This window comes from Pieris rapae, chromosome 19, assembly GCF_905147795.1.
Source record: "Pieris rapae chromosome 19, ilPieRapa1.1, whole genome shotgun sequence".
Taxonomy (NCBI): Eukaryota; Metazoa; Arthropoda; class Insecta; order Lepidoptera; family Pieridae; genus Pieris; species Pieris rapae.
The window spans coordinates 3,698,028-3,842,206 of NC_059527.1; the positions used below are offsets into that span (position 1 = coordinate 3,698,028).

The 144,179-nt window shown below is 31.5% G+C and overlaps 12 protein-coding genes and 1 long non-coding RNA gene across 18 annotated transcripts; 8 read left to right on the forward strand and 5 right to left on the reverse strand.

The window, feature by feature from the left end:
• The first annotated feature begins 23,545 nt into the window (after positions 1-23,545).
• Positions 23,546-32,759, forward strand: LOC110998890 (DNA helicase MCM9). Its single transcript, XM_022267695.2, has 12 exons — positions 23,546-23,827; positions 23,914-24,185; positions 24,555-24,784; positions 25,095-25,201; positions 25,950-26,169; positions 26,957-27,107; positions 27,960-28,069; positions 29,086-29,232; positions 29,670-29,794; positions 30,312-30,435; positions 30,509-30,654; positions 31,637-32,759. The coding sequence occupies exons 1-12, from the start codon at positions 23,733-23,735 to the stop codon at positions 32,649-32,651; spliced, it is 2,742 nt and encodes a 913-aa protein (XP_022123387.2). The 5' UTR covers positions 23,546-23,732; the 3' UTR covers positions 32,652-32,759.
• LOC110998891 (mitochondrial transcription rescue factor 1) lies at positions 32,670-33,930 on the reverse strand. Of its 2 annotated transcripts, none has more exons than XM_022267698.2 (4): positions 33,642-33,930; positions 33,326-33,462; positions 33,134-33,206; positions 32,670-32,950 (listed from the first exon to the last, which is right to left on the reverse strand). In XM_022267698.2, exons 1-4 carry the CDS (start codon positions 33,819-33,821, stop codon positions 32,744-32,746), a joined length of 597 nt encoding a protein of 198 aa, XP_022123390.2. In that variant the 5' UTR covers positions 33,822-33,930; the 3' UTR covers positions 32,670-32,743. The 2 variants fall into 2 exon arrangements, with proteins under 2 accessions (XP_022123390.2, XP_022123389.2); XM_022267697.2 differs by having other exon boundaries at positions 33,326-33,465; positions 33,642-33,927.
• Positions 33,931-39,510: 5,580 nt separating this feature from the next.
• LOC110998885 (pre-mRNA-splicing factor 18) lies at positions 39,511-43,125 on the forward strand. The gene is made up of 7 exons (XM_022267690.2): positions 39,511-39,697; positions 39,767-39,890; positions 40,090-40,262; positions 40,893-40,973; positions 41,291-41,425; positions 41,909-42,121; positions 42,872-43,125. The coding sequence occupies exons 1-7, from the start codon at positions 39,635-39,637 to the stop codon at positions 43,109-43,111; spliced, it is 1,029 nt and encodes a 342-aa protein (XP_022123382.1). The 5' UTR covers positions 39,511-39,634; the 3' UTR covers positions 43,112-43,125.
• Positions 43,126-43,808: 683 nt separating this feature from the next.
• LOC110998886 (chymotrypsin-2) lies at positions 43,809-46,909 on the forward strand. Its single transcript, XM_022267691.2, has 5 exons — positions 43,809-43,922; positions 43,986-44,133; positions 44,735-44,978; positions 45,618-45,767; positions 46,575-46,909. The coding sequence occupies exons 1-5, from the start codon at positions 43,877-43,879 to the stop codon at positions 46,737-46,739; spliced, it is 753 nt and encodes a 250-aa protein (XP_022123383.2). The 5' UTR covers positions 43,809-43,876; the 3' UTR covers positions 46,740-46,909.
• Positions 46,910-46,919: 10 nt separating this feature from the next.
• LOC110998892 (DNA mismatch repair protein Mlh3) lies at positions 46,920-54,372 on the reverse strand. Its single transcript, XM_022267699.2, has 13 exons — positions 54,289-54,372; positions 53,712-54,059; positions 52,162-52,575; positions 51,763-52,090; positions 50,823-51,548; positions 49,763-50,719; positions 49,605-49,684; positions 49,370-49,537; positions 49,155-49,296; positions 48,414-48,607; positions 48,160-48,279; positions 47,872-48,033; positions 46,920-47,075 (listed from the first exon to the last, which is right to left on the reverse strand). Exons 1-13 carry the CDS (start codon positions 54,370-54,372, stop codon positions 47,019-47,021), a joined length of 3,780 nt encoding a protein of 1,259 aa, XP_022123391.2. The 3' UTR covers positions 46,920-47,018.
• Positions 54,373-55,317: 945 nt separating this feature from the next.
• On the forward strand, positions 55,318-72,162 carry LOC110998893 (glutathione S-transferase 1). 4 transcript variants are annotated; one of them, XM_022267701.2, is made up of 7 exons: positions 66,277-66,479; positions 67,024-67,084; positions 68,161-68,341; positions 69,117-69,175; positions 69,334-69,475; positions 70,154-70,318; positions 71,986-72,162. In XM_022267701.2, exons 2-7 carry the CDS (start codon positions 67,038-67,040, stop codon positions 72,124-72,126), a joined length of 735 nt encoding a protein of 244 aa, XP_022123393.2. In that variant the 5' UTR covers positions 66,277-66,479; positions 67,024-67,037; the 3' UTR covers positions 72,127-72,162. The 4 variants fall into 4 exon arrangements, with proteins under 4 accessions (XP_022123392.2, XP_022123393.2, XP_022123394.2 ...); XM_022267702.2 differs by having other exon boundaries at positions 66,277-66,375; XM_022267700.2 differs by lacking the exons at positions 66,277-66,479; positions 67,024-67,084 and adding an exon at positions 55,318-55,435.
• On the forward strand, positions 56,285-58,596 carry LOC110998896. Its single transcript, XM_022267706.2, has 5 exons — positions 56,285-56,421; positions 56,930-57,178; positions 57,604-57,704; positions 57,827-57,920; positions 58,318-58,596. Exons 2-5 carry the CDS (start codon positions 56,930-56,932, stop codon positions 58,594-58,596), a joined length of 723 nt encoding a protein of 240 aa, XP_022123398.2. The 5' UTR covers positions 56,285-56,421.
• Positions 59,358-64,500, forward strand: LOC110998895. Its single transcript, XM_022267705.2, has 3 exons — positions 59,358-59,451; positions 60,030-60,149; positions 63,272-64,500. The coding sequence occupies exons 1-3, from the start codon at positions 59,377-59,379 to the stop codon at positions 63,512-63,514; spliced, it is 438 nt and encodes a 145-aa protein (XP_022123397.2). The 5' UTR covers positions 59,358-59,376; the 3' UTR covers positions 63,515-64,500.
• Positions 72,163-72,515: 353 nt separating the features above from the next.
• LOC110998898 (angiotensin-converting enzyme) lies at positions 72,516-86,535 on the forward strand. Its single transcript, XM_022267709.2, has 11 exons — positions 72,516-72,798; positions 73,134-73,556; positions 74,029-74,190; positions 74,630-74,732; positions 75,378-75,713; positions 76,045-76,282; positions 76,959-77,092; positions 79,915-80,134; positions 82,045-82,143; positions 83,554-83,676; positions 85,664-86,535. Exons 2-11 carry the CDS (start codon positions 73,137-73,139, stop codon positions 86,034-86,036), a joined length of 2,208 nt encoding a protein of 735 aa, XP_022123401.2. The 5' UTR covers positions 72,516-72,798; positions 73,134-73,136; the 3' UTR covers positions 86,037-86,535.
• Positions 86,536-86,922: 387 nt separating this feature from the next.
• Positions 86,923-103,117, forward strand: LOC110998897 (solute carrier family 46 member 3). Its single transcript, XM_022267707.2, has 8 exons — positions 86,923-87,122; positions 94,288-95,167; positions 97,052-97,211; positions 100,075-100,176; positions 100,612-100,749; positions 100,880-100,963; positions 101,173-101,329; positions 101,575-103,117. Exons 2-8 carry the CDS (start codon positions 94,301-94,303, stop codon positions 101,792-101,794), a joined length of 1,728 nt encoding a protein of 575 aa, XP_022123399.2. The 5' UTR covers positions 86,923-87,122; positions 94,288-94,300; the 3' UTR covers positions 101,795-103,117.
• A 1,655-nt stretch (positions 103,118-104,772) lies between these two features.
• On the reverse strand, positions 104,773-107,471 carry LOC110998887. Its single transcript, XM_022267692.2, has 5 exons — positions 107,149-107,471; positions 106,706-106,972; positions 106,301-106,512; positions 105,684-105,833; positions 104,773-105,451 (listed from the first exon to the last, which is right to left on the reverse strand). The coding sequence occupies exons 1-5, from the start codon at positions 107,156-107,158 to the stop codon at positions 105,365-105,367; spliced, it is 726 nt and encodes a 241-aa protein (XP_022123384.1). The 5' UTR covers positions 107,159-107,471; the 3' UTR covers positions 104,773-105,364.
• A 1,371-nt stretch (positions 107,472-108,842) lies between these two features.
• Positions 108,843-117,102, reverse strand: LOC110998888. 2 transcript variants are annotated; one of them, XM_022267693.2, is made up of 5 exons: positions 116,124-117,102; positions 115,780-115,896; positions 115,495-115,569; positions 114,883-115,033; positions 108,843-109,168 (listed from the first exon to the last, which is right to left on the reverse strand). In XM_022267693.2, exons 1-5 carry the CDS (start codon positions 116,850-116,852, stop codon positions 108,999-109,001), a joined length of 1,242 nt encoding a protein of 413 aa, XP_022123385.2. In that variant the 5' UTR covers positions 116,853-117,102; the 3' UTR covers positions 108,843-108,998. The 2 variants fall into 2 exon arrangements, with proteins under 2 accessions (XP_022123385.2, XP_045488390.1); XM_045632434.1 differs by lacking the exon at positions 116,124-117,102 and having other exon boundaries at positions 115,780-116,050.
• A 2,123-nt stretch (positions 117,103-119,225) lies between these two features.
• Positions 119,226-123,393, reverse strand: LOC110998889. The gene is made up of 3 exons (XR_002600374.2): positions 123,234-123,393; positions 120,224-120,345; positions 119,226-119,425 (listed from the first exon to the last, which is right to left on the reverse strand). It is a non-coding gene; the product is annotated as an uncharacterized LOC110998889 (long non-coding RNA).
• Between the last annotated feature and the right edge of the window lie 20,786 nt (positions 123,394-144,179).

The window sequence follows — 144,179 nt, forward strand, 5'->3', positions numbered from 1 at the left end:
GACAGATATAGACTGAGTAAATCAATTTTGTGTAATATACCACAAATTCATACATTTTTTTAAATAACAATAACCTTCCGGCGTTCACATTCACCAATAGATCAAACGGTCTATAAAATGTATATTCAGTTGTAAGTAAAGATTTGTGTAAGCGTTCGGCCCCAGAATTTGTCCTTTATAAGTATCGCAATACAGCGACTAAATGATTCAAGCATTAAAGGAACACTGCAGGGACCAAACTTTTCATATTTATTTTAATTTTATATTCGTACATTTTAATTATTATTATTACTATGTATATTCAAATATTGGCATTACTTATTATATGAGTAAATAAATGATATGATAAAAAACCGTGTTACTAATAACAAGATGCAAGCAATAAGTACAAACGCAATTACTCGCAATTGTTTCAAAAAGTCAGCTGTAAAATATAGGCACATACTGATTATTTACATATTTCTTAGATCTTTTTCAGAACTTAAACCAATTACGCAGCACACAAGGGAAGTTCTAAATACATTTTTTTCTGTTTTTGAAACATGTTTTAATTGTGCTCTGGTGTTTTTCGTTGTCTCGTTATTTTATTCGATAAATGATGTCTCAAACAAAAGGATTTTTCCATTCGAACAAGCAGTTCCTGAGATAAGCCCACATGTTGTTATACAATTAACAATTTTTCAATTAAAAAACAAGTGTATATTTATTTAAATTATAATTCATACCGAAATTAAATCGGCGTACAGTTTAATCCAATAAAACTTATTAAGTTGCTCACAATCTTAAATAAGACCGCGAAAATCGCCAAAGTTGCCATGTCATGTAATTTCCTGTTTTAACTTAAAAAAACCTAAAATGCGGTGAGGCTCTTGTAAAAGTTTAAATTGCTCGCTTCTTTTTCACTATCTCCCCACTGCACTCACTTTTTCCTATTTAAACTTTCCCGTTCTATTTACGAAGTCACTACGGAAATGGAAGTACATATTTCCGATGGTTTCTTCATAAAGATTCTATTATTAGTTATTAATAAAGAATAGTATCTATTAGTAAAAATTACCCATTGAACATAGAAATAATTGCATTCGAAATTACAAATTAAAAATTACAAAACAATGTTTTTACTTTTTAGCTTCCATTTGGGTATTTACATTACATTAAATTTTTGGCTTAGGACAACTCCAACCTATGCCAAACTATAGACTATAGCTAATTTATTTGTTTTTATAGACAACACCCACAAACATATTACTTAACTGTTCTTTTATTTTCTATATAAAATATTACTTAAATAAAGTTTATTTTAACATATTATCAAAATTATTTGATCTAAAAATATCCGTTATTCTCACACGATATTCAATACAAAATATTTCCAAATCCGAATACCCTTGCTAGGAATAATAGTGCTATTAAAGAGGACGATTAAGGAGTTTTGCAATTATAATAGTCAGTTCTGAATGTGAAAGTAGGACTACATCGGCATTAGCATACTACCGCATTGAAAACAAAGACATCGATACAAATAGATGAAAATCGTGACTTATAAATTCTACGGCTATTAGCATTTCGTTTTAACACCAAATATCGAATGCGTTCAGGTTTCTATACTTTAACCATTTCTTAGTGGTGGCTGGATAAATTTAGGTACTATATACAAATATGTTTAAATTCTTATAGTCTTAAACTGTGTCTATATCTTTTAGTCCTAAACTGTGTTCGGAATGGACGATCGATGATGGACGGGATGGAATCTATACGGAGTAAAACCGTTCACGAGATGATATCTTCATAACGGCTGCTGGATGCAGTTTATATGCCTACCCTTGGAGGAATATGCACCTGCGAAAAGATTATTCCAAATTCGAAATTAAAAAAATCTCAGATTTATATATTACTATTTGAACGTCTACGTATAACGTATTTTAACAAATATTTCTTCCAAATAATGAGAGATTAGATAATTTAAAATACAGATAAAAATAAAGTGTAATTTATTTTGCTTTTTAAAATAATAATAGAATTAACATTTTTATTTATATATCTAAGGACATTCACATAAATCGCGTAGTGAATATGACCTGTCCCTTATTATTTCCAAACGTATAAAGTAAGCCATCATATAAATTGTCTACGTCACTAAAATACTTTTCAGACATTCTAAATGACGTATAATATTGAGCATTGTTATTATACGTATTTTATAATTAATTTCTTCTAGAAAATCCTTTGCTATTTTAGCAGTGAAATGTTTCCTTAAAAATCCAGTCTCCAATAGAATTAGGAATCACAATTGGATTATGCTAATGAAATGACTGGCTTTAGTGGAATCTCCCCGTTCATTGGATGGTACTCAAGCTAAACGTTCATGGATCGAACACGTTATTGCACCGACTGCATTTCAGATCCTTAATCCCTGGGTTTCTACGTCTTGATTTTGAGAATTTATTATTATTATTTTCTTTTTAATAGAACAGGGGGCAAACGGGCAGGAGGCTCACCTGATGTTAAGTGATACCGCCGCCTATGGCCTACGCCCTACACGCTCAATGCCAGAGGGCTCGCGAGTGCGTTGCCGGCCTTTTAAGAATTTATATTACTAATGGCAGAATGAATTTTAATTTTTAAAATTTAAATAAATGACTATCGTTAAAGGTATGACTTTATTTTTATTCATTGCCTACAAAACGAAAATAAAATTGTTTGCTATTTACTATTTAGTTTAGTGGTTAAAATGGCTCGCAGCTGAACCTTGGTTTCTATTCAACACAGTAACATATTTATTTTATTTTATTTTTACATGTAGGTACAAAAACAGAAAACAGACATACAGTTATTACACACTAAACAACATTTGAAAATCTGATATCCAATTATATCTGTACACAGGGGTTTTCACCAAATATCAACCAAACAACATACACATATTAAACTGAATGACAAAAAAAAATATGCATAGTAACATAACCTGAAATGCAGGATTTTTATATATAAAGCGTTATACAGCTTAAAATGTGCGAAAGAGCACCAATTAGTGGTTTATTTTCAAAATAAATTACGCCAGGGTTGAAGGTTCAAAAATAAATTGAAAATTCTCTCGTATTTTAACAGCCCCTGCGATGCGTGGCTTTGAACAAACTTAAACAATGGCTTGGATTTTCCCGAACTTTAACCCCGACCTGTTTTCAACGTACTTGGAATTTAATTACATGAGTACCTAGGAATACATGACTTAATTAAATGTATAAAATATGTGTTATACACCGTGTGTTGTGGTGTTAAGACTTCTAAAACATATAGCATAATAGTACGCAGATTTATATATTATTGTTTCAACGACTATTTTACCTCAACCCATTACAATTCACACATAGTAGATAAGATAAATTTACATATAAACATTATTTTCCTGTGTGATTTATCGTACCTAATTAAATTCCTGCAGACCTGCGAGTTTTGGAATTACAAATCTTTTAGTTTTCAAATAAGGAATAAAATGATCCTAGTAAAAATTAATTGTTTTAGTTACATTTAAATTTAAAAGGTATAAAAGAAAAGATTTTATCTCTTGGATATTTTTCTTAGATCAGGGGTCATTTGGACCGTGCCTTAGGTTAAATCTATACTAATATTATTATATATATTGTTTGTTTGTCTGGTTGAACGCGCTCATTTCGGGACTTAATTACGAGGAGGAGTAGAGTGCAGTTGGCGTTTAAATAAAGAATAACTAGTATAAAAAAAATAAAAAATAAAATATTAAACATAAACAGAAGCAAGCCCTGAAAATCCTATCGTAATTGATGGAAATATAAGCATTTATTTGTAAGAGTGAAAATTGTCGAATATATAACTTTTATTACACTTTACAAATAATAAAACACAACAATGTGAAACAATACCCTCTGGGCTTTAGACTCGCAATTTTTAGCATATACCTATACCTAGATAAGATCCCATGGTTGTCATGGTAACACCCTACCAAATTAACAACGAGTACTTTTTGGAAATCCTCAAGTTAAATTTTACTGTTAAGTCTAATAACACATTTTTGAATGCAATAAATCTAAAAAACATGGGTATTGTTCACGTTTACAATTGATTATTATAACTTATATTATTTTGTTTGTTTACATGTTCACAACTAACGAATTAATAACACAGCATAGACATAACATGTATTACTTACGAAACCACACAGTAAATAATAATACAAAATAATAAATAAGAATGAAAAATATTATTATTTCTTTTGTGTGTGTATTGCGTGTGTGTTGTGGTTGTAACTGGCCATGGCTCATCATTGTGCTGATGAGCAGACTGTTTCACAGAGTGTCATTCTGGCAGACACTACAACAGCAACTGTAAGTGATATAAACGCATAAAAAGAGTATTTATCATTATAACTAATGTTACTTATATACATGATATGAATTTATTATAGCTGGTAATGTTGTGTATTATCAATGGATATCTAATGATCTTAATAGAACCTTTTCCTTTTCTTTGTTTAATGTATATTATCATTTTAAATATGGATTTTAATAGAGTATCCACTTTTCAATATAACTTTTTTAGTATTACAATCACACTTTGTAAATCGTTTCTATCACTTGAATAAAATAAAAAATAAAATAAATATTGTTATTTCAGGAGGTATACGGTTACCTCTAACGACAGACAGAGGTCGGAAGCCACGGTAATTGCTCGTTAAACCACATGGACCATAGAGGTAAGTTCGGGACACATTTACCAAGGTTTATGTTCAGTTTAAATTCACTAGATCCTAGTAAAGTAGTGTGTTTTACAAGTAAATACAAGTTTGTCAGTATAAAATAAATAAAAAATGAATCAATAGCGCTACAACCTTTTTAGGTTTGGGCCTCAGATTTCTATATATGTCATTTAATAGGCAAGTAGGTGATTTTCCTGACGCAAGCCGTCGACTTTTTTGGGCTAAGTTGGTTGGTTTTTGTTCCCTCACGATGTTTTCCTACATCGTTCGAGCGAATGTTAAATGCGCACATGCAAACGTCCATCGGTGCACAGCCGGCGATCGAAACGACGACCTCAGGGATGAGGTTCGCACACTGTAACCACTACGCCAACACTGCTCAGTTTGTTAGTAAAGACTATATTAATTCATATGGAATGTGGATCGATACAGTTAGATACAGGTGATTGCAATAATAAATTTACTTCTATGTAATTATTATAGATCTAGCTGTGACACACAGCTTCGTCCGCGTGGATATCGTATTGTAAAAGTTTCTTGCGACACCTTCACCAATAATTTTAGTCAATTTCACTTGTTTTTTTTTTATTTTTTTTTATATATTTATTTTTATTATAATATGTCGGCGTAGTACAAAAAATCTCAACAATACTATATGCTTTTTTAAAGCGATTTCGTTACAAAGCGATACAATTTCGCTTGGACCCTTAAATTCCTAAAAAGCTTTTACAAAGGGTACTCCAATTACTGTTAAAGGTAAGGAATATCTTTTATATAAATCGCTTTCAGCAATCCCACTAAAACAAAACAACATCGAACGTATGAAATATATTCGATTTAATCCTTTACAATAATAAAAGTGAAATGTGTAGGTAAATGGTTAGAATATACGAAACCCCTGTCACCTGCTTAGAAAATTGTCTAATAAACGGTTAAATAATTCTACTATATTATGTTTAGGCAAAGCGTTTTGGTTTCCTCTAATATTTATTACTCATAGCATTCTATTTTTTTTTCAAAAATTCTTTATTCAATGTTCAACAACAATTAAAAGTGCTACATGTCCATTGTCCAGTGTACATTATGTCCTGGAATGTAACAAACTTATAACTAAACACGTTTTTTTTAAAGCCGTATTTCTCTTTTTGCTCTTATATAATATAGCATTCTATTAAATACGTACATTATGTAGTTCTAATCTGTATGCTTAACCTATATCTTATCAACAGTTTTATAGTAAAACTAAACAGCGTACACAGGTAAGTCTAAATAAAATGTATCGATCATGTCAATAAATATAAATCACAAAGCAGACATCATAAATGCATACGGACTAGCCGATCGACATGACAGCGGGGGTGAACGCCTCGTTAAACATCACCAATCGACGCACTAGATTGCTGTCAATGTCACTATTATACCTATTTTGAATTTCGAATGCAATATTTAATAGCACAGACAAGATTTCTACTGCATAGAGTATTTAAATCACCCAATTTTAGATCGTAAATTGAAAGTTTATTAGACCCTACAAAATAAATTAAAATATATGTGCCATGCCATATTTAGAATTCACAAATAACCTTCAGGTATGTAATAGTGTATTTAGACAAAATAAATAAATTTAGCCAGTTGTTCTCCGTCACTTTTATCTCTATTTTAAATTTCTATGTAGCAATAAATAAGTATAGTATAGTAGTGAAAAAATATATACATATCCATAATTGTAGATATTAATGACAGCAAATTATTATTATCAAAATGCATACGTCACCCATTCAAATATTCGCTGAAGAATTTGCGATTTCTAACTTGAACTCTTAAATGCTTACCACTGACCTTTCACTTAGAATGCAAATACGAAGAACAGTATTATATAAACTTCAAACAAATACGCAATTTATTGAACACCGTTAAACACCACTCTACAACAATTTGAATGAAAAGCGTTGAGAAACTTTAGTATGTATGAGAACCACCACAGACTAAAGAAGCAGTTACCTTATCTTAAATACATTATGCTATAGGTAAATGCATTTTATCATAATATAAGAAAATCATTAAAACAGTATTGAATGCGCTAACACGTAAATTTAAATATTTTGCTATTTTTGTATTTAGATAACATTTATATTACTTATATAAATAGTGCACTACTAGCGCATCAGACAGATGAACACAAAAGCTAAAAAATCATCTCATTGTAAATGTAACCCAATCTCGAATCCACTCGATCAAAAAAAAATGCATCAAAATCGCACAGATTTAGATATATAAAGATTATATTGTCAAACAAGTAATAATTGTAACTTTAAAGCATTAATAAATTAATGAGTTAGCTGTGTTGTATGGCTATAACCGTGCCTCAATAATATCGTGCTCTGTAAAGAGTGTCGAGACTGGAGAGCTCTTCGCACAACAGCTGTTTCTCAAATCCAGCTGCCTCACGTCACAGATTTGTAAGAACACGATCATTGTGCAAACAAAATGTCCCTGTTTAGCCGATCCGAATATTATTGTTTACAAAACTTGTATAAATATTTCGGTTTTCAATTTGTTTATTTATCCGTTAAGGATCGTAAATGTTTTCGAAACCGCACGATGAATTGTTTTATTAGGTTTGATTTTTGTGTACAGCCTTTGTTAGTATATATGCAGTTGAAAGATATATTTTTATAGTATAGGAGGCAAACGATACCCCCAAAAAAGACAGACATCGCAGCCCATGGACACACATTTTAGTGGGTGCTTTGCTGGCCTGAGGGAGGATTATGCTATTTTTTTAAACAGTTGAAGGTCGTATCTTACAGAGAGGAGCCCTACCGGAAGTCGATTCCATGGTTCGCCATTTCGCAGAAGTGATCATTGCTTTTGTTTTTCCAATAACATAGATTTTAAACTGTCAAAAAATTCATATAAAAAGCGCTATCAAATACATAATTGCTTGATAAGAATTGTTTTATTTATTTATTTAAGAGAGTTGTAGAGTCAGGGTAAGATTCAGAAAATGTCAAGGAATGAATTATTACTTTGATCAGCTAAATCGTATTTTGGAGGAAAAGTCAGTGAGTGCCTAGACTAGTCTCTGCTTCTAAGCCAAACAGGCTGTCTCTTAGCATAAGTCTCACTTAGTGCTAAGTCTCGACCCTCAGTCTTATTTTTATGACGTGGAATAAGTGATACCATGATGATCTTATATTCAAAATAAACGTATTTCATTTCATTATTGTTATTTAAATGTCTTCTATACAAACACCTATTAACTATAATATACTTCCATCTGATTTATCGTGACTTGTGTAACTTTAAATTATTTGTTGTATTTATTTTAATAATGCTAATTTTATTTATTTTATATTGGTTTTGTAATTGTATAAGTCTGTTATTATCTTTTAATTTAACAATGCGCTTCATGCACTAATTTATTTCCTTACAAGGGTTGCCTGGATTAGATCACTTCTACATGAATTCATGTTAATTAATAAAGTATATTTAAACAATACATTCAGTTATCACACTTTTGCTTGTCAAATGGTTTGAAACAACAAGAAACTCCAACGCAACTAAAACTAAAATCATGCTCAAGCAAGTTGAGCAAATGGCACGGTAATCACGTAAACGAAACGTCTAATGTGAACCATTCAACAACGAAAACAACGCCACATTAAGAATGAATAATAAATTATCGAATAGGTCTTTTAATGTTACTGTCAACAGTTACTGACAGTAACAACATCTGCAGGTTGATTGTACAGTGGATTGAAGACGTTAATACTGTGTTTATTAGTTTAGACTTTAGTATAAGTCACTATGATTCTTTCACTAATACTGATTATGATTAAAATCGTAATCTGATCTGTATGGTTAAGGTAACTAAAAACATCGCCTATTAGGATCTACACTAAATATACACAAATTATTTTTCCTTTAATTTTTAAAAATTAGTAAGAAGGCCAAACAAAACAAATATTAATTATAATTTTCAATTTAAGGAATTTTTACGATTGCATTGCGAATTTTTTTTATGGAATATCTAAAAATTATAGAGCTCTAGAGACTTATTGAAACTGAATCAATCGTCGTTGTGTACATTCATTGTTTTACGTGCAAATAGATAGATAGATCTGAAGTTAAGCCGGCGAATTAGACGGATTCTGATGAATGTTGGGTTTACGCATACGCCCTACAATAATGAACCAAAGTCCCTACCAACTGTATTTTCGTTAATCCATATATAAATCAATACATCTGAAAACACGCAAAAAATCTTCAAAATTTACGATCATCTTGAACAAGTTAATTCTCTGCAGGGTTCTAAATATAGCATTCTCTGAATGCACGCACGTAAACGCGTCAATGAATTACATGGGATTAGCTGAAAGTTATAACATCGTTCTGCGGTAGGTCGGACAAATCGAAACGTCCCGTGAACCGCTAATCCGAAACATATGCGACAAAAAACGAGGGTCAACTTCGAGAACGTTCTATAAAAAGAGAAGATCAACACGGATTGACAATGACATGAATTTCTCTGTGGCTTATTTATGTCTACAAGCATTTCCTTTTAGTGACAAAACAAGGATCTCTTAGATAAGTGTTATACGTCAGGATGAAGCAGTACATTATGGTAATAAGCTTGAAGCGGAAGATTGGATAGCTAAGACAGGACAAGCAGAATTAGAATGTTCTGTCTCATTTGCAGGAAACATTTTCATTTGTGATATATCTGAAACTTTAAATATTTTATCATTATCTTTAATTATACCCATAAATATAACATAAATGAAAGATGACAGAGCGATCTACTGACATCCAGTATCTGATATTTTTTTACTGTTTTGTCGGAAAGCCAACCTTTTCTGTTTTAAAAGATTTTTTTATGATATCTGTATCACAGCTAAAAACTTATTACAAAGACGGAAGGGGTAAACTACGTATTTTATTTACGTTGCTAAGTTTATATCTACGCGTTCCTAAGTAGATAGTAACATCCTGATACTTAGGTACGGAATACCTACTCAAATATACACAATTCATACAAATGTGGCTATGACAGTTACTTACCACATTACGTTCACTTATTCCCTGTGGCCTATGCTTAGTTCCGGTACTCTACCATTTTGTTTGGCCCCTCGGTTACCGTGTGGTGTATTATTAGCGAAAACTAAGGGACTCATTTAATGGACTCTAGAAAACTACAAAATGAGGGGAGCATATTAGATTTCTTATCGGAACAAAAAGGAACGCACGTTCGTAATTAGGGTACAAAGTTTTTAAAGAAACTAAATGCTTAGGGCGAATCAAGGTTGGGGGACGTCCACGGTTAAGATTTAAATAAAAAAAATATTATTATTTAATGGCACTACAATCTTTAATAAGCCTAGAATATTTCTGTATGAATCTGCATATTTTTTTCGTAATAGTAGCCATTAGGTAGTAAAAGAAACTTCTCTGCCTGACCCTAGTAGATTTATGGAAGTAAAATATGCCAGGGATGTATATTTTCATTTAGCGAATATCTGGGTACTTAAAATAAAGTTATTTCGCGCATTCGGCGTTTGGACTAACTTTATAGATTTTTTTAAATAATTTATGTTTTTTGGAGTTTATTGGAGTTTACTCCTTAAGAATCGATTTTCATATATAAGGCGCCCGGTATGAGAAAAATATGACAGGTAAAATCTACTGATGAATGACCTCGTTACTTTTTTGGTGCGTTGGTACTTTCTAATTTGGTTGGATTATTTTAAAAAATAAATGATAATTGTCAGATAATAATAATTACATAATTTATCAACATTCCTAATGAAATATTTGTGCACATCTGAAATTGACTATTGTGAAAGTTTAATGTAAAATATTTCGCCGATTAGTTATATATAAGTAAAAGTATAATATTTTCATGAATTTGTTAATTTACCCTTTCATATGGTATTAATCTTATTTTCAGTTGGATAAACTCTTTTTGCGTATGTTTAGACAATCGTACTTAAGGAGTAAACTCCAGTCGTGCGTCGGAGCTGACACACACAATTTTTTAATCTATGTATTTCACCTAATTTTGTATGGCAATGATATATAGAAGTAACATACATGTAATGTACCCAATATCGTATGAAGAGCCAACAAATGTTTTTAATGCAAAAGTATGAAAAATAAAATTTTAAAAATACTTCGACTTGTGTTTCTTTCATTTATTCTTAACGAAGCAATGTTTAATTGTGTTTATTTAATTATGTTGTCAATTTTACTAACTATGCGGGTCGTAACTATTAACATCTCGCTCGTATATAGACATAATCGCCTGCATAATATAATGGTAATTAACTAATATAGATGCACATTGCACACATCCTAATAACCATGACACTAATCATTACAACAGGATTAGAATTTAATATGCTTAAATTAATTTATCACTAGTTCGATATCTAGATTATTCTGGAATAGGGTTTTAAATCTAATAATCGTAAACTGCGTTAAAGATTCGAATACGCATGTCAATAAACTTAATTGTCAAATATCAAACATGGCATAGATACTAAATTTGGTAAATTTGGCAGGTTAAAGAATAGTATTTAAGTCTGCAAATTTTCAGGTATTATCGATTTTTTATGAAAATAAACGTGATTTACTGCTACAGTACTTTATAATATCATAACGTATAGCTAATGCATAAAACTAGTGATAGTTGCGGTACCTAAACATGAATATAGTAACCCAACCCAAAAAAAGAACATACATTCCATCTGATTGATTACCTTCTGAATATATAATTCTTATCATTTCAACATTGGTAAGTAAAAAAAAGGATTTTTTCTATATATAGCAATACATCTTATCATTTCAACATTGGTAAGTAAAAAAAGTATTTTTTCTATATATCGCAATACTTTGATAATAGTTTGCCATTACATTGAAGATTTTTACAATATCATTATCTCATTCACTATGTATTCATAGAAGTTCTTTGTACGTGCATAATTCTCAATGTTAATAAAAAACGACCCTTTGTTGTAGATTTTATAACACAAAATAAAATATATCATTCGATGGAATCAAGTTACCTATTATAATCTGCAATTTATCTTCTAATAAAGGTGCAACCGTCCCTAAGGTATAAATTATACAGTGATACACATCTCAGCCCCCGGGGCCCGCAGATTAGCCCCTAGAGACAACTAAATGTGACAAAATAAATGATGGAATTTCCGAAGAATTGAATGCTAACAATAATCGCCATAACATTGGGGTAATTTAGAATGTTTCAAATTTAATAGAAATGGAACGGTTTACGATAATTCAACATGATATGGGGGCTATTTCATATTCTTGGAACGTTGCTACATTTTGTCTAGGGTACAGTTTGCGTATTTTTTGTAGAGACTACCCAAAATAAAAACTTCTACCTTTACCACGAATTGAATCCTTATTGTTTGTAAGTTACGGAAGCTATATATTCTGCCTTCGTCACAACATAAACACGATTTTAATCTTGGAATTAGCTTAAAATTACCTTACTAACGATATTTTACCATCTTAACAAGCCGAAAGTGAATTCGGTTTGTGTCGGAATGTTTAATATTTATTCGAAGTGACTTCCCTAAACATATAATAGTGTAGCGTACCGTTTTTTATATTGTGTTTACAAAGGTTTCAGAACCAAGACTGCGCGAAATATGGCTCCTATTTGTAAAATCATTTTTGATACACGGAAATAATACTAACCGTTTAGGCGTGACTGAATCTTACTTATTAACCATCAGCTCATCCGCCTACAGAAGCGTTAATAACAACGATACATGCATTTTTTATCGCTCTATATAAAACGCTCTCGTAAGTAACAAGCAATCATTTATGTTAAGAGTCATTGTATACGACGGGCCTATATAACGATTAATAAACCAGCGATAAACTATTTATCTGTATGGCCCATAAACATGTGCCCAGTCTCGTTTAGATTCCTCGGCGTTTTAATCTTTTCTTTAGTTGGTTTTATCATTTTAACACGGGTCTATTTCAAACACATACCTTTTTGGCAAATGCCCTCTCAAATCCCGCCATTCCTCTCTGCCATGTACCTTTCTTTAGAAAAGTAAATAACTACTGTCGAAGTTACAGTCGTTATAACATCTATATATAAGAAAATATATATAGATGTAATAACGATAAAGATACCCCCCTCCCACTTATAATGGTAACGTTACACATGAATATAGGTTTTATTACTCTAATCTTGGCCGCACTATGGTAGGTATATGGTGGTAAGTTTATTTGGTTAACCTTGTTTCATTTTTACGTTAAAATAGCTAATAAATCTTTGGCATAAACTTGATGAACGACCTTATGTCTGTCAAATACATCGGAAGATAAATACAAAAATAATGTTCCCCAGTAAATAATCACTCCCGAGTTAAGAAGATGTCCTTAGTAAGTATATGGCCCATAAGTCTTGCAGTAAACCGCCTACAACATCACATTCATGTCCCGACCTCCGCTCTTTCAGCTTTATTGCAACATGAATGAACCATCCAAATACTTCCTTTGTTAACCTTAAGTATTATACTTATTACTTTTGTTAACATGTAAATAAGTAACAACTTGTAAGAATATAAAATACAATAATAAACATACTTATTTTAGTAGTAAAAGGCTTTTTAATTTATTTTACTATCTATAATATGTGTATATCCGTAGCCTAGTATCCACAACACAAACTTCACAAGCTTAGCATGGGACTAGGTCAATTGGTATGAATTTTCCAATCATATTATTATTATTATTAAAACACGAAACAAAATACAGAAATCAGAGGCCCAAACTAAAAGGGATTTAGCGCCACTTGCTTTTTCAATTAGATTTGGCGTTGTTAAAATTTTTAAGTAGTTAGTAGTAAGTAGAGAGAACTAAAGATTTTGAAATCATTTAAAATATTAATATAGTAACTAGCAACGTATACAAATGTATGACTCCACATACCCTTAATTACTTAAATGAAGTTTTGTCAATGTTTTAACAGGACAAGCATTTAGTTTTTAAATATTTTAATCCTACTTATCTTTACGTTAATTTTAATTACGATTGCACAACACTTAAATGTTACAACCATTATATCTGTCGAAATCCATTTACTTTCTGATTTCGTAATTACCTCAATGAAAAGCGATATTTAAGCTTATTTCCGAGATTAAAATGCTAAGTGGTAGGTAAAAGCCGTCTGCAATGCAGTTACGCCGTCCTTCTGGCTGCCCTCCAGATTCCAGATTGTATAGAAAATTATACAAGCATCCTATGAAAGTCGGAATCGAGTGGTTGCATTAAAAATACGTTACATTTGTATCCATAACGCGAAACGTCTGGACTCTTAAATCCTTTACGCTGTGTAGATTTCAAGTTGCTCTTTTAAATTTGGAATTTTATTTCAAGATTTTTTTGTCTATGCATCTGTTTAAGATTAAAACATAGCGAATACAGTCAGTCAACAGTCATATTGTGTAGAGCGATATCGTGTGCTTTCTGGCTTAGTAATCAAATCAAATGAAAAATATCTTTATATTTTTATTTATAAGTTTTTTATAAATAAAAATATAAAGTTATACTTTATATAACTTATGAACTTCAAGAAAAGCAAATTAAATTAATTGTAAATTTACATTTACAACTAGTTCGCAAGTCAAGGGCGTAGAGCGGGTAAGAAGAACTGGCAAGAAACTTTCCGCCACTCTTTTCAATCGCCAAGTTTTTAAGGCAACTTTTGAACTGGAGCAAATCAATTCCAAGGATTAGGATCATTTAAATATTCGTCACATTTATAAAAGGCTTTATTATTTATATTTGTTTGCAGAAAGCATGGAAACTTTTCCATGGACTGCGCTGTTTTCTTGATACCTACTAAATAAACCTCTTTTGCCATTGGACAATTTTTTTTTTATGCGATACGTATAAGTCTACTTGCGTGAGGCTAGTGTTTATAATAGCAAGTATAATACTAATTATCATAAACACTTATGTGATATAATAGCAAATAATTATAAGTTATAATAATCTATTTTAAACTTACCTTGCGTACATGAACAAAGTGTCAAAACATTACGTTAGCTATTCACAAGTATTGTAGAAAATTGAGTCAACATAATATCACTTGTTACCCACAATTTTCGTATCGACAAGATTATTATTTTTGTCTCTATTTTATGAACTTTTTTATAAAAATATTACTTACACGAAGGAATTTTACCAATGTACCAAATCCTTATAATAATATATAATAGTTTTTGAGATAACCTAAGAACGATAGAGGTCTTGGCAGAAGTATACTTCCTATTCAAAATCATTTATACAAAACACGCAATGAAATTATGGTGAAAAGACACGAACCCACTTTTTAATTAATTTAAATTGTCTTGCTGTAAATTAGTTATTTTGTCCAACTATTTAGAATGTCAGCACGTCATACCTAATTGATAACGGAGTGGCAGCGCGCCAAATGCGAGAGACACAAAATCAATAATCCAATGATGGATGGTGCAGAATTTTAATTAAGCTCACATCACCCTGTTAGCCGACAAAATGAGCTTATAATGGCGAACATTGAATACGTTGGATGTTATCAACGTAAACGAGCCTTCGCACGTCATGAATGCACTCTCTATATAATACCGTACTGCCTTATCATTAGTATAATTGAAATATGTAAAAGGTTCGCCGCGTATACAAACACGGCTTACATATAGGGAAGCATTAGAAGAAAACTTTATTACACTTATTACACATAATACTAGCTAAAGAGACTTCTCTCTGTTATGACATGCTAAATATCAAGCACACGGAAAGACGAAAAGAAGTTAGAGAGATAATAAATGTAAGACTGAGCTAAAGATAATCAGTGGATTGCAGGAGCCCTACATTGGCATTCATAAGACTTGGTGCAACTAGCCGGTGGCAGATGGACCCTGCAATCCCAAGCAAGGGATCTTTGTAAGGGGTTAGAGGGGTTTTCATGGGGTTCGAAAAACTAGACTTAGAATTTTGTATCATAATTATTTAAAAGTAGCATTTTTAGAAAGAAAGCCGTTCCGGCAGCGAGTCTCTTCCATTTGACATACCTATTATACTTTAAATAATAAATCCAACATAATTTAACAACAGTTGCACAATTACAGTTTAGTATATTCATATATTACTTTAATCTTCGTCAATACTGTAAAGATTAGGAAAATAAAATACATTTTACATTATAATAGCACGTTGGTTAAGTCGATACAGTTTTGAAGCCATAATTATTAAATTTTAATTCGTTCCAAGAATATAAAGCTGCAAATGGCAAATATGCATTTAAGTCCGAAAATTAAAGCTCCATGATGATGTCTGTACTCAGAATATTTTAAAAGCCCCGGCTTAAACGACTTTAACAGCATTCGCAAATCGTCAAGTGCACTTGATTGCATTTGATAAAGTGGTCACAAGTAGGTTTATTCGATTTTTAAAAATCCGGATGTGAAAAAAATTACCAGATGTAAATTTGAAGTAATGTGTGAGCGATAACGCAGGGTGCGACGAATTGGTTTGGCACCCCAAGATCGACCCCTGCCGAGAGAATGAATAACCATGAAATTACTCATAAAACTTACATTAGTGAGAGTTTATAAAGCTATAGTCCATGTGGTCCACTCGTAAACCCACAGTCTATAAAAAATCGGTCAAGATAGAATCGAGATAATGTGTGAAGATCCCGATAGATAGCTTTTTATTGTTATGTAAAAAACTTGGAATAGATCGAATATAGGCTATTAATCGCATTCTTGAGACAGACGTAACAATATATTATTTCTTAAACAGGTAGTTTTATGATTTCACACAATTTGCGTTTTTAGAATAGGTATATGTCTTGACTTAGCCAGTATTTTCGTATTTTTATATTAATCATGTGTAATGGGGTAGACATATTAGTTCATATGTTTGACTGATAACTTCTTTTTAATGATCTATGTGGTGTGAAATAGGCTAAACTCGTGGTTTAGTCAAGCAGTCAATAAACTGGCCCTTTAAGGAACCAGGGATATTTTACTTTATTTCGTGCGGAACCCAAATATATCCATCTTCGTCTCGGGCAATAAACTAAAATTCTAAATTGGGATAATTAATGGGTGTTTCTTTATTGTCATTAAGTTTATACAAACATCATCACTGCACTACGACATGTCTGATTGGTGGATTCTGGATGCTGACACTGATACATTCGTCTTGAACTCTGTTGACCTTTGGCTGCAGGCAATTTAAACCAAATAACATATATACGCCTGAAAAGTTTGTTTGGCGCCAATATAAGAGATATTATTGAAACTGATTGGAATTTGTAATTTTTTACTAAGATAGCTGTCACGCTAGTATTATTAACAATGTTTTTTATATATCAAACATAAAATTTAGTTTTAATTATGTATTGGAATGTTATTGTAATAGATTATATGTTTATAAATTATACGTATTTTAAGTAATTTGTAAGATACCTTCACGCAAGTGAAATAACATTGTTTTATAAAATTTAAATCGTTACTAAATTTTATCGTTATTAAATTTCATGCATGACTATATCTATTGACCAGATACCTTTAGCTCCTGAATCCAAAACCGCGCGAAACAGTATTGCTTTTTTGGCACAGAATAACGCAAACATTGAATGATTTGAAAAGCAATTGTACGCAGAAACGTGCCCATGCCTCATACAAAATGGAATAAAGATTTCTTAAACGCCAAATAAATACTTTGAAGTGACTTATTTCACCATGATGACTACCTCATATTACATAATAGGATGCCATAAACGTAATTGGACAGCCATTTTTCAAGACCTGCCTTCCTGTCATCCGTTTTCCACTCCAATGGCTTTACAAAGAGGCTGGCCACCATGACAAGATGAGGTGTCAACGTATGACAAACGATATGCCATCCCGAGCGGCAAATAAGAAATATAATTTCCTCTTAGCTTATAGACGCTGCCGGCTATTTGTGATATTCGAAGGTTTTTTTTGTAAAACGGTTGTATATAATCAAAAAATATTTAAATGTTAATACAACTAGCTGACATACATTATAAGTTTTTTATAAATAAAAATATAAAGTTATACTTTATATAACTTATGAACTTCAAGAAAAGCAAATTAAATTAATTGTAAATTTACATTTACAACTAGTTCGCAAGTCAAGGGCGTAGAGCGGGTAAGAAGAACTGGCAAGAAACTTTCCGCCACTCTTTTCAATCGCCAAGTTTTTAAGGCAACTTTTGAACTGGAGCAAATCAATTCCAAGGATTAGGATCATTTAAATATTCGTCACATTTATAAAAGGCTTTATTATTTATATTTGTTTGCAGAAAGCATGGAAACTTTTCCATGGACTGCGCTGTTTTCTTGATACCTACTAAATAAACCTCTTTTGCCATTGGACAATTTTTTTTTTATGCGATACGTATAAGTCTACTTGCGTGAGGCTAGTGTTTATAATAGCAAGTATAATACTAATTATCATAAACACTTATGTGATATAATAGCAAATAATTATAAGTTATAATAATCTATTTTAAACTTACCTTGCGTACATGAACAAAGTGTCAAAACATTACGTTAGCTATTCACAAGTATTGTAGAAAATTGAGTCAACATAATATCACTTGTTACCCACAATTTTCGTATCGACAAGATTATTATTTTTGTCTCTATTTTATGAACTTTTTTATAAAAATATTACTTACACGAAGGAATTTTACCAATGTACCAAATCCTTATAATAATATATAATAGTTTTTGAGATAACCTAAGAACGATAGAGGTCTTGGCAGAAGTATACTTCCTATTCAAAATCATTTATACAAAACACGCAATGAAATTATGGTGAAAAGACACGAACCCACTTTTTAATTAATTTAAATTGTCTTGCTGTAAATTAGTTATTTTGTCCAACTATTTAGAATGTCAGCACGTCATACCTAATTGATAACGGAGTGGCAGCGCGCCAAATGCGAGAGACACAAAATCAATAATCCAATGATGGATGGTGCAGAATTTTAATTAAGCTCACATCACCCTGTTAGCCGACAAAATGAGCTTATAATGGCGAACATTGAATACGTTGGATGTTATCAACGTAAACGAGCCTTCGCACGTCATGAATGCACTCTCTATATAATACCGTACTGCCTTATCATTAGTATAATTGAAATATGTAAAAGGTTCGCCGCGTATACAAACACGGCTTACATATAGGGAAGCATTAGAAGAAAACTTTATTACACTTATTACACATAATACTAGCTAAAGAGACTTCTCTCTGTTATGACATGCTAAATATCAAGCACACGGAAAGACGAAAAGAAGTTAGAGAGATAATAAATGTAAGACTGAGCTAAAGATAATCAGTGGATTGCAGGAGCCCTACATTGGCATTCATAAGACTTGGTGCAACTAGCCGGTGGCAGATGGACCCTGCAATCCCAAGCAAGGGATCTTTGTAAGGGGTTAGAGGGGTTTTCATGGGGTTCGAAAAACTAGACTTAGAATTTTGTATCATAATTATTTAAAAGTAGCATTTTTAGAAAGAAAGCCGTTCCGGCAGCGAGTCTCTTCCATTTGACATACCTATTATACTTTAAATAATAAATCCAACATAATTTAACAACAGTTGCACAATTACAGTTTAGTATATTCATATATTACTTTAATCTTCGTCAATACTGTAAAGATTAGGAAAATAAAATACATTTTACATTATAATAGCACGTTGGTTAAGTCGATACAGTTTTGAAGCCATAATTATTAAATTTTAATTCGTTCCAAGAATATAAAGCTGCAAATGGCAAATATGCATTTAAGTCCGAAAATTAAAGCTCCATGATGATGTCTGTACTCAGAATATTTTAAAAGCCCCGGCTTAAACGACTTTAACAGCATTCGCAAATCGTCAAGTGCACTTGATTGCATTTGATAAAGTGGTCACAAGTAGGTTTATTCGATTTTTAAAAATCCGGATGTGAAAAAAATTACCAGATGTAAATTTGAAGTAATGTGTGAGCGATAACGCAGGGTGCGACGAATTGGTTTGGCACCCCAAGATCGACCCCTGCCGAGAGAATGAATAACCATGAAATTACTCATAAAACTTACATTAGTGAGAGTTTATAAAGCTATAGTCCATGTGGTCCACTCGTAAACCCACAGTCTATAAAAAATCGGTCAAGATAGAATCGAGATAATGTGTGAAGATCCCGATAGATAGCTTTTTATTGTTATGTAAAAAACTTGGAATAGATCGAATATAGGCTATTAATCGCATTCTTGAGACAGACGTAACAATATATTATTTCTTAAACAGGTAGTTTTATGATTTCACACAATTTGCGTTTTTAGAATAGGTATATGTCTTGACTTAGCCAGTATTTTCGTATTTTTATATTAATCATGTGTAATGGGGTAGACATATTAGTTCATATGTTTGACTGATAACTTCTTTTTAATGATCTATGTGGTGTGAAATAGGCTAAACTCGTGGTTTAGTCAAGCAGTCAATAAACTGGCCCTTTAAGGAACCAGGGATATTTTACTTTATTTCGTGCGGAACCCAAATATATCCATCTTCGTCTCGGGCAATAAACTAAAATTCTAAATTGGGATAATTAATGGGTGTTTCTTTATTGTCATTAAGTTTATACAAACATCATCACTGCACTACGACATGTCTGATTGGTGGATTCTGGATGCTGACACTGATACATTCGTCTTGAACTCTGTTGACCTTTGGCTGCAGGCAATTTAAACCAAATAACATATATACGCCTGAAAAGTTTGTTTGGCGCCAATATAAGAGATATTATTGAAACTGATTGGAATTTGTAATTTTTTACTAAGATAGCTGTCACGCTAGTATTATTAACAATGTTTTTTATATATCAAACATAAAATTTAGTTTTAATTATGTATTGGAATGTTATTGTAATAGATTATATGTTTATAAATTATACGTATTTTAAGTAATTTGTAAGATACCTTCACGCAAGTGAAATAACATTGTTTTATAAAATTTAAATCGTTACTAAATTTTATCGTTATTAAATTTCATGCATGACTATATCTATTGACCAGATACCTTTAGCTCCTGAATCCAAAACCGCGCGAAACAGTATTGCTTTTTTGGCACAGAATAACGCAAACATTGAATGATTTGAAAAGCAATTGTACGCAGAAACGTGCCCATGCCTCATACAAAATGGAATAAAGATTTCTTAAACGCCAAATAAATACTTTGAAGTGACTTATTTCACCATGATGACTACCTCATATTACATAATAGGATGCCATAAACGTAATTGGACAGCCATTTTTCAAGACCTGCCTTCCTGTCATCCGTTTTCCACTCCAATGGCTTTACAAAGAGGCTGGCCACCATGACAAGATGAGGTGTCAACGTATGACAAACGATATGCCATCCCGAGCGGCAAATAAGAAATATAATTTCCTCTTAGCTTATAGACGCTGCCGGCTATTTGTGATATTCGAAGGTTTTTTTTGTAAAACGGTTGTATATAATCAAAAAATATTTAAATGTTAATACAACTAGCTGACATACATAAAACTTTCTCTGTTTTTAAACTAAAATTTTAATGCTATAATATTTACAATGCTTGTCAACAAAATATACTAAATGCGTTTGATTCAATATGATTGTACAATCGTTGCTTTGGATTATGTAATATTATTTACCGATTTGTTTTTAAATTTTTACATTCCTATTTTAAAGTATTACTACAATATGAAATGTTTTCTCTTGATTTCGGTGTCAAGAACGTTGAAAAACCAATGTTTAATAAATTCAATAATTAATTAATTCAATGCTTAATAATAAACTTTCTGTTCAAGACAAATCATAAGCTTGTTTACATTATACCAACATTATAACACGGAAATTGTTACAATGATGTATTCATAGTTTCCGCTGTCGATGAGTATAAACCATAAACTATGGTCCAAACACAACGAAGCACAATAGACAATCAATTTAATAGAGTTATTAATAGGTGAGAAGAATAAATAAGAGATAATAGAGACAGGTCACGCAATAAAAAATGTGGTTAAGAGTGAACGGGTATGAAGAATTCGAAATAATAATGATGATCCAGCGGACATATCCTTATATTAATATCCATTGATTAATTGAACTTAGGTATAATTGCTATAGGACACATAATTAAAAGATATTAATATCAATGGACTTAAGTTCTACAATATTCTCTCACAGAAAACACTTTTTAAGTTTATTTTTTACGTCTTTTTTTATAATAGTACATTAACATACAGTAGTGCAATGTTTTATTAAATTCCGTGTTGATTCATTTGAAGTCACAACACATCTAGTTTATGTTGTTTAAACACTTAAACCAGTAGTTGTTAATATCTCTTTGTTATTTGATTAAAACGACACTTGTGACGCCTTCCACCCACAGCCATCAAACGCGAGACGAAGCCATAAAGTGTGTCAAATTAAAAACCCTTTGAACTTGCCGTCAACATATTCGTGTATGAAAATAAAAAGACTGTTTTGAATTCGAGACATGTGTCCACATGGCACTAAAGCATACCGAATGTAATGCGACAATAAAATAATTTTAATTTTTGATGAGTATCATATACAGATTGATGTGCACTTATGTATTAGTATGTAGTACGTTCCTGTTAAAAAATAAAGTCTAAATTTATTTGACTTCGATTTTAAAAAAACATGCATAATTAATTTAAACGCCTACAAAAATAATTTGATTGTCACACACCAATTAATCTTGTAATGTTTCGCGATATTTTTAAATCGGTTAAAAATAATAAAACTAAATATAGATTTTAATTCTAATCCAGAACAAAGATGGTAAAAGAATAGCCGGTGTTGTAAGAGGAAACACGCTCTGCTTAATGTTTTTAAAGATAACAATAAAATTTTACTTATGTATTTTTTATATTATGATAAATTTGTTAGGTACTTGGGGTTGGATCTTATATTCAATACCTTGAATTTGATTATACTGAGTATGTAGGAGTCTTGGGGGACCTTGATTCGAAAACCTCTGTGAGATTTGGAGTAATTTATGCTGCTTGAGTTGTAATTTAAGCTAATTAATTTTTTTTTTTCGATGTTTTGTGCAATATTAGAAATTTGTAAACAATCCGCCAGAACAGTGTGTTAGTGTTACAGTGCAGATTATTCGTTAAAAAGCCGTTACTTTTTACATTTCTGTTGTTTTCTCGTCAATGTGCGTGCTTTTATTTGTTTTTTTTAAACTTGGTGAATTTTGCTTGGTAAACGACCGGCTTATGTGGATGACTTTGAGGACGATGGGCCCAGTTAATGTTAGGTATTATATGTATGTTTTGGTTTATTTTTATTTTTCTACTGTTATAACTGTTTCTAGTACTTGAAATTGGTTGGGGGTGATAAGTATACCCTCCCCTGACCTCAAAATCGAGGTATTGAATTGTAAACCTTAACCGGGCTTTATCCATATACTGACATCTATACTTTTTTCCAAAACTAACGAAAACGTTTCTTAATTGAAATTGTTGAAATAGTGATAGAAATTAATGCATAATGATTCGCAGGATGGTGTACCGCCACCTAGATTTTCGTTGAAAAGTTATTGTAATGGAAAGTCTCTATAAATCTTTTTACAAACATAGAAGCGACTAGGTGGCTCAATTCTCAATAATTACTACAGTCAAGTGTCAACAATCATGTGTCAACTGGCAACTGCCAACTACTAAAATAGTTATCGCCTACCGGTTATATTTAAATAGTAAATTTAATTTAAAAATATATAAAACAGTTATTCTTTACAAATTAAATTAATTATCAAAAGTGGAATGAAGCAGAAACCTTGATTATTTGTTTTGATTTAAATATCAATTTCTTCGCCCTAAAAGGTGTCTAAATCTAATGCCATAAAAATTGTTTCTGACATCTAAATATGATTTTAGAATATCTAAAAACGACTCATATTAATGATTGTGTTGATATTTTATCAAAAGAAGACGAACTTGCTTACTACAGCATTAAAGTAGAGTAAGTTATCTTTGGTAATTTTGGAGATCACTGTACCGAGTCGTTTTTGTTTCGATAATAATAAAAAAATTGTGCTTTCTTTTCAGTTTCATAAAACTCTTTGAATCCTATCCTGATGTTGGTGATAAAGTATTGTGTAATCCTGTGGAGTCTTTACCTGCCTGTAATAGAGATGTTATTCTAGCGCAGAGGCATATCTTGGATATGCCAGAATATAAAGTTTTGGTCAACAAGCTTGACCATTGTTGCCTAAAGAAGAATGTTCACGCAAGATTCTTTGGATTGCCAGTATGTCCAGAATTGCATAGAACAGTATTTCCTAAGAATGTTGATTTGGGATGTTTTTTGAAAGTAAATGGTATGTAACAACATGTGTTTAAAGCATCTGCTCTGAATTCTAAAGTTTGTGATTAGTTACATTTTACCTTTTGCTATATAAACATTAAGAGTACAGTATTATGGCACACCAATTGTCTTTACTAACTTATTACCCAAACTCTTCAACATTTCAGAATATGCATGAACATGTTAATATTAGTGTTGATTGATTTTATTCATTCAATTGTGATTTCATTATAGCTATTTATATATATTTGTTAAGAGTTCTATGGAATATATTTGAAAACTTATTAAAAAAACTATTGCTGAATGAATACTAAAGGTGGTTGTAGCTTATATTGATTGAATGTACATATTCTATGTTACATTTACTTTGTTAATTTTACAGGAACAGTTGTAAGGGTAACTCAAGCAAAGATGTTGGAATATCAGAGAAAGTATGTTTGTGTTAAATGTAAATATGAAAATATACTTGAGGCTGACTTTGAAAACAGATATATATTAAAAGCACCAACAAAGTGTGGCAATACAGAAACTAGGTGTAAATGTTCCACATTCACACAGGTTAATTTAGTTTCTAGGGAATATTGTAAAGATTATCAAGAAATTAAAATACAGGTAAAATACAACATGTTGGTTGATAGATTTTAAAGTATAAATCATCTGTCTCTTTCATTGCAGAGTAAACACAACTTAAAAAGTGCTATGGCTGATTTAGTTTTTTGAATGAAAGGTTCTTATGGCCTGTATATCATTAGAAGAATTTATTATAATTATAAGAGAAGTAAATAGAGGTTTTATCTATTAAACATTTTTTGAAAAAGTTCAGTAAAGTAAAAGATTTTCAGTTCATTAAATTTAACATCCACATAACCAGACCCCATCATCTATAACTTTTGTAGATCATAACAGATTATTAATATTACAGGAACAAGTAAATAAACTAAATATTGGCACAATTCCTGGTTCCATGTGGGTGGTGCTTGAAGATGATTTAGTTGATTGTTGTAAACCAGGTGATGATGTTATTATATGGTAAGAGATAAAAATATTTGCACATATGTTCACCAGCCTCCACTGTAAGATGTCTTACACTTAATTATAATATTAGTTAATTTAATTAAGAGTCTCCACATGCAGTTTGAATAAAAATTTATAAAGTTTAAAATACAAATTATATTAAATACTTGTGTGTGTCACAACACACTACCCGAAATGAAATAGTATAATAAAAAACAACTAAATTTCTAAAAATCATTAAAAATAAAGTTTTTATACCTGCCCAGCAATCACATTCCAAGTTGGATAAAAAATACATTTATCTTGCTTTTTTCGGGTATTATTTTTAGATTTTTACATATGTGTTGCCGCGACATTATAAACGAAATGGAAACATATACCTTACCTTTTTTATATTTTTTGACTAAATACTACACAAAAATGAGCCGCATTGGAACACACAACACACATAATCCCTATGTAATACGGAAAGCTTGTATATTAACGCGCGAACACCGTTACCAATTTTGGGGATTAATCGCATTTACTTTCACCCGCAAGACATGAGTGGAACCGGATGGAGAAGGCCTATGTCCAATGATGAACGAACCAAAACCTAACAAGCAAATGATTATTCCTAAATGTTAAAGTGAATTTTTTTTCTCAATTCAAAATCAATGAAACTTATCTATTATACTTAAGTTTTGGAAATAAAAGCTATTAATATTACTTTCTCCCCAACATAGGGTATTAATATATTTTAGCATTACTTTTATTATTCCAGCGGTATAGTTCGCCGCAGATGGCGTCCCTCTTCACAGACAAAGCGATCTGAGGTCGAACTAGTGTTACAGGCGAATTACATTGACGTCATTAACGCTCTTCGCTCGGAAGTGATAGCTTCAGCACCTGATGTGAAGGACTGCTTTGACGAGTTTTGGTCTAAGTATGAGAAGTGCCCGTTGAAAGGACGAGATCGGATACTTGAATCTGTTTGTCCTCAGGTAAATTAGTTGTCTTCTTTATAAGCGATAAGGCATTCAACTTTACGATTTATAAATGTTTGTTGTGTACAAAAAAATAATAAGGAAACATAAATTTAAGATAAATTAGTGAATTGACTTTGGGGTTTATTTTTTCAATCATTTTATTACCAATTTTATACATATAAGTGACCGTTTCAGTATTAAGTAAGCACTTGTATGATTATATCTTTGATTTTCTTGTTTAGTGAGTACGTCAACAGTATTTATTTACTTTTTTACACATATTACCTACACATTGTTTAAGCTTGAAAACGAACGCATGCATTTTAGAGGTTTCCTACAAAAATTTACTTAAAAAATCATTTATTCATGTAGGTAACTTAAGCTACATTTATGAACGTCAAAAAAATGAAATATTAACATTAAATGTTTCTAATTTTACATTTACTGCCAGTACTCAAATCAAAGCTGTAAAGGAACGGAAGAGAAGAAGAGCTGGCAATAAACTCTTGCCTTTGTATATTTCTTCTTGCCTCTTTATATAATCAGAATAGATGTGAGTGCGGCCACACGATGCGGTAGAGGTGCGGCGCCGAAGCGGTCCGCAACGTCATTCGACATACAAATTACTATACCATGTCACATGGTATCCTATACCTCGAAATAATTACTAATTAAAATATACATAAAACATACATAAAGCAATGCTGCTTGACAATCAAAAAAAAAAAAACATTACTTACTACATTACATACTACTAAATAAAATATACATAAAACATTTATTAATAAATATCGTTTTAAAGGTGTATGGACTGCATCTGGTTAAATTGGCAGTGTTGCTAACAGTGATTACTGGTTCGAATCACGCCATTGATCATGAAAAGAAAAATGTAGACGAAAATCACACAACACGCGTGAGAGGACAATGTCATTTACTACTTGTTGGCGATCCAGGTATATATTTTATTTTGTGTGTGTTACAAATTTTGTGACGCAAAATTAACAGAATGAAGTTAGTGACGCACGTTGGCACGCACGCCGCCTCTGTTCACTGTGTATTTATATTTATAATATTTATCCACTTGCTTTGAGTTTCTACATTTAAAACACGTGTTTTCATTGTACAAGTACGAATTTTATATGTGCGTCTGAATTATAATCAGATGTGATTTAAATTGTATATTTAAATCAAATATTTGTGAAAAACTGCTCATCAACCTTCCTAAGTGCATCAATACAATTGAGTTAACTATCTGTATGTATTATTTAGTAATATAAATGACAAAATTATTATTTAATATAATTCATACTAAATACACACACCCTTTTTTATGTATGTACGACAAGGCCTGCCCAACCTTATCCGCGTTGTCTAATCTATAGAATTAACTTCTTTTTCGATCAAATTCAAAATTCAAAATTTATTTATTCATGTAGGTAACAATGTACACTTATGAACGTCAAAAAAAGAGATATTAAATGAATTTAATTTTACATTTACTGCCAGTTCTCAAATCAAGGGCGTAGAACGGAAGAGAAGAACTGGCAATAAACCTCCCTTTGTTAAATCTTTTGTTCCCTTTTTTAAATCTTTTTATTATAATGTATCATGTATTCCGTTTGTGGTTATGTTCTTGGTGTATTTGTTTGTTATTATATGTATTTTGTGTTAGCTGTAGGAGTACTATATAAATATAAAAAAAAAAAAACTCTCCGTCACTCTTTTTAATCGCCAAGTTTTTTTTTACACACTTGTAAGGAGCTGCAACCGATCGATGATCGATGATCGCCGCTTAATACTTTCAGGCACGGGAAAATCTCAGTTACTACGCGCAGGCGCAGATCTAACTGCTCGTTCGGTTTTCACTTCAGGCGCTGGCAGCACACGAGCTGGACTCACTTGTGCTGCACTGAGGGTATGACAGATGTCAGATTTGTGTCAGTTTTCAATAAAAAGTATATTTAAATTAGATTTGAGAATATTTTGAATTTAAGAGGTGACTTTGGTGAGTCCAAACGGAATAATATTTTGTTATTTTGAGTCTTAGGGTAACATTTAAAGAGGGACTTGAGTAAGTATGACTCCTGTATGTCACTTCTAAAATGTCTTAATACGGGAATCATAGTGCTAAGCTGACTTAAGGTTAATTATAGACCTGGAATTTAGAATCTTGTTGTTCTGTGACAACTTACTGAAATACTTGACTAATGTACGTATGTCAAAAATTGTCCATTCTTATTAATTTAATTTATTTAATTATAAGTAATCTAACAGCTTACTTAATACATACTATTATACAACCTACTAATACAATACAGAAAGCCAAAACAGATTAAATAGATTAACAAATTATGTATAAAAAACAAAAACAAGTAAGCGCATTAAAAGACAAAGATTCATTTAAACAAAAGATTAAAATTAAAAAACTGAAATTTGACATTTAGAAGCAACAAATAATTCTAAGAATTTAAAACTACTACTTAAAAAATCAGAGTCTTCCCGATTCTCCAAGTACTTCTTGACATCTCTCTTTTTATGGTGGAAAAGATCAATGTCCTGACAATGGTTGTCATAGTTCGATAAAACCCGAAACATTGGCGAATTACGCAAGTAACTCGACATCGTACGCGGCGCACTGATCTTTCTTATACTAATTAAATACTGGATCAATAGTTAAATATCCTTCTGTGATATGTATTTTAGACGATACATTATACATTATACTTGTTCATGTTTCTATTCGTAGTGTTAAATATTCGTAGCAACACCTTCAACCTGAGGCTACATTCACACCCTGAAATTCCTTAAAAAGTTATTTCAGCCTAGTTAAGCTATATATTATGGACATTCTCAATGCTAGACGGTACGCTGTTTTCTCCTGTATATTCTTAAGAAAATCGTAGATTTTTATAAAATATAATGTATTCTCAGGAGGAAGGCGAATGGCAGCTAGAAGCGGGTGCGTTAGTACTGTCAGACGGTGGTGTGTGTTGTATTGACGAGATATCTCACTTACGAGATCATGACAGGACTGCTATACACGAAGCAATGGAGCAACAGACTATTTCCGTAGCCAAGGTAACAGCATTTTCTGCAAAATTAGACAGGTGATTTTTGTAGTAAATCAAAGGTATAAGTAAATTTTGTAGTTTAACATTTTTACAATGTACGATAATTATAGAAGACAACTTTTTGAAGTGAAACTTCTTTAGGGGCATGAGGATATTTTTTTTATAATAATTATTTACAAGTTTCACTTCTGTCGTGTGTATTTTGTATGCACTTACAAAGAAACGTCGACAACACGGTTTTGGTCTTAGATGTATTTATATGTTTTGTGATTTTTTTTTCTTAATAGGGAAATTGTACACACAGAGTTTTGGGTCTAATTGCGATTTCCTAACGATGTTTACCGTTATTGGGCGATTCTTAATGGAGTACATAGCGCAGCCGTGATTCAAATACATGACCTATAATAATACTAATTAATTATTTGCTTTTACAAATGTTTATAGGCAGGAATAGTGTGCAAGTTAAACACTCGCTGTGCGGTGATAGCTGCCTGCAATCCCAAAGGACATTATCAGACTGATCAGCCTCTGAGCGTCAATGTATCTCTTGGAACACCCTTGCTGAGTAGGTAATATTAAATGTCACTAAAGTTTCAAAATAGATTTATTAATTAAATTTATAAATATTTAATAGCATAAATCTTTGTAATTACGTCAACAACTGTATGGAATATGCGGTGTATCAGTTAAAGTGAGATCATATTGAATTGTAGAGTTATATGACAAAAGTATTTTAAGTTATAAAACACATGTTTTATACTCATTCGGAAGCGAATATAAACACTTTGAAAAAAAATTAAATCAATCTTCATTTCTTTATTGCCAGTTGTCAACCGTGTATATGTTTTAGAGATAAAACGGATAGCAGTTTGGCAGGATACCGGATATTCGGCGAAGCGTGTGGCCGAATATCCGGCTGCCGGATATCCTATATACATATATATTATTATTTAAAAATATACATATATATTAACAATTTCATTCATTTCAATCTGTTTCAAAAGATATAAAGAGGAAATCATTCATTATTTTAGTAATTTATCATTATAAATTATATAATATTTAAATTAATAATTATTTTTTTAGGTTTGACTTGATTTTTATTTTACTGGATTCGAAAAATAGACATTGGGATAAATTAGTATCGTCTTACATACTGTTTGGAGGCAATACTGAGAGTAAGAAAAGGTGGAGCATTGAGAAATTGCAGGTATAACTAATCATATTTATTTAAATATTTTTTTTTTCAAATGTATTACTTATATTAAAATTATCTTCTCTAGATGTACATTAGTCTTATTGGACCGAGGCAAATGGAAATTACAAAATCAGCAAATACAATATTGCAGCATTATTACATGAGTCAAAGGAAGTCGGCCTACAGGGATCCTTCTAGAACAACAGTTAGGATGCTTGACAGCCTTGTTAGGTTTGTATGTCTTTGTAGTAACCCTTAAACGGAGTAGCAGTCTATTTTACTAAACAGTTCTTTTATATTAATAATGCAGTGGTGCATATCCATATACTATAAGGGATCCTAGATGCGCCTATTTTATTGATAACGCACGGGTGCAATGCTGATACTAAATACACTACAGAAAATCTGTGAACGTTGTATATAAAAATGTGTGTTATCCATAAGAGATAGACATATACCATCACGGTCTTTTCTGTAGACCTTTTCAATGTGTACAATACTTAGCTAGTTCAGCCTGCGTTTGCAATGTAAGCGGAAAAAATGTAATTATTTACGACATCACCATTAGAAACCTCAAAAATAACAGTACCTCTCCACTATTTAATGGATGTTATTATACATATAAACCTTCCTCTTGAATCACTCTACCTATTAAAAAAAACCGCATAAAATCCGTTGCGTAGTTTCAAAGATTTGAGCATACAAAGGGACATAGTGACAGAGAAAGCGACTTTGTTTTATAATATGTAGTGATTCTTTCTTATCTGTTTTAGACACTATGTTTGTCTTACTAACAATTATTATGACCTGAACATGTATGTCACCGGCACGCTTTTTGCCAACGTGAATAAAAATGCTTTTTTTATTACCGACAATTTTAATAATCACAATCAAATCACAAATGCTAATTGTTGCGGTATATGCAATGTTTTTTATTTTATTTGTTTAAAAAAACATTTTTTCGATGGATTGCAGCTATGTATAAACTTATAATTATTTTACATTATTTTAACTTTTCCGACGTTTCTTATTTCTTTTTTGGTTTTATTTGTATTAGACTGAAACGCATAAAAGACTATCATTTTGCATTTACCAATGCTCATGGAATCACAAAAATAAATTTTAAAGAACTACACATACAGTTATACACATTTTGTAGTCTGCCTTCCACATTTGAAAAAAATGTGTTTTGGTAATTCTTATTTTTTTTTAGATTATCACAAGCACATTGCCGTCTAATGTATAGAACCACCATTTTACCAGTTGATGCAATAGTGGCTGTTTCACTAGTAGATCTTTCGATGCAGGATTGCACACTGTCAGACACAGCTAACGCTCTCCATTCCACATTCCAAAAATATCCAGACTATGAATACTTACATATGGCGAAAAAGCTTCTTGCACAACTAAATTTAGATGAAATTTGGAGAGAAGAACTACTTTTCTATGCAAAACTATTAAAGGTAGACCATAAGACATTAGAACATGAAATTAATAGTAAAAATTCTTCTATATTTGCCCAAGTTGATGATATTGAAGATAGCAATATACAACTTTCAGCAACTTTAGTCACAAGTTCATACTTTAATAACAATGAAAGAAAAATCGAGAAAGATGTCATTAATAGTAAACTAGCAGCTACTCTGGTCAAACATGCAGCACTTAATAAAAAAATAAAAATACCATCAGATCAAAAAAGAACTAAACGAAAGAGAAAAGAAATTGTTATAGATACAAATGCTCAACTCAAAAAAACTAAGATAAAAAAGAAAAAAGCTGAAGTAAACTGTGATGTTGAAAGTGAAGAAGATTTTGATATTAGCAAAGCATTAAATGCAGTTCCAAGTGTAAATGATGTTTTTAATGACTTGGGTATTGATTTCAATATAAATCATGACTTAGATGTACTTGATGACAAGAATAATAAAACACTTGAGTTATGTAATTCAAATCTACAGAAATCTAACAAGATTGATGTAGGTAATGTAAAATCATCTACAAACAAGGAAATGGACAGTAAGAATAACACTGTAAATAAGTTAAAACAGTTTAAATTTAAAAGTAAACATGATATAAATAAGTGCAATGGTGACAGTGTAAAACAAGAACCTTATTCAAATACTGTACTAGAAAAAAGTTTCAGTAATACATCTGAAGAAAGTAAACCTGATAAAAATTCTCAAATTTCAATGTTTGAAACCGACTGTAATATTGATTTGGATATTTAGGATAGTTAAAGAAAAATACATGAAACAAGTGTCCTTATAATAATTTTTACATAATTATGTTTCAATGTTCTACAATTATAACCAATGAATTATTATGTTGTTTCTTCACTTTGTGTACTAGCTTTGTAAGGATCCTTTTCATAATTTTCTATTAGCAAATTTTTGAACCTTCTAACAGATATTACAATAGATTCTTCTTTTGCAACTATATCTAAAACTTCAATTCTAGACACTATAATATGATCAGGGTTCTTAGGACTGTAACCTTTTATAACATCTATTTCGTAGTCAACCCTAACCTGAAATTTGAAAGATCATTATAAAGTATTCACATTATAACACATAAGTTTAAAACATATACTATACAAAAATACTACATTTTCCTTAAGTTACAATAAAGCTTCATAATATAAAACTTAGAAATTTGAGGTAAGTAATAAAAATGAAACATACATTATTCTTATTTACAAAAATTCACTTACCGGACTACTTTTCTTAAGTATTTTTTTCCCATTTACTCTAATTTTACTTTCAAAGAAGAGTTGTTCTATCTTACTGTAAATGAACATTTTCTATTAAATCATTTGAATATGATTCCACAAAGTAAACAAGTTAAAAAAAAGAAGTGTTGCACTAATGTGATAAAATCTAGTCTCCCTATAATCTCTACTCACTTTCTAGCAACTCCATGAGCTAATTTTAGCACAGCATCAGTCCTAAGTGATGTTGTAGTAATTTTCATAACTTTGGAATCTTTTGATAGTGAGTGATCACCCTCATCAAATTCTTCTTCATCGGAGTCATAGTCTCTCTGCTGGAAATGTAGTTATTGTGTTACAATTCAGTCTTATGGAGCTTGTTAGTAGGGTATTATTGAAACTATCATTTGTCTAACAGCAATTGTTACATTACAAAATGGTATATTAAACTATTTTGTGTGTAGGTATAATCTTCTAGCAGGTAAATTTTTTATAGTTAATAATAGAGAACCTTTTTAGATTTGTATCGTACGACGTTATAAAACGCACATGGAGCTGGATTAAGGGTTTTTGGTAAAGATTGTTGAAATGAACAGAATTTAACTAAATTTACAGGTAAATTAACAACATTATTTTTGATGTAGGCCAAACGTCTACATTTTTGGACACTCTGTCTCCATAGGCAGTTCATTATTATACTTTATACAAAGCTCTATTAAACTAAATACTGGATTGTTTTATTTTATTGCATATTTAAATAATTTAATGGGCTATTAACAATAATAAATATTGTATAACCAATTTACCAAAGTCAAACTACAGACTGTATTTATATTTTATTCACATGGACAATTATTCATCTGACATATGTGACACTTAAAACTTGACAATATGAGGGCGGGAAACTGTTGAAGTGGAAAGGCGCGCTTTTTAAAAATTTTTTTATAAAATTTAACTTTTATAATTAATTCAGTGATAGTTTTGTAAATATTAGTTTAAATAAGTGTCTAGTGTTATATTAACATCACGAAATGCCGAAAAAAAAGCGGAAGAGGGATGGTATCGTCCATTCAGGTTCAAGCCAGCAGCCGCTGGAATCCACCGACTCTGACTCAGCGGAATCCATGGCTTCGACGAGCTCAAATTTAAAGAACAAATGTGAAAAGGAACCCAAAGATAAATATGCCATTTATAGAGTAAAAGGGTATACTCGTAAGTATGCGGAGGACTCTAAACAGACTGGCCTAATTGTTTTTCTTAATAAATCAGACGAGAATACGGCATTCAGCGATAGAGATCGCTTAGCCCTTTCAAAGGGAATAAGAGAACACGGGGTATCTGGTGTCACGCACTTACGTTCTATTAACAAGTATAAGGTAGGCGTGACATTTGATTTGCCCAACAACGCAAATATGTTTTTACAAAACAAGAAACTGCTCGATCAATTATCTTTCAAAGCATCAATACCTGCTAAGGACACGGAGGTCACTGGAGTTCTTACCTCTGTTCCAATAGATATGTCCAATAAACAAATATTCTCCTTAATTGGAAGCTCAAAGAATGTCATACAAGTCAGGCGCTTCATGCGACGTGTCAGAAGTGATAATGGTAGTTTTTCGTTCATACCTACACAGGCAGTTGCAGTCACATTTGCTTCAACCAACTTACCAGAGTATGTTTATTTAGACTCTTGGCGACATAAAGTAAATATATATATTCCACCAGTAAAACAATGTCTGAAATGTATGCGTTTTGGACATATTGCTAAATTTTGCCGTAATTCGGAAGTATGTTCAATATGTTCTGAGAATCATAATTTTAAATCTTGTAAGGTTGCTCCCAAGGATGCGAAATGCGCAAACTGTGGGGGTAATCATATCGCTATTTCTGGTAAGTGCTTGAAGAAAAGGGAAAAGGTAGAGGAAAATAAAATAAAGGCTAAGAGTGCCACATATTTAGATTTATTTAATACTAATGCCTTCCCAGCTCTAACAGCACGTAATTTAGATACACAAGTAAATAATTTGATGAAATCTGATAGGTTTGTTAATAGTTTAGTTGAGACAATCATTCTAATAGTCAATAATAAGGAGACACCTATTAATTTTACATCTATAAAAGAAACATTAAAAACTTCATTTAACAATAAATTTTCCTTAACCGCCTAATGGATCTCTCTGAATTGAAGATAGTGCAATGGAATGCTCAAAGTTTAAATAGTAATAAGCATATATTTATGGATTTTCTTTATACTCAAAATATACACATAGCAATTATAAGTGAAACATGGTTTAAACCTCAACAAAATTTTAAAATAAAACATTATAATATTGAAAGAAATGATACTGGTAACAAACATAACGGAGTTGCAATAATTATTCACAATAGTATTGCTTACAATAAAGTCAATACTTACTTTGACAACTCATTACAAAATATCTGTGTAAAAATAAAAGTTAATAACAAAGAAATTAGTATAGTAAGTTTTTATAGTCCTTTAAAATGTAATCCAGAATTCAAAAAACGCAACTTCGATTTATTAATCAAATCTATCCCTGAACCTTTTATATTTGCCGGAGACTTTAATGCTCATCATACCTCTTGGGGTTGTGGCTCAGACTCAATACGTGGTCGTGACGTTTTGGATGTTATTGATGATAATAATTTAGTTCTGCTTAATAATGGTCAAGCAACAACAGTTGGATCTTTAACTTGGCGACCTAATGCTCTGGATTTAACTATGGCTTCTTCATCCTTAGCAATTAATTGTGAATGGGGTATACATGATAGCTCTCTTGGCACTAGTTATCACATTCCTGTAATCATAAGAGTCAATATTAGTAATAAATGTAATATTGAGGAATATAAATATTGTTGTAATGCTGCACATTTGCCTATTTATCCAAACTATAGATTGGTGGACTGGCAAAGGTACAGAAGTTCTGTTGATGAATCATTGCTTGATTTTAAAGTAGATAATTTAAGTCTTCTTGATTCATATTTTCAGTTTTGTACAATTTTGCGCTCAGCCGCAGCAAATTCTATACCAAATTCTAATCAATCTAGTGTCAGTATTGGTATTGTTAGCCGCTCATGTCATAAAGTTATTGGTAAAAAGTATTCGCTTCCTTGGTGGAACCAAAAATGCACAGAAGCTGTTTTAAATTTTAAAAATGCATATCTCAATTTTAAAGCTATTCCATCGGAAGAAAATTACCTGCAATTTAAAAGACTACGTGCATGTAAAAAGCTTATTTTAAAAACAGAAAGACAAAAAAGTTGGATTTCTCTTTGTGAAACATTTAACAGATGTACACCTTTATCTGTCATATGGAAATTTATGCGCAAGTATAATAGATCATATCATTTTAATGCTGAGAGTGATGATAGCTGGGTCTTAGATTTTCTTAAGAAATATACACCTGACTTTGTATCAGATGACTTAAAAACTTACAATAACAACACCAATCCTAGCAATCATTTTCTTTTAAACTCTTTTTCTATACAAGAGTTGCTGTCAGCCTTAACTTCCAGAAGAGATACTGCATATGGTCTTGACGGCATGCCTTATATACTTTTCAAAAAACTTAGTACTACTAGTTTAGAAATATTTTTACACCTATTGAATTTACTATGGGCAAATGATATTATACCTCATAACTGGAAGATAGATTGTCTTGTGCCTGTCTTAAAACCTGATAAGCCTAAAATGTATCCTGATTCTTATCGTCCTATAGCTCTTACATCTTGTGTTGGGAAATTATTTGAACAATTGATAAAACAACGTTTAGAATTCTATATAGAAAAATATAGTATTTTACCATCAAATCAGTTTGGTTTTCGTAGGAATCGTTCTGCTAGGGAAAGTGTTTGCCAATTACAGTTTGATATTCATATTTCCTTGTCCAAAAATGAAAATTTAGTTGCTGTATTTTTTGATATTGCTGGTGCTTTTAATAGTGTAAATATAGATGTTTTATGTAATGAGTTGTCACTGATAGGTATTCCTGGAAAAATTATAAACTGGGTTAAAAAATTTCTCAATAGCAGGGAAGTATTTATTAAGTTTAACAAACATCTTTATGGCCCTAGATTGTCATCAAAAGGAGTTTGTCAAGGTGGTATTTTATCACCTTTGATGTTTATATTGTATATTCGTCGTTTAAATTTAATTTTAGGGTCTCAGGTAAAAAACCTACAGTTTGCAGATGATTTAGTAGTTTATGCATCTGGGAAGAATGTTTCTCAGGTTGTTGAATTAGTCAATGTTGCCTTAGCGAATTTGTATAAATATTTCTGTGACCTTGATTTATGTGTTAATCCTCTTAAATCTAAAGTTGTTATATTTGGTAAACAGAATTATAGTATTCATGCTGTGATGTATAACAATTGCATGTTAGCTATAACACCTGAGGTGAAATTTTTGGGAGTGATTTTTTCATATAATTTGACCTGGAATATTTATATAAAACATATAATTGGTAGGGCTAATAAAGCCTACAATATATTAAAATCCTTAAGTGGTACATATTGGGGGGCAGACCCTAAAATTTTGTTATTGTTGTATAAATCTTTAGTTCGTAGTCACTTTGAATATGGTTTTTACTGTTTTGCTGCAGATTCTAAACTTGTAAATAGTTTAAATATTTTACAAAATAAGTGTTTGCGTGTAATAACTGGGGCATTCAGAAGTACACCTGTAAATGCATTACAGATTGAATGTAATGTTCCACCACTAGCTATTCGATTCAATTATTTAAAAGAAAGGTTTCTTTTGAAACTATACAGTATATCTAGTAATAGTCTTTTAAAAAATTTTTTGCACTCAACTACTCACATAGGGTTAAAACCTTTCTATATGTCGCAAGATCTTCCAAATTTTATAAATTTTATTCAAAATATTAATATTTATCAATCTAAACACATTTTACCTTGCTATGAAGGAACTTTTGATAGCAAGTTTCCAGCAATGGACATAATTATAAAACAGAAAAAAGATTTACCCTCAAATAAGGAAGTTTACACCATGTTATCAAAGTGGTCAGATCATAAAATGGTGTATACAGATGGTTCCAAGAGTGATTCAGCTGTGTCTTTTGCTTTTTATGAGCCTTCTTCAAATATAGCTATTGCTAGGAGAATTTCTAATACTACTAGTATTTTTACAGCTGAAGCTGTTGCTATTTTAAATGCTATGAAATATATTAAAAATTGTTATTCAGAACATAAATATTGGATCATAGTAAGTGATAGTATGAGTGTTTTAAAAAACTTGTCTAGTAATACATTAAATGCTAATACTAATTATATAATTTATCAGATAAAAGAACTATGGGTTGAATTGTCACTGTTAAACATAGTTGTTCGTTTTGTTTGGGTACCATCGCATATTGGTGTAGTAGGTAATGAAAAAGCAGATTCACTTGCCAAAAAAATTGTTGAAATGGAAAACTTAATACACTGCTCTGATACTGATGTATCTGTGCCCCACACAGATGCAGTAAGTCTTTTAAAACAGCGTATGTGTGAAGCATGGGGTAAATATTCATATCACTGCACAGAAAGCAAGGGTGCTTGGTATAACAGTTTGGATGTTCAAATTAACTCTGTACCTTGGTTTTGTAAAAAAGGTGACTTCATAAATAAAAAGTTTTATTCAATTATTTGTCGTATGCGCTTTGGTCATTGTCGTTTAAATTACCATCTCCATCGTCTCAAAATGGTTAGATCGCCATGCTGTGATCATTGTCAAACATCAAGTGTTCAATCTCTACATCATCTCTTCTTCGAGTGTTCGTCCTTCAATATACAGCGCCTTGTGTTGTCGGGTGAACTTTTAAAAATTTATGAGAAGCCTGAAAAGGTCCCGCTGAACATACAGGAGCTACTTATGAATGCCTCAACTTATTTATATTTGTACAGATACATTTTAGAGACTGTTAAGGACATATAATTATTTAATTTAATTCTTACATTAATATTTAATACTTGTAATAATTAGTCGTAATTTAAAAAATATAAGGTTATTATTCAGATCCTTATATATTATGATGGTGATATTAATTTATGTCAAATGGGAAAGGACTATACTATATTGCACGGATTTGACAAAACAACTGATAATACATTTGACACAACTTGATAATGATTTCGATTTGACATAACTTAAAAGTTAAAACATGGATATGAAAAGAAATTGAAATTTACGAAAGACATAAATGAACCTAATATATAATTAATGTAAAATTTATACGAAAGACTAGGCGGTATGGTCGAAAGACTATAGCCTGCACCATGTGCGAAATAAATTAAAAAAAAAAAAAATTGACAATATGAATCTCACATGTACAATGTACATTCAAGTTTCAACATTGTCCACTCAACAGTTAACACTTAAGAATATAAAGATATACTTATTACTTTATAGTTTATTTATTATACTCCTCAGTCCTCTGTCCTCACAACTCATTTCGTGTTCTTAAGTTTCTGTAAACAACAATTAAAATGGACATTTTAAAAGCAGAGATAGCTAGGAAAAGAAAGCTTTTAGAAGAAAAAAACATTTTAGTAAGTATTTGAACCATATCTTCGTAGTATTCGATGTAAACATTACACAGCTTAACACTTTATGTCCAGGATCCTTCTAAAAAGTACTTCAAGCGCAGCGAGCTATTGGCCAAAGAACGAGAAGAATATTTAAAGAAATATGGACCACAGAAAGATATTGAAAATATCTCAAAAAGTGAAAAAGCAGAAACAGGTAAACCTACCAACCAGAGTATTATTTAACTGAACAGATGGGGTTGAATATGAGAATTTTCAGTTCTTTTGAAATTAGGCACTTTCATGTTAACTACTTGTAAGAATCTAACTTGGTAATACATTGAGTATATGAAACACAACATTTAAATATATTTTGCTGTATTTAATATAATTACAATGATAATTGAACATTCCAGTCAAAGACCAGGATAATGAAAGTGAGCAGAATGAAAATGCTTCATTACCAAGGTATGAGGTGATTAAGAGATTACGTGAACGGGGACTCCCAATATCACTCTTTGGAGAGTCAGAACTTCAATCATTTAAAAGATTAAGAAGGATAGAGATTTTAGAACCTGAAGCAAATAAGGTAATTGATTGTGTAGTTATTTATATAAAATGTCTCTTGCCTACAAATTTGAAATGATTCTTTTTTTTTATTGTTGGAAGCTTGAAATATTCATGAAGTACCTCTGAAACAAATATGTTTAACTTGGAATCAATCTCAATTGATATCTTAATGTATATAAATTACATGTCACATTGCTTGTCCCCCCTATGGACTCTTAAACTACTGAATCAATCAAATTTGCACAACATGTGCAGTTTGTTCAAACTTGAAAGATAGCTTACATCTCAATTTATACCATCAATATTATTTTATTGCAAATATTTGTTTAATATTTGATACAATTTTAACAGATGGTGCTGTGTTAAAAGTTCCAACGTTTCACATAAGTTCTGCTACCATTTCAGTTGAATAGTTTACTACTATGTAATATAACAGAAACCTTAGCCACATCAACGCTTGGCCGAGTCTGCTAGTAGTTTACATATAATATTATATATATAGTTTATAGGTCCATAAAGCCGTTGTTGCTTGATATGGGACCATTTTATGAAAAAATAAAACAAAGAAACACTGAACACTATTTGTTTCCAACATTTTTCTATGGTAACATTAGAAACTAGGTTAAATCTGTATTGCTGCTTCTTTCAGGGCTTCCGTAATGACTTTCAAGAAGCTATGGATGAAGTGGATCAAGCTTACTTAAATGAAATTTTAGCACTGGGAGCCCAGGTTAGTAATGTGATTCAGGATCTTTCAAAAACTGAAATTCAAAAGGCCCTTAGATCAGATTTTAAACATTTTAATGAAGAGGCCCAGGCATATTTTTGATAAGGGAATCTCTGAGGCATGATTACAATTTTTAGTCTACAATCTGACATTTGATTGAAGTGACATTTGACTTTATCCTCCATTTAAATTAAAAATGCAATTATTAGTTGACCCACACTAACTAACGACATAAAGGCGTGTCTTCTTGACACAAGTCTTAATTTAGTGCAAATATTTCACATTCATAAGTGTTGATGATGATGATGAAATCATTGCAGAGTGACATTGAAAAATTACAAAAAGAGGAGGCACTTGATGAGTCAATTTCATATGACACTATTCAAGAAATGGCTAAAACTATGGGCCATGGTGATAGAAGCCATGACATGAATGTTATTATGTCTTTGTTACAGGTAAGATATTCAATGTATAATTTTTCTTATTAACAGAAGTTTATTAAACTATAGACTGTCATTACAATGTATTTCTCATTGTTCAATTGATTTAGATTGCTTGCAGATATAGGCTGGTTGTTGTACTACATAATTGTACTACTGAAAGGCAAATAAGTTTCTTCCTAAGTACTGACACTTAACTTTCTTGGTTGCAAGATGAATCTGTAGCTAATTTTTTGTGTGTTTACATGTGAGATAACAAAAACCTACCATCTAGAGGATTGTTCAACTAAACATATGGTGGTTAAAAGAGATTTACAGTTCATTTGAACTAAAAATTTTCATGTTTACTACTTGTAATAATCAATACATTGAGTATTTGAAACATAACATTTCAAAAATTTGAATCTCCAAACCTCACTAATAAAATTTTTAGATACCTTCAATTAAAACTAATCTCGATATTTTGACCAAAATATAATAAAGTATATATTATTTCAGTTTTTATTAAATCTATGGGGTCAGCAGCTAACATCTGCTACGGCTGCAGAGAAAACATCAACAAAACACAAAATGACTAGAGCAACATACACACAGACCCAAGTGTATCTTAAGCCTTTAATGAGGAAATTAAAAAAGAAGAATCTGCCAGAAGATATTTGTGACAGCTTGACGGAGATTACAAAACATTTGCTTGAAAGAAACTACATCATGGTAACTATCTTTAATTCAACGTATATGCTGGTAAAATTACAGAAATTATGCAAATATATTTCAACATTTAACAACATAAGTTTTTTTTAAATGTAATAAATGAATTTTAATGAAGCAAATGTCATACATTCAAAATGAGATTTTATAATTTAAAAAACTGTACCATTACTATATGTATAAGTATTATTTTAACAGTTTGCCATACACCACCATTGAAGTATTTCCGTACCAATTTGTCTAAGGGTCCTTCAAGATTAGAGCGCACAAATTTTTAAAAGTATTACAAATCGAAAATCTTAAAATTAATTACAACGAACTAACACTTTCTTATATTATATTAAGCCATTTTTTGTTTGTAAATAAATAAATTAAAAATAAATAAAATTATAATTTACATCATACGAGCTCAGTCTTTTTGATAATTTTTCTTCTGCCTCGTAACTAGCTACTACTTATATATATGAATTGTGAGTCAATTAACCTTTGGCAGAGCTTATACATATCTTTTTATACATTTTATTATTTATATTTCTTTCTTTAGATTTTACTTTACTAAATTTTAGTTATATTTGCATGCTCTCAGTTTCTTTTTGTTAATTAATATGCACTTCTTGGACTTTACCCTCTGTAGGTAGTTCTTTTTTATTGTCCATATTAGGGTTGCCTGGTAGAAATCGCTTGTTAGCGATAAGTCCGCCTGTTGCTTATAACATATGGAATGGAAGTATAAATAATTAAATAAATTTTCAGGCAAGTGACGCCTACCTCCAAATGGCGATAGGTAATGCCCCATGGCCCATCGGAGTGACCATGGTGGGTATCCACGCTCGTACGGGACGAGAAAAGATCTTCTCTAAGAACGTAGCGCATGTGATGAACGACGAAACTCAAAGGAAATACATACAAGCCCTCAAAAGACTGATGACCAAGTGTCAAGAATATTTTCCAACTGACCCCTCGAGATGTGTGGAATATACTAAAATTAAATGATTTTTTAATTTGTCTTTTCGTTTTTCAAAAACCCATTTTTTTATCTACCCTCGGCAATTTATGAAATTTTTAAAGGTACAAAACAAATGAGAGAAACGTCGATCGGTACTTTATACCAAAGGTGCACCTTATGTAGATAGGTCTAGTGAAACTAAAATAATAAAACATGATAACGAAATGTTATTCATGAAATAAAAGAGATGTTTTCCAAAGATTCATTTTTTTCATTATTTGAATCAGTGCAAAAATAATAAGGTTTTATAAATGCAAAGTATCAAATACATATTTGCAGAATAAATCACTGTATTATCTAGATATGCACACTGCTAATTTGTTGTTCAAAAACGAGGAGTTCACAGTTATCTCGAAAAAGCCGAAGAACCCGAAGCTTCCTAGTTCCTGAATTAAATAGCTGTGATCACCGATTTAACGTCTAGAATATTTTATTACATTTAGCAAAGTCAAAACTAGGATGTACATATAAAGAAATCTTTTTGTTGAACGCATTGCTTAAGGAATGAAAACCGTACGACTTCGCGACTAATAGTAATATAATCTGTTATATTTAATTATGTTAAAACTATTTGTTTATATCAGGTAGCAGTAAGAAGAAATTAATCAGCAGATATTTCTAATTGTTTTAAACAAAGATCGAAAATACTGATTCGATTGTCTTATCGACAGATAGTCTCATTTATCTTAGATGGAAGAATGATTAACAGTAAGAACAAATAAATTTTAGTTTTAAAATAGTAGTGTTCAAAAATGTTTTTAATTATTATTTTGTCATCATTGCTACTTCGAGTGCAAGGTCTTTATTAAAATAATGGCTTGTTGTTACAAATTAAAGTTTCTTACGGGTATTGTGTTTTAGGAGAGTCTAGATTGGTTGGTGGTAGTAAAGTCCCGCCTGGCAGCGGCCTCTTTCATGCGTCCTTACAAAATATAACGGGGCACCATGTTTGTGGTGGTGCCATTATTACCCACAAACACGCAGTCACTGCAGCGCATTGCGTGCTTGGGTAAGTTGTTTTATACTAGGAGAGGTGACAACGTGGACAATTATTAAAGAAAAGTGATGTCTCAGTATTATCTGTCAGATCCAACGGCGGATCCAGTGGGGCGTCATGGGGGTCATGACCCCCCCTGGCCGGGTTCCAAGACTTAGGTGGACCACTAATGGAACATAATGATTTTATTTCAATATTTTGTCACCATCCAGATTTTATGTAACTACATATCTTCAATATTTAATTAATTTAATATAGTTTAATAACTTTGCATGATGCCCGACGTATAAGTTCTTGACTTGACCACGACTATGTGACCCCCTCCTGGCGCCAATGCTGGATCCGCCCTTGGTCAGATCTGCTAGTCCGTCACTAGAATCTCATTAAATATATCCATCCTAGCCTGGTATCTGCTCCATGTCTGATTGCGGGAACACAGGACATTCATACTACTTCTAATACATAATGGTATCTACTTATATATTAGGGCACTTGTAAGTCACTCTAAGTTGTAAAGTAAACGCCGGGGATTCGTTTTGGACATCGTCCTACCGCTATATATTGTGTCCCTATATTTACACTATAACAGCTTATAAGAAACGTATCATTTTAGTGCCGATCCGAAGTACATTAAACTAGTTGTAGGAACAACAAATCTAGATGAAGGAGGCTCAGTGAATGAAGTGAAATCCATCCACATACATCCCGACTATAACACTACCGCAAGAATTCACGATATAGCCGTTATTGAAGTAAAACAATTGCTTGATTTAAATTATGCTCACATGATACGCATGGATACAAAACCTCTCAGAGAAGGTGATATTGTTGTGTTAACTGGGTTTGGAGCTATAAAAGTAAGTATTTTCTATATAAATTTACGCGTTTTGACCAGGTTTGGTAAAACATATTATATGTATGTACTGTGACACAGATTTTTTTTAATGCAACTTACATTTTGATGTATTCATTTGGAAGAGTAAAAATGATAATGATACGAATATAGTGAATGGTCAATTAAGATACAGAGATATCTAATGCAATTTGTTTTATCGTAAATTTCGAGAGTCGATATGTTATTTCTAGCCACTAGGCCACTGGGGTGTGGAATATATAGATGATATATACGAATGTGTTTTTTACTAATCTAGCTCTGGCCTTATATCTATATATTGCACTAACCTATGATAATAGAAGACTGATCAAAATAGCACTGAATAACTCTTTATTATATTTGTTTACAGTTTTTAATGATTACCTGACCCGTAGAGATTTTTTAAATTACATACACTAGTAATTTATATTAGCTGGCTGCATTCTAACTAGCACTATTCAAAATAGCACTAACTCTATTAAAAATTAGTAGTAAACTATTTATTAAGTTTGGTTAATTTTACGATCACTAGATGGCGTTAATCCTAATTTTATATTACTGTATTGTATGTTTAGAGTCATTATTATAAACGTGTACGAATGTATTAATTAACAAATTCCAGAAAAATGGAGACTCCAGTCGAATAATGAACTATTTGGAGGCGCCAGTTTTTAATCAAGACACTTGCAAATACGCAATGCGGTATTCGAAAAGAAACGTTGTTGATACCATGTTTTGCACATTTACATCTATCGGTGAAGGGACATGTCATGTGAGTTGTTTTACCGAAAAATTTATTAATAATATGTTTGATATCGCGTCAGACACACTAGGATCTATTCGCAAAATAGATCCTATGGGGGATAGTTATGAAATCAGATTGATAGTTTTCACTTTAACTGAAAAATTTCAATTTGATTTCGAATTGAATCGCTCCGCACTCGCGAAAAAAGTAATGTTACTTGAAAATCTAGAAATTCTGTAATAAATCTCGATATATATAGCTGCGTTACTGATTACATATTCTACTCTAAAGAATTTTAGTTAAGTTTGTTAGTTTAGAAAGTTTTATTCTGCTATATAACGCTACTTTACTAAAGAACTAAACTAAGTTAAACTAAGCAGTAACTAATTTCTTAGGCGAAGTATTGAATATTCCCAAAATTCAATACTTTGCCAACCTTGTTTCGATTTTTTTTTGAAACAGACGACGCCGATATTTGTCTAATTCGCTAAATCCAGCCAGAGATCGCATGTTTTTATAATGTTTATATATTATTGCCATATAATAACAAATAACATTAAGTAATTGTAAAATTTATTAAGACTCAGTACTAAATTACGAGATTTCGATTTAAGATCAAATCGACTTAGTCTTTTAACAGCGTACCAATTCCTAAAAGGCCTGCAACGCAATCGCAAGCCCACATTAAGTGTCTATTGGCAGCGGTATCACTTAACATTATATGAACATCCTGCGTGTTTTCCTGTTTTGTACAAAAATGGTTGAAAACACTAAAAGGCCTTTACGTCATAATTTAAAAAAAAGTATTCATATAACTCTAATTGGTAATTTCAGGGTGACTCCGGTGGACCATTAATAAGAAATAACAAATTAGTGGGGCTGGTATCTTGGGGCATACCCTGCGCAATCGGATATCCGGATGTTCATACCCGGATTGATGTTTACATTGATTGGATTAATGATGTTATAGACAAAACTAACCCGAAATGTATATGTTAGCTTTAAATATATATTTAATCGTCAGTTAACTATTGCTAAAACTGAAAGAGATATATTAGTTTATTCTTAACTTTTAAGAATGATTATTTTTAAGAAAAATGTTTATTATTTCTTTCCATATTTTTAATACACGTTGTAATTACAAATGAGAGTAATTTGAACTGTTATTTTTTAAATTTTATAAAATATAGGCTATTATGAATAAAAATGCAAGAAACATAAAATAATTATTTAATCGCCAAATATTTTCATCGAAAAATGCCTCAATCAAATGTTGTGTTAATTATCAATTAATTTACATTTGTTTCTGAATTCCAAAACTTTGCTATCGTTAACCTGAAAAAAATAAATGAACTTCGTTAGAAAATCACACAAAAACATAAATGCTTTGACCATAACAAACCATGACCAAAAATGGAAAGAAACAATGTATTTTTCTATGGCAATCGTCCGGGGCCTACACCTATGCCTATTTTTTTATATTTAGTACTTTTGAGTTTGATTTGTTAAGTTTATAACATAATGGTAAATTAATATAAAGTTAGGTAACTTATTCACTTACTCAAAACAATTTAATTTTAATAATTGAAAAATTCATTATATATTAATAAGACAAATATCTAAATCAGGCCTACTTTCGCATCACATACGTTTCATAAAGGACATAGGGTCTCGTAAAGATCCGCTGCCCGGAGCCTCGCAATGGTTAAGGCCGCCTCTGACTTTTTAGGAGTTTGGCGGTCAGATGAGTGATTAAGAGTCGGATGTACAATCAAAGAATTGGCAACAGTGAGATAACATTATCTAATACCATCTCTAATACTAACAACTCGGCCACAGGAATCTTGAAGAGGAGCTTTTACTAAAGACTTACAAGTCTGGGTTTTCTAACACATTAACGACTGTTCAAAATTTGTTAATTATTTTACTTTTTATATCTCTTAATAAATAGAATATAACACATGTTGGTCTATTATATTTCATCCTTGAAACATAAATGTGTATTAAATTTTTCAACTGACCTTGTTGAACGCAATCAAAATTATGTGGCGTGCGTGGTAAATAATTGAAATCAGTATTTATATACTAAACTATATTTAAGGATAGTTTATACTATTCTTAAATAACTTACCATATATTGTGGTTTCTCTTCGCTAAGCTCCATAATAACTGCCATAACAGGCCTCCCATGGGCACATTGAAATGGAGTCTTACACTCAGCCAATGAATTAATTAGATTGACGCATTCCGATTTCGACAACTTATCACCAAACATGATTGCATAACGACAGGCCTAGAATAAGAGAGAAGAAGATATCGCCTGCTATATTTGACCGGCTATTCTCCATCTAATTCTATGTTTTGTATAGCAACGGAGTTTTCCTAATTGGTAAAATAATTTTCTAATAAGGAACCTTACCTCAGAAAAAACAAGATTCATGATTGATTGTGGATAAAGCGGTATATTTCCTTTAAGATTCTTTAACGCTTCAATTAGTTCAGACAACAAACATTTGGTTGCATTGAGTACTACGTCAGCCTGAAAATTTTTATTGAAATAAAATGGTACAATGAATATTCATTATTTACCAAATTATTACAAAATTTATTTTAATTTCTCACGCCCAGTGGTAATTTATTAATATAAACTTTTCCATTCGAGGCTTTACTTACTTGTCTAGGATTTTTACCAAGAATAGCCTCTGGTATAGCATACACAGATATATTATTATCTTCAATACGCCATTGTAGTCCAAATGTACTAAGTTTATCTTTGTGATTGTGGAGCAAGGTTGTATCGTCTTTTGGTAATTTGAATGTAATTGTATCAATATTGACACATTTCCAAGCTGATCCATTAAAATATTCTGCAAATTGTACTGTTTCTTATTAAGATGTAGGTATATGTTGCAGCCACCTAGCTTCATTAGCCGTTAAATTAACAGACTTAACTAAATGGCTCCGTTCGACTAGGGCCTGAAAGATATTTGCGGTAGCTTTTGCTACAACGTTTAATAAACTAGCTGGCTAATTCTTAGGCCATACGTACGATAGAGTCATTATTCGACAGAGTTATAAAGGATAATATTTTTTTTTAAATTAAATTACATGAGTCAAATTATCATTATTATTGTCATTACACTCTTCCATTGTAATTGTTGTTTTTCATGAGACTTTGGAAAACACCATCAAAGTTGTGGTTTGCCGATGCCATACTTGAGACAGTTTGAGAGTGGCAGAAAGTGGAATTAAATTTAACAGTCAAGAGGCTAGGCAAGTAATGAAACGCCATCGATCCAAGCCTAGCTGTTTTATCAACTGGCTCAACATCTTTAAAAAAAAAATAGTTTATTAATGCAGTTTTATTTGTATTCTAGTATAGTATACTTCTTCGCAAAAATGTAAAAGAGATACCTGATAGATTCTTCTCTAGTCTAATTCTTTCGTGCACAGCATGTTGGTCAAATAAAACTAAATAATTTAATTTGGCCTGTTTGGAAATTGTTTTTTCAGGTATTATAGTAACAATGAATTTACAGTCAACTTGAGCAAATACCTAAAATGCAAAATAAATTAAAACAGAATTGTGTAAATAAGTTCAAATTAAAACATAAATTAAGTAAATCTACTTTAGCTTTTCTAATAGATTCAGCATCAAACATTAAGTCAGCATTGTCCTTTCTCATTTTGTTATTTATTAAACCATCGTTTGTATTTCCGTCGTTAACATTTTGGATGGTCGGTTCAAATATTTGAGCAGATTCCATAACTTTTTCAGCAAATTTTTCATAAATAGCCTGAAAAATTGCTGATTAGTAAATATAGAAAGTTAATATTCACTAATATTTATACTGAAATTCTTACATCTTTATAATACTCGCCGTCAAAATATCCAATTGTGAGTGAGGGTTTCAAATTACAGTTAACAAAAATCGGCGACATACCTAAAAGAAGCATAGTTTGTAAATTGAAATATATTAAATTCATTCTATCCATAATATGTTTTCATTAATTTAATTTACCTTTAGGCACAAACGCATATCTACTTTGTATATTAAAATCGGCTAAATATTTAATATCATTGCAGTTCAATTTCTCAATTGCTTCTGTGGGATTCACCGTTTGCTTTTCGTTAGTATTAAATGTGTCTAGAAAAATTTCATTAATTTCTTCCGTGTGAAAATGGTGTGATGTGACATTTTTACTAGCTTCGGTTTTATCGTTCTTTGCGTAATTGCTTTCGCCATAATTATCGTTAATGTGATTTTCTTCCATGACATTTTGTTTATCATATGTTATTTGACACAATTCCATCGGATCTACCATTTGTGAATTACTCGCGTTTATTTCTAATGCACTTATATCTTTATTCACAATCAAATCATGGAAGGTATCGATGTTTTTGGTGTACGTGGGTCCAAAATCATTGTTATCTTCTTTAGAATTTTTCTCATCACTTACTTCAGTGTATATTCTGGATGATTTTATTGAATATGTAACACGGTACTCATTAACATTCTCCAAACAATTGATTTCGTCTGAATTTTTCCCATCATTTTTGTTTGTTTTCTGATCGTATACAGTGTTTATGTCGTTTTCAAACATTGAATTGAGAACAGTGTTATATTTGTCAAACGATAAATCAATAGACTTTGAATACACATTTCCAGTAGGAATTTTATTCTTGTTGGACAAACTAAAATCTTCTTGAATTGTATACAAAGTTTGTTCCATTCCAAATTTAATTTGGTTAATAAGGCATCGTTTATCATATTTTTTACTTACAGTTTTCTGAGCGAATGCCTGAATATAATTATTAATGTTATGGTTTTTAGACAGTGATTTTTTTGTAGAAACTTTATTTAATAAACGTATGTTAGGATTTAATCGTGCATGAGATTCTCTTTGTTTTCTATTGATAGCATATTCGTGGCTTTCAAATGTTAACTTGTTGGAAAACATTCCTTTATTAATACCTACTAAAACATCAACCATTATTAATAAAGGATAATATTATAGAATAGTAAATAATTTATGAAAACCAGAGCTTTAGAGAATATTTATTAAATATACTTTATTTACCTGGATAATACCTTGTATACTCTGGAATGTGTGTCCTGCGACCTTTAAATTTTTTTCTATGACTTACTACTAAGTCTGCAATATTTTTAGAATTACTTACAACCGTTTTCACTAGATCGTATGATGTCATTACGGTTTTCTTATTAGTCTTTTGAAAATCACTTTTTCTACATATTTCGTTAAGTAGGTGCTTGGGATCAATATCAAATTCTTTTGCTACATTAGGCATATCATCTTTAATGGGATTAAGTTTAAATTCTGTATGTTGTTTTATATATTCAACTGGCTCATGCAGCTTATAAATATCAGGTGTAATATATCCATCAGATTCTACTTCACATATTCCTTTTTTTTCGGTCCGTATTTCTGGTTGAGCATTGGGCAATATTGTCGAATGCGATTTATTGCTATCTTTAGGATCTTGTATTTTTTTCTTACGAATGCTTTTTTGTTTCAGTGTTTTCAAAAAGGGAATATTATTTAATGTGATTCTTTCAGAGTTTAGTTTACAGTTATTTTGATTTAATTTCTTTGCCCTCTTTTTGTCCTCTACGCCGTTGACGTTAGCGGTTTTAATTTTCCTCTTTCTTTGATAATTTGAATTTTCAAGCAGAAAAGATCTTGCGTTACACGATGTTTTACTTTTACTGCTTTGCTTTGTTTTATTCGTGACAATTTTTCCATTCTTAGGATTGGTTAGCTGACGTTTTCTTTTAATTTCTTTGCCTGAAAGATAATGTTTTTAATTAATCAACGTTTTGATGTATGTCATTATTTTAAGTAATTAAGTTTGTTTATGGAATAGCTGGGAACCCTGACACAGGTATTTTTTACTTAAAAGGGTTTCTAAATCTTACACTTTGAAAAGAAAATGTACTTAAAATGAATAAAGACTTTTTATTATTATTATTATCCAGTAAAAATATAAAATTGGTACAACCTTTGATTCCATTACACATCTGTACATTTTGCTTCTTGGAACTTTTCGTAAGTATTTTATCGATTATATTTTTTATTTGCTCTCGTGTTTTCGTCTCGTTGTTTACAGCTGCGGGAATGTTTCTCGGTTTTGCGATTTCTTTCAAACTAATATCTCCAGTGTGACACTGTACAAGCCTTTCTAATAAATTAGTTATCTGTTTCCAGTTTTTGAATTCAACGAATGTCTTGTTTGATTCACTATTAAGCATGTCATAGTCACTGTATGGACACGATATGAATAAGAAATATGTAGGTAATGCTTGGTGGCCCACTTCTTCCTGTTTATTCTGGAATATTTAGTTTTACTTATTGTGTTTAAATAACAAGAAATATAAAACAAACAAACTAAACCAATTACCTTTTTAAAATATTTACGTGGATAACACCTTTTCAAAAAATGCTTGTTGACTATTCTATGAATTTTTGTCTTCGAAATATATTTTCCGTTAAGAAATACCCAATGATATTTCTTTAAATCGACATCTTTTTTCTCAATAAATGCCCTGACTTTATACTGATGCTTTTCGACAGTAATTTCTTGTAGTTCTTCGGGTAAAATATTGAAAATACGCGATATTGTTTGAAATATGTTGCGATTTTTTTGAATTTTGAATATAATTTCGTTTTTTCCGTCATCTCGTAGACTAATAGATACGTTGACATGCATTAGTGATAATTGTTCTAATAATGTTTTTATTGCAAACAATTCGTTACATTGATCAAGGGCTTTCTTTTGTATTTTTAAATTACAGAGAAGTCCATAGATTTCAACCTAAAAGTTTATTTTCAAGATTATTGTAAACTTATAATTATTTAAACATAATTTTAAATTTATCCGACGTTTCGCGTGTTTTACAGCGTGCGTGGTCACGGTGACTGAAGACAAAAGGTGTTCAATGTCAAAAAAGTATCACAGCTGTAGAAAATGTTGTATAAAAAAGTGTTTTCTTTAAATGTGTAAGAGTTATGTTAATAAAAGACAATATACAAAATATTTATTCAAAATTTTCAAGATTACTCATAAAATTGAGGAATGTTTATGAAGTTATTCTGTTACATTTTGTTCCAATAGACAAAAGGAAGTGATATCTATGGTATCTTATCTTTTTACCCAAATTCATACAAATGGATGTCATCAAAGACTTGTAAAGAAAATATCTATAGTAATGTTACAAAGAGAAAGAATTTGTATTTTTATGTCTGTAACGATTCAATATAAATACGAATCAAACTACTGGACTTATTTTAAACTCCTGCACTATTAAAATGATACATTATCATTGACTCTAGGCAACGGCTAAATTGACTTCCATGGTATTAAAATAAAAGACTAACTATGGTGTAGCGTGCCCACTCACATTGCTGTGCCGAACCCAGGTCCTTATTGTAATACTTAAATTATGTGTATATACGTGTTAAGTATTAACATAAGGAATTCAATAAAAATTTGAGTTTGAGTTTAAGTTAAATCGAACCATAATAAGCCTGACCTGACCTATAGTATTTAATATATTTCTAATAAGTACTTATTTAATAACTTAAACTTAATGAAACAATTGAATCATTTTTGTCATATTTAACAAAATTTAAGTGTAATGTGTGTACCACTCGCATGAACAATATGTTGCTTGGGAAGATTGGGAGAAAATGCTCAAGATGATTTATGATGAGAGATGGAAACAGTTGGAGGAAGCCGACCTTTAAGAGGTCCATAAAAAATTATACATATTATTATAAATTATACAATTATTTTTATATATATATATATATTTTTTTTTAATTTAATTTTTTGTATCTTTAGTAAATATCGATGATTGTTGAAAATATTAAATGAGTAATAATAATAATATTTGTCTATTTGTGAAGAGAATTTAATTAAAGATTAAACGTATATGAAAATAGTTTTACCGTAGTCCCTTTGGAAGGTCTGGAATTTATTTCAACAATCTCTTTGCTTGCTCCTTTATAAAATGTTTTAGATAGCGTGTCCTTTGAATCCCAAAACCTCGATATTATTTTCACTTTAAGTGATATATCAATAATACTTGATAAAGATAATCCACGGAATCCATAAGTTTGGGGTATACTTTTCATCACAGAAATATTATCAAATTTACTAGTTGTATATCTTTGACCAAGTAACGCGAAATCGTTTTGTTTAATTCCAATACCATTATCAATTACTTGTAGAGAATTTTCTTGTATATTAATTCTTATAGCGATGGATGTTGAGGTCGCATCGAGTGAATTATACACCTACAAAAAGCATGTTTTAGCCGACACCAGGACCAGAGAGCGCTCTACCCACGCATAGACCATAAAATGAAAAACAGGGTTTACTTTCTTTAGTCGGGTCAATCCATCAAAGGCGGAGAAACAAATTATCTAATATGCGGTCCAACCGGGAATCGAACACATAAGGACCCCAGTGATACAAGATAATAAAATGAATACGAAAAAGATTTCAACTAAAAATATAACATACCAACTCTTCGACAACTCTTTTAAAACTATTAACATGATAAGATGCACTTATCAAAGATTGAAGATCTTTAGGTATTTTTATCATTTTCACTTAAATTTACTCTACATTTATTATAAGTAGAAAAAAACACTTAATTACTGTTTGCACTAAATTTTAACATGTAAAACTTCTTCTTTAAATACTTCTGAGGCACATTAATAAAACAAAAGATAATCACTTTAATGTTATTGTTTCTGTTACAACAAAGAGGTTTCATATTTAATTATTTTTTATTTCATATATTTTCAACGTTAGCGTACTCTGTGCAAAGGGTTTGAACTATAAAAAAAATTAGGTATTGTTAATTAGAAGCTAGTTATAAATATATAGCATATTAGAAATTATCTTCTATCTTTGGTGACAGCAAAACTAAACTTATGTATGCTTGAACTTCGTCCAGCGTCGTATAAAATTAACAAAACAATACATTTCATAATAATCGATTTTAATTTAAACTTTAAGGATTTACATCAACGTTTATATGTGAATCCTTAAAGTTTAATATATAATCGATTCTTATCTACAAAATATATCATTTACTTTCGAAACATTCATTGGTACTTTGAAGTAGATTATAACTTACATTTAGGATTTAACCTTTCTCTGTAGTAGGTACCTAATTCAGCGCACAGTTCAACCTATGTATTATAACTAATATATATATATTTATATATATACATTATATGACTAATTTTAATGTGATGAATGATACCCATTATCCATTTATCGTAAGGATCAAAATTTTTATGCAAGCTGTTCCATGATTTTAAATTAATCGGCCTGATGATGCAGAACAAATATTTCCGGGAATAGTGTTACATGATCCCTTATGCGCGTTAACTATTAAATAACAAGGCGGTATCCTTGATAACACCGTACAATTACTCTGTCAATTTATTTGTATGGTGTTAGTATAGATACATATAGAATTCTAAATGGACATCGATTGATAATTTAACCCTGAGTTGTGGAAACGATACATTTTTCACTCGGTATCGTAATGTTTATGTCGTATTTACTAAACAAATCAATGTTATTGTGTTAATATGAAAATTATGAACGTGAGTTTAGAAGAAGAGATACGAAGTTTTTGGGAATATATCAAACGGTAAGGATAGTTTTTAAAAAAATTAGAAAACTGCAAGCATGACGCAACTATGATTATTTTTATCCCGATAAACTATATATATCTATATCCCGGCAGCTTCCTCTCCGAATTTGAGAGACTCGAGTGACTTCTCTTTAAAATAAGGTAGAGTCCTTATTTAAGTGTATATATGCAAATTCATTAAAATGGGTTCATACATTTCATAATGTACATGTCTATAATCAATTGATGAGAATTAATAGCCATAGTAAATTTATCAATGACTGATTCATGTTTATTTAACCAACTGTTGTTGACTCGTTTTGAGTTCACCTGAATGATTTAATACATCGTGTTTTCTAGTCCAAAATAAATTTAAAATAAAATTTATTTAAATCTATTATAATAGTAGGTTAACTAAATCTTTATATTAAATGAGTTCTTTGTATAAAACATTATTTATCAAAATTTTATTATATAATATGGTTTCGTCTCATTCTAGTTCAGGTCATCTGACTACAGATTTTAAATGTAAATATCGTTTACATAATTAAATATATTATCAAGTTTGTTGTTAGGTATGCCTATGATGTTATTTACAAATAAAATAGTAGCAGATACTGTACCTACTAAGTTTTGTAAATTATTTATAATGACAACGCCTTGGTGTTATTATGTATTTCACGCATATGTATTATGATAGTTACTATTGGTTTGAAACTTCTCTATATTTTTACACTGTTTGTTTTTTTTGCAATCAGTCACAAACCTATAAAAACTTGGTTATGAACATCCATCTTGCTCAAAAATGTTAAGAATCCCTTTCAATTTGCAAATTCCGATGTTTTGACAAATCCGTCTACGGCGCTCTGGCTATTATTGGAAATCCTAAGAAAGATAACGTTAAAGGATCTATTGTTTATCTAAATAGCCCTTTGGTATAAAACATCAAACCATAAAGTGTTCTGCATCAGTTCTTCGGGATCAGTTCAGCAGAACAGGAAAATGTAAGTACCTTTTTCGATTTTAATTTTATTTTAAAGGGACGTCAGACTTAGCGCTGTCTTGTTTCTGACTTCTCAAAGTCAATATATATAGGGCCTGTTTCACAATGTATGGAAAAAGTAACAAATAGCTATGTAACACATAAATTATTCGAAAGATAAAAGTTCCGAAGTACTTCGCGTTTCATGACGAATAGGGCTATCTGACAGTCGTGAAACGCCAAAATACTGTTAATCCTACCAATAACTAATAAATAGCTTATTTGGAACTTATCCGGACATTGTGAACCTTAGTATAATAATATTTAAAATATTTTTGCTGTTTTCGTGTATTTTAAAATTAAATTCTTTCTTAGCATTTCATGTCTTTCACATACTTAATTTGGATTTTAGCTATGTTTTTAGTTGTTCTTTTTAACATTTAATCGGATATGTTGATTACGATAAAACGCTTTCATCTTAAGCAATGTCAATCAACAAAATATATAAAAAAATTGTGTATTTTTTTTAGATGAAGTTCATACTGTTACTATCGGCGTTAGTAGCCTGTGCGCTATCCGCTGAAATACCTCGTGAGCCTCAATATCCATTAAATGCTGAATCCCATCCTGTTTTCAAGAAGCATTCTGAGGAACATCACCCTGTATATAGGGATGAAAAGTCTGAGGTGAAAGAAAGAGAAGATGTTTTAAGAGGAATGGTACCGATTGCAAAACATGATATGCTTGCTGACGCACCAGCTCCCATAGCCGATAGCTCTGTAAGTTACTTCGTATTTCGTAAGAATGAATTTAGTTAACTATTTTGTTGCTAGGTAGAAACTATAAGATCTTTTCTTGAGAACTTTTTTTCATAGGTCCTAGTCACTTCTATTAGATCTATTTCACTTATAATATTTTGAAGAACTTGTAATGAAGCAATTTATATTTCATACAAATATATTGATTTATTCTGCGTTTGGACCACGACAATAATTTCATATAGTATATAGACAATATTTTATTCAGTTGTGTGTAGATGGTAGACTATGGGCAATTCTGCATTTTGGAATATACCATATCGGTCATTGGCCGAAGGCGCGTAAAGAAAATTGTTAAAGAATTCCGATCTTTAACAATTACAGAATAACTAGAGCCTAGAATAGAAATATAAAATATTAGTTAAATAAAAATGTAACGATTACAGGACAACATGCCTGCCACGGGCTTCATTAATCCTGGTGAGGTGGCCTACCCAGATATACCATATGCACCGGGTTACGGCTATGGAAATGCATATGCCAATGCGTAAGTATTTTTTATTAAAACAATTTTGATATTAAATTAGTGTCTTGTATTTGATGCACTTCAGTACTCAAGTATAAAGAGAAAATTAACGGATTAAATTTCATACATTATTATTCTTTCAGATATGATCTCTATGGTAACAGCCTGAGTGATTATTTCATGGAACCAGACACTTCGTCTATGGGACTGTTATGGAGTCAAGTACCTAATTCACGGGTAAAAATCTAGTTTATTATTGAGGCTATCGCTTTACCACTGCCGTGAATTCCTGGATTCAAAACCTCGAAAAAAAAATTATAAATGGGCTCTGATGTGCACTTCTATTGGGCAATTAAGGGATCTCAATAAAAAACCTTTCAATTTTTCCCCTTTTTTATAGACGTACCATAATCCTTGACTATTTTCTATAAACTCTATTATAACACTTGAAATTATGAAAATAATAACAATATTCTCATTCTTTTGTTTTACGATACATAGTTCTGATGTTTTATAACTTAAAACGCCATTGTACAACTAAACACATTTTTTTTTAATTCTTATTTATGACCTATTTGATCTCAGCCATAAAGTCTTCTATACTTCATAGATATATGGATATGTTCTTTTTCAGACGCTGGTGAGCTACGTGGGTAGAACAATTCATTGGGTGTTTAGCAGCATCTTTGTGATTATGCTCGGTTCCCTCCTCACAATTGGCGTTTGTAGCTACACGAATCTTTGCTCCATCACATTCAATGGAGTTGGCCCTATACACGAGGAAATGCGATCCCTCATCACGCCAGAGAGATTGGAGAAGATAAGCACGGCGGCAGATTTTGTTAAAACTGCGATTAACAAATATCAAACAATTCAGAAGGTCGCTGATAATAGAAACCGCAGATCGTTTTAATATTTAAAAATGTGTCATATAATTTTGTGTCCTTACATTTATTTCAATTAAATTATTTGATAATCTCAAAAATGTCTTTATTTACAATAGGATAGATTTTAATCAATTTTATTACTCAAAGAAAGTAATGGCATAATAGTGTGTCGTTATTGTCATGTTATTACAATTAGGATGTACATTACAAGAAAATTAGTTATAATTATTAACTAATTAGGGATATTTACCCCTAATTAATGAAAAAATCGGTTATTTCTTGAGTGCGTTTTGCACAAGTTGTCACAAACAATTGCAAAGAGTAACGTGTTAGTAGTGAAAATTAAAAAAACACCGGCTATATTTAGCTATAGCAAAGTATATTTGAAGGTAAGAAGTGTTTTTCGTGATATATTATTGTATATATCATATTGACGAATTAACTCATATTTTTTTAGTTAATAAAATACACGAATGAGTTCAGATTTTAAAATTTGGAGAAATATTTAGATTTATAAGGATAAATTATTTATTCTTCGCATATCATAATTCTCCTCCGTATTTATTTAAAAAAAATACCATTTTCTTGCGCTTTATAATTGCTACAATATATATTTTACAGATATTATTTGCAGTTATTAAGTTTCTTGTAATTTATTTCTGCTAGCTAACGTTGCTTTTAATAGTTGTTATTAACACATTTATAAATTGCCTGGTGTACCAAAACCATAGTAAAGTAACACGTGTAATATTTAGCAAAACATTCGTGTATTATTTCAGATGCAAGCTATAGTTTTGATAAGTTTAATGAGCACGTTCGTTCAAGGACTTCATATTGATAATAGTAATAATGTGATGGAGTATGATGAGCCAGCATTTCAAGTGAGTGGTAAAATTTAAATGACTAGTTATTACTAATAAATTAGTTACGGTTGTGCTCAGGAAAATGACTATATTCCTGACTAGAACGACTAGAAATGACTAGATTCGTGTTACTTGAAAATAACAAATTGGAAACCTTAAAATATGTAAATATGAAATGGACTCTATTAACAGAATGAGATGCTTTTGAGTAATTACGCAATTCTCGACCTGGGGTCGTTCGGTGTGAGGCTATGTATATGGCGGCTAGGTATACATACATTGATTTTACGGTGAATGTTACTATTGTGTGTAAGACAGGAGGGAATTTGTGAGAGCTGAAGAGCCAGAAAAGTCAAAACTCCACTGGACTATTATAAATATACATTAGTATTTAGTCTTGTTAATATTTGTTTAATTTCCCAGAAATAGCGGGTGCATTCTGTAGTTATGAGCCTTGAGCATTGACGTTTAGAATATGTAGATATATTTTTTGTTCTAAAAATCATATGGCGGTAAGGTTGAAAGACTTTACCTCGATCGCAAGTTTGTATATTATTTAAAATTTCATTTGCTAAAACAATATATTATTTTTTCAGGTTTTACAGTTCCCATTACCTTATAACGAGTATACACCGACACGACGAGAAAAACACATCCAGAAAAAAGATCTGTTAGAACCAGTTGCGAATGACTTGAGTATCGTTCCTGTGATTTCTGTAAGTATTTCATATATATTTTATTTAAAAATGATGTCGGTTTACAGCTCTCTTTTTTTTCTTTTTTTTCTTTTTTTTCTTTATTTTACAAAATAATATATATTACAATATGTTACATTAGAAAACCGCTTTGGTGCTATAATTGGTTTTTTGATCTTTTAACAGAAAAGTCATGCAATTTTGTATTTACTTAATATCCGATATAGAGAAGTATTTTCGCTTTATGCTCATTTCGTTAGAGATAAATTTAAAAGACATTATAAATAACAATTCTTCATTTTCTCGGATCGCGAAAAAGAAATATATAGTATTTTTGACATTGTGTAAAGTAAAAAAAACTATTAATTTAATTTGTGTACAGACATACATTCATTTAAATTAAATTATGGTTTTTCTATGTAACGTACAGTATTAGGTACTTTAAATGTACTCTTCTAACACGTTAACACCGCTTATTAAAAATAAAAATGATTGTTTCAATAATTACATATTTTTCAACCAGTACGGTTAATCAAAAATGTCAATTAAAATATGGCGTGTTTTAATTCGATATATATTTTTACATTATTGGTAACTGAACTGCCAAAATGAACTAAGAATGTCAAAATGTGCAAAATTTTTGAATATTAAGGTTTGGTAAGGTTAAGGTAGTAAAATAACAAATCTCAGATAAGATACTAAATATTCATTCCTTGAATGCGTTGTGAGAGAAAGGTGACTATGGCAAAAACTATTTACATAAAATAAGTGATGTTTAGACATTTTAAAACGTAGAAATCTTTGTGTTTGGAATGATTGCGGAATAAAAAGTTTACTAAATAAATAATAAACCTTTAATATATAAAAAATAAACCTTTGCACAAAATTTAGCGGTAGGTTTCCTGTCTCATGCGTGAAGTCTGTGACGTTGGCATACAATGGAAACCATTTTGGCCATAAACTCCAAAAAAAAAGCCATTTAAAAAAAGAAGAAAACGATCTGTCAGATTAGACCAGTGCCGAAGCCTTCAAAAATAGTAAAAAACGAAAAAAAATTACAGTAGGATGAAACCGATTAGAAATGCAGGGGAATATGATCAAAATGAAAGGAAAAATAAATTACGGTCGATCCGAGTTCGGGAAGTGGGAGGGGGGTGACTTTTAAGGGGGAAAAATTGTTTATCTTGATTTCCGGCATAACTACCAGTCCTATGGAAAAAAGTTAAATGGCAAAGTTGTAGGACATAAAAAGATCTACAACTTTGGTATTTACAATTTTTTCACATAACCTCAAAATTTAGGTGAAAAATTCAAAAAACCAAGTTTTTAGTTTTTTATTTATATCTTTTTTTAAAAGTTTTTTTTTTTCTACGAAATTTGGTGAAAACTTACCTTATTATGTCCCAAATATACTGTAATTTATTTGATTAAAAATATTTATTTTTTCGCCTCATTTTAACTTAATATCAAAAAAGCACCCTAATTTTCAATCGAAAATTCTGACGTCAAAATTTCAGCTTTTTTCAAAAAGTTTGGGGGCTTTTTGTTCGTTGAAATATCTACTTTCTGATGGTGTAAAAAAAAATATACATGACTATAGGAAATATTATTAAAAAATGCAAAAAATTGAAAAAACCTCAAATTCGAAAATGTTCTTTTAATTATGTACAATTTTGAGGTATTTATTAAAATTTACACTTTAATTACTCAAAAAACGTAAGATTTCATGCTTCATTGATAAACGAAAAAATTGCAAATTAAAATATACTTCTATAATTAACAAACAAATAAGTTAATAAAGTTAATATTTAATAAGACATATACAGTATTTTGAAAAAGTTGTAGAATCTTCTGTAAATAATATTTGTAGATGCCTATTTATTGCTGTTTTAAGATAATTTATATACCTGAGTGACCTTCGGTGATTTTTAGCCCAGTGTAAGTTATTTCATTGAGAAGTGGGGATGGACCTAGGAGGGTCTGGGCCTTACTGCTACCTGCTATTTCGTAGCAACTGTAAAAACCGTTAGCCAGTATTCGAGATACAGAGTAGTGTACTACATCAGTTTTTAAAAATACACCTGCAGGCTGAGTTACTCTAAGTGATTTGTGAGAAATTTACTTTATTCAAAGAAAAATTCAAAATTCACCGAAGGTCACTCAGGTATATAAATTATCTTAAAACAGCAATAAATAGGCATCTACAAATATTATTTACAGAAGATTCTACAACTTTTTCAAAATATTGTAGATGTCTTATTAAATATTAACTTTATTAACTTATTTGTTTGTTAATTATAGAAGTATATTTTAATTTGCAATTTTTTCGTTTATCAATGAAGCATGAAATCTTACGTTTTTTGAGTAATTAAAGTGTAAATTTTAATAAATACCTCAAAATTGTACATAATTAAAAGAACATTTTCGAATTTGAGGTTTTTTCAATTTTTTGCATTTTTTAATAATATTTCCTATAGTAATGTATATTTTTTTTACACCATCAGAAAGTAGATATTTCAACGAACAAAAAGCCCCCAAACTTTTTGAAAAAAGCTGAAATTTTGACGTCAGAATTTTCGATTGAAAATTAGGGTGCTTTTTTGATATTAAGTTAAAATGAGGCGAAAAAATAAATATTTTTAATCAAATAAATTACAGTATATTTGGGACATAATAAGGTAAGTTTTCACCAAATTTCGTAGAAAAAAAAAAACTTTTTAAAAAAGATATAAATAAAAAACTAAAAACTTGGTTTTTTGAATTTTTCACCTAAATTTTGAGGTTATGTGAAAAAATTGTAAATACCAAAGTTGTAGATCTTTTTATGACCTACAACTTTGCCATTTAACTTTTTTCCATAGGACTGGTAGTTTCGCCGGAAATCAAGATAAACAATTTTTCCCCCTTAAAAGTCACCCCCCTCCCACTTCCCGAACTCGGATCGACCGTAATTTATTTTTCCTTTCATTTTGATCATATTCCCCTGCATTTCTAATGGGTTTCATCCTACTGTAATTTTTTTTGGTTTCAAAAATTATCGACACTGGTCTAGATAGCCACATTTTAAATATAGGTTATATTTACGCTTAGTCTTTGAATCTTAAGAAGTAATACATATTATATAATTACCATTTTTGTTTTAGAACGTTCTCCGACTCTTTAAAGATGGCATCAATTTCTTACTGCCAAACATACCCATTGTATTATTTGGGACAGTTGCAGCATTTGGTGCTTGTGCACTGACTCCAATATGCAATACGCGAATTTTGGATATGCTACCGACGGCAGATGATCTTCAGAACATATACAGAAACCCAGAACGATTGACTAGGGCTGCTGAGTTCGTGGAAACTGCTATAAAAAAATTTCAGGATTTGAACAAATAATTACCTACAGGATAACGCAGAATACTACGACTTTAATACATAACTCAGTATAATCATGTTTTTATTGCGATTTTTACCAACTGAAATAATCGATAAGAAATACTCTCCGATGTATTTTTTTTGTTTCCAACAGTATTAACCTATAACCTAAAACCTACCTTCAAAGAATTTGAATTATATTCTGCGTAATTAGTTGTTTTCTTAACGAACAAAGTAATATTTAGTTTCATACATGATATCATATCGAGTTATTTTTGTTATAATGACTCAGTATTGTGGTTAGTAGAATGTGACTAATGGCATGCAATAATTTGTCTTTTCTTCATTTTAAAAGGATTATCGGTATTATACGGTGTACCGTAGTGCTCATTTCTTAGCACATAGTTAATTTAAACGTCAGTAATATGCTTTTAAAAAGTGAAAGAACAAAGATTAAACAATTATAAATCCACGTCACACGAGACATCCGCTCTCCAAGGAGCACGCTTCATTCGATTACTGAGACTTAGGTCATTGAAATAAAACGGCCAATGTGTCATTGCCTTATCTTGTAGCAGAGCTGTTTTTAGTGAATTCCGACAGATGCATTTTCGCACTCACTCGGTATCGGACGGTTATCACACGCGTCAGAATCCACCAAAGTAATTGTTATCAAGATATCAGAACAGTGTTAATTGGGTGACCCATGCGATCGGTTGCATTTTAAATATGGGAAATTCTAAGAGTAAGAAAATGAAAATTTCTACCGACACGACTGTCGAAGAATCTCACGAACGTATCAATACTATAAAGACGGAATCTCTGGATAGCGCGAACAAAAATAATGAAGTGGAAATCGCCTCAGAGCAAATTGAGGAGAAAAATAATGATAATGCAAGCAGTGCCTCGACAGTGGAAGTGTTAGACGATAAGTGATTTTATCAGCTGATTTTATACCTGTGTCATATTTGTTTTATGTGTTTTAAATTAAAAAAAAATATTTGATTTTTTTTTGTTTTAATTACCACGTTTTTGATGTTATAGTCTTTATTGCTTATATTGTCCTCTTTAGATGCAACAATGTAAGGGTTAAAAACACTATTATAAGTAATGATACGATAGTGGACAACATTGAAAGCTGTGACAAAGTTAAATGATAATATTGATTTTATTTATGTGTGGATGACACATTCGTTTTGACCGTAAAGATCCATACGTTGGGACAGTTTAAAGTCGGAATATCAAACAAAACTGTTACAATTAAAATCATATAATTATATATACTATATATTATAATATATTGCAGGATTTTTGGCACCGCATTTTCAGTAAATTTCAACTAACTGTGCATATACTTTTACCAGCTTCGATATTATATTTTTATAGGCTATTGTTATCAATATATCTCCATTTGAAGGCCTTTACAGTACATAAATATTTTAGTATATTTCTTACCTTATCTCTTATAACACATAAACATTAACAACAGTAAAAGTTATAAACAACATGTTTATAACTTTTACTTTTAGAACATTGAGATAAAGAATAATACAATAACAAAGACTAAGGGATATAAATAATTTACTTCATTTATTTATTTATTAGGTTTACGCCATCATACATAGTACTAAATCTACTAATTATTTTACAAAATATTCCATCTAAAATGCATGACAATTGAAGTAAACATGACTTTTACAAAAAATAGAAATAAAAAGAAAAATACATTTAAAACATATATAAGAAAAAATAAGCACACAATAAAATTACTCAATGAGGACCAACAAAATTCTAGTGAATTAAAAACAATTAAAATTATGAATACCGGAAATAACATACGAGTGGCTGTTAGATTAGTTAACAATTAAGAAATACTAGACAACCATTATCATAGATAATTTATAACGGGTGAAAAACCTAATAATTTCCAACATGTCATTTTTGTATTCTTGTTCATCTGACTTTGATAATTGAGGTGGCAAATGTATTCCATTAAAAGGCTAGTGGAGTGGATCTAGGATGATCAGGAGAACCCTGGCCTCTTGAATTATCTTAGATAGATCACCACAGCCAACACTAAAAACTCATGAAGCATTTTTTGAGTTGTAATATCACAAGAACGGTCAGATATTTGCATAGTATCACTATTTTCATTTAATATTAATAAACTAATCGATATTAATACAATTATTAATGTACTAATGTTAAAACATTACAATTTTCCCTCGAAATATTATCTTTCAATTTAAATTACATACATGTTGGAAAGTCTTTGTTAATAATAGCATGACTAGATAAATGGGGGTCTGTAAGTACCTTTATTAATATATATCTAATAGGTAGTGTTTCAAGTATTCACTACCTATTAGATATATATTAATAAATCACCGTAATTAATAGGTTTTACTATCGCACACTTAAAACATTTTTAATCGATTTTAACTGTATTCTCATTTCAATCATTTAAACAAAAAACGGTTATTGTGTATTCCCAGAGTACATAGCATAAACAACTTTTTTAAAATCAATAGTTTTCCAAGTCCATTATCTGCGCTTACGTCATCTCAATTTTTATATAGAGCTATAGAAGTTGAAATAACAGCATATCATACTTTCTCTCTCTGACCGCGATTAGTCTTACGAACTGTTAGATTTAATAAAGATTTAATAAAAATATGAAAATTGCATAGAAATCATAGAAGTTTTATTACAATGCTCCGTCAAACTCATGGTGGCGACAGAACCCTAACTGTCGCTATTACCCATAATGACTGGTGAATATTATAATAGCGTCTCCATGGTTTCCTCAATCATAACATGTCATAAAAGTCGTTGCCAGTCACAAATACCAGTTTACTCATCACGTAACGAGGCTTTGTGAAGTAGGTTATTTCTGTGAAATTTTCAGTTGATTTTCGTAACTTTTAATATTAAATCTGGGTCAATGTATGGACAAATCTGTAGTAGAAAATATAGAGTGGAAAGAGTGAGTTATAGAATTGGAATGAATACAAATTTTGCAAAGCACTTTTTTTTGTTAAATAAATTTCGTTTTTTTATTATTTGATATTATTAAATTTGAAATTTCTATATACGATGTACACCGCATTAAATCAATTATGACAAATTTGATTCAAAATGTGTGACACATATACAATGGCAATTTTAGGATCGTTTAAATAAATTGTATCACTTTAGTCTGCTATGATAAATTTAGGGAGAATAATATTTCTATGACATAAGTCCATTGTTAAATCTACCATAAAATATGGTAAGAGAGATTTTATCCTGATATCCAGATATCATAGTACTGGTTATATATTTATAAATATTATATGCGAAAACGCATATCAACTGGTTTGTTATAGTTAGATACATAAAAATGTATCATTCTCTATTATATATTTAATTTTATGCAAACACGCATTAAAAAATAAAATTTGAATAGCTTTCAGTTATGATTGTTCAGTTCCGTTGGATAATCCAACAATTGCCTATTTATTAAAAATATTATCTTATCTTTCACCTAGGAAATATTAGAAGCATGAATTACCTAGGAGTGTTCACTGTTCTATATGTAACGAGTATCGGGTAAGTATGGTGACTCAAACAGATAAAACATGAGATTTTCTTATCTACTAATCCTTATTATCCACTAACGATTTGGGGCGTAATACCTTGTGTGAGTAATGTGCAATTTCTATGTGTGAAGCTAACGCGAGTTAGGCAAATTATTATTATTTAATTATTATCCTTGTAATTTCTGTTATAATAAGGTGTGTTATGCACAGTTCAGTAAAGGGAATATGTGAGAGTATACACGTAAAAGTAGTTTATTTATATATTTTATCCTTTGTTGCAATTTGTGTATCTTATCTCACTGTCTGCAAATGCACTTGAAAGAGTTTTGCTTTTATTTTTAAAATTGTTTTTTCTCCTTTCCAAAGAAATGTCTGTAAAAATCTCCTTATGTTTAAAATCCACAAAAAATATATTTTATATAATATGATCGTGTTATGATCGCTTATATATCACCTTTAAAAGTGGAACTTCTAAAATTTTCAAATTATGGTTTGTATTTCTTTAATAATAATAAAATATGTTAAATCGAAAATGCAAGTCTTTATAATCATGTCAATAGGGAAATGGACAATTTAATTAACTACATAATATTTCTTCTAATGGCCGTTCTGGCTTCAGTGCCCAGATGCGTTACATTTTAATTTATTTCTATTTGACAGAGAAGCAAATTAACATTAATACCAAAATTTATGTTCTTCGCATTTCTTTGAGGTTTTTTAGTAATAGTACTTAATATTATAAATTTGAAAAATTATGTTATTACTCAACATTAAAGTCACAATTTGCTTAAATCACACTTAAAGAATTCTACCTACGTTTTTCGCAGTATTTGAAGCGGTAAGCGGTTCATACATTTGTATTTGGCACAAACGCTAACGTTACGATAACTTTAGACTCAAGATATTTACATATAAAACATAATTTAAGTACACAGTCACGTATTTCGCCAGTTTAAAACTAAATAAGTATAGTCGTACTGAAGTAATAGCTGTTTTGAAATTTACTTTGGTTACGCATGCAAACCACAGATAAAAATCTATTATTTGTTCTTCCCCAAAAATATTTTTCATGACTTGTTTTCATAGTAACGCTGCAGCCAGATCTAAAGGAGGCAAGATGCCAAGCCAAGCGATTAAATTGTATTACCTGCCACCATCTCCACCTTGCCGCGCCGTGATGATGACGGCGAGGGTTATCGGCTTAGAGCTGGATTTGGTATTGACTAACATCATGAAAGGTGAACATTTGACACCCGAGTATCTAAAGGTAATATGATAGTTTGTAATTAATAAAAAAAAATAGTCTATGGATTTTCTGTTCTGTAATCTCCTTTGTTTATTACTAAAACGGTTTATGTAAGCACAAAAAAATACTAAATAATATAAGTCCATTGAGTAATTATCTGTACAAAAAAAATAAATAGGTATTAAAGAATATTACCAAAAAGTAAGTAGCACAGACTATCATAACGGAATATTTTGACGTTCAGTAATATCAGGCTGACATATTGAATAGTGTATCTACAACTCTGTCTCTTTTATCAACAGGCAGTTTTGATTTGCCTCCAAACCGATTTTTATAATATCCCAGAGTTATCGTTATAATGCGCTCCTATTTTACCATGCCTCCTGCTGATAAAGGACAAATCTTTGTTTTTAATTTAATTTACTATTCTTTATTACTCAAGATGTCATATGGAACACGGTGTAATGGTTACAGCTCCTTACAAACATTGTGTAAAAAAAACTTGGCGATTAAAAAGAGTGGCGGAAAGTTTATTGCCAGTTCTTCTCTTCCATTCTACGCCCTTTATTTGAGAAGTGGCAGTAAATCTAAAATAAGTGTACATTTATACCTATATGAATAAATAATTTTTGACTTTGACTTTGAATGCGCCTGATAAATAAACAAAGCAATACTACTTACTGTAAAAAATGTTTAGTCAACCTTTAAGCTATGTGATAATTACATTGTTTCGTATGTATTGTAACGAAATAACTGAAAACTCAAGAATTATATATTTTCTTCTTGTTGTCTTTAGATGAACCCTCAACACACGATACCAACGATTGATGACAATGGTTTTATTCTATGGGAAAGGTATGTAATTTTAAAAAATATTGACTTTACGCTTCTAAATTAAAATAACAGATTTAATTCAGTCGAAACAGCTGACCTCAAGTCTATGCGTCCTTTAAGTTAAAGAAGTATACATAAGGTACATAAATATATGTATTTAGGATACCTTTCCATTTTAGCCGAGCAATAATGTCCTATCTGGCGAATGCATATGGCCGAGATGACTCTCTCTACCCAAAGAATCCACGATTGCGAGCGATTGTAGACCAAAGGCTACAGTTTGATGTTGGCACTTTGTTTTCAAGATATTCAGCTTTATACGTAAGTTTTTTTTTGTGTATATATAATATGGTATCTTTAACGAGTGGTAATAACACTAGTCTATTATTATTATTTATAGTCGAATATTTTTTTTATTGATATGATTTTCATTTCTAAACAAATAGAAGATAGGAAGACGGTCAAGTTGTTCAACTTAATAGTTTTTTTTTAATCCTGATGACCTGTTAAATAAAACAAATGCGTTGAAACTAAATGGATGGATGAGACTTTAAAACAAAAGACTCACGAAACAGCACTTCGTTAGATTTTGATTGGTCAGGATCCTGTCAAATCTCAGATATGCGACGAGATTGGTTGTTCTGTTTAACTTATTACAAACAAATAAATACTCAATAGTATCATCTATCCTCGGTTAGAAGGGATACTGAAAATAGATAACTGAAATGTATAAAATACTATAAACAATTTAAGTATTATTAAGGAATGGAAAAATTCAGTAAAACATTGGTTTTAAACACCTTCAAGTGTACTGATTGATGGAAATGGCACTATGTTATGCTAACTATTAACTCGAATACTCATATTTTGAGTACTATTAAATTTTATGACATAGGTAATATTTCTTGCTGACCACAAAACTCAGACAGAAACTGCCGACTAAAAAGTAAGAAGTAAAATTGAATTTATTAGTTGGAAATCAATGTACTAATATTTCAGGCACCGATGCTAATGCGTGGTGAACCATACAACGAGGAGTTAGCAGCAAAAGTAACAGAAGCTGTGGCTTGGCTCAACACATTGATAGAAGGAAAACCTTTTGTGGCTGGAGATAATATGACCATTGCAGATATAAGCATAGTTGTTACAATTAGTAGTTTGGATGTAAGTATTTTTATTACTATAATTGTATAATATAATACTGCTACTAGGCCAACACTGCTCATAATATGGCTTGAACGTATGACTCTCATCTCTGAGGTCGTAGGTTTGATCCCCGGCACCAATAGACTTTATTTCTATGTACGCACTTAATATTGGCTCGAACGGCGAAGGAAAACATCGTGAAGAAACCGGCTTGACTTAGACCCAAAAACGTCGACGGCATAGAAGGCTGATTACATGATGAACATGAAACAGATACAGAAATCTGAGGCCCAGATATAAAAAGGTTGTAGCGCCATTATTTTTTTCATAATTGAATACTTCACGATGTGACTTAAGCATGGATTAAGATGCAGCTGTTTCATCATTGGAAGTCGGGACAGAAAACGAAATTCCACCCGTATCACCTCGACATTCGTCATTTCACAACTGAGCGTATTTTGGCCAGTTTTTGCCGCGCAACACAGTGTTAGGCTGCCTGTAATGACTCTAAAAAGGCTGATAACGCGAGTCTTCTTGCATTGAAAGTGTCCATGGGCGGCGGTATCACTTTACATCAGGTGAGCCTGCTGCCGGTTTGCCTCATGTTCTATAATAAAAGATGGCGAAGAGTGTTAGATCAATACGTGCGTTCGACGCCTTTGATTTGAGAAGTTCTCTTTGAAATCTAAAATTTATTGAGGTTCTTAAACAATATACATTGTGTTACACATACAAATTTATTATATTTTGATATCATTTAGTATTTCATACCTTTTCTTCTCTAACAAAAATATGTTTGTATTATTATCAAAGTGATTCCTTACTTTTAAAGGCTTGTTTTTTAATATAGACAAAAATACTATTAGAAATAAGTAAGATTAATTTTTTTTAAATGTCATATAAAATATAAAAAATAAATTTAACACACATTTGTATACAGGTTTAAAAGTACACAAAAAAGTAAACATTCGTCACTTCAATACAATATACTCGACAAATGTTTTACTATATTATATGTATCTATATATATAATGCTAACTATAAGGTATCTACCTATTGATTACACTTTATTGGGTCATGGGTAAAAGCAGCTGGATAATTCCCTAATGGCTCCGTATTGCTCATTAAATATTAATTTTTAATCGTTGGTTCACTTTTATATTGACTCAATCAATAGTATCAGAAGTTAACTTGTTTTATGTGTTTATTAGTAAAACTGGTAAAAAGAAAGTGTGATATCAAGTGAAATATAAAGTTGTGATATTGGATACTTGTTCAGTTTTACAGATAATAGAAATGACAGGCGAATGTTAAGAATATAAAATATATGTAAAAAAATATATATAATATATCAGATAGGAAAACTAGATTACAAATATTTACTTAATTGTCACTCACACATATTTTGTAACAAACTACAAGCTGTATAACCACAGCTTGTTAGCGTCCACATTCCTAAACCTATCCGAATTTCACAAAACAAGAGAGAATCGTAATTATTTAATATCAAATAAAATTTTACTAGCATTCATTGACGATTGGATTTTCGATAACGTGTGTATCAACTCCACTACGTGGCAGGTTTTAATTTCCTATGAAATAATAATTGTTTTAAATAGGATAAAGATGGATGTACTTATAAAAAATACTGTTTCTTGTCTGAACTAAATTGTTGTTTTTTATAGGCATTCAACTTTGACTTCAGCGCTTACGATAATGTATCAAAGTGGTATGAGCGAACTCAAAAAGAGCTTGAACCATACGGTTACGAAGAAATTAACAAGGCAGGGGCACAACAGTTAGCATCGTTTCTGAAGAAAAATTAAAAAAATATATTTTTGGCACTCAATTATTATCTTTCACTAATAAAACGTTGTACACAGCTTTTGTTTTTTTAATGACCCAGAAATTTAACATAAGTATCTATTTTATTTAAAATATTATTACGTTATGGTAAATACTGATGTAGGTAGATATTATGTTTTTGAAGTCCGACCCATCACACTAATCAATACAAAACTCAAAAATATTTTACAACAAAAAACAGATGTATTTTGTAATAATACGAATATTTCATGTGATATATTAAGGGGAAATTATACCTGTAGTTAGGCTGCATACTAAATCCTTTCATAGCGTTAATAAGGTGTTAGTATAATGCCTTCCGGTCTCACGCGACCGTCCTAGTGATTCGATTGAACCATTCCTATATGCTGTATATGGCACAACAATGCGTCTACGCCCAAGTCAGGCCGCGTCGCTCCTACACCGACGCACGTTTTCAAAACAAATCAACTTTTCATTGTTCCATTTCAAAAATTTTCATTACAAAAAGATTAAACAGTACGAAATATTCACAAACATCGGATGGCCGCGACATATCATGAACGGTGATTTGGTGAAACTGTAGTTTTATTACATTTTGGAATGTTTAATAGGAATATGTTTTCAGTGTTGTGTTACGTATTGTGATATTGTTACTGTGAACAGAATTTTACGTTAGTATTGAACTATTTTGTTTTTCTATTTTCTTTACTGAAATAAGGTTTACTGTAATTACTTAACGAGTTACGAGTATGTAAGGCGATAGCAACTTTACTCTGCATTTATCTTTATTACATGCTATATTATGTTTCTAAGAGTAGCTCGCTGCGTCCTCTGCAACACGGACGGTTATTATATAATCGCTAGTTGAATTATTTAATAATCACTCTATGCCCATTGTCTGTTCTCTAATGTGGCTTTGTTATCTGACATAGCGATATAATCTGTTAAGTACCTTCTCGTTTTTAGATATAACCAGATGCAATTTATATATTTAATTTTCTTTTAGGAAATGCAAGGTCGACAGGAATCTTTTGTTTTATTAATATCGCTGACCGCATGTTTTGCTGTACAATTTCTCACGAACCCAACGTCAGAAATGTCAACCGACGACAAAAGTATTGAGAGAAGTAATAAAACAGAACAGTCTGATGAAAGCGGTCATGAGATAGAAATAGATGAAGAGTCGAAGGATAAAAAGTTTTTAGATTTTGCAATGAAAACTGTGTTGGATCCAGACACAGTTATAATTAAGCATGATGATGTAGATGCTTTTAAGGTTCAATTAGAGGAGTTGGAAAAGGAAAACGCAACACTTGAAATCTTTATGGAAGAAATGGATAAACTGAGTCTTGATGTGTGTAAAACATCTCAAGAAGCATTGTGGGCATATGTTACAGATACAAGTAATGATGTAAAGAAAAATAAAATGGTTAGTTTTTAAGTTAAACAAATTTTAGAATGAAACAAAAATTATGAATCGAAGCGTTTGGGAAATAATTACTTGGTCCTCTCAAGATGTAAAATCTTGGCTATACTTTGCCTGGTGTTTTTATACATTTTTCTGTAGAGGTGATTCAGTCTTCTGTTCATGATAAGCAGATTTTCTTACGATGTTTCCTTCACTATGCTGGTATTAGTTGGTATAGTATTCATTGCGCATATACTGAAATCAACAATCTACGGCTAGGGTTAGAAAGAATTACTCAGGATTAAAAACCGGATGCTAAACTTCCTGCTCGAATACTGTTGTTCAAGGTGAAGATACTAAAAACTAACTATAGGCTGATTACTTGATTGCCATTAAGTAGTAAACAACATTTACAATAGAAAAATATCGTCTATCGTATTTCCTCCACGGGACATTCCCAACTTTAAATAGCAACTTTCTATATTATTTTTAGGTAAAAATAGCTGCTGAGGAGGACGAAATCAAACGTCAATATTGGAATATAATAAAGAGAAAATACAAAAGTGAAATCGATAATAATAATGACTTAAGATTGAAAAGAAAGCTACGAATAATTAAAGAGAGGGGTACTAATGTTCAAATGCCACAGAGTAAAGTACGTAACTATTTAATGTTAAGAAATTAATTAGCAATTGGAGCTAGTATGTAGTAGGATATAAATTTGACTAAAAAACTTAGCTCCTAAATATTAGGAATTTCACTAGATTTTACCCACGATGGTTTTCGAGAACACGTTGAATGGTTACAAGAAAGGATTATAAAATGTAGACGCATGTATAATTTATACATTAACTTAATGTAAATAACATTAAGTTAATATTAGAGTAAACGCATGTGACGATTTAAATACAAGCTCACAAAATTAAAATAAAGGACTAGTAGGTATATCTCATTGTTTTCCGCACACACAAAATGTAATCGAGAATCTACAAATTTTCGAGATACGCTTCGATTGTCTTACAGGAGTCGTTGTTACCAAGAAGACTGTTAGTTTCTATATACAAGTTGTTTAAATGTAACTTGCTTATTTACAGCAACGAGAAGAAATAGATTCGATGCAACGCATTTGGAGTCGAGTTACAGTTTGCGCGTATAAGTCCTCGTGTGACACTGAAGATTCATCTCTAACTATGAATGGTATGTTTTTTCTAATCTTTGGCCATTTCATTCCGCTAGTTTGTTATACATACCTATATGTATATACATATCAAAATCTGTTAAGTATACGACATCGAAAGGACTGCTCATTTCAGCCGGGGCTTTTGATTTTGGTCAAAAGGTCGTTATGTTGCTTTTTTTATATAGATCAGGGGCAAACGGGCAGGAGGCTCATCTGATGTTACGTGATACCGCCGCCCATGGACACTCTCGATGCTAGAGGGCTCGCGACTGCGTTGCCGGCATTTGTAAGAATTTGTACGCTCTTTTTGTGATGGACCCTAAGTCGAATTGGTTCGGAAATACTTCAGTGGGCAGCTGGTTCCACAAAGTGGTGGTGCGCGGCAAAAATTCTAAACGATGTCTTCATAAACGGTGTCGACTGTAAAAATATTGTGTGTATTACAACTATACAGATAACTCAAACACACCTTTTAGCTTGTTTCATTGATTATTGACTGTTATAAGTTTCAATCAGTCATCAGTGAACTATCAACTGTTAGGTAATTCGTAAGTTGATAAACAAACAGATTCACATATGCCCCTGCTTTATTAGTGGCTTATAGGATTTCCAACTAAAACCTAGCGCATTGTAAAATCCTCAAATGTCAATTAACATTACAGACATTATAACTTTGTTTAAAACGAGCAACAATTCAGAAGAACTAAAGTACTACTGGAAAGCATACAGGGATGCAACAGGAAAGAAAGTACGACCGATATTTAAAGATTATCTCATACGAATGAATACGGCAGCTCAGGTGGAAGGTTTCAAAGATGCGGGTGATATGTGGCGATATAATTATGAAGATGATGATTTTCTTAATACAGTTGAGAGACTATGGAATGAAGTTAAGCCATTGTATACCTTATTACACCGTTATGTACGGTTTAAGCTGAAAGATTTGTATGAACCTGATCTTCAGAAGAACGATGGTTTAATGCCAGGACATACTTTAGGTAAGTAAATTTAAACCTACGATTACTTGCTTTACTTAAACAAATGACAATCAATCTCACCAATATGTATCATAAAAAAATACATTTATTTTGGAACATAAGATCATCATGGTATCACTTATTCCACGTCATTAAATTCGAGCCTGTTGGCATCCCTACTCATCGGCAATTTATTATATTGTCTAGATATTATAATCCTTTTTTTTAAATTACAAACATAATATCTATCGAATTTACTCTGTTTGTATATTTTGTTTAAAGTTATAGTTTTGTTTATGTTATAGTGAGTTCAAAGCGCCTGATGTAAATTAAAAACTAATATATATTCCAGGAAATCTATGGGCCCAAGAATGGCAGGCAATATACCCCATAGTAGTTCCATATCCTGATGTGAAACGGGACAATATCACCAAGTTCACAGCTATGAGTTTATTTGACTCGGTAGATGAATTTTATGTATCCCTGGGCTTTGAAAGCGCTAAAGAGTCCTACGAAAATATTAATGAAGCACCGACCACGGCTAATTGTCTACCGTCTAGCCATGATATGTGCGACGGTGTGAATTACAGGTAATATTGATATAGTTAACTAGTGTTTTGAAGTCCTTTTTAGTTTTGTTATGCATACTTAGAACAGTTTTATATAGTTAAGTTAAAATCTACAATACACTATTGCACTTTTAAAAGTACTAGGTGCAGATAGATTTGTTTCGCATATTATATATGTATACATGGCAAACGTCGTTTTGCCATGTATATCGTTTATAATAATAATAGGGGTTGATCGTAGAGGCTTGAAAATTTACGGTTATATGTATTTTTTAATGCTGTTGATGCAGTTGATAAAAAAATAAAAATAAATCTAAAAATTAAAAAAAATAATATTTAGGGGTGGACTACCCTTAACATTTAGGGGGATGAAAAATAGATACTGTCCAATTCTCAGACCTACCCAATATGCACAAAAAATTTCGAAATATAGCTTTATTGATTAAAATATTATAAACAATACACATAATAAAATCAATAATGTAAGGTCCAAATTTATATTAAGCTTAGACCTTAGCCATCAGACACTAAGTCAAAGTTTTAAAGTGAAACTCAAAATCCCTATTTAAAAAATCTGGATTCATAACAAATTCAGTTACAATTTGCAGAGTAACCGAGAACAGATGTTTAGACAAATAATTTAAGTTTTTATTTAAAAATCTTGTTCTCTTATTTTTATGTCTCTATTTATATTCAGGATTAAATGGTGTGGGGAAAAGCTGACCGACCCAGTAGTTGGACTCTCACGCGCAGCCAGATTGTTGGGGCATGTCCAGTATTTCCGGCATTATAGTAACTTACAGCCCTTATTCAGAGATGGTCCGAATCCTGGTAACTATGATTTTAAAACAATTTAAAAAAATACAAGAAATTTATATAATTTAATATGCCTCAAGAAGTGAAGAGTCTTGCTAATGAATTATTATTGGTGTCATTAATAAACAAAATAGTATAAGTCAATATATATAGTTAATACTCCTAATAAGTTAAGGCATAAATAGTAAAAGAAAGGCTATATTACAAACGTACTTAAGGTGTACTGGCCCTAATACTTTGTTGGTTAATACACAGCGCTCAGAATATATATATATATATAGGGTGTATATATATATATATATATATATATATATATATATGTATATATATATATATATATATACGGTTATGACGTATAACGATTGGTAGACACAGAAAGCACACCACATAATGTGCTCATTCTTATGTAATGTGTGGTATCGCGCTCACAAAGACACGATTTTGAGAACTAAACATCAAGAGTTTTATACTTTACTAGCTGCCCCCGCGAACTTCGTTTCTCCTTCATGCCTAGCCTAACTTTCTAGTACATTGGAACATTTTGCTATGCTACCCCAGACTGTTCGGTTTTTCGGAAAAAAAAATTATTTAGGTTTTTCTGTGTTAACTCAGAGTTTAAATTATAAGTTCTTAATTACAATTTAAGAATAATAGGGGTTTGAAAGATAGATAATAGCCGATTCTCAGACTTACTGATATGCTTAAAAAATTTCATAAGAATCGGTCAAGTCGTTTCGGAAGGGTATGGGAACGAACATTGTGATACAAGAATTTTATATATCAGATTATATTACCAACTTTTTCTGTTTGGTCAGTTAATTTTACGTGTTCACTGCCACCTTCAATACCAGGAGATTTCCAAGTGCGTTACCGGCTTTGAAAGTACCGGTATGCTCGTTTCTTAAAGGCATCTAAGTCTTAACTGTCCGAAGTACCTGGAATGGCAGCTAATATAACGAAGTGGTGGTGCAGGGCAAGAAGTACCGTAAAGGCGCTCTTAAAATGCTAGACGTCATGCTGGAACGATATTTATAAAGACGACCTTTCAATATTTAAAAAGTTGTCGTAAATATTATTCATTTTGAATATAGAACATAGTCGAACATCTGATCTACACTCCAAGAATGTCGTTACAGTCAGCTGATATTTTTAGAACAGACTGAATAAATGAATTAACTGTACATCTCCCTGGATTTCTTAGAAACAAGTTTTACAAACTTATTGCCATTCTAATCAGTGTAATGTATGGCTTGCGGTATCCCGTATAATTTAACGAGCTTCAACTGCTTGCAAGTAGGAGTTATTTCCTTTATATTGAGAAGGTTTAGTTGTAATACCAAATCTGTTAATTGATCTATGTTTATGTAGACAGCGAATTTAAAATTTTTAATTGTTTTTAGTTATAATCTTAGTTAAGAACTTTAAGAGTTCATAGATTAACTGTCATCAACAGATTCGATTCTGTTCAAATGGATATTTTGCGATTGAATAAAAATGATGACTGATGATTGTCTTATGGAGAGAGATCATACCAGTCTGATTGGCAGAAAGTCCCCATTTTTCATGTTTTTTTTTATTTAATAAAAACAATAATATACATTCATAGATATTTTCCAACATTCATATTTCCTTAATCAAAATTCGCCATAAAAAGTTTTGGTTTCCGGCTATTACTTTATATCCATTGTTTAAGCATTCAATGTGTTAAATGAACGATTTGTAATAAATACGACAGCGTTAATAAATACGATACATTAAGTTGACTATTGAGCGCAATAACCTTTCAAAGTTAGCAAAAAGCTGGTGTCAAATGCAAAAAAAGTACACTCAAAAGTAACGGGTTATGTTACATCTAATAATTGTGTGTTGGTAGGATAGTTTGACGGCTGGGCATTTAAGAGAGTTATTTATATTTTATTTGCTTTAATTAATTATTTTTCAACCAAAAGGGTTTTACAATAATCTTTGTCTCTATGTTATTTGACTTTGTTAATCATTTCGTTAATCGACTTCCTATAATGTATTGGAAAACGTTTTATGTTAAATATAGCCAGTCATTTATTGATAAAATGTACCTGAAACCTAGAACAAAAAATTTTGAACATAATATGCACTGCAGAAGGCCGTAATAGAATGTCTTTAAAACCTTCAACTCGAATCAATAACAAAATTCATTTGGCACTCTCCGGCACACATCGATAAAAAACTTCAGTGTACATTTTAGTAAATGGGCTAAGATCCTGTTAACTGCTTATTATGGTCGATCGTAATCTTTATATAGTTTTATAAACGTACAAATATAAAAGCTTTTCTTAATATAACTATACTCGTTAATAAAAAAAAAATATTTTTTTGACGTTTATAAGTGTACATTATGTTACCAACATGAATAAATGATTTTTTTTATTCATAACATTTCTAACATTTTAATATATCTTATTAGTATATTTTGATTATACTAAGCAATACTACGAACGGCAAGCAAAACTGCATCAAAATACTATATAAAATTTATTATGTCAGTACTGGTTGGATGCAAGGATATACCTGCAAATGGAAAATTAATAGACATTACGAATTATATTTGTAACTTCCAAATGTTTGCCTAAATTGAGTATGTTGCGGCCTTGATTACCCTTTTTTGATCTCAGATTTTATATACACATTAAATTATATAGTACTGGCTGATGTATATAAGACTATAATACCTAGTACCATTGTTTTTACATTTGTGTCTTCCAAGGTCCATCAACCACTTCCCATTGTATCATGAATAAAATTACACAATAATTAACTAATTTCCACATAACTAAGCATAGCTAGTGGTTTTTTTGCAGCATTTCACGACGCCATAAGCGATATTGTTGCGGTTCAGCTGGCGTCACCATGGATCTTAAACCCTCTAGGAAACTGTAAAGAATTAATAATTAACCATCTTCTCTGGCTGGCGTTGGAGAAGATTCCGTTGATGGGCTACGCGTATGCCCTCGATAAATGGAGATGGGATGTTTTTGCTAATAGCACTGAGAACTTGAATGAACATTGGTGGAACATCAGGTATGCAGTTTCGATTACCTTCTTTTTGTAGCTTATGATCTTTTCTGTATGCTATACTTTTGCATACGCCAGATTATGAATACCTCTTAGCCTTGAAATAAATTATACAAACTAGTAAAAAAAAATCTCTTCTGTTCTTTTCTTAGCCTTTAAAAGGAGATGAATGATGAAAACTATTAACATTTTTAAACAGATTTTGTTGTTACCTTAATACTTAATTGGCACTTACGTTTTTTACCATTTAATTTTTTTGTGAGATGACATATACTACTAGCTATTAGCTAAGGCAATCAACGAATAAACTAGGATAAGAATTCATGTCAAAGTATTGTTTAGTACATAATCAAAAAGGGTCATTAAAACTATTATATTACAGTTTAAAATGATGGAAATTATACCAGTATAGTAAAATATGAAGTGTTTTTAATGATTACCTCTCCACATTAAAAAAATAAATTAAGATCAGCGTCGACTACAAGAAGTAACCTGGGTCTAAATCTATTCAGAAGCTAAAAGAGGCTTAAAAAATTTGAAAGCATGATTTTAATTGATTTATCCGAAACCCCAAAATGTAATAAAAATATGGATAATGTAATAAACGACTCATGTTCATTCGAGGACCGATTACAGTTGTAATTTGCATTAGATACTAACGTGAAGGCGGAAGTATAACGGAATACAAGAATAGTGTGTCAATTCATAATATTATTATCATAGCTATTTGAGCAATTTTTTGCATTGTGACAATTGACAAACTAATTGCTGCTTGTCTTAAATTGTTAGGGTTTTCCAGCGCATTATAATTATATCAAGCATTCTTTCAAGAAGGATTTGTTATATTCAGCCTTGAGAATGACTTCATATGAAAACTCTTATACGAGCAACATTTATTATTTGATTAAGAGTAGTTTTCTAGATCAACATTAACTTGCATGTAACTTAATACTTAAAATTTCATAACTGTGCTTTGTTAATTTTCTCAATGTCTGGTTATCTCTGGTGGAACAGTTGTACTTAGTAGTTTCATAATATTTGAGATTTTTAATAATTTATTTCTGTTCTGTTTCTTGAATTTGAAATTTACAAAATAATTAACGTGTAGTACTCGGCCAGACTCTAAAAAAGTTAAAGACTTCAATGCCTGTAGGTCAGTTCAATTTCCGGCTTGCATTAGCACTTGTTCGTACGGTAATACAAAACTCAGTATCTAAAAATCTACTCATGATAGACAGAAGTATTTTCATCTACTAATCTGTGGCACTGTTAACTTTAAAACTGGTCATGCATTGAAAACGTTGTCACCATATTTGTTGCCATCATGTGATGTCGAAATCATAGATAAAAATTTAAAATAACTGTACAATCTTAAATACAAGCAATGTATACTGTAATATTTTCAGTGTTTTAATAATCAAACTTTAAATATTAATCACACGTAAGCCTACATGTGATTAGTAGGTTACCGTAACAAAAATCTTTTCCACATCTACTAGAAGTCATTGACCGGTGTGTATACAAAATTTTCCACTAGGCGTTTCCAATAAACCAGAGGAAACCATACCTTTTACAGACAGCTTTCATTAAGCAGATAAGGTTTTGCACTCAATGGCACAATTTCTAGTTCACTTCACATGGCATAACTTTATATATTAAATCAAATAACATAATACACAAAAATATATCTAATAACTAACCTTAAAATTTAATAATTAAAAAATATTATTAAAGGAGTCCCTTTATACAAGGTTCCGAAGATACTGGCAGCGTTCCCCCTTTGAATAGCTAGACTAATTCTTGTGCGAGGTAACTGCCAGCTCTTCGTTCTCCTGTGATGTCGACTAACCTTTTTGATAATTACTCTCGACTCCAAATGGGAAAAATTATATTGTCATAATTTTATATGATTTTAGGATTAGTGAAACGATGATTTCGCCACCGAGTCTTCGCAATGAAAGCGATTTAGACCCGGCTTCGAAGTATCATGTGGTTTCGCACGTGCAATACATAACGTAAGTCTTTTTTATAGATTAAAAGGTTAGGTTAGGTAAGGATTAAGCAGTAAAAGAGTATAAGAGTAAAATGATTATAGCAGTAGTAATAATCTACCCTCAATCATCACGTTGAGCCATCGGCCCGTTTGTGCACCATTTGTGTATTATGTGCGCTATTAACATTTGGTCAAAGGACATTATGAGAAAACCGGCACCGTGCACCTGTTCAAGTGTAGGAAAAGAAGAAAAATCCTCAATAACACAGAATGCAACCTCCTGTGCCCTGAATGTCTTAATGCAAAGTTTAAATACCGTTAATTGGACTCTTCAAGAAAGGACCAACCACCAATACCTAAAAGGCCCGATTTTAAAAGGCCGGCAAGGCACTTGCGAACCTTCTGACAATGTATCACTTAACATCAGATCATCCTCCCGCTTGTCTACTATAACACAAAAGAAAACTTGTCAAAATCCAATACGTTCATAACATACGGGAGTCATCGCGATGTCTTGACCCTGAATCCAAAGAACTATGACTTATAGAAGGCCTATTTATTAGACATTAAAATATAGCTTAGATCCGCCCTACAAAAATGCTCAAAGTTATCATATTATTCCATACATCAGTAAGAACCGGCTTAAATGCATTTGCATATTTACCCTAGTAGCGGTTTTATGATTTATCTCAAATTGATTGTTGATACATATTCATATCGCGTTAAATTTATAATAGTCTGTACAACTAATTCAAAGTTAATGAAGCAATCATTTTTTGCCAGTTTGATATCAATGTCAGAATATAACAAAAATTTTATCCAAGATCATAATTACCCATACACTTTTGTACACTGAGATAGTTAATGAATTAATATATAATTTGAATTAAGCAATTATTACTAATGGGTTTAAATCATATGGTAATAACTTAAAATGGGTGTCATATATAAATGGTTTGATTTTAAAAGATGTACTTATACCGTGTTTATTTTAATATCACCTCTTCGTTCACCGTTCCACAACTGAACGTTTTTCTAGGCAGTTTATGCCACGCAATTTCAGAACTAATTGGACTTAGGGTCCAATGTAGGAAGGAGAATGTTAGGTAGTGTCCATGGGCGGCAGTATCACTTAACCTCAGGTGGCTAGGCATCAGGAGGGCAACGGAGGTTTCGTTTGCCCCCTGTTCTGTAAAAAAGGTATAAATGTACTCTTACGAACGTCGTTACAAATTCTGATTCTAAATTAAAATTGCCAGTTCTTAAATAAATAGTGAGGGATTGACGTGATGAACTGGTATTAAACATTTCGTTAAGCCTATGTAACACTTTATACACTCTGTCAATTTTGGCTAAACACCGTTTCTATGTTTACCGAAACAAAAGGTGGCAATTTCACTGTTCACATGATTGTACCGTGTTTTTATTCCAGGTACCTAATTTCACACATACTGGAGTTTCAAATACTACGATCCTTATGTAAAGCAGTTAACCATACAGGACCTCTGCATGAATGCTCCATATACAGAAATAAGGAAGCGGGAAAACTTTTAAGGTAAATCGTTATTTTGGTGGCATCCGATTTAACTACTTCCGGTTTTTGAAGGTAAATTATGTCATTTATCAAAGAAATAATAATATATTAAATAGTATAACCATTATAACTCTTTAAATTTGAAATACAGGACACCGGATGTGATAAAACGCGGAAAGGAAAACGATTCAAACAATAATAAATAAAACATTTCAGGTTTAAATATGTCGTCTACATCTACACTGTTCTCTTCCCTATGTACCTACTCGTTTCTTGAACTCGTTTCTCGAATATACAAAACTACATATTTAGATAGTGTTAACATCAAAAAAGAAAAAATATAATCGTAGTCAATTCTAATAAACCTAATAACTAACCTTAAAATTTAATAATTAAAATTCAATTCAGGGAGTTCAATTTCCAAAATTAATAATATATGTAATATTATTAATTTTGGAAATTGAACTCCCTTTTGGCAAGGTTCCGAAGTTACAGGTGTTCACCCTTTGAATAGCTAGTCTAATACTTTGTCCGAGGTCTCCTGTGATGTCGATTAAATTACTAATTGTCGATTTAGATGTTTTTGTACTAGTTTTTACTCACGATATGAGTTGAGATTTTATATCACATTCACTACAGCTTTAAATGTATATTTTTTCGTCTGAAGCAAAACAAGGGGAATACCCATGGAATAAAGAAACGTCAATTTCGATTGATTAACATTGAATTTAGACATAGTTTACTGGATATACATTTTTAAACAGTTTAAACCAGAATAAATATTAATTCAGTACAGACCTGTAAACGAACAAAAATTAATTTATATTTCTAAACATTATTTGCCTTGCGTAGGCTATTATTATAGTTTTAGGCAAGGAAAGGTCATACTACAACCTTAAGTTTGGTAAAATGCCGTGACTTTTAAGAGGTCATAATTATTGAAAGTACTAATGACTATTATATATTTATGTAAGTCGTCAATTCCAATCCAGTGATGCCATTTTGGGAGTTATTTCCCCAAATTTAGGGGGAATGTAATGTTCAGGGGTTTTAGGGGGATACTTCAAGTTATAGTTCACGAATGAAAAGCTCTTTTATACTACTTACGTGTATTTGTAATGCATATTTGATATTACTACTCAAACCAACTAAAGTGGTTTTTAATCTATACTTGATATATTTTAAGTTGGTCCTTCGCGAAAATAAGGGTACTCGCGTCAATAATTAGGATTTCAGACTGATCCCATTATTAAAAAAATGTGTCAAATGTGTCTATATACCTATATATATAATAACTCAAAAAATGAAGCAAATTTAAACGAAACAAACAAAACTATAGCCTGCGGCTCTATTTTGAATATATGACAGGACATTGAATAATAACCCTCTTAGTTTTCAGTACAAATTAAATATTTTATTGTAACAGGATAAATGTACGTAGATGTATGCTTGATTATTTTTGCCATTGTGTTGTACTTACAAGAAATAATGAATAAAAAATTTGCAATGTGTTGTTTATCTTCAATCTAAGAATTCGTATCAAACAATAGTGTTCTCAAGATAACACTGAAATTGGTTTTTATTCGGTTTTATGCAACAAAATTTTGTTGGTTCTATTAATAAACCTTGCAGTAACTTGCCATCTTTTTTTTTATTGAAGGGAAACAATAATTTTCATTATTTTTGCATTTCCGCGCAGAGTGTGGGACTCGCTCTAAAAGCCCTACCCACAAAACCCCTCCCACCAATTACGTCATTGTTGGGGTATTTTGGGGTCGCGTAAGCATTCTAAAAAGAGACTCCGTGACTGGCCGCAGCAACCATCTTCCATTACATAGACATCGCCTTAGAACTTGCCAAAAATGAATCTGGAAAATCATCAATTTTTTTTTTGCTGTAGCACGATGTGTGCATTAGCCGATAATGCCAATAATAATTAATTTTAAAATAGGCAAACAGTTTTAGGAAGCCGCGCAAGAACTATTTTAGTTGAACTGTATTGTTTCAGTAAGGGAATGTCGCTTGGGGCCAGCGAAGACTGGAGGAGTGTTTTGGAAGCAATGACCGGTGAAACTGAACTGTCAACTGAAGGAATCTTGGAATATTTCGCTCCCTTACAATCGTTCTTGACAAATGAAACTTTAAAATTCGAAAGGGCTTACGAAGATTTAGACAAGAGCGCACCAATTATAGTCGGTATTATTGTTATTGTCTTAACATGTTTGATGCTTTTAATGTATTGTATTAAAAAGCGTGATAAATTAAGAAACTTATTATCTATATGCGGTCTTGGTAAAAATGGCTCTTTAGATATTGTAACTAATGAATTATCCAATAATAAATCAAATGAAGTCCACGGTATCAGTGAAGACAAAGTGTGAAAACTTATGGGCGAAATAGTGTAGTGATTTTTTATGGAAGCGATATTTATTTTGTATATTTAAAATTCTTATAAAAACGAAATCTTATTACACTGTTTCAACTAGAGCAATGACTAATGGTGTATAAGACAAAAATATAAAAAGTTCAGTTACAAAGGTACTAAGATCTTTTATTGTATTATAAATTGACTGGATTAATCTTCTATAACTATAATAAATATATTAATCTTCTAACACTAAAATAATATGTAAGAAGTGTAAACTTTAAATACTGGAAATAAAAGGCTTTTTTATTTTATAATCTTGTATTGCATCAAAAATGTTTTTAAAACTTAATCGACCATAAAACAAAATATGCGCGTATTTTTCAGACATCAAATTGTAAACTTTGAGTACTTTGAAATCGGTTGAAATATGTAGTTACTGTAAGTTTAATTTTATTTTAACCCACTTAAAACTATTCATTAGTTAGTACGGCGAGATTGAATAAATATACTATTAAATATGTTTTTTGTTTTATTGAAACCTTATAAACTTTAAACTACCATAGAAAATTATTACTATCGTAATAACTTTCATAATAAGCTATATAGGGAGTATAATGGTACTATGATTATGTATGATATTAGCAACGATTCCAATATTAACGTTAATACCTATATATGTATATTTTGAAGATTATCAGGTTATATTAATCTGATAATCTTCAAAAGCATTCAAACAATGTAGTTAAACTTTCTATCTTTTGAGCAAAGACAACTTTCAAAATCCAACTACGGAATAGCGGCCACCGGTACTCTGTGGACACCAGAATGGACATCCGCTCAGTCCACAAACTACCTAGTGAACTGTGGTTGCTAAGAACTTGTAAATTAAGAATAGTAGTCAGTACCAACTGCAACCGCGGAGTTTTTAGTTGCCGTTTGTCAAACGCACGCGGAACATCGCTTGCGGCGGGATTCTTCGCGCGCGATCTGTCAAAATCACAATTCGATTTTTAAATTTCGCACCGTCCATTTTAATAACATGGAATTTTAATGTAAGACTGATTTTGTGATACTTGGTTGTGAAAGAAATATTAATTTGGTAAGAATTTGATTATTTTTTTCATTATAAATAAAAAATAAATGAATTTTTTGTAAATATTTTGTAAAAATTATTTCCTATTATTAACTATAAAATATTTAGAGGTACCCCAAGTTAACCTTGACCTCTGGAGATCTATTGCATTGATGCTATTTTACCATCATTTTTTGCACACTCACTTCATGGCCTTGTATTCAGATTTCGCTACACCGTGGGAGGGATTGGTTATTATTTTAATCATGCAAACCAATTTATCTATGTATAATTTATTTTTGAGTACATTATTTATTTAGTGTTAATTCTCCTCGGCCATGAAAATGTTACACATAAGAACTTTCGTGTGCTCTTAATATAGAAAATGTTATTTTCCAGTGTCCTTCACATTTGAATTAAAATTGAAAAATTTGTTGTATTCGGTTTTAAGTAAATAAACTCAGTTCTAAGAATTAATAAGTACATTCAAGTAACAAGGACTTTTAAAAACGTTCCAATTACTGTAAAGTTCACTTAAGTATAACGACATTTCTGTACAAAATAAATTATATGTCAAACAAGTTTAACAAAAGTTATTTTTATACAGTAGGAGGAAAATTTTCAAAAACTGAGGATATGTATTCAAACTGTTACTTTCGAAGGTACAAAATATAGGTTGGGTATACCAGAAATTATATAATAATATATTTCAGATAAACGATGTACTGAAATACCATTGACAAAAATTAATATATTTCTTTTTTAGATATTTAAGAAAACCTTTTTTATATTATATAAATAGATAATAAATATCTATATATAATATTCAGATAATTTATATATTATCTGAATATCAGTCTTGCACCTATATTTTTTTTATGTATTTTGAAATATTGATCTGGCTGCATATATGTATTTCTAATTTTTCAATTAAGTACCTCTAACAACTTACTCATAACAACTGAAAAAGAAATAATCTTACAGCACCTTAGTTCATTAGTAAAAAATCATTGATTCAGCGATTAGTTCTTGACCAAGTCTAGTTCATAAAAAAATACTAATAAAAGTAATTTTGGAAAATTAAACCAACTTCATCTTCTTCAATGTCATCGTCTAGGTAAATTATCCCCTCCAGAAACACGTGAAACATATATATTTTACCGATTTTAAGGAAACTTAGACTTAGATTCCTTAAGTTGGCATATACGTGATTGGAATTATAATAAAAAGAGCCTTAACATGTATCTTAAGCAATAGATACTGAGTACGTCTTAACCTCGGCATTGATTCAATGAATTTTTCTTTCTTACGGAATTAATACATGGAAATGGAGAAAGTAGTGTCTTAATTAATTGTACATCAAAGGAGTTTATAAAAGAAGTATATCTATTCGAGTATATTGTTTATGGATTTTTATGCCATACATATAAGTACGTTTATTACTAAATCAAAACCCTGATAAAAGATCAGAAAATAACTTGTTTCGCTTCCATTTGGTTTAGCCTCAGTTTTTAGTATACCTTTTTTGTTATTTTCATTCGTTCTTTCTGTTTTATTCTTTTTCTTTTTGTAGTCAATTTAATTATCAAGCCTCTCTGCCACTGATTTTGCCATGACGATCCTTTAACAAGGAAGTGAAACCATAGATAGGAAAATCCTTTGAAGATGATCTAACGCGTCTAAATGGGGCTGTGTATAACCTGATAATAATAGCTCATTGAAAACAATTATGATTACATAACTAAATATAGTTTATTAATTCGATCACACAATTAGCCATTTATAAGTATGAATAAGATAAAACAATAACCGTCTCTTCTTTGTTTACATAATATACAAAGGATGTGACATAATTATCTGAGAGTATATTTACGATAATCTGAATCATATATTTTAAAATTTACGTATTTTACAAAGGAACTTAGTGTGAAACAAGATATAAGGGATTCCGTTTTTAGTAACGTGATTTCTTTTTTATTATTATCATACATTTTTCAATTATGTTATTTCAATTATAACTAATAAATGCCATTTTCTCGATACATTTCCAACCCACATAAGTCACGCGAAACATAAGCTTACTTCAAAATTACAATTTGGTACAATTAATTTATGCACCTGAAGTGGAATTAAATAGTAATAATAATTTAGAATTAATTTTTAAATTAAAAATAGTAAGTATAGAATTAACATTAAAATACAAAAGTCTTTATAATTTATTTTTTTAGTGATGATGTTTTTGAACGTCAACATTTATTTTGACAATTGACCACCCAAATTACTATTTGATTGTTTCATAATCAAGTGACATTGTCTGGACTGCAAAAAATATTCTCTAGTTAAGTACACGAAATAACGGATGAGAACAATTTTAAAAACTTTGTACTTAGCGATGACAAACATCCGATAATCTGCTATGAACACAATGTGAACTGCAATTAAGTTAAATTAAGTTAGTATACAATAAGCAAGGACAGTTTAAACCTTATATTAAATGCATCGCATTATAAAATGGCGACAACGAACAATATTTTTTTGTACTTTCCTTTGTTTCCAGTTGCTGTTTTCCGTTGTTTCCAGTTGCTGTTTTCCGTTGTTTTCAGTTGCTGTTTTCCTTTGTTTCCAGTTGTTGTTTTCCGTTGTTTCCAGTTGCTGTTTTCCTTTGTTTCCAGTTCCTGTTTTCCTTTGTTTCCAATTGCTGTTTTCCTTTGTTTCCAGTTGCTCTTCTCCTCGCAATGGTGGTAACCACTAACCAAAACAGCACTTCTTTAGTTTCTTACCTAAGTAAGAGCCAAGAATCGAAGAACTGTGTCATTGAGATGCAGAAATCCGTAACCCAATGTTGTGTAGCACTACTCGTTTATAATTGGTCCACTTAATGATTACCCAATTCCACCAAACACGAAACGTCATATCAGGTTTATCTAAGACTTGCTTGAAAGATTTCGATGATACTAAGTGTCTACAGTTTATTTATTTTTCTGCGTGTTAATAAATAAATTCGACAAACTCGAGTTACCTCGTTCTCGCAGTTTTTGTACGATTGTATGCTACATGATCATAAATGGGGATTCCCCGGGTTTTTTATATTTACACTAATGATTATTATGTAGACACGAAACAATCGTTTGTTCACGATTGTTGTGTTTAAATAAATATTAATTTATAAAGACTTTGATGTTTTGGAAAGTTTTTGATGAAATGATTACCGATAAGGATCTAAGTATGTAAAACAAAAGGTAAAATAAATAACCAATAAAGTGCCTAAGATTTTTTATGTACCTTTAAATTGCCATCAAACAATCGGACACTTGTTATATTATTTTATTTGTTAATCCAAAATTATTACTAAGACCAAAAAAAATTTATTTCGCTTTTCCAACCCTACATTTAAGGATATTATTGAAGTGGGTCCTCTTATAATTTTGTGACGTAGTTCATATAACCAATACAGCCAAGGAAAATTGACACATTTAATATGACTCTAGGCTTGATTAGACTCACTCGCTGAGATGTTTTTCATAATTGCAAATTTGAAGTTAAATATTTATTATTGTTATGTCTTGTGAGTGCTAGTAACTTTTTGTATTTGTTCTCAAAGGCGAAGAAGACCTTTCCCAAATTTTTCTCTCTCTCTGTTTTACCAATAATTCCCTGTTGATCGTTTTGATTTATGATTTGAAACCAAGGGCATATCGAGATATTTACTCAGATTATTAAGCCTTGAGGATAATTTGTATCGTAAAAACTTTGAATTAACGGCCGTTAAACTGTTCTTTATACACAATAAAACAAACAATTAAATAGTCCACCATGCCAGTTGCCGGTTAGTTCAGTTCTTAAATTCAAACGTTTAATCCTGATTTTCTTCGAATCGATTCCGTTTTTGATTAATTCATTCAAATCAAATTTTGTATCAAAATCGAGCCATGATTACTTTTGTGGCTTTGCTCCTGTAAAACTTGTTATAAATATATTGTTGTTTTTTATTTATATTTATATAATCTGTTTGATCTTTTACCTTACCCTTAAATAAATAGGTTAAGATTTATAACTAGAAAATATAAAGTATATATAGATAACCTAATAACTAATATATTCTTTTATTTATTCTGGTGATTTTTCCTACGTGCTTGATAAATATCTAACTATGTATTGAAATGTACCGTGTACATTAGAAGTTGTTTAAAACGTGATTATTGCATTGCGGAGAAGATTAAATACTTGAGATTACCACGTATTATATTGTCATTGTTCACTAAAATATAAAAATCCTAGGTATGTGATATTACCATTGGTTTGATAAACACTAACTTAGAAAATATCTAGATTAGTGTAAGTCTAATGGATAGTCGAGTGTTAACCCTGACGCAAAAATACCGGCACCAATGGATGGTTCTATGTATGCAACTTTGTTTAATTTATTTCTTTGTTTTTAATTATTATTTTTTATTATTATTCTTACAACTGAGGCACAAACTAACTGCTGTGGCAGAATGACCAGCGCTGTGGAACACTCAGGATAATGCTGAGCCAATGCAAGGCCAATTACAACCACAACACACACGCATTACATACTTAAAATATACATTGTTCTTTAAAAAAATATTGTTATCTCTCGTTCTTTTTTTATACATTTTTTTATAATTTTTATTGTGTGTTTGTTTTGTTGGGCATACATGTTCTGTCTATGTCTATGATGAATGATGATTACATGGTGAGGCGACTACCATATCTGAAAACATGTATATGCCGTATGCATAGAGCACAGAAAACTAACATATTAATTAGGAAAACAGATACAGAAATCTGACACCAAGACCAAGGGTTGAGTGGCAGTGCTTCTTGTTTAAAAGTTTTACCTATTAAAGCAGTAAGTAGCACATGCAAAATCTAGTCGCACGTGTGAAAAATCTCGTATGTAAATGAAATTTCACACACCTACTTAAGTAACGATTTAAATTTTTGTCAAAACCGTGACGATTACAAATGTGTTAACGTATTTTATCACTTTCTATTTAAGCCACAAAGGATATAGTACAAAGTGTAATATTGGTAAATTTGCTATGCGCGTTGTTTTTGTGTTATGAACTTTCACTCATAAATTTTTGGAGTAGGACTATTCTTATACCTAGTACGAGATCTGGCTGCAGGACTATTTCGTTCATTGGTTATTTGCTAAAAAAAAAATATGTATGTTTATAAATAGGAGAATGTATCTACAAAGTCGTTGTCCAAATTTGGCCGCTAGTATTTTTTAATAAAATTTTTTCTATTGATTTTTGGGAAAACATTTCGTTCACTTGTTATTTAAATAAAATATTGTCTACATAACGGCAATATACAAGATTTAAAAAAATCATGGGTGCCGTTGATCACCGGGCCGAACTTCTTCGCAGCCAGGTGATTAATGCGTAACGTACATTTATAAATTATATATCAAATTGAAGCTATTTTCATCTATTAATTATCGTATATATAATGTAATAATATTATATAGAGTGCCTAATTAAATCTGGCTAAAAACAAGGTTTACCTACTGTTTCTGCGCACTAATCCAGCAGCCGGATCTTAGACTATAAAACTATTCGTTCCATATGTAATATTAAGAAATTTACATAATTCCGCTAACTTCAAAAATGAATATGTGTGCCATGATTAGGAAAGGAATTTTTGAAGTATTGTTATCTAAAAAATCTCTCCACATGGCGATTGCCGTTTGTAGGTTTTGGGACTGTTACTAATGCACTGTAATGCCATTTCCTTTATAGTGATGTGCATAAAATCATCACATTACTTCCGTGTGAACCTTGATTAGGAATACGGAACGATCGACAAGGCCAATACGATGACACCGCTTAAAGGTTTTTGTTGGCTATTGTGGAGATTACAAGGTCTCTGATTGTTGATAGATCTGAATCTCGTGAACCTAGAACAAAATCGTTGAACGTACCTTTGTTCCTTAGTTTTCTGGCATACGAAGATATTTGAGTACTTATTTTAAATTCTTCTCCCTTTATCCAATGTACTGTTGAACCGAAAAACCAAAAGGCCCATTTTAAATAGAGGCAACATTAGAAATTATGATACAGCTCTTCAACATCGTACATCGCAGTCCAATTGTGATCATGGAGCCGTTCAAGTATTATGTAAGCACTATAGAGGGGAGGGTTCTTTGATTTTCTTATTTGATGTTTACGTCAACAGTAATTATTTACTTTTTTACACATACGCTTGAAAACGAAATGCATTTTCGATGATTCCTACAAAACCTTCATACTTTTTGTACTATTACTTTTGAGAGCAGCAGAGAGGAAGAGTAAAGGGGAGAAGTTACTTAATAAAATAAAATAAAATTTACTTAATAATACCTGGACGGCCCCCATGCTGCTACATTTTAAAATAATGCTTAATCACGCGATAATTCTATCAACATGTTCTATACTGCATTTATATTTTTTTGTAAAAGATGGAAATGTCGTCAATTGTTTTTATTTCAATATTTATTATTGATATAATAATAATAATAATAATAAAAAGACTATTCATTTTAAGTACATTTTCTTTTCAAAGTGTAAGATTTGGAAACACTTTTAAGTAAAAATACCTGTAAACTTAATTTATTAAAATAATGACATTATTGAACCTATTTTTTTGAACCATTTCCTTTTTATTTTTCTTTTGAACCGTTATCATCACACCTGAGTGAGTACAAGAGTAGTGCATGAGTAAGTGTGTGGGTGTAAATGTGTGAGAGAGTGAATGAGTAAAGTGTATTTACATCGTGGGTCAAAAGCAGCTCTAACACTGCATAAGGCGTGATCATATATATGATTCAATACAAAATCAATGAAATTATAGAAAATTACTAGTAAGCAGCGAAATACCGAAACCAATTCAACCATAAAGCATTTGTTGTTAAACAATGTCAAGATCCGTGACAGAGTTATACAAAGTAGTTGTAAACATTGCAGTTTGTAACCATACTCTTAAAAGAGAATTTGCGGTTTCTCCGTTCAGAAGTTATTGCTTTGTCTAGGTAAAGTTAATTTCGTCCACTACCCAACGATTACGAAACGAATTAATGATGAAATGATTACCACGTCCGGTGTAATCAACATTAGCGAATCTACTACAAACAAGCAGTATCTAAGTATAAACCGACAATCTTACAATGCCTTTTCTTTTCCAGGTACATAAATAACATGGCTTACGACAATACAACAAAGGGGAAAGAAGAAAAACTTGCGGAGAAAACACTTAAAGACACTGACTTAATCGCCACAAGCGAAATGCAAAATAATTTTATAAAAAACAAAATGGAAAAGGTTCAAGAGAAAACCGATGATTGGATCGACTTAAACTTCTTTCAGAAGGCCAAACGTTTGATATCTCTAATCACAGTTGAACCGATACTCGCTGGTTACGTCATGCCTTCGGTACTTTCAGCTCTTGCTACGCAAAATTTGTATTTGGAGAAAGCGTGCAGAGTAAACTTAGCCTTCGATCACCACATTTGTGATGCCTTAACTAAAAGAGATACCGCTAATTACACTTTTGAAGAAGAAGCCGTGCAGACACTCGTAGCGTCTGTAGCTGGATGGAAAACAGTATTGCAATCGTTTCTTCCATGTGGGATTTTAATATTCTTAGGCGCGTATAGTGACAGAGTTGGTCAGAGAAAGTTTTGTATGCTATTACCCATAATAGGCGAGTTCCTGACAAGTATTGGCCTTATAGTGAATACGTACTTTTTCTACGAATTGCCGGTAGAAGCCGCAGCAGTGACAGAAGCAATATTCCCTGCATTGACTGGAGGATGGTTCACCATGTTTATGGGAGTGTTTAGTTTTATAGCTGACGTCACGACCGAGGAACAAAGAACGTTACGAATAGGAATCGTGAATTTATTTTATTCTTTAGGAGTCCCTGTTGGAGCGGCTTTGAGTGGAATTTTAGTGAGAAAAATCGGGCTATATGGAGTGTTTTCTTTAAGTGCCTCGCTATATGTTTTGAGTTTTCTATACGCTTTCTTCAGGATAAAGGAAGTCAAACGAATCGATACAAGTGTGGTGAGTGTTATCATTGTTATCTGTACGTGTGAATGTTTCTTTGAAACGAATTAAAAACGTCTTCACGGTTCATTCTTGCGGTAATTGTAGTTAAACAATTTTTATTGTGAGAAACTGTACGTAGAAAATGCTGTGCGCTTCACGTATTTGAAACAATGTAAATAATTTGCATTGATACATCCTTGATCCTGATCAGATATATTCTGGCTTGAGTCAGATCCATTTGCACTGTCTTGTGATCAGCCAAATGTGATTTAATGTGGTATATTTCCACGTTTTCACTTCGTAAGAGCGCTCTCCTCACACCTGTTTTTTGTGACACTAATATATGTAAATGAATTGCTGTTTGTTTGTAAGAGAATGGACCGGTTGGTTAAAGGTTGATCTTGATTTGTAGAAGTTCAGGGAAACAGTGAGAAATATAATATATAATACAACGATAACAAAATATAAACAAATAATGGTTTGCTGACAAAAATATTACAGATAGAAGATTAATTTGTGTATCTTTAATTTGTAGTTAAAACCTTTACCAGATTGATGATTTTTTTGTATAAGTTCAAGAATTGAGAATCGTTTAGATTTAGTTTGATCTCTTTTTAATTTAAAGTCTGTGTACATCTGTTGGGTCCGCTAGTAAGCAATAAAAATGTATTTTAAATTTAGTAGACAATTTCAGTTAGTTCCATTTTGCATTCACTTTCAAATAAATGCCAACGTGTATTGACCATGAATAAGGTTTGTCAATCACCGTGTCGTCTTATTATATAACAGGTTACAAGTTCAATGCCTAATAAAACTAATTTGAGCGTGACAATAGAAAAAGTCCGTCAACTTGACCTAGATTTGTTCTCTCGATCGATAAGATAGCTAAGAAATTAAATAACGTAATATTTAATAAACACAAGAATAACATTTTTAGTAAGAAATATCTTGAATCAATTTGAATAAAATCTATGCGTACTAATAATTATATTCTATATACCAATTTATTTCTTATATACACACGCAAATTTTGTAATTAACACTTCAACAGATCTAATAATAATAAAATCTTTATTTATGACAAAAAGGTTGTGATAAAATTTATATCAAATTATATCACTAGTCCCCACACTATGGAGTCCCTGTGTTGTGGGTAACTAGATGATAATTATTCCTTAATATATAATTAAAACAGTTAAAAAAGTAATTTTTGTGTAACATAATATATGAGTTTAACATTATAAGAGTTACTATGATCGTGCGCTGTGTCTTTGTTAGTTTAAGAAACCTCAAAATTATGTCAAGAAACGTTTAGCTCTGCAGATTCGAATTCCAATTTGGCTAGCGTAATTTTTATGAGACTTGCGAGTTTATGTCTATCTCAGAATGCATAGAGTGGGAAATTGTATTACCAAGGAAGGGTCAGTTTTCGTATCACTTACTTCACTTTAGTATTTTACAGCAATTTTCGTAAATATCTAAAAAAATTAAACATCATATTTATAATATTTAAAGATTCATTTTAACAGACATTAAGAATTATTTAACCAATCTTCTTTATCAATATTAATATCAATAATAATTTAACATTATCGATTTTTTTAAATTAATATGGCCTTTAACGCACTGATCATTGTCAAGAATTATTGACGTTTGAGTGCACTCGTTCATAAAGTCAGATAATTATTCCAGTTGTCCTGAAAACCCTTGACAACTGTCATTGCGTTGTGTATTTAGATTTAGATAGAAACTGTCTTGTTATATATTATATTTACTTATATAAACCCATTATGTATATTATTATGATTTTTTTGTTCGCAATTTAAACAAATCAGTAGACCTAGTCCCTTAGTGCCAGTTATCATTCGTGAAAATTTTAATTTAAAATAATATTTTCAGAAGCCAACTAATAACTGCTGCGAGTGGCTACGAGATTTCTTTGATACACGCTATGTAAAGGACACTGTGATGGTGGCATTCAAGAATGGACCGAATCAGAGACGGTTACGGGTTATAATGCTAGTAATCGTACTTTGCGTAGTTATTGGACCAATTTACGGTAAGAAATTAAAATAATCTAGGCACTCTTATCGTGTTATTCTCCGACTATTAATTCCCTATAAGAAATTTTATAACAATTTCATAACGTAGTCAAATGTTTATATGATATTCGAACTTCGAACTTATAGAATCTTTACGCACGGTTTGTGCATTGTGGCCCAGGGTCAAACAGGGAACGCGTTTTAAAAAAAATATCGGATGGAACGGAATTTAGGAATGGAAAATAATTAATATATAAAATAAAAGATAATTTTTTATCAAGATATAGAAGGAGTGTAAGAAAAGATATTTAAATATATTTATATTAACGGAATGGAACTAATGGAAACTAATGGAATTTATACATTAAATCAACTAAAAGTGTGTTAGAGTGGTGCTGCGTTTAACGCGTCCGCTGTAGTGTATGCGCTGTCACGTCCCGGATTTTGGCGCGAAACGTGCGTTTTGTATTTGTTTTTTTTTCTATGTGGCTGAATGTTTTCTTTTATTTTAGTCAGTACAATACATTTCGGGTATAGAGATAGTTACGAATTTTATGCTTTTTTATAGGTGAGAGTTTTGATAATGATATTATCAAGATCCCTAAAACTCTCAACGAAACTTAGAATATACAACTGTATAAAAAATAGATCAATAAAAAAAAATATAACTCAGACTATGAAGTTCTAACAAAGATATAGAACCTTATTACGGAACTTACACTAACACCCAGGCTGAATAAAAAAAATAAACAGCCGTAATTATTACTCGTTGATTTGATATGACCTATCGCATTTTATTACATTCAACTGAGTGTATTCACGAAGTTCAGATTAATGAAATAATAGATTGATGTCTAGTCCATTGAACTAGTCTCGCTGAAATACTAAATATGTGTCATTCATATGATATGAATGGCCAATCGGATGAATGTTAGCAGTGTGACGTCAGACGCAGCAGAGCATCTCTTCCGGCGATTCATGTACCCGCGCTTTTATTCGGAAAGATATTAAACTAACGTTTTTTCGATTGTTTAATTTTCAAGCTTATTTTGAACTAAATATTGTAACAAAGAGCTAGTGCAGAACGGTAAAAGGCGTGGTCGTTATGAACATTTATATTTAAAGATATTATATATAGTATAGATTCAAGATTAATGTCGAACTTTAATGATAGTGTTGCCAACATAAAAAAAATAATTTAGCACTACATAATATAATATGTATAGTCTTTATTAGTTATATACTAATAAAGACTATACATATTTTTTGTTTTGACTACCTATACCTACTATACGCAGCGGTTAACAATTCCTACTCAAGTTAGATTATTATTGCACTATAATAAATGCGCTTTATCTAATGAACTGTTAATTTCCATTTCGACACTTAAAAATATTAATATTAACAACAATAAAGACCACTGTCTTACATTACAGCTTACATCTCGCGTTTCACATACGCTATCTACCTTTCACATAAGTTCTGCTACCGTTTCCCTTGAATAGTTTACTACTATGTAATATATCAAAAACCTTAGCCACAGCAACGCTTGGCCGAGTCTGCTAGTATATTATATAGTTTCATAATCAAAGTATAAAAGCACCTACGTCACTACGCCTCTTAATGATGTCCTTTATTTCATGGATTCATTGTTCTAAGTCCTCCAAATGGTTAAGACATCACTTGTGGTATATGTAAGTGCCGATTGTCTTGTATAAAATTGTTGTTTGTTTATAATTTATGACATGACTTCGAAAGTAACTGAACTATCCCAAATTAATTCGCCTCTTTAATAATCCTAGCAGCTGTATTAGTGCATTAGTCCATTACTGTCACAGTTAAAAAAAAGGTTTACGATTTTTTTTATTATTGCTATACAATAATACCTAAAGGCCTAATTAGTGTATGCGCAAATAACGAAATAGAAACCTATTTTGTACTTTATTTGTGCTTCTATTTTAGGGTTATCACTAAAACGTATATATAGTATAGTATTATATATATCTTCTTTTAAAAACATCTTCTTCAACTTCTCTAAATATTATTAGGGTTATGTTGTGAGATACTTTTCTTCTTTCAAGAGGAATGGTGCCTTGTTATCGAAAACGTTTGTTCATATTTCATTATTTCCGAATGACTCTAGTATACTACTTATTAAAAAACTATACCAACCAACTTTTATTACGAATTTACCATTATCTATATTTTTTTCTTATAAAGAGCTCGATCTGGATATTCATAGTTACTTTACTTTGATTTTTCTTATACCAATGTATCAGTGTGCCGAACGTAAGCAATATTTTCTAAATAAATAAATGAATTATTAGTATACACACTAATATTTTACAGTTACAAGAAATTGTGGTCTTCCATTTACACATTTATTAAAATTTGTGTTTACACATTTATATAAATCTTCTTTTACAAATAAAAAATATTATATTACATCGACGACATGCGTTAGACAGACGGTTGATAACATAATTGTCTATGAAATGATTAAAGAAACGGATGCAATCTAAGGCCAAAACAATGGGGTTGTAGCGCCACTTTATTATTATAATTGATAATAGCTGTAGGATTACAATAAATAAATGAATAATAATAAGAGCCTTTTATTTCAGATATTTTTACACATTTATTTATCTGATTTCTCTGAGTGCCCGTTTTACGCAACATGTCGGTACCGTGCCATTGTCTGCCATATTCTGTCGCTGTTTCCTTAATATGGTCTATGGACCTTTTAGCCTCTACCTTTTTTTGCATTTATTATATACCATGGGTACCAGCGTTTAGCGTTTTCTTGCTCCACTTTTATGTTCCCCTTGCCATGTGTAATATTATTATTATCCGTTATAATGTGTTATAATCTGGTTTCAGGTGAAATGTCAGTCATGTATCTATTCACAAGATATCGTTTTAATTGGAACGAAGTGGATTTCAGCATGTTCTCGACTTATGCTATGTGTACTTCATTAGTGGGTAAGTAATCATAGAATGTGAGTAAGTGGTATTCATTGGTCTAGCTCGTTCAACTGCTGATCAAATTCAATACCAAGCAGAAATTGCAAATTGAATCAAGATTTATTTATTCATATTAAGGTATATGTTCACTTAAGGAAGGAAAAAGCTAAAAGGAAGAAAGTAGGTAAAGAGAACTGGCCAGAAACTTATCGCCACTCTTCTTAATCCCAATGGTTTTGTGTTAAAAGTAAGGAACGGCTTATATTACGCCATGCTTCCTTGTCTATTAAAATTTCTTTGGGATAAAAATGAACACAAAGATAGTCCAAAATTAAAGCATCTAAAACCTAACACCCATATTTTTACCAACAAAAAAAGAGGGTAGTTCAAAAGTGGTGTCAAAAACTTGGTTATATACATACAAATAAATAACTTACGTTTCTTAATTTTCAGGCACTTTGTTTTCTGTGGGCGTATTCAGTCACGTTCTTAAATTTGATGACGCAATCATTGGTGTCATATCATGCACGAGTAAAATTCTCTCTGGCTTCATGTACGCGTTTGCTACTGACACCTGGCATATGTACATAGGTAAGTAAATAAAATAAAAATAGCCTTTATTCGTGTCATTCACTACATGTCATTATGTTTTTCACTAGATAGACTAAATATTTATTTAAAAAGTTTATCGAACAATTCAATAAATTAATTTTATTTTCAGCACCGCTTATCGAACTTTTCAACGGAACTTCGTTTATAGCAATGCGGTCTATGGTGTCAAAGTTAGTGGACAAAGATGAACTAGGCAAGTATTTCATTTCAGCGTTATTTTTTTACTTAAATGAATAAACACTTTTTTATTATTTTATTATTATTATTATATAAACAGTGTTTGTTAATAGGAATAACACATAAAGTTACACTGACTAATCCTTTATGACAGACTAGGTAACTATTTAGTAGTTTTATTATCTCAATGCATATAAATAAACAAAGAGTTATGCTGTGTTTCAGGTAAAGTGAACTCGTTCTTTGGAGTAGCGGAAGCCATGATGCCTCTTGTATACGCACCAATGTATACTACAGTATACACATCAACCCTCAAGACATTTCCTGGTGCCTTCTTCCTATTGGGCGGTGGTCTCACAATACCCGCTGTACTTATATTTTTGTAAGTATCTTTTTAAATATTTTTATAAGATAAGAGGTCACTTACGGTCAGAAAGGGTAAGGAACGAGACTTGGGATGTTTGAATAAATAAAATAAAACGTATAAAAACTCAAATGAAACGCAGAAACCAGCTTTTGCTTGTTTTTTAATAAATGTATATGTCGCAGCCAACTAGCTTAATTAGCCGTTTACGCACATTAACGCGACGAAAATATCCGTACAAATAATGTGTCACTTTATTACAGATGGTTATATTTGGCAAACAAGAAGTTTCTCGCAATTGAAACCACTAACAAAGAAAGAGAAGTCAATGAAGAAAAACACGAAAAAGGACGAGAAAATAAAGCATTCGAGAATGATGAACAAAAGCATAAAATCGAAGCTACCACAGAAAATCCTGATAGTGTTGCCGCACAGATAGAAATAGGTTTCACACAAAGTATGGTTTGCACAAGTAAGCTATAAATGCATTCAATGCATTATGATATTGAATTTCTGTGATACACGATATTTATAAGACATATTTAAGTTCCTTTCGTTCATATTGAGCTTTTTCAAACAAACGCAAATATTTATCTAATTAAAAAACGGTTGTCTGTAAAGGTTTACTGACGATAGTTGATCGTGACAACGTCATAAGAAAATACTGATGGAATGGTTGCATTTTTTAAAGAAATTTTTGATTATATTTGTTTGATTGATATTTTGCATGGAAATCACAATTGAATTTTTTAACGAACAAACGCTGCCGAACGCAGCCGATAGTGCCTCTTTGTCGCTCGTTCTGCGCTCTCGCTTGCACTTCAAGCCTTAAATTAAACAGGTTACGCCGCATGCGTCATGTTTTTTCGCGCGTGCAGTCGGCTCCATCGAATTATAACACGTTGTCACGTCAAAAAAGGCTAAGCCGAGTGTAAATATTGACCCATTCATTCATAAAAAAAAATTGAATTGCACCGACATATACAAATAAACACAATTTATCAGAAATGGACGAAACAGTAGGTACCAATAAGGCTTTGATTTTCTTTAATATTACTACTTCGATTCTCAAGCACTTGTTTTTTTTTTAATTAATTTATGTCCAGGTAAGCGTATTTTGTAAACCGCTTAAAACCAACGAGCGTATAGCACTGGCGACGCGCGCATTCCCGCGCTTTTATCCATTCAATTACTAAGTTTTATCCAAATAATTACAAGAATTTGAACATAAAAATTAATAAGAGTATATTTTCTATCAATTCAACGTTTATAGAAATTGAATAACTAGATGCGTAGGTTTGAAAGAGCTTAAATCAAAAACACAACTGACATTATTTTATAAAACGATCAAGTGATAATTAGTGTAGTAACTAGTACTTAAGAATAAGACAAATAATTCAGTATTTATATGACATTTTGAGATTGATTATAAAAATCTGAAAATTTTTAATTGTAGCAATTTACCTCTTTTGCCTTAAAGACGTTAAGTATATTTTCTTTATATATGCCAACGTGTTTTTAAATACATTTTAACAGGTTAAAATAATTTTTTAATTATATTTTTGCATATACATACTAAGTTTAAATTAAAATTATAGACCTGTCTTGACGATTTGTTTGTCCTTAAGATTTATACGACAAAATTGTATTTTCCTAATTTTATACAACTCGTATTGAAAAAGTTCTTTATTTTAATACTTACCTAATCGGAAAAATAATAATGATTCCACTAAATTTGTACCCTTTTATATTGTACCCCAACAACATCGGACCTAATTCATGCAATAAAGTAGCATTCGTTTATCACTCTCAGTATTTTGTTGTATGCGTCTATGTTTACCTACTAATATAATTAAAAATAAACATTCATGTAAAGAAGGTAATGTCTAAAATCTACTGATTATTAATAAATAGGTAGGAATGGTAAACTAGCATCAAAAATATTTTTATTAGAAATCGACTTTTAAAACTTGTATATTTATTGTTATTGATGTACTTACTAATAAAAATGCATGATTCTGTATTTCATTTTATTTATTTATTTAAACGTCGTTACATTATAAATAAAAAAGTAGCAAAAATCGCTATCAGGCGATCCTAGAAAGAAAAATAACTTTAATACAAAAATACTAAGGTTCAAGACCGACTGCAAAACCTAATTAACGAAAATAAAATTACTAGTTAAAAACATTATAATTTAGTCTGGTTAAAAATACTGTAAAACCTTATTGATTAATTGCCACTCCACCTGTAGTGTTTTTCTAAGGTTACTTTGACATATAATATATAAATTATAACCAGGTAAAATAATTATTTTTGCTTGTTCTTCACTTCTGACTCAGGTTTCTGTAACTACAATAATGTGAATCAAATGAGTTCAGTATACATTTAAGTTCATCAAACTTTCCTTGTTCAATACAAGTAGGTACATCATAATATAAGAATTTTAATGAACTTTTTGTAGAATGTATTTCTTTATATTATGTGTTTTTTAAGGTACTAATTTGTGCCATTCTTGGTCGGTCTCTCCCGCGGTGAAATAGTGGGAGATGAGGAGGGACCGAAAGAGCTATAAGTGATAGTAAGTATATAGGTAGTAGTAAGGACTTCAATCGGATAATCCTCCTTAATGTAGTACCTACTGAGCATTTTCTAGACTGGACTTGTTTTTCTGAGAGTAACTTGAAACTCATGGTATTAAACGTTTTAACAACCGGTTATATGTTTTCACCTTTTTTTAAGCTTCTGACAGCGACAACGTTGTTTTTGTCACACAAAAACACAAAGATAATTTTATTAATCCAAAAATCTTGTATCCTTTTACATTTGTACGATGAATTATGTTCAACGCCATCTATGTTTTACACACGAACTATTGTGTAATTTGAACGAAAAGTAATACTTTGAATAATAGGCAGACTATGAAACTAGCTACTTTATATCAGCTATAGGTATGTTTTATTCCTTCCATGTATCAATATGGTAAATCATTTCTGGCATCAATATGGTTTTTATATCAGATCCTACATCTCTGACCGGCAACAGTGTCCCTGAGATAAATTATTCCTTATCTTCCTATATGGAGTAGAAACATGGAATCTTGGCCTGAAGAAGGCAAAGAATTGATTTGAGATGTGGTGCTGGAGGCGAAAGCTAAAAATGCCATGGACCGCGAAGCGCAACAATACATCGAGCGTGACCCAATTCCCCATACGGACTTGCCTTCTTATCATATTCCAAAAATGAATTATATCATAATTTGGCCATACAATGCACTAAGGCAGTGAGAACTTAGAGAAACTTATTGTGGTTGGTAACACAGACAGAAAACTTTGTAGTTCTTAAAAATATACACTGTTATAAGAGTTGGAAGACAGTAACCCGTGCAAACAGATTGACTGCTCCAAACGTTTCCTTCTTGAACACGACGCTTAGAGATATGGTATAAATAAAAAACAAAATATTATTAAAATTTTATTCATAGTTCCCAAAATATAAAATTAATACTTATTAAACCAGTCTCTGCAACATTCTTCAGGCATTCTTAAAATTATCCTTAAATTATTCGAGATAATATATTGAATATAAACGCTTTTAGCGAGAACGTCACTACTTCTAGGTATGAAATCTAATTCGAAATGACAATGCTGTCTTGAAAATGTATATGCGAAACATTAAAAAATGCTATTGGCGTTCTCGCGTAGGCTTTAAAACCTTATTAACAAAAACCCTGTAAGGTAAATAAAAAAAAATACAATTACAAATAAGTATACAATTTGGCACACTTAAGTATCTATGGTACAAAAAGATTTTTTAAATATTTATAATTCATTCATTATTAATCATATATTTATTTTACTTATTACCGGAAATGTTGTTATAGAATGCATTTTTGCAAAATAATTCATCTTTAACCAACATCAATTTCACTAAAATCTTTGAGAAATTTTATTATTTAAAATTCATGTGAATTATTTGAGGGAAAATCCTGTAATTTACAAGTGTTTCTTCTAACCTCAGGGTTTTTGTTACATTTAAAGTAAATATAAAATTTCACACTGTGCACAGTATTTCATAGACTTTGTGACCAATTTCTTTGCCTCCAAAGGATATGTATAGCACCTTGTGGCTTGGGTGGACCTGAAAAATTAAAATTACCATAAATATAATGCATTATTCAAATGAATACAAAACAGTGGAAATAAAATATTTTTCTATAAATACATACTTTTTAATAATTAAAACATAAGAATGTCAAACTAGCTACTAACTAAATTTTTAAATTTAATTAATATAACTAGTCACTTTTAGTAACTATGACGGTTGAAACAACAATTATTCCACACCGAACAAGTAAAAATTTATAACTCACCTTTCCGGGAGTAAGTGAACCTTGCTCCCTAGCCCTACCGACATACAGCGGCTCTCCAGCAGCTGTGTTACCAGATGCTATAGCATTTGGTGGCACTATACCATCTCGACTCTCAATCCAACGGACCTTGTCTGCCGGAGCACAGCATACCTGAAAATGTTTACGTCCAAATTGCAATTCAAATATACCAATTGGCCATTTATCTGATTTTATTTTCAAATACAAACTTCTTATTTAATTGATTACTTAAACAGATTAAGAATAAATTAAGCACCACTGTAATTTAAAATATCTTAGCCAAATTACTGAATCACCAATAAATTATGACTTTAATATTCTATAGTTAGTCATTAATAGCTTTTCCACTTATGTATCACCAGATATTTTAATAAAAATTTGGTTTTACAGAATAATCAAATTTCTCTGATCAATGTACTGTTAGACAGCAGTATTAACAACATTTTAGAAAATATTAATTAATATTAAATGAATATCAACTCACAATTCATCACATGTAATACTAAAGATAAGGAAGGATTCAGTAAAGCTATATAGCCTTCAACAGCCTTGGTAGTGATATCAGTTAGTGCAACATCGGAAAAAATAAGTCTCTTTACCTCAAAGTTCTGCACAGGATTTTCTTGTCCGTTCCAAGGTACATACGCAGCACCATGCTTAATAGCAAGCTTTCCAGGTACAAGATCTCCCTGAATTCTTGCCCTAATAACCCAAAGAGGACTGTGGTCATGCCCTTCATAGCCAGCTACCACTGCTTTGTTGCTTAGAGAATGGGCAGTCTGTGGGGTTGCAGGTATCCATTCAACAACAGCTGAAAGCAGTATTTTATCCCAATTAACAAACAGAATTAACTAGAGCTTGAAACATAATAATATAATGTAAACAATATGATTCTAATAGTAATTGGTTTTATACTCACTTAAGCAACATGTGCATCTAAATGTAGAAAATAACTTATATGTAAAGTTTTACTCATGTTTATTCTTAAAAAAAATTCTACTTACACCATGGTTGTTGTGGAGTAACATTTGGAAAGCCAGGGTAGCCATAAGCTGGTGCAGTTGGAGCAACATTTGGATATGACATAGCTGATGGTGGCAGTCCCTGCTGTCCAACTCCTTGACCAGGATAAACTGCAAATCCTGGCTGGTATGGATAGCCTGGCATCATGGGTTGCCCTTGAGGACCCGGGGGTGGAGCAGATGAAGGATTATATATTTGAGGATATATAGCATTTGGTTGTTGAGGAAATTGTGGGTTTCCATAAGGATCTGAAAATCAGTACAATATAATAGATTTTGTAACGTTCAACATTTGTCATACCTGTGAGAGTAACGTTTACAATTAAGCAAAGCCATTTCCGTATTACAAGCAAATTATAATTAACAACTATACTGCGTACATTTAAATATACTTAATGAAAAAGAAAACTGGAAAAATTACTTACATCCAGACATGATGTTTTGTTATAAGCTTTCTGTTCCGCTGTTGAAAGTTAAACCTTTTTACGTTTTAGCTGCTAGGAATTAACTAAATGTTAATGTTATGAGTTATCTATTACAATTTAGACCGGCTATATTGTTAACTGACGTGGCCGTTATCTATGACTCACTGTTTTTTATTTCTTAAGTATGATTCAGACTGCAAATGTTTATTATTATTATTTTATATTGGAAATATATTACTTGAAGGCTGATGAAATATAAAAATTAATCGCTTAACAGAAACAATACTCGTTAAAATTACGATAAACAAAGGTACTCTGTAGTCTGTGAAATCTAATAATCCATAGAGTATATAATTCATAGGTTCATAATATTATAGTCCTTGGTAATAGGTTACGGTTCTATAAATCGTGTAGTCACCGTTTAGCTAAATTAAGAATTGTTATTCTTAAATATTATTTTTATTTAACAATATAAAACCTATATAAATTTAATTCAAAAGCGAAAGACCTGGTTTATAATAACGCTCTACTTGATAATATTATTGGCTTTCAGTTAAAGTAATATACTCTACTTTGTATTTTGCATTATTTCAACAATAAAAATACCACACTCATTTAAAATATTTAATATAATCGTTTAAACTACCTATGAATTAGCAATTACTAATTATACTTGTTATAATTAAATTATAATGTTAGTGATATTAGTTTTATATAATATCATGATAATGCTTGTCACACTGTGGCTTAATTACCTACATTATTAAAATAAAACAAATATGTACTTAGTTATAGGATAATACTAATTTAAAACCCTACAAGAAAAGTAACCTAATTGAGATAAATTAATTTCAATGGCTGAACTTTTTCTGAAATTGAAGTCATTAATGAACCTTCAATGCAGAATAAATCAAATTTGCGTTCGTTTAATTGACATTTTCTTTGACATTAACCTTCTGTTTTTAAAGCATATTGATTTTTTGGTGTTAAGTCCAAATTTTAATTTTATCTCAAATCACAATCTCGTCTGTGTGAGCGGTGTCGAATGTCAAACTTCATACAGAAAAAAGGTTTCAGCAGCTCCTGAAACCTGTGTTATTGACGGCTTAGAATACGGACCTAAGTGTTAATTTCAAAGTCGAGACGTGTGAAATTTTCTATCGCGATTCTGAATCTCCGTGTCTAACTTTAACTCTGGATCTTAGTTTAGAAATACCTTACAAGATGTTTTCTTTACCTCACCAACATGACCAGTGAATTGCATTATTGTAATACTTCAACATTTTGCAATTAAAACTAAACGAGGACCTAAGTATGCGAATAAGGTTTTTTATTAATTTATAGATTACTAGCGACCCGCCCCGGCTTCGCACGGGTGCAATGCTGATACTAAATACACTACAGAAAATCGTGTTGAAAAATGAACGTTGTATATAAAAATGTGGGTTATCCATAAGAGATAGACATATACCATCAGTGACTTTTCTGTAGACCTTTTCAATGTGTACACTACTTAGTACATTATTTTGATAAAACTCGTAGGGTTCAGCCTGCGTTTGCAATGTAAGCGGAAAAAATGTAATTATTTACGACACCACATTAGAAACCTCAAAAATAACAGTATTATATATATAACACTATTTAATGGATGTTATTATACATATAAACCTTCCTCTTGAATCACGTCTATTAAAAACCGCATCAAAATCCGTTGCGTAGTTTCAAAGATTTAAGCATACAAAGGGACATAGAGACAGAGAAAGCGACGTTTTATACTATGTAGTGATATATATCGTCAGTTATGATGTGCACGGGTCCTTAATTACCGCGAGAGAAACCACATAATACAGTTAGTTATTAATGTAAAAGTATTGTATAACTAAAACACTATAGGATATAACTTTGCCAGCAAACGCAATCATGATTGGCATATCGACTGCTGCCACCACAGCCGACAATTCTATTTTTCTGCCTTGCACTTGAGTGATCATAGTTTGTACCTGGCTTTGATATAAATAATCTGCAAAAATATAAGAACATTCAATTAACCGCAAATATAATATCTTTGAATCCAACATATAAATATCTCTTTTTATTAATTAAACTGTGGTAGGTGTTATTTTTTACCTTACCTTACTTTTTACGGAAGTTGTTTTTTTTAAATCATGTTATTTTTATAGCGCAAAAGGCAAAAATGCCTGATGGTAAGCCACTTGATGTTAAATGGTACTGTCAATAAAAATTACAACTGACAGAATGTGTGCCAGTCCATAACAGTTTTTTTAAAGACCTGTCAGTGTTTCAAACTTTCTAACACATTACAAATGTTAAAGAACACGTTATGTCACGAGACCTAGTTAAACACAAAAAATATTAAAGCTAATATATAAACTACTAGCAGACTCGGCCAAGCGTTGCTTTGGCTAAGGTTTTTGTTATATTACATAGTAGTTAATTAATCAAGGGAAACCGTAAGAGAACTTATGTGAAACGTTGGTACCACGACACGGACCTAAACTAAACTACCTTTAACTCAGCGCCATCTGTTAGAATTGTATCAAATAATAAACAAATAATTTGCAATAAAATAAAATTGCGACTAATTAAAGATCTTACCTATCCTATCTTTCTTTTTTTCATAGTGTAAGATTTGGGAACCCTTTTAAGTAAATATACCTGTGTTAGGGTTCCCAGCTCTTCCATAACAAAGTTAATTACATAAAATAATTTATCCAGTTCATTTCCTTTTTATTTTTTACCTGTTAAACCGTTATCATCACACCTGATTGTGTGCATGAGTAAGTGTGTGAGAGAGTGAATGAGTGAGTGAGTAGGTGAGTGAATGAATGAGTGAGTAGGTGAGTGAATGAGTAACGTGTAGCTATTTAAATCATGGGTCTCAAAAGCAGTTCTAATACTGCATAAGGCGTGATAATAAGCCAGTCTTTTATTCGGGTTTTTAGGTTGTAGGCGGTGAGAGGGTAGATGTTAAGCAGCCTATTTAATTTATTATATAAATAGGCTGCTTGCATATTGCGTCTAGCGAAGTCGGTCCTTACGGTCTGACCGACTACAACATCCCTATTTCTTTTTAAGACCAGCCTATTCTCAAACGGGAGCGCTCTGTGGGTTTTTAAAATTAGATTCAGGACAAACAGCTTCCTAACGGAAAGTAATTTGCTAAGATGATAGAGCTCTTCCGATGGGAATCTGTATGGCCGGAACAGCATCACTTTTAAAAGAGCCCTATGTCCCCGTTCCAATTCCAAAAATTTTGTTTTATTGGCCGCACCCCATATGTTTATGCAATATGTTAATACGGTCTGAACGAGTGCTGTGTAAATTCTTTCAAGTATTACATACGATGTGGTGTATCGCAAAATTTTAAAGATGTATGTAAATTTCCGTAATCTACCAGTCATGGACTCTATATGAGGATACCATGATAGCCGTTCGTCTATGTGAATGCCTAAGTATTTGGTAGAGCTAACTTTTGTAATTGGAGGACAGGGGCAGTTACCGACACTTTGCATATCGCAGTTATGTAATTTAATTTTAAAATCTTTAGGTGGTTGCGTTCGATTAGAAATTCTGAAACATATATAGTTAGTTTTCTCTTTATTGAGAGACAAAAGGTGGAAATCAAGCCAATTAGCAATAGTTGTCAGTCCAATTTCCGTAGATTTTTTCACTTCTGCCCAGTTAATTCCTGTGAAAAGTACAGCTGTGTCATCTGCATAGGAAAATATTTGCCCGTTATCAAGTTTTAGATTACTTAACGCATTAATATATATTAGAAATAACGTTGGGCCTAATATGCTTCCTTGCGGAACCCCATAGGTTATTTCCATTTCATCACTTATGTAGTCGCCTATTTTCACTCTCTGTGTTCGCCTTGAGAGGTAGTCACAAAATAGATTTAGGGGTATATCTCTTATTCCTATTTGCTCCATATTATGTAAAAGTGAAGAGATACAGACAGTATCGAAGGCCTTTCGTAAATCTAGAAATGCACCAAGGCATTTCTTTCCCTTATCTAGGTTTGTCACTATCAGAGACGTAAATTGAGATATGGCATCTTCCGTGGATTTTCCTTGCCTGAATCCATATTGTGAGCTTGATAGAATATTAAATTTATTAAGGTAGTTTATTAATCTAATATTCAGAAGTTTTTCTAGTACCTTGGAGATGGCTGGAAGAATTGAAATCGGCCTGTAATTATTGACTTTGTCCTTATCGCCGGATTTAAATACTGGTACAATAATAGCTTGCTTAAGTTTTGTCGGGAAAATCCCTTTTTGAAAACATAGATTGGCCAAATGACATAGACAAGGTACTATGAGACTTCTAGCGAGTTTTAAGAATCGTGCGGGAATATTATCCCACCCTGGTGTGCTATCAGATTTTAGGTTTCTGATTATATGATCTACCTCTAGAAGGTCAGTACTAAATAAAACAAACGAGTGGGAGCTAGATTTAGGGGCAAGTGGTGATGTGGAGGACCGTGACGGGTTTTGTTGAATTTCCTGAGCTAGTGATGGGCCAAGATTTGTAAAGTAGTTATTAACTTCATTTACAGACTCTGTGGGCGTGGGCTTAATGTTTATTAGTTCGTTATTATTATGTTTTGTTTGAGTCATATATGCAATCCTCTTAATATTTTTCCACAACTGTTTTGGGTCATTAACTGAATTATCCAATTGTGTTCTTTCATATTTCCGTTTTAATTTTTTGATTAAGTTGTTACAAAAGTTTCTATATCTTTTATAAGTTATTGATAGAATTTCGTCATATTGATTACTTTTTAACCGTTTTTGCATTTTATTCCTATTTCTTATGCAACGTAAGATACCGGCAGTTATCCACGGCTTTAATACCTGATGTCGTTTAGATACATTTGTGATTGTTGTATTTTCTTCTAAGGATTCTTTAATCTTATCTATCAATTTGTCTACGACTACATTAGGATCCGTGCAAAGTAAGAGATTATTCAAATTTTTGTTAGCTAATGTTATTACCGCTTTATCAAAATCTGTATAGGTTTTGAATTTTTTTGCTTCAACTGCGTTATGCATTTTTACTTTCTGTAAACTTAAAAATACCATGAGATGATCTGAAATTGAAGTATTTAGTACAGCTACTTTTGCCTGAATTTTTTTATTTTGTTGTTTTATTATAACATGGTCTAGGCAACTATTATTTCTAGTTGGAAAGAGATGTCCCGGCATTAAGCCGTATATAGATAACATGTTAAGGTAGTTGAGTCTGTTGTTTTGGTTACTGTTGTCGACATTATAGATTAGATTTATATTTATATCACCGATGATGGCTATATTTTTCTTGTTTTTCACATGTTCCAAGTGCAGACGAAGTGATTCAAGAAATGTTTCTGAATTCGGTATAGAAGGAGAACGATAAATTCCTAAAATTAAATGATTTAGTACCTCAATTTGTATGCATGATGCATTTTTTAAGATTATTTCGCGTACTTTGGGTTTCAGATTATTCTTAATATAAGCTACTACGCCATCATTCTGATTCAATTGATTCGTAGTATGGTATGATGAATATTGGCTAAGTTGAGGAATAGGTTTTGTATTATTCAATCTGCATTCAGTCAATATAATTATGTCAACCTCAACTTCTAAACTGCTCAAGGTTACTTCCAGACTGTCGAAGTTCCTATAAATACTTCTTATATTTTGGGTAATGATTGTTAAATCACTTTTTTTAGGATCTATAAATTGCTTTAGGTTGTTTATTTCACAAGTGGTGGATATAGTCATTTCAGTTTTGTCTAAGTCATTAATTGTTGTTAGTGTACTATTCATAATAAATTTTGAAGGAAAAAATATTTTCTTTTACATGACTACAATCAATGCTAAACGAATGATTAGTTGGTATTGGTAATTCAGTACTAAATTCCATGTCATGACGTAGTTGAGGGTAATAACGAGTATTTTTGTTTGTATATGCAGAAATATATCTTTTTATATGACGATAATCAGTGTCGATCGAAAAAATGAAAGGTATTGGTATTTTATTATAAAATATTGTGTCATACAGTATTTGAGGGTAGTATTGAGTATTATTGTATTTGGCATGATACGTGTAAGAGAGATAGAGAACATAAATTACGATGATCATTTTTGTCCGAGCAATAGAGACAGACAATAAAAGAGGAAAAATTTTTTGTTGAGTATAAAGATGAGTGTACAATGGTGTATTATGTTTTAGTGTGTTGATAATAGTTAACGGATAACAGTTGCTAAAGATAAACTGACAGTTAATTTTAAAAACTAATAAGGCCTGCAATAGTCAGCAGGATTGCATTATTTGCTGTATTTGAGCTTCCGTCTTGAGTAAGAGTATAGGTGTATTATCATCTTTCCTTAAATATACTTTACCATACGAAGTCCAGCAATATTTATATGCCTTTGATCTCACCAACTCTTTTCCACGAAAAAGGAGTCTAGATGCTTTTGGCGTTAGATTTTCAGATATGTAAATCGGAGTATCTTCATTGATATGGAATCCTAGATGTTTAGCGCACAATTTAGACTTGTGTTTTATATTGAAAGCTTTACACATTTTTATGATGTCGTTCTTAAGCAACGTTGAAGTAGTCTCAACCAAGATAGTCGAGTTTTTAATACCTTCCTTCTTAGAGCGTTGCCTGTAAATATCTTTAATCTCGGTTTTGGGAAGAGGGCAGCCAATGTTTGAAGTCAGACACTTAACCATTTCGAGTAAGTCTTCTTTTGTTTCATTCATCTTTTTTGGGACATTTTTAATTTCAAAATTAGCCTTTCTCATGCCCTTATGCATTTCTTCAATTTTTTCCTCCAAGGTTGCTATATTTAACCGATCTTGCTGTGACTGTTGTTCCAATTTTTCAATTTTTTTCTTGTACTCATCATTTTGCGCCATGAGAAATGCAACTGAGTTTTCAATATTGTGGTTTGTATTTTTTATGTCTGCTAAAGTAGGATTGATTTTTTTTAGTTCCGCGCTATGCTCGTTAATCATGGTCGTCATGATATTTTTTATTTCCTCTTTGAAGTTTGTCAGTTCGGAAGATAGATCAATATCCTCTCTTTTTCTTTTTAGGCGAGTTGAGACAAACATGTGCCTCGTTGAAGTTGGCGTTGAGTATTCGGTACCACCAATTGTACTCATATCCGATTCCGAAAAAGATCTATTTATTTCAGTGACAGGCTTATTGTACTGTGTGCATGCACTCTTATCTTGAGACATATTAACAAAGGGATTTTTATCAACCAATGAACCCAAGCTACGTATGTTAATGACTTGTTCTATTTGTCGCAATTGTAAGAGGGAGGAGCCTAGCCTAGGTTTTAGCCAGTGAGAGACAGAAAACTGACTGCGCGTGCGCAAGTTGAGACAGCAATATCCAGTTTTACTCACGTAACCGCTTGCACTTTATACTTCCCTAGTATTGCACTTTGAAATATCAGTTTATAGTTTCACAAATAAATAATTTAAAATACTTTCAAGCACACGTCTACACGGTTCAGTTATCCAAGAGGAATCTCTCAAGTTGGATCGAACTTCACATGGTGTGCGAATTTTATTATAATCGGTTTAGTGGTTCAGGAGTCCATTGAGGACAAACATTGTGACACGAGATTTATATATATTAAGATAAAAAGTTGTCGGTAAACCAGATGACAGCTTGTTATAAAATTAAGTATAATTGTTAAGGTAACTTACAGTTCGTGTCAGTATGAATTAGTACACGTATGAGTAAAGATAGTGTTTCTCTTCTATCTTGTATAAAAAAATCACTCATTTTCGTAAGAAAAAATGGTCGTATATTTAGAAATGTGTAATAGAAGGCATCACTCCACATCACTTCGGAATACTGTAAATAAGAAATTGGCCATAAAAATTATAATAAAAAATAAACTTTGACTAATCTATGTGTGTGACTGTGACTTGCAATGTGTGCCAAACATCCTGCGTGTGTTGCTGGATATTTCAAATAATGGAATATCTGTGATATACAATTATTTCGACTGTCCTCGCTTGTAACAAATTGAATTCGATAAAAGGAAGTAATTGGGACAAGTGTAACCGAATAGAGAAATATTCAGGTTCCAAGTTGCGCACCTGAAGTCACATGATCGCTTATTTAAAAACATAATTGAGCAGCATATTAAAAGTTATACAGAAACGGTTCTGAAACCGTCGTCGTACTCGTCGTCGGTTAGATTTGTGGATAATACTGCGTAACCGCAGCATCCTATCTTATCATCCTAAGAAATCATCCACAAATGTTTCATTAAATATATATTACTTAGGTAATATTATTTATGCAAATACCTTCATAGATGGCGATAATGATCTGCATATAACGAGAACAGTTGTGAGCAGCCAGGCTTCAAACATAATCAAAATCTAGAAGAAATAATTCCTTATAAAATTTATTTTATTCTATTCAGCATTAAGAAATGCTGAATTAGAAGGGAAATTTAACAAATGAAATCTAGTTTACGAAATATATTTATAACACATTAATATTACAAATTGTGTTTCTCTTTCATGAATTCATGTAAAATACTGATAGTGATTTTTTGTGGAATTAATATAAAATAAAAGCTTTTTTACCTGCCCTGCATATATTTTATTGAAGATATAAACGCAATCAGCGATTTTATCATAAATTTGCATAAGTTCAAACCAGCAATAACGACGCTTCAAGTTTTCTGAGGTAACAAGTCTCTTCTGAAATGGACAAGATTGATAATGTTTAGGCATGCTGTTAACAGCAATTGTTGCTTCACCATGAATTGAGTCTTTACAGGATTTGTCCTGGTAGGTACTGGTTTGTGGTCGCCAACACTAAACCACGGAGGCAAATTATAAGGCGTAAATTCCACTCATATGAATTGCCATAAACTATTGCAATTATAATTTAATAAGTTAAACATTAAGAACAAAGCTATACTTACTATCAAGAGTTTCGTCAAAAAACTCTTTTTGTTAATTTCTGTAGGAACAAAGTCTTCAACCTTCTTAAACAATACAGCCTTGAAGATTAAAACCTCTATAAAAATATTGACGATGAAATATACAAAGTTCACTCCCTGCAGCATAATTAGAAAGAATGTTATCTGGGCCACAACATTCTGTATGGTAAACTTTCGCAAATAAAACGTAAATGTAATTAACAGTAGCGGAGTAAACATTAGAAATATAGCCAAATATCGTCGTTTAACAAACATTTTCAACCTCTTCTCGTAATGGTTATCCAAACTGTTTAAAGTTTTATATAAGTTCCAGTAATAACTCGCGTTGCCAAAGGAGACTATAAAAACGTAATAAAATATCTCGAAAGTTTGTAAAACTCCGAATAATCTCGTTAGTATATTTAAAGGTAGATCCGATTTAGTTTCTTTCCAACTAAGGGGTGGGATGCAGACAATGACACAAATTAACAAACTTAATATAAAAATGCAGTAGAATTTATTGAAGATTGACACTCGCTGTATGCCGATTTTATTGAAACGGACATTCTGCATTCCAAATATAGTTGAGAAATTTATGAGTGGTTTCGATGCATGTGCAACGGAGAATGTAGGAAAACTATCCGTGGTACAAAATCCGTTTAATATAACAGTGAAAATGTTTCCTTTAATATTTTGGTATGAGTATGAGTTATAATCACTTGTGTAAAACATATCGAGCACTTCAATGCTGAACGCAGGTAATCAAATGAGTGCGTGATCTGATTCGTTTTTAAATACCATTCTTATACTTGTTTAATTATCATTGTATTTGATAACATTTTCAGTTCACTTTTTATTAATTAAATAACTATTTAATTAACTACTGAATTACCCCGCGGTTTCACTCGCATAGTTATAGTTCTCCTGGTAGTGGAAAGTCTAACTATAAAAAAACTATTATTTTACTAAAATATTTCTGGAACACATTGTAGTGTACGGATTTAAGTATCAGAACTATACGTATACAATCAAGAATACAGTACTTACAATTTTCTTAACCTACAAAGTAATAATTAAAACAATTAAAAATTTATTAAAAGAAAATCAAAACGAATTTTAATGGTTTGGTTATTATACTTAGTCATTACTTCTTTCAGATTTTTCGATACACAGTTACATTCTTAATATTATAATCAATATACTAGTATTATATTTTACTGTCCAACGAATATATTATATCAAATAGATATTAGTAAATTTAATTGATTACTAAAAATAAAACAAAAATTCAAATTGCAAAACTTTCTTATTTAATTTTAAGAGATTTATTTATACAACATCAGTGTCTTAAATGCACAACATTTGACGTATTTCCGAGTCGAGATGGGCCATACTATTTTTGTATATATTGATACCTTTTATAAGACTGTACAATTTTATTGTTGTTCTATCAATAGTTTCACAGCGACGACAGATTTTTTATGGATAAGTTATTCACACCTTGGATTATATTATTGCATTTTTATTAAGAATATGTTTTTTTTTTGGAAATGTGATACAGCCTATGTTAGCGAAGATGCAGCTTTCTAATGGCGAAAGAATTTGAAATCGGCTGAGTTTTTACATACGAAAACAAAAATCTTTCCTCTTTATAAAATTAGTATAGACGTATCTAATTAGATGCGGTGTTACTAGCAATGAAATTTTTAAGGGTTGTTAAGAAGAATTCTAGATTATTTAAAAAAACCGCGCTGTTTCATATCTCCAAAACGGCCATAATGAATAAAACAAAACCGATAGATTTTATAATATATTGTAATTTAAAAATGGAACACAAAATTATACATTATTCACAGTTAATAAATTAAGAATTATTCTTACTGATCACAAAATTAAAAAGAAATCGCTAGAATAAACGTATTTCATGCATACATTTCCTAACAATAGAAAAATTTAAGAAAAATAAAAGACAATATAGAAAATAAGCGATCATAGTTATATCATGCGAATATTTCTTTATCAAATTAAATGATGGATTGGAAATGAAAAGATAATAAGTATATCACGGCTGATTTAATAAATGTAATTCTATTTTTAACCCACTTCAAAAAACCAGAAAGAAAAGCCTTACAATTGAAGCGTATTTTTATGTTAATTTTTCCTTTTTATGTTTCCTTGTTCCTGTTTAATACTGACGTCATAGCTACGCAGTCTTATTAATAACGCACGTTTGTAAATACGTTGAAGAAAATATTATATGTGTCGTAGGATAATTTGATACTTCGAATCTTCGCGAAAATCCTAGGGGTTTTGAGAAAACGCGGATAATTAGACATAGGCGAAAAATTATCAAATCTTACTGGACAAAGTCAGGATTTTTACGAAAATACTCGTTACTATAGCAATATTGCGAAACGAAACGCTGGCTGTTATGACATAAGAACGCTGATTGGTCGGTCAGCGCGTTCAATAAGAGATCGTCTCTGATTGGTTGACGTCTTAAATGTCAATCATTTGTTGTCGCACGTTATTTGTTTACGTTTGTGTCTGAGTTAAATTGCATAAGAGAAGGCTGATGAATGAGTGATTTTATCTCAAAACTTTAATTCACAAGACTGATCAATTCCATTGTTGCACTATTAAACTAATTGTTTACCTAACCAATTTCATCCAATTTATGGATTACACCCTAAAATTGGATCATTTTTTTTACTACGACTGAGATCTCCTATTGTCTGTAGAAAACAACATACATACTAAAATTTTCAATAAAAAGTTTATAAAAATCAATTTAGTGATTTTCCTTTCTCACCTATTCTAAACCTTCATAACTCTATGATACAATACTTGAAGTTAATCATCGGCAAACTAGGAACCAATTAGAAGTCAGCCAGCAAAATTGTAGCCAATCAGTGTTGAGCACATCAAATCTTACTAGAACGACGAGTATTTTCGCAAAAATCCTGACTTTGTCCAGTAAGATTTGATAATTTTTCGCCTATGTCTAATTATCCGCGTTTTCGCAAAACCCCTAGGATTTTCGCGAAGATTCGATGCATCAAATTATCCTACGACATATGTAATTGAAAAAGAAAATTTACAAAGCTAGGGACAGCTCAGACTTTTATTAAATATAAAGTTGATGATATAACTTACATTTAAAAATAAACAGTCAAGAGCCTAATAAAATCTTTGGCTTATTAATTATTTTAGGCTTCGATGTTTTTCTAAAATTCATTAATTACTTAAATTGATTCATAGTCACATTATGTCACTTCTTCTACGTCACCATTTTGTTGAGGGTTCTGAAATCAGAAATAGATCCATAAGTTACTGTCACGCGAGAATTGTTAGCTTTGACGTTTGCATTTTAATCCTATGATACTTGGTACGATCCTATACCAATAGATGATCTCTCTATGTGCGTTTCAATCTTTGCTCGTACGAAGAAGGTAAAATTAAAACGTGTGTTAAGCAATTAGCTCGTCAAACAATCAATAAAAGAGGTCACCTTGGCAAGATTCAACAATAAAATTTTATAACACAAGATAATAAGTTTCGGACCCTTATAAAAGCTCAACATTTGATAATTAAATCATTACATATTTATTTTTGTATCTATTTATATATGTATATATGGCAATTAAATTGTTAAAATGATAAGTAGGCACATGAGTCTCAGGTTATAAACAGTGTGTGAATTTGGAGCCATAAATTGTCTGTTTGCGAAATTAAATGTACAATATGAAATAGAGTTTTATTGAGACGATAAGAATGATAAGTGAACGTGCGGTTATTATGAAGGCAATATGTTAAAGTTATATACTGCAGTGTTTTTAGGTTGTTATATTAATATATTAAAAAAATATTACTGAAAAGACAAGTTTGGTAGTTCCCTCAGATACCGGCAAACATCTTGAACAAATGTCCTTGCCTGCACAGAAGCGATTTTTAGGTAACACTGGGGAGCGGCGGGAGAGTGACGTGTCGATCCCGTGATTGGTAAATCAGTTGTGTCCCGCGCTGCGATACGATGCGCAAACTTTCCCCCACTCCTCTGTTTAATGCTCAAGAAGTTTGCCGGTACCTGTATGTTAACTTACTTCATATGTGCTACTGAAAAATTACTCCGACTCCCCATAATATGAGTAGTATTACAGCAACTAAGAATAATAAAGAGAAGATAGCACTGAGGACTTTGCATAGAAGATTGCAGACGCAGCAACTGAAACAACGAATTATAGTTAATTTATTTATTGGTCAGAATTAGGTATAATAACTTTACTAAAAGGAGATGGGGTGGCTGAAAACGCTCGCATATGTAAATGTCACCCACAATCTACCGAATCAAGTTATTGAATAAATATGTAATAACTTATTAAATATAGAGTATGTTATTTAAATGACTTTTACTTTTACGAGCCATTTTATTCATTTACGTAAATATTTTTATGACTATACGACGTTTTGTTAGTTATTAAATCGGTACGGCTATCACAATAGCGGAAATAGGTATGGCATTATCTTTTTTTATCTTGCTCAATTCTACAAATTATATTTTAGGTATATGTTATTTGTTCTAAGAATCGATAATTTACTTAGAAATTGACAATCAATCGTCGCAAATATTAGTAGTTTACGGTTAAGTGTTTCCGCCTTAATGCAGCTAGATGGCGTTAGTTGTTTTATATAACTCGATATATAAATGCAAAAATTTTTTAATGTAGGAGGATCCGTTATTTTTACCCTAAACAGTTCAAACTGGCTAGTCGAGGTACCGTGGGATGAAATAATAAATTGTCTTAGTAATTGGTATTTGTTTCGCAATTTCTTTTACTTGGTGAAATACCCTCCTGCGGTGCTTGGTGTGGGAGGGCCATGTGGGACTCGCTTTTGTGCATACCCACTACAACCCCAGGCGCCAGCAAAAATCGCCTTATGCGGGATGCGGTAACTGTAGAGCCTTATAAAGCTCGATAAAGGTTTTACTACATTTAGTAGTCTTGCTTCCTCGTCCTGGACTAGTCGCTTCGCTAATGTCACAACCTTGACGATTGACATACACTTCTCACTAAAGCAAGCACCGCTTTCGCTATTAGGAAATACAGAGTACCAATGTCGAGCGGTCTGAGCGAATCTGAGGCTGGTTATTAACGAACTTCTTATTATTTCATAGTACAGTTTTCTGGTGGTATAAAATTCACGAAAGGTACATACAAACTTGTACTTTACTTTTGTTATTTCAGTTTTCCTTATTGGAAATTGATGCCAAGGATTTTATTGGGATGCAAGGTTGCAAGTCTTGAATAGCGAAGACATTTGCAAACGCGGTAACGGTACTTGCAAATTGTAATTACGATTAAGATTTATAAAATTATACAAAAGCAAGATATACCTAAACTCAAGGAAACTGTTTCCTTATGTTAAATATTGTTCCCATGTTTTTTAATATATTATATATTTCTTATGTCAAACCAAGATCTGAATTATTTAAAGTTATTGTTACAAACTTTGTTTTATATTTATATAGGCAAGTTTATTGCCAAATAAATTAAATATAAGTCAAAAATAATCATTAAAAATATAGCTCGTATTAATAGCTTTTCTGATTCACGTAAAAAAAATCAGTGGCGCTACAACCTCTTTAGATCTTGGCCTCAGATTTCTGAAGATGTTTCATGATCATTTTTAAATCTAATAGGCAAGTAGGTGATCAGCCTCCAGTGCCTGACACACGTCGTCGACATTTTGGGTCTGAGACATGTCGGTTTCCTCACGATGTTTTCATTCACCGTTCGAGCAAACGTTAATGCGCACATAGAAAGATAGTCCATTGGTGCACAGCCGGGGATCGAACCTACGACCTCAGGTATGGGAGTCGCACGCTGAAGCCACTAGGCCAACACTGCTCTTCTTATTCAAGTAGTTAAAAAAATATTTAAAACCCCTATTAAATATAACTTTAAAAGAGTAAAAGTAATTTCTCTTCCATTCTATTATAGTATTTATACTAAGAAAAAATAACAGAAAAATATACACATCAAAATATACGCAAAAATCAAAAATAAACTTAGGTTTATAAATTGATCCTCTACGACAGCTCGTCAATTATTTTAATGAAATGAACATGCAATAATAATAATCATATTATGAATATTTCTTTCCCCCATTTTGTAGAAGGGAAGTCATACACAGCTACATCACTGTAATGACTTGAACGTAAAGTAAGTATGAATGTAGTTTCGTAGCTGTTATAATAATTTGTTACATATAATAATATTTGTAAGCCACATTAAAACGAGAACTATGAAACTAGCCTTAGCGCGTTGTGCCAAGGCCTAACCGCGCTTGTCCACTGATGCTACTATTTCACGCTTGTTTATGACGAACTCCCGACAGGTTTCGCAGTGATATAATAATCAGGGTTGCCAGTCGTGTATATATTGCCATATAAATTACGAAACCAAATCATCAAATATCATACAACAACAAACGTCGAATTGATAAATAAAATAATTTTCTATACTCAAATAATTTTTTTTGGGTATCAAAAATACCTCGGCCAACCCTGCTACATGCTTTGTAAAGAAGATTTGGATAAGCCAAGATATAGCTAAATAACACACTATGACAAAGTTGTTGAATTAGTGTTACTTTTTCAGAAATTAAATGTCATTGATTTATATGAATGTTCTTTATTACTCAAGATAATAATAAAATAAATTCAATATGAGGTTTCATCGCCCCTTATGATTATACGTGTAGTAGTGGACACGACAGATTTGTGTATTCTACACACGTCTGTTTTGTGGACAGCTTGATGAAAAAAAAAATAAAAAACATCATCTCGAATCAAATCACATATTGCATAAAAAGTATTAAAAAATGTTTAATAGGAACTTTAAAAACACAGACACAGAAGATTTGTAAATATAATAACATTACTTTGTTTTTGCATTCGCCAAGTGCAACTGTATTACGACTTTCACCTTCATTACAAGCTGACAAGGTTATTTACATGTGGAAATTTACCTTAAGGTACCAGTTAAAACAATAACAATTTGATAAGAAATGCTAAAACTAGTTCTTGAAAAAAATTAGTAAAATACATACCACATTTTTGCTTTTTTTATAAACTATTAACACAGAAAAGGTATTAACAACTCAACGTCGAAACTCGTTGTGTTACAATCGTTCAATAATCTTATCTTATTCACTATCAGAACGATACTGTAAAAATCAATGCACGGAAAAGATAAACACGTATTTTTTATTTATGTTGCGTTTATATCGCTTTGTCTAATCAACAAGTAGAATACGCGATAGAACTTATGCACAGACTGCTACCGTTACAATGCCACGCGGCCGATGTTCTGTAATTTTACTGTACTCTGTGGGTACTTTTGTGATTCATGTACCATTGACCCGAAAAAGTGCCTGTATAAAGCGTTATGCGTAAAGCTGGTAACGATTGTAATCTTTAGCCTTTTTGATTACATTAATAACCCAGTACCGGTCAGTTAGGTAAATAAATGAAATTTGACCGGCACTTTATTAAAGCAATTTAAAAATTAGAATTCCATCTTCAAAGATAATTTGAAGTATTTACAATAAAATTTATGTTGTGTTTATCAAAAAATAACAAATTTCCGTTATCTGATAAATTCCAATTTTAAAAAGATAAAAAGCCTTTAATCCTGTATAACGTACTGAAAAAGCAACTGCATTTTTAGATCACCAACAAAAATATTTGTAGAACTCGAATCTATCCCTGCCTGATAGTTAAAACTCGCAGGTGAAATTTAAATTGAAAGTTTCCTCGTCCGCGGATAGCTGAGCTATTCTCGATGATTTCAGCGAGGGCAACGTTATAAAAAGAAGTTTTGTATATTTTTTTAACTTTTTCCATTAGAGTGTGCCCGGAGTAAGGCGGTCGCGTGAGAATGAGCAATTTCCGCAACAGCGCCGCGATTTCGATCTGACTTCCTGTCTACGATTTTAAAATTTATAGAAACTTTTTGAAATTGAAAATGGAACAAACATGGCAGCATGACATGGTTTACGTTGGAGAAAAAGTAACGACTCCTCCCGCCTATAACACTTTTATTTGCTCTGAACTGGCGCCGGCTTATATACGACTTTATATAAATATAAATAATCAGTATCCTATTCTTATATAAGATAACATTACTCCCCTAATTCAAAATTCAAAAATAGTCAAAAAGTCAGAAAGCTAATTTAATTGATGTTAGTGTCAATAAGACATAAACCCGATAATGATTAGATTACTATGATAGTGTGATAATTACTTTAATTCTTTATTATTCAATAAATTTTTTTTACATCTACATGAATAAATGATTTTTGACTTTGACTTATCCATAATCGATCTAAGTTCTTATCAAACAAACTTATCACAAAATTTACTTAACAAACACAACTACTGAACTATGAAAGTCATTTCCGTTACTTTGTTAAGCTATTACAAAATTTGTTGAATAATTATAGGTATGATAAGATAGGAATATTGTTATGGTTTGTATAGTTAAAGAACATGCCCGTGCCGCATAGCACGTATCAGGCGCTATGTATATGTTTTAAATTTTACTATGTAATTTTTTTATATGTAATACATAAACAAACATCAAGTTTACGTCACGTTAATTACCATTATGCGATTCTGTTACATTTTAAGAGATTTCTATGTAAAATTTGTTACAAATTAAGTTTGTTATGGAAGAGCTGGGAACCCTAACGTATTTTTACTTAAAAGGGTTCCCAAATCTTACACTATGAAAAGAAAGATGTACCTACTTAAAATGAATAAAGACTTTTTTTTATTATTATTTTTATTATTATTAAATGGATTGCTATGAATTTTCTAATACAATATAAGCAAACCTAAATAAACTATTGTTACTATGTATTACAAAAAATGAAAAAATGCCAAATACTCCGAAAGAACTAGAAACTTTTTGTTTGTATAAATCTTTTATTAAAAATATATTAACGTTCGATCAAATTGTGATACTATAATTCTGTTACGTATAAAGTTTTATTATTATCACCATTATTAATTATTAATTATTAAAGACCTGATTCATGAGGCTACTGTGCGTATTCAAAGGTATCCCTAAGGGATTTTCTTGTTGGCTTACATAAGTAAACAAATAATAGTAAGTAGGTAATACATTTGAAAAAATAATCATTAACATGATAAGCTAAGGTGATAGTTATAATTATTTGATAATCCTATGATAATTTTAAGTTAAATAAAGTTTTATCGTACTTAATTAGTGTCCACATTTTTTAGATTAATAGCATTAAAATCAATACTTTTTACATACCATTTGATGAATATTGCTCGGTTTTTAGGCAAAATAAAATGTTTATTGCGATCTAGCTAAAGCCAAATCGAAAGATTAAACCGAAAGTTTAGTTTTCTGTCTCTTTATTACTATATAATATTATGTTCTGTATTTTACAGTTTTATTCTGGTTTAAAATGTAAACAAATATGGCGGACCAGAGACAAGGTTAAGATTTGCAAGCGATTTGCAACCATAAATCTAAGAACGAAGAAATAGTTGCTTGATGAATAATTTAGGCTTATGTTTAATTCAGAACTGGTAAAATAGACAATTGAATATACTTTCTACTACCAATAAACAATAATAAGACAAATTGTTATGAAAACAATATATTATTCTAATACGATTACGATAAGTTAAATTATGGCTCTTTGATTACATACTTTAATATTCCAACGGTAAGAAAATTACGAAATCAGATTGGCATTTTATTTTGAATCTGTATTTTTGCACGGCCATTGTGTGACCATTTGTGGATTTTTATTTTATGAAACTTTCAAATTTATTGAATTTTTAAAAAATTACTTAGATTAATACAGTATCCAAGATCCTAAATTATAATACCTAGGTAACATTGAAAATGTTAGAAAATTAAAAATGCTTAATGTAGAAAGTTTATACTTTTATCTTCTCGTATCGTCGCATTCGATGGAACCATTGACAAAAGAAGTGAGCATATTCTTCCTGTGGGTTTGTTCTATGGCTTTTTCTGACGCTTTCCCGCATTTTCAGGACTCGTAAAGCGAATAGCTCGAAATTTTCTTTAGTTATTGGAAATAATATATATAAATGAAAGTAGCTGGGCGCCAGGTCAGGACTGTATGGCGAATGACTCAACTCGACAACTCGACACCTGCCATAGTCAAATATACAATAGTCCGTTTTGCGGAATGCGCTGCATTATTTGTTTAAATATGTTTTTTAAAATCTATATTATGAGTTACCGGGGCAGTTGCGATAGACTAACCTGAGCCACTTTTGATTAATTTAATTATTTGCGATGATTAAAAAATATATGGTTCATATTTTAAGGTATATTGATGTCATCATGCGACCAGATAGTTATTCTTCTAAGTAACGTGAGGGCTTAGCATCCACAGCAACTGGTTATTTATTTATCTAGCAGAAAATATAACGACTGATAGAAAAAAGGCAGGTGAATGTCCAAAGAAAGTTACATTTCATATCCAATCGTGCAGTTTATTGTCTATATAAAGAGATGGCCCAATTTCCAAGTAAATCCAAGTAGAATTTACTGCTCTGACCCTCGAACAAGTTAGGTACAAATTGAAAGTCTTTAGAGCAATTTTAAAGGACCAACGGGTGCATCGGTCGTGTTCTCAGCTCTATAAATCAGGTGTGATTGTAGATCGGCGCCGTAAGTCTCCATTCTCTGGGCAATATTGTGTAGAATAAGAGCTTTTGAGGGTAACTGCAATGGTTTTTGAGACAAGACGTATACGGCCTTCATGGTATATATCGGCGCAAATTTATATATTGTTACGAAAAATATTAATAATGTTTGGGATTTATATTTTATGATAGTCTGTAGTAATTTTATATTCTTTATTATTTATGTTACAGCAATGGCGTGTTAGTGTCAGCTGCCACTGTCATTATCATTTAATGACATCGAAGTCAAATCTCTTTAAAACCGTTAATATGACTAGTTCATTTAACTTGTCAATGTTGTTAGATCTTATAATTAATCACTATTCAATGATCGATAATAATTCTGACTCCATAGTCATAATTATTATTATGGAAAGTTATTTATCATAATTTTAAATATTGGAGACTAGATAACAATAAATATTAAAGTAATCTTTGACACTCGTTCTTATGACTCTGTTTGACTCTGTGGTCTATTCGGGTTCGGTCGTGGAACGAGTACCCGAAATGTTACGAAGCTTGTTTATTACAAATTCTGGTTGTTATAAATACAGGAACTGATTGGTGCGAGCCTCAGTTCGATTGAGCGGTCGAACCAAGCAGAAGCCTTTAAAGTGTAGACTCTAATGTCGAAATTAAATGGCAGATGCCAACAAACTAATCTATGACACCAGTATTACTGACGTCATTATCTTCAATAATTTAATGACAGCTTTAATAAATCTGGATTCGTTATTTACAGGCCCTTCGCGCCGACAGCAGCGGTGGGATCACACATCTCCAAGAGACTTCGGGAGAGCTGATCCATACGTAAGTGACGTGTAGAGTTTCGGTACTCGATTGACGTGCCGAAATGGCGCAACTACACTTCGGACCAAGCGAGCCGTTACGCAGAGTATGCTACAATGGCACGGACGTTTTTTTAAGAGGATTCGACCATATGCTACCGACGCCGACGCCGAGGTAATGGTTGCGGTGATCACAGGTATTTACCCTGAGTTTTTTCGATCTGAGTAACTGAGAATTACCTCCGATTCACTAAATAAATTCTTATCAGTTCTTATAATATTTCGTAGGCGTAAAATCGAAAGTAGAGTAAATATAATGATATAACAAAGATCCCGTGTTATGGTATTTTCAAAATATCAATTCGTTCGTTTCACTTTCTTAAACCGGGTCGTTTGTCGTTGTCGTGTTACCGGGACTGCAAAGTGAGAAATTCGTCTAAGCATAACGTTATTTCGTCATAATTCAGTAACAACAATACCGGTTTTCATGGCACAGTTTATTAAATGAGATTTCTGCCGTTGTGTGGGTCATCTAGAGTAAAATTGCTACTACCGTCAAAATGACGAATGTAACTCGCTAAATTAAACTATTAAGTATTGTTCATTTATTAAACTTACTACAACAAAATATGTAATTAATGGTTCAAAGAAAGGTATAAGACTTTTTAAAACTATTAAAATTGTCAATTAATTCGAGAAAGTCATAATAAGAGATGAATTTTATGAATCGAGAAAAGAACGGGACGGACCAACTTTGCGTTGATTTTTGCGTGTTGAATTCAAGTGCGGTTAGAGATATTAGCAGACCAAATTTAGAGATTAGGCAGAGCCCGATATTACAGATGCTTAGATATAGCATCTGGCTTTCACGGAATTCCCTAATCAGATGACACTATTAAAAAAAACAGCTTTTGTGTTTTAATATTTACGGTAAATTTATGTATTTTTACTTTTCGTCATCGCTGAAAGTGAAAAGAGCATTTTATATCGGTCATTATAAACATTCTCTAATATTTTGCACATATGGCAAAGTAAAATCCAAATCAAAGTTGTAAATATAAATTTGAACATTCAAATATTTGGAGACGTTAACTGCTCACAAAAAAAAAATTAAATTTGATTTGAGTGGTTTAGTTACTAATTCTTTTTGGGAAAAGGGATTCTCTTCTTTAATATAAAATCCCAGATGCTCTTGTATCTCTGTCTTTTAATAAATTTGGGAAATGTATTAAAAAGAGGAGCTGTGTAAAAAGGCTTACTATAAAGTCAGCGATTGTCTAGTTGATGAAAGGGCCTAGGACTAGTGCTGGGCAAGCTACTTCTAATTAATTTGCTATGAGCGTTGTAGTATTGTTTGATGACTTATTTTATTTTAAAAAATTACCGAGAGTTTTTTACGTCGGCTTTTTCTCTCGGTCTACACCCTGTCTTCTTTGCCAATGAGTAGGGATGCCTACGGGATCGAATTTGGTGACGTGGAAAATGTGATACCTTGACGATCTTATGTTCCAAAATAAACGTGTTTTATTTTAATTTTATTCATAGTTGTCATGACAAATATCAACTTATACTCAATCCAAAACGCTTTCTCTTCAGCTCAGTTACATTCTACACATCAAAATGCAGTGATTTTTGTCTACCGTACGTTGCGTATTCGTTCTACCCACTTTTCGTTATTATTCTATTTTGTTGGGTTTGGCCCATTACTAAAAACTAAGTGTGCATTTTATATCAACCATCATAAGCCAAACATTCCATACGTTACAGATATGAGTAATTAAGATTTGAATTTAAGTTGTAAATGTAACTGTAAAAGTAATTGTAAAATTAAACCTTCTAATATTTTTGACGAACATCAGGTGCATGAATGTAATTTGATGTGAATAACTAATGTGATAATAGTGTGATGACAAAAAAATATATATCAAGTATTTTGTGATACCATTTTACTGTGGGTTTTAATTTTTAATATATATTTTTTTAAAGAGAACGGGTATCGGTATATTCTGTCATTAGACTGCTTTTGAGAAGAACTGCTTTATAATTCTTAGTCTAGATATCAGCAGGCCGAGGCGGTTTACATGTTGTGGTTGGTTGAGTAACCAATTGGAGCAATTCTTTGAACGCCATGAGTTTATACTTCAGTCGAATTGACCGTATCGGCGGAAGATTTGTCGGAGAGTTTTATGTGAGGAGGCCTCGACCTCTTCTACTGACGTTTTTGGATCTAGGTAATTGCATTGAATTACTGAATAACTAAACTAATTAAAGGTAATAATTATTTTATGTATATGCATTGACATGTTTATGAAAAAATAAAAATGTGTTTTACCTATCCAATATCCTTCCTAAAACGCTGGCTGGCCACCATGCGTATCCTTGATCCTGGTCTTGTTGGCTGAACCCAGGATGGGTGATGCCTTGTGTGGGCTAGATCTCTAAATGAGTGATGCCTTGTGTGTGGGCTAGATCTCTAAATGAGTGATGCCTTGTGTGTGGGCTAGATCTCGTAATGAGTGATGCCTTGTGTGTGGGCTAGATCTCGTAATGAGTGATGCCTTGTGTGTGGGCTAGATCTCGTAATGAGTGATGCCTTGTGTGTGGGCTAGATCTCGTAATGAGTGATGCCTTGTGTGTGGGCTAGATCTCGTAATGAGTGATGCTTTTTGTTTTCCTATCCAATATCCTTCCTAAAACGCTGGCTGGCCACCATGCGTATCCTTGATCCTGGTCTTGATGGCTGAACCCAGGATGGGTGATGCCTTGTGTGGGCTAGATCTCGTCATGAGTGATGCCTTGTTTAAAGTTGTTGCAATGTAAAGCAGCGCAAGGGACGCGCTGGAGTCAGTATGGCCGTATCGGCGCAAATTTATATATTGTTACGAAAAATATTAATAATGTTTGGGATTTATATTTTATGATAGTCTGTAGTAATTTTATATTCTTTATTATTTATGTTACAGCAATGGCGTGTTAGTGTCAGCTGCCACTGTCATTATCATTTAATGACATCGAAGTCAAATCTCTTTAAAACCGTTAATATGACTAGTTCATTTAACTTGTCAATGTTGTTAGATCTTATAATTAATCACTATTCAATGATCGATAATAATTCTGACTCCATAGTCATAATTATTATTATGGAAAGTTATTTATCATAATTTTAAATATTGGAGACTAGATAACAATAAATATTAAAGTAATCTTTGACACTCGTTCTTATGACTCTGTTTGACTCTGTGGTCTATTCGGGTTCGGTCGTGGAACGAGTACCCGAAATGTTACGAAGCTTGTTTATTACAAATTCTGGTTGTTATAAATACAGGAACTGATTGGTGCGAGCCTCAGTTCGATTGAGCGGTCGAACCAAGCAGAAGCCTTTAAAGTGTAGACTCTAATGTCGAAATTAAATGGCAGATGCCAACAAACTAATCTATGACACCAGTATTACTGACGTCATTATCTTCAATAATTTAATGACAGCTTTAATAAATCTGGATTCGTTATTTACAGGCCCTTCGCGCCGACATATACGTCTTGTCTTTGATAATTGCGATGGACATTTATTGTCATATATTCCTTATTACGTTTTTATTGTCCCTTTTACTGTTTACATATTATGTTTCAATTTTTTTGGTCTCATTTGTTTTGTCTAAGTTATTTTATATAGTTCTCACTTTATCTAGTTTTTATCTGTCAGTGGTAGCTTGAAAAAAAAATCTCGAAAACTATAACAATAGCACTTTTATTTACATATTTTAATTGTATTTCTGTATTACTTCAATGAAGTGTAAATACAAATAATGTTAGCCCCAAATTTAGTGTAATATGTGTAATCTAATACGTTTTTCCCATACTGTCTTTCGTCGGAATACATGACTTCACATGTTTAACTATTCAAGGCTTTTAGTAATAAAAAGGTTAAGTAAGTGTATCTACTACATACGCACAGACTATAATGAATTGATATTTTTTTATTGTAATTGGCTATAATATATAGTTAGTAAGCATGTATGTATAGAAAGGAGGTTTATATGTTTATTCTCTGTTAATAAAACTTAATCTTTCGATTGCAAAGTATATAGGTAAAAGAAGAATTCTTTTAGATTTTTTAACACGCTCAGAGTGTCGGCAGCTCTCACAACATCTTGGTATAACGAACTCAATTCTGTTAAGTCAAATGCACCTGCGCTTTCTGGACCTCGTTTTAAAACAAGTTATTGTTTTCAGAAATGAAACGGTTTCTTCCATTTAAATATCATGACAGTCTCAACAACGAGCCATGTCAACTGCAAGTGGTGCATTTAAACAATGGCACAAATGCCTTTTTCCATTTCCTTATTCTAAATGCACTATTTCAATAGAGGAAATGAAATATTAAATTCTTTTGCTCATTCAGTGTCCGATTTCATTAAAACTTTCGCCGCTCGAGCATGGAAGTTCAATGAGAATTTCGAGACGTTTCGAAATCAATCTTGCGGAAAAGTTTCAAAATTTCATCCGAGTCCGAATAGGGGGACAGGTCAGGAATATTTGCTGAGCAAAGTATCCTCGATAAAAATTATATGATTGCAACCATTTAACCATTTTTGCATAACTCTTAGATCATAATCACGCATATATATAAATACTTATTCCTTAATAAGGTAAGACCCCAATGCTTTAGACATTTCTGTAACTGTATCTGTTTCTCATAAAGATGATCTTTGGCTGACACTTGTTCGATTTTCGAAGAGAAATATATAACACTAGCAGACTCGACCGAGCCTAGCTTTGGCTAAGGTTTTTGTTATATTACATAGTAGTAAACAATTTATGGGAAACGGTAGGAGAACTTATGTGCAAGGTAGATGCTTATAAGAAACGTTGGTACTTTTAACACAGCGCCATCTGTTAGAATTGTATCAAATAATGAACAAATAATTTGCAATAAAATAAAATTGCGACTATAATTAAAGATCTAAGCTATCCTATCTCTTAAGTTGGATCAAACTGCTCACGGTGTGCCAATTTAATTTAAAATCGGTTCGGTAGTTTAGGAGTCCATCGCGGACAAACATCGTGACAGGAGATTTATATATATTAAGATTAATACACCGTGCTAAGGCACGGTTTATCTGAAAACATAGGAATGCATTCCTTAAGATTTTGGTCCAGAAGGTATTGAATGTCACTATGTTATCACAATCGAATTTGGCGTAAGATTTGGCTTTTTAAATATCCATCCAGAATTCCCTTACTTTTTCTTGCCCCGTACCTAAAAGCACACGTAGAAAGAATAATCCATTGGTACTTGGATTGGCTAATACCGCTCTGTTAAGTAATTTTCCTTAAACTGTACCCTATATCCCACGCAAATAACTTCGTTGCAGAACTATATCTTCGTTGTACTGTACTAGATATTCTGTATGAGATTGTAAAGCCAGTGTGGGTTCCACCTTTGTCGATTTCCATTGTTAGTTCTGAAAGCCTATCACGTGTACTCGAGCTTTGTATCTACCTAGACAAAACTCGGTCGAATTTTTTAAGCTTTTTCGGGTAACAACATATTTTATTTTACAATTTAAATAAGGAATAGATTTTTGTAAACAACTACTGTGAATATATGTAGCATTTGTACACAGTATTTGATAACATGAAAAATAAAGTGTATCTGTTGATGATGGTTGAGATGATGATGTGTGTTGAGCGGTGTTGGCCCAGTGGCTGCAGTGTGCTAAGCTCATCCCTGGGGTCATAGGTTTGATATACGGCTGTGCACAAATGGACTTTCTATATGCGCATTTAACGCTTGCTTGTACGGTGAAGAAAGTTATTATTATTATTTAGATATAGTGGGTTTTAATTACATAATAACTCATTTTCAAGTATTTTAGACTTGTTTCACGCTCGTAAATACATAAGAGTTGTCATAACTTTAGTGGAGCGAGTGGCAACGTGGTGTTTTTAGATCTCAAGTCTTATTTTTTTGTAAAGAAAGAGAAGATATATTCTAAATAAAAAGTCTTACACCAAAGAGGTTTAAATTCGTAACAACAAAAAAAACTGCAAATGCACTGCAAGCTTTGACTGACGTCTACTTGTACAAAGCTGCGTCAGCCACTGGCATCAGCTAGCTCTAACATAAATTTAAAACCACAATGTTTCCACCCCCGGGAATGTGATAGTAGAATGGATGGCGTGAATAAATCTTTATTTACAACGTGTCATTGGTTGCAAATTGATCGAGAGACGTCGAGTGGTAGGCTAAAAATATAGCTGTAAAATATTCGCCTTTCGAACGATTTTTACACCTATAAAAACCTAAGCAAAAAAAAGAGCTATGCACTGCGTAAAAATGTGCTAAAATCTATGGTGTTATTTTTTAGGTTATTTTTATTTGGAAAATTTCAGCAGCACTAATGTCAAGTAATAAACTAAAACATACATGATATTAAAATTAAAATATATCAAATGAAATGAACAAAGCAAACCTAATCTTGACATTTTTTGGACCGCCCATCAACTTCTAGAATTTCTTTGTATTAGTTGTTGTATATGTATTATATTAAAAAGCATTGTATTTGTACACGTAGTTCTCACCTATCATCGTGGGCACAGATCGGTTCTTGTTTGTATGTAATAAGTACCCAAAATCTAAGGTTTCTTTGTTTTAATTTATTTTTTAATAAATATTGGAGGCCTACAATTCTGCAACATTTTTTCGGGTTGGAAGACCTACTTGCCTTTTTATCGACAATTAATTAGAGAGAAATATATGTCAAAAGATGAAGAAATATATGTAAAAATGTGGATACTATTATATATATATATATATATATATATATATATAATAGTATGTAATATATAATATTGTACTATTTTGATTATATTAGAAAATTTTATCATCGCGTATTGTTTTTTTAAATCTCTCCACCATAGTTTTGTAACTAAATATGTAAAAATTATCTCTCTGTAAATTCATTAATGAAAACTATACTTCGCATTTATAGCAGCAGCATATTGAGAATTTAATAAGTATTTAACTAGAAATATAGGAAAAACTGATACGAATCTCGCAGTAATCCTACCGTCTTTTAAAAGCTATCAAGTTCAGACCTCAATCTCCACGTAACCTAGATAGAAGATATATTTATTGTTTTTTGCCCTAGTATAGTAATCTATCCCAGATTACTATAATCCAGGTTAGATTTATAGAGATTTACTTAGGATTTTATAGATTAATGGAAAATCGAACTTCGTATTTAATTATTATTTGATTAACTTTGGTACAAGTGAATTTTATTAAAAGCTAAGTAGACGTTTCCTTTCAACCAATTTACGTTTGAACTAATTTAGTGGGTAACACTGAGTACTTTGTGCAGCACCCGTCGTAGTAAAATGTTCCCTATAATCAGAATTAGGGATGATGTCTCAGGTTTTTTCAAGTGATGTGTGTAAATAGAAACAAAAGTATATCCTAAAATATATTTTTAAATAATCATGGATTTACCATATTTATATGTGCCGTGATTTCTAATCGTGACGTAAGCAAATTTTTGCGTAACGGAAGTATCTTATCAGGTAATTCAACTGTTTCTTTTAAATCAAGAATAAAACCATTCTATGGAAATTATATTTATATATTTGTATAAATTTTTATAATATGCTATAATTATCCTTATTATCTAAAGAAAAGTTTCTATGCATCTCCATGCGAGTACACAAATATATACATAAAGTTTGAGAGTTATAACTATGTCTGGAACTACTGAACTGATTTAGATAATGCTAAAAAAACAAGCTAAAGACATATATATTATAGACTTAGTATTTCATATATATAATCTCATACCAAGTCACAAATAATATAATTCGTTCGTGGAAAACATGTTTATCGTTTTTAAATAAAATTGTTTTGATTATAACGATTGTTGACAATCAACAAGATTACCAGTTTCAGTAAAGGACACAAATTTCAATGGAGAATTCAAGTAATTAATAGGTATATCTTCTTACTCAATTTATTATTTATATAAACTTAAAAATATATAACTTTCAAAGTGGTACAAACGTAGACGTTACAATGAAGAAAGTCCGTAAAAAAAAAATAATACAATTCCTTCACTAATTAATCGAAAGGAACTTCGTTCCATTCGGGTGTCCCTAGACAGCAGTTTTTTTTCGCATTTCTTTTTCGGTATGAAATTAACAATATTAGACGTCATCTAATTATTAAAAGGATTAAGATTAAATTTGAGTATATAATGCGATATATATACTATTTCATGAAATATAAATCCGTAATTCTCTTTGTCCGAACAAATATGACAGAGTTAATTTCCTCTTTGAGCCCGAACTAAAACCGAGCTATCAAATCCACCCACAGACGCTATCTCTAAACAGATCAGAACAAACGTCAAGTTTTAATAAATTTCTCAAACTTTCTTGCGTTAATTAAGATAACGGGTGGGGTCCGAGTTTCCTGTTGATCTTAGACAAGTTGGACACCGAAGAAACTAGTCAAACAAAATGAGGAAACGCCTGCCAAACGTGGTGCTTTAGTGAAATTAAATGCCGAGTCACGTACTATGGCACTTCACTAGCTTTAAGTTCAAGCACACATACGTGCCTTATGAATTTTGGTCTAGGTAGGTTTGGTCTGTTTTTTTTTTGTTTTTTTTTAGAACAGGGGGCAAACGGGCAGGAGGCTCACCTGATGTTAGAGGGCACACTCTCGATGCTAGAGGGCTCGCGAGTGTGTTGCCGGCCTTTCAAGAATTTGTATGATCTTTTCTTGAAGGACCCTAAGTGGAATTGGTTCGGAAATACTTCGGTGGGCAGCTGGTTCTACAAAGTGGTGGTGCGCGGCAAAAACTGCCTTGAAAAACGCGCAGTTGTGGAACGGCGGACGTCGAGGTGATACGGGTGGAATTTCATATTTTATATATTATTTTCTTCACGTAATGGTATTAAAAATATTTAGACATATAGGTAACTAAGAACGTGAATATAAAAAAAATACTTTTACGAATTTCGGATCAAAGTTTGAAGGCGGATGAGGACTGCCAAGAAACTCCCCGCAATTGTTTTTAATCGCCAAGCTTTGGTTTACAATAAAATCTTGTAGAGAAAAAACTATTTTTAAAACTTAAACTGTGTGTTGTATTAATGTCCCGCAGTACTGTGAATTTGGTTGAACTGACATGTGTAATAAAGCACAGCTAAAATAATTATACTCTATCTATAAACAATCATAATTATATATTTATGTCCGTAAACTGTTTAGTCTTAAAATAGCTAGAAATTGACCTCGTGTTGCAAAGTTTGGTATTCAATCATGTTTTTGCGTAGTCCTGTCGTCTCCAGGGATTTTTTGTAAATATTTGCACAGAAAATAGCCGCCTACATCTTTTGTTTCTTTAGTATAATTAAGATAATAAAATAATACTGAATTTTAAATGTCTTTTTCTCGCGTCCAAAATTTTTATAGAAAATACATAATACAGATTGAAATGTTAAGTTTCATTTTTTTATAGAATAAAAAAAAATGGGCAAATGGGTAGGAGGCTCACCTGATGTTAAGTTATACACCGCCCATGGACACTCGATGCTAGAGGGCTGTCATACGCCATACAGTCCTGACCTGGCGCCTTACGACTTTTATTTAGCAAGAAATAAAAATGAAATTTGAGATTTTCGCTCTACGAGCTCTGAAGATGCGATGAAAGCCTACAAAAATGCCATAGAAGCGACTCATAAGGAAGAATGGGCCCACTGCTTTTCTCAGTGGTTCCATCGAATTCGACGATGTGTAGAGAGGAACGGAGATTACTTTGTAAAAACAATCAAATTCTACATGAAGCCGTTTTTCATTTTCTAAACATTTTCAGTGTTACCTCGGTAGGTTTTCAATGTAAATAAAGCATCGCGTTCAATAGCAAATATAGAACTCAAGTTATCACATCATATGGTATAACTCACGCTTCTAACAGTTGATACAAGTTTAAAATTAATCCAGAAACATAAACATCTAACCAACAACCCGAGAACTTCTCAGACGTGATACCTGACAATTTCAATAACGAAGTTTGTCATCTCAAGACTTATATTAAGACTAAACCCTGAGTTTTCTTTATCGTGAATAACGCTCAGTGAATGCAATGTGGAAAGTGTGAAGTAAGAAACGTTTCATACCGGGAAAAGTATTACTACCGAGAAATGTATTGTAAATGTATAAAATTATTATCTACTGAGGTCTAACTTGAAAGGTAGTTCATAAAAGGTTTTAGAGAAGACACATTAAAAAATCTTTTAATACCCAACGTATCTGTTCCTCATTCTGAAAAATACGCTTTTTGGATAAAACTCACTGATATCCCGATTTAGCATTCTGATAAAGGTAGGTGGATGAATGATGATGGATATTCATACATACTCTCCTCACACTTTGAAATCAATCTCCCTTTATTTGTACTAAATATAAATAATCGTTTTAATAAGTGCTTTTATTCATTTCTTCTATTGTATATTATGACAAAGACCTATTATATTGTACGTGTTCCGGTTCGGTGGCGGACAGGCTGCCTATCTGTCACTCAGGTCTCCTGTTACAGAGACCAGTCTCACACATACACTTTTAAATGTTATCATCTTAGCTTTAATCATTGTAACCTTGTATGTATATCTGAGAGAAGAAATAAAGATAATAATAATAATTATTATTATTACATTAATTTTTTTAATTTCCTTTTATGTACCAAAGCATCATAGTTTGTAATGTTAGTAACTAGAAAAAATAATATTTCATTAATAGACAGTAGTTGTATTTGTGCTTATGCCCCTCAAATATTATTAGAAATAAAGTATATTAGAGGGAGCTACTTCCGCTAATAATTCACGGTGAAGTGGCAAGTAGAAGAACACCTGTCCGCATACACCTTGGTTATGGTGTCTTCAGCAATGGCTTGGTCATAGCACCGTTGAGAGTCATCAAATATTAAGATGATTGGCAAACTTCAAGTTTTACATAACCCAGTCGGTAGCTCATAACTGTTTTTGCGGGAACTCCCTTTGAGTTTAACAACTAAATTACACAATTTTAATATTTATTTTTCATTTATTGCGTTGTTAAATAAGCGTAAAGCTATCATATACCTACTACATTGAATACATCTGTCTGCCTCTTTTTGGGAGTATGTATGTGTGACGTGTGTATATAGTGTGGACTCAGTTTTGGCATTTGGTCTGTTGTACGTAAAGTAGTAGTAGTCCTGGCTAATTAAGCCAGCCGAGCTCCTTCTACAACCTTTGAAGTTTCCTGGGCACTTGACAGGCTAGGCGGAGAGACCTGACTGCTCTGAGGATTTGTGTTTCTTGGCCTCCAGGACTCCAGGCTCCATGGTACGTGACAAACGAACAGCTGCATCACGAACCTCCAAGTATATACTGTCAAACAAGAAATTCTGCGTCATACGAAAACCTACAAAGAAAGGATCATAAACCACCCGAATCGCTTAGCGAAAGTCTTGATGGATGAAACTCGCGCAACAATAAAGTAAAGTAGGATGTGACCCTAGTCGCATTCCGAGCATGCCATGACAAGTCCCGACCTACCAACTACTTAATGTCCCCCAGTATGTGACAGATCGTAGTGTAAAAAAAGACCAAAAAAAAAATTGCTTCCGAGAAATATGCAGCAAATTCTCCTCACTTAAGCAAATAAATAGCAGAAATAGCGATCATTGAATCCCATTCTATTAAGACCAGACGTAGTGATTAATTGCTTTGAGACTGAGGTCACGTCACATAGCAATCAATGAAGGTGCCTTAGAATTAGACGAGTATTTGAATCACTTTGTTCTTATTATCACTTTACTAATCGAAATTGAATGGCAGTCTATTATCTTAATGTATATGAATTACGCGTCTCGTTGTTTGTCGGCTAAGAACTCCTTAACTACTTAACCGATTTCAATCAAATTTGCACTCCATGTGCAGTTTGATTTAATTTACAAGATATGACATCTTAAATATATACATAATTCTACCCTACGTGTGTATGTCACTAAACTCCTCCTAAACGGCTGGCCTGTTTGGGTTTAGCCATGGATGGTTTAAATTCACAAATCAGCCCGGCAGATGGCGCTGCAGTCAGTGTTCTCATGAGGTGTCCAATCAAAGCTGCAGGTATAAGTTGTCCATCTTCATTTAGTACGGTGTTGCGTCAGAGGGTAATGCGGGGCAAAGAGAGTGTCATGGATATAAAACAATATTGATCTTGTTATTGTTGTATAATAAATACTCTTTGGTATAATACCTAAAATTCCTCAGATAGTATCCGTTTCATTGATCCCTTTGTTTCAGGGATCAGCCGTATGTCTCTCACACATGTCTTCGATTTTTGGATTTGAGACATGCCGGTTTCCTTACGATGTGTTCTTTAACATAGACAGAAAGTTAATCGGTTCATTTCTCAGAGATGAGAGTCACGCTGAAGTCAATAGGCCTATAACTGCGACACTCGTATCAACTTAAACATATTTAAATAAAATTCATATTCATACATTCACACATACATTCACCAAATCCATTTTGTAAAACGTTATGCATATTTATAATATTAACAATTTTTATTCAATAGAATTGCATACAAACTATAAATATTGAAATTTTTGTACTCAACAATATATTTTTTATAAATTTTACAAACGATAACTTTATATTACTTTTATAGTTCTATTAATATCAGACAAACCTTATTGGTATATCGCTTCATTATTAAAGCTTTCACCATATTGTTGTTTTACCAAACAAGGATAATAGAGACTTAAATATTTATTAAATTCTTATGTTTAGAAATCTCCCTTTGATGATATATATAAAGACCATCTGGTCTAGTCGTGTCCACATGTTTTAGGGCCAACATCGCTTTTTATATTTTCGTATGTATGTTAATGTTGACATGTGTTTGTCCTAATTTTGTGGTCCAAATAAAAAAAAAGACAAATTCAGTTATTAACATATATTTGTAAATATAAAGTTTTCAACTCAACTTAAAAAACCTTTAATACGAACGCATGAAGGACACGCTTATCCAGGAAACTAACACCGATGAATTGAATTATCTTAATTTTTTATAGGAGTGTGAATTCAATGAAGAAGTTGCAGGTGCCAACAATATGCTTAAGTTAGTAGGCCATAGTTATCATGTATCTTTTCAAAAATGTATTAAGAACAGCTTATAATCTAAAGCATATTTTATAATTATATTAATCAATTATATACTAAAATGGAAGCTCCTAAAAAAGGCACATATTATTCGTTGTTAATATTGCTATTACTTGGTAGTGCCTATATTTTTTTATCGTTTTGTAAATATTATTTAGCTTGTTTTTTGTAATTTATTTCCTGATTGATATGCATTCCTGTTGTGTCTTTGTAAAATATATAAATAAACATATATGTTCTACTGACAAACATCACAAAATTTTCAGAAACAGAAAGAGTTAAAGGGTGCAAATCCTGATATAGTTTTCATAATCGAAATCATAGCGGATTCTAATAATACATACCAGTAGGTTTATAGAAATATAAATATGTAACAGTTATATAATAGCAGAAAATATTCATATAATTTATCAAAACTATCACTTATCTATGAAAATAAATATAATTTCCTATCTATACTAATATTATAAAGAGGAAAGGTTTGATTTTTTGTTTGTTTGTATGAATTGAATAGGCTCCGAAACTACTTGGCAGCTTTGAAAAATTCTTTCACTGTTGGAAAGCTACATCATTCCTAAGTGACATAGGCTATATTTCATTTTCAAAAAAAATAGGCATCCTTACTAAAATTGCGATAACATTAACATTTGTTTATTATTTGATACAATTCTAACAGATGGCGCTGAGTTAAAGGTAGTTTATAATATCATAAATGGAAAAGCAATTAGATATTTTTTTACCTTAAAATAAACTTTATTCTATGTAAACGAAGTCGTGGGCATCGACTAGTTTATTTATAAACATAACTATCATCAGTCATGCCGCAATTTAACACTTTAAAATCGATGCACAATTTGGAACCGAATCCAAGCGTATAATGAAAATAAATCTGCGGTTTGGCTCAAACACAAAATTATTTTTGTTTGATTCGATTTCAATCGTTTTATTTTGCTATTTAATTACTTGAAGTTGTACTTAGTATCGAAAAAAAAGAGTAGCGGAGAGTTAATTGCCAGTACTTCTCTTCCGTTCTACGCCCTTGATTTGAGAACTGGCGGTAAAAGTAAAATTAGATTCCTTTTATGTATATTTCTTTTTTTTACGTTCATAAGTGTACATGATGTTACCTATATGAATAAATGATTTTTGACTTTGACTTTGAATGTTGTCAATGTTTTGTTTCGACAAGACAACACTATGGAATAGTTATAAAATTTGTGTACCTTTATGAATCAGAGTAGTAATATCAAAACTATAATCAAAATAATGTAAGCGTTTTTTTAAGTAATACGTGCTATCGTAATTATCTGCTTTAACCTACCCAGTTCTTGGCCTCAGATTTCTGGATCAGTTTAATTGATAATTTTTAGACAATTTGTTCGTAAGCCAACACGTCGTAGGTTTTTCTTTTGAAGGAAATGAATTCTATACTACGAAACTGGATTTCGGGGCCATGAATCTAACGATTAATGACTGGACAATAGACATGCCTAACATCACTTAATTAAAACTATGCGCCTATTTGCGTACGCCTTTTACAACTTTCAAATCAAATACACTCAAATCAGAAAACAATTCAGATAACTTTTTCACTATCAGCATTATGGAAATTGTGGGTGGAAATATTGCTATCTATCCGAAATGCAAATAATATTTGAATTGCGGAAAACTTTGAAGAGCATCGAACATTCAATCGTAAAAGCAAATAGTTTTATGAGATTAACGGAGTGCAATATTGACACAGTTGCTGCCAATCGTCTTACCGATTGAATTCTTTATTGAGCATTCTTTATATATAACTTTACAATGAGCATGGCACATGGACTAGTAATAAAATAATGTCTACCATGAGTTATTTCTATTGATAATGGCTATGTACGGCGATATTGTAGTGCACAAGTGCGCATTTATGGGTCCCTATTCCTCTCAAACTCCCATGGGATGCAGACGGTTAGAGTATATAGTATTAGCTTTTCATGCTCATCCAAGGCAAGATGTAACACAATTTCCTGACATAGAAAATCCTCAAAGGCGTATCTTAATTTTCGGTCCCACCACGACTAAAGAGAGAGTAAAATATTTAACAACCCCGATCGATCTTTCGACGACTATCATTTTCGAAAATATATTGAAGCAGTTAATAGGTCGGCCCACGCTGGCTCTATCGAAGCAAAGTAGCCAATAAAAGTTATTTTCAGTGAAGTAAATAATTAGTTTTAAAGTACAACTTCAAGGTTTCGTAAAGAATTTAGGTTTATTATGACACAGATATAACTGTTCAGATTTCATCAGAACATTGATCAACTGCTGACATGGCTCAGGTTATAAGCTGTTATAAGCTGAAGATAATAGAATAATCTTATATATGTATCTAATCTATACAAATCCATTTTTCAGAGCATGTGTCAGAGCATTGTGCTGTATGGTCTTAGGCGCAAAATAAAGCAATATGACCAGCGTCTTGTCCACTTTTAAATGGTAAGTCTTGAAAGGAGGAGGTGGATGAACGACCTGTGCACTTTACATAAAATAGCAAATGGCTCATTTGACATCTACCTTTTGGAGAAACTTGAAATCAAGGTACCGACGCGTTCTGTCCGCATCCCTGAACTATTTATGATACCTACAACTATGAAAATTATATCCCAGAATGCTCATTAGATTATACAAATATTATAATTCTCTGTGTTCTGAAGTTGATATTTTTCACAATAGTATTTGTAAAAAAAAAATCTGTTTCTGTATCTAAATGTAAAAATAAAAATAAAATAAATACATGTGTGAATAGGTGTAAGTAGTATTTAAGATAATGTATTTGAAAAATAAATCAGATTTGAATATTGCTCTGTCTTATTGATTTCTCGCATCCTCTCAAAGTAGTGAAGACTGCTTGAACCCCTTTATTATCGTGGTCAGCCTACCCGATAGCTTTGAGCTAATCCCACCACCTCAAACGTTTCATCCTACCTGTAGAGTACTGTTAATTTAGGGTTTTTGGTCTCTTGCAGACATCCTGTATTTATATATTATAAATATTCACTATTCCTCTGTTAAGACATATCTGTAGGGCACAGGAATCCGTAGAGTTGTTACTCTACGGATTCCTGAGCCGAGAAACCGAGAAGATAGGTTCCTATATTTTACCCTCTCATAGATCTAATTATAACTCATAATCTAATGCAGATTTAGTTTCTTATACACATTTTTAATTAGTTTTCATTACATATACCATTCAGATATTCCTAACATTCAATACATATACATTTTAAACATGTATTTTACAGTCCACTGGCTAGCAAG

Excerpts from the sequence above, each read along its gene's own strand:
- LOC110998890 (XM_022267695.2), top strand. The coding sequence starts at position 23,733 with ATGATTTTAGAATATCTAAAAACGACTCATATTAATGATTGTGTTGAT. Across the intron at positions 25,202-25,949 it reads GGTGATGATGTTATTATATG|CGGTATAGTTCGCCGCAGAT; the intron begins GTAAGAGATAAA and ends TTATTATTCCAG. Across the intron at positions 29,795-30,311 it reads GGAACACCCTTGCTGAGTAG|GTTTGACTTGATTTTTATTT; the intron begins GTAATATTAAAT and ends TTATTTTTTTAG.
- LOC110998891 (XM_022267697.2), bottom strand. The coding sequence starts at position 33,821 with ATGAACTGCCTATGGAGACAGAGTGTCCAAAAATGTAGACGTTTGGCC. Across the intron at positions 33,466-33,641 it reads TACGATACAAATCTAAAAAG|CAGAGAGACTATGACTCCGA; the intron begins GTTCTCTATTAT and ends CTACATTTCCAG. Across the intron at positions 33,207-33,325 it reads GCTCATGGAGTTGCTAGAAA|TAAGATAGAACAACTCTTCT; the intron begins GTGAGTAGAGAT and ends GTTCATTTACAG.
- LOC110998885 (XM_022267690.2), top strand. The coding sequence starts at position 39,635 with ATGGACATTTTAAAAGCAGAGATAGCTAGGAAAAGAAAGCTTTTAGAA. Across the intron at positions 40,263-40,892 it reads TAGAACCTGAAGCAAATAAG|GGCTTCCGTAATGACTTTCA; the intron begins GTAATTGATTGT and ends TGCTTCTTTCAG. Across the intron at positions 42,122-42,871 it reads TTGAAAGAAACTACATCATG|GCAAGTGACGCCTACCTCCA; the intron begins GTAACTATCTTT and ends ATAAATTTTCAG.
- LOC110998886 (XM_022267691.2), top strand. The coding sequence starts at position 43,877 with ATGTTTTTAATTATTATTTTGTCATCATTGCTACTTCGAGTGCAAG. Across the intron at positions 44,979-45,617 it reads CTGGGTTTGGAGCTATAAAA|AAAAATGGAGACTCCAGTCG; the intron begins GTAAGTATTTTC and ends AACAAATTCCAG. Across the intron at positions 45,768-46,574 it reads TCGGTGAAGGGACATGTCAT|GGTGACTCCGGTGGACCATT; the intron begins GTGAGTTGTTTT and ends TGGTAATTTCAG.
- LOC110998892 (XM_022267699.2), bottom strand. The coding sequence starts at position 54,372 with ATGATAAAAATACCTAAAGATCTTCAATCTTTGATAAGTGCATCTTAT. Across the intron at positions 50,720-50,822 it reads GTATACAAGGTATTATCCAG|TAGGTATTAATAAAGGAATG; the intron begins GTAAATAAAGTA and ends TTGATGTTTTAG. Across the intron at positions 48,608-49,154 it reads ACTAGAGAAGAATCTATCAG|AATATTTTAATGGATCAGCT; the intron begins GTATCTCTTTTA and ends TACAATTTGCAG.
- LOC110998893 (XM_022267700.2), top strand. The coding sequence starts at position 55,374 with ATGAAAATTATGAACGTGAGTTTAGAAGAAGAGATACGAAGTTTTTGG. Across the intron at positions 69,176-69,333 it reads GGTTTTATTCTATGGGAAAG|CCGAGCAATAATGTCCTATC; the intron begins GTATGTAATTTT and ends TTTCCATTTTAG. Across the intron at positions 69,476-70,153 it reads CAAGATATTCAGCTTTATAC|GCACCGATGCTAATGCGTGG; the intron begins GTAAGTTTTTTT and ends CTAATATTTCAG.
- LOC110998896 (XM_022267706.2), top strand. The coding sequence starts at position 56,930 with ATGAAGTTCATACTGTTACTATCGGCGTTAGTAGCCTGTGCGCTATCC. Across the intron at positions 57,705-57,826 it reads GGAAATGCATATGCCAATGC|ATATGATCTCTATGGTAACA; the intron begins GTAAGTATTTTT and ends TTATTCTTTCAG. Across the intron at positions 57,921-58,317 it reads GTCAAGTACCTAATTCACGG|ACGCTGGTGAGCTACGTGGG; the intron begins GTAAAAATCTAG and ends GTTCTTTTTCAG.
- LOC110998895 (XM_022267705.2), top strand. The coding sequence starts at position 59,377 with ATGAGCACGTTCGTTCAAGGACTTCATATTGATAATAGTAATAATGTG. Across the intron at positions 59,452-60,029 it reads ATGATGAGCCAGCATTTCAA|GTTTTACAGTTCCCATTACC; the intron begins GTGAGTGGTAAA and ends TTATTTTTTCAG. Across the intron at positions 60,150-63,271 it reads GTATCGTTCCTGTGATTTCT|AACGTTCTCCGACTCTTTAA; the intron begins GTAAGTATTTCA and ends TTTTTGTTTTAG.
- LOC110998898 (XM_022267709.2), top strand. The coding sequence starts at position 73,137 with ATGCAAGGTCGACAGGAATCTTTTGTTTTATTAATATCGCTGACCGCA. Across the intron at positions 73,557-74,028 it reads ATGTAAAGAAAAATAAAATG|GTAAAAATAGCTGCTGAGGA; the intron begins GTTAGTTTTTAA and ends TATTATTTTTAG. Across the intron at positions 75,714-76,044 it reads AATGCCAGGACATACTTTAG|GAAATCTATGGGCCCAAGAA; the intron begins GTAAGTAAATTT and ends TATATATTCCAG.
- LOC110998897 (XM_022267707.2), top strand. The coding sequence starts at position 94,301 with ATGGCTTACGACAATACAACAAAGGGGAAAGAAGAAAAACTTGCGGAG. Across the intron at positions 95,168-97,051 it reads AACGAATCGATACAAGTGTG|AAGCCAACTAATAACTGCTG; the intron begins GTGAGTGTTATC and ends TAATATTTTCAG. Across the intron at positions 100,964-101,172 it reads AGTGGACAAAGATGAACTAG|GTAAAGTGAACTCGTTCTTT; the intron begins GCAAGTATTTCA and ends GCTGTGTTTCAG.
- LOC110998887 (XM_022267692.2), bottom strand. Across the intron at positions 106,513-106,705 it reads TACTCCACAACAACCATGGT|CTGTTGTTGAATGGATACCT; the intron begins GTAAGTAGAATT and ends TACTGCTTTCAG. Across the intron at positions 105,452-105,683 it reads GTTCACTTACTCCCGGAAAG|GTCCACCCAAGCCACAAGGT; the intron begins GTGAGTTATAAA and ends TTAATTTTTCAG.
- LOC110998888 (XM_022267693.2), bottom strand. The coding sequence starts at position 116,852 with ATGTTTTACACAAGTGATTATAACTCATACTCATACCAAAATATTAAA. Across the intron at positions 115,570-115,779 it reads ATAAAATATATGCAGGGCAG|ATTTTGATTATGTTTGAAGC; the intron begins GTAAAAAAGCTT and ends TATTTCTTCTAG. Across the intron at positions 109,169-114,882 it reads AATTCATACTGACACGAACT|ATTATTTATATCAAAGCCAG; the intron begins GTAAGTTACCTT and ends ATATTTTTGCAG.